Here is a 144,179-nt window from a genome sequence, read left to right on the forward strand (position 1 = left end):
GCTCTTCTTACGCAGTCCAATTCACGCCTCAGCATGTTTAGTTTTAAATTAAGATAATTCCTTGATTAATTAATGTCTGCCTTGAGAGGGCACGATTATTACGTGCTTGAGTATGAGGGATGAGCTCTCTGCACGCTACCTTGCTCGTAAAGTTTAAAGCTATTTTAACATTTTAAGATAGATATATTGTTTGCTCCACTTTACAACTACTCAGACGTTTATTTTCAAACCGTTTAGACTGAACTGACGTTAGAGAGAACGTTACTGTTAAGTTGATAACTGCCCTCATTTTATTCCTCCACGACGAGAAGAACCGAAGTAAATGTGTCTTGTGTTGTAAGAATGTCTATGTGAGTATATGTAACTTGCTGTGGAAGAGTACGAAGATAACCATAAATTACATTCTGAACAACCTACGTTACATGTTAGAAAAGGTCTTGGTCCGACTCTGTAGAAAATACCAAGAATGTCAAATTTGCTCCCGGCAAATTACTCAAAGAAATCTCCATGAAAATTATCAGTCTTCAACGACTTCGGAAGCATCCTCCGGAATAAATAACAATTAATAACAATAATCATTATTAATATCCATTTAAATTTAATTTTAAACATATTGTGAATCGTATTACACATATGGTGTGTATTAACACCTTATAGATTGTAGCCCATTACAGTGAAATGAAATGACGTATGGCTTTTAGTGCCGGGAGTGTTCGAGGACATGTTCGGCTCGCCAGGTGCAGGTCTTTCAATTCAACTCCCGTAGGCGACCTGCGCGTCGTGATAGGGATGAAATTATGATGAAGACAACACATACACCCAGCCCCCGTGCCACAGAAATTAACCAATGATGGTTAAAATTCCCGACCCTGCCGGGAATCGAACCCGGGACTCCTGTAACCAAAGACCAGCACGCTAACCATTTAGCCATGGACCTGGGCAGCCCATTACAGTAGAAACACACCGCGAACAACAAGCGTGATCCCAGGAATACCTTATTTAGAAAGACCTCATAGTATAAGGATGAAATCTTTACACTAACAGCTCGATGAGACGCATAGAATGACATAAATCCGTATCTCGTAGAAACATCATGGGCGGCAATAATTGCTCCTACATGGCGCGCCACAGAGGGGATTGGTACGCAGCCTACTGTACATACACGCATGCATACACCACTGCACCCACTGAAGCGTGTACACAAAATTTTTGACTGTCTACGTAATATTTTGGGTTCTGGCATCTTCATAACTACGGTGCCGAAGTTCTAGGTAGTAATAGGCGTTTCAAGTGACGTCTAAATTAATGATTCTAATCTCCTAAAAGTGAGAGTACGGTGTAAAGAAAGTAAAATTTCATAAAAGGCCTTATGAATGTAAAGGAGAAAATTTGTAGAGTAGTTTTACATGACTATAGATATAATGACCACAGCGTCGGTACTCTGGTTTTACGTGGAACCCGAACCATAGGAATATGACATTAATATTAAAAAATCCTAGTATTATCGGCCGGTATTCGAGCCACGGCCACTATGGTGAGTACTAGTGATGTTTTCACTTCCCATATTCCCTGTAATTATTAAATAATCATAATTTTATTCCGGACAGTAAATGATAGGTACGCAATATTCACCCTCATAAATACACGTGGCTGATGCTCTACATGATATACTTCACATTTTACACACATCATCTCCCTTATAGCGCTGGAAAAGAAGTCGTAGATTTTTTAGTGGGTTGAAATTGTTGCGAGCCATTTTGATAAGTGTATTTTCCTCCCTAGAAGTGGTTATTTACTAATCGACATTTCCCCTTTATGCTGGGCACACAGGTGGCTTCCGAAGCTGATTCAATTTATCGGTCTGACCTCGACTCCCTATCGGCTGCTGCCCGCTCTTCTACCCCAGTTGAAGCTGTCCCAATGAGGTGGAAAGGTGAGCCATTTGCTGATACACACTACTCAACGTGCCCCTCTAATGTTACCAGTGTAATCACAATGGTAAAGGGAGAGAAAGTAGACGTAAAGGACTGTAATGAAAAATCAAGACTGCACGATGATAATTTTCTACACGGCTTATTGCCTAATTATTCCTTCCTTGTTGTGCTCTTACACGTTTTATGCATCGAATACTAGAGTTAATTAACTTGTATATAGACGAATTATAAATCAGCCTTTCTATTTGTACAACCCGAATTTTCGGCTAATATTTCGTGTGTGTTAAGTGATTAATTATAACATTCGTCAAATTACTGTTTGAACGTTTGTTTGTACAGTTATGGAAGCGTAACGTCACATTTGCTCAAATAAATGCCGCATAAGTTGAGATATGAGCAGAAAATATGTATGTTTAGTCCTCAGCCCGAAGGCTGGTTGGATCCTCAACAGCTCTGACATCAGCTGTCATAGATGGCCTAGGCATCACTGAAGAGGCGTACTAGGGAAATGAGGAGTGAGGTAGTTTCCCGTTGCTTTCCTCACCGATCCAGAAGTTGCCATTACATATCAGTCTGCCAAGCCCACTGAAATGCATGACCAACCAACCCTATGAGCAATATTTTCACACCATTCATAGCAGGGACTGGCTGCAGAAGGAATGGCATTACTAGCTTCACTGATACCTCAGTCACTTTCATTTTGTCAAAGCCAAGGATAAAGCTGAGACAGATCAATGAAAGTAACAAAATTGCTCTAGCCCAGACCAGAAGACATAGTGCACTGTAAACACTAGGTCCCGCCAGCAAAGGCACAAAGAAATTCAGGTTAAAATTATTAGAACATTCGAAAGGGAACCCTTAATTCCTTTTCCATACTTTCAAAATTATATTAACATTTTTTTTAAAGTTGTTGGAAAAAATAATTGATCACCTTTTTTGCTGTTCGTTTTCTGGTATAGCATACCATTACCGACATATCTGCGGGAAACGGTTTTCGATTTATTTTGCATTAAAAATACAACAACAATAATAATATTTTAATGGTGTGGCTATTCTTAACGTGGCATTTTCTCCACATATTCCACGCTCTCTATGATTCACCAGGATTCAAACATTGTCCTTCCTGCTGAAAACCCTTTAGCTGATCCAATGTGCTAATCACAGCCCCTATAATCAGACAAGAGTATATGCGTATTTGTGGAGATACGGTAGCGACAAAACATAAACACGGCATAAATAGATACATGCCTGATTCTTGCTGAAATTAACGAACTATGGGTTTGTGATTCATAATGTCTAGAAAAAACAATATCGACATTTTGTAAAACGGCGTTTCAAAGCGAAATATGAATGCAATGGCGAATTAGCACTATCGTGTCGTTTTCTAGTGAATTTAAAATTTTCTGATTTTTTTTAAAGGGCGTTTGCTGCTGGATATGGTTTGGTTGTTTAATTTAATTTCGGTTATGTCCAGAAACATTACTAAGGATTAAACACCTGCATATACCTATCGATTGTGGAAACAACGGGTTATATGTGTACAGTATACACTGTAAAATAGAATTGGCCTAAGATATTTTCCACAGCTTGGAGTTTTACGGCTTGTTCTCGCAAAATTCGGGTGAGATAAGGGTGGGGGCTGTCTCTCATTATCACAAAGTTTCAGTAATCTTCTTCTTTAATTCCTTTCGTCTTTCATGTAGTGAGATATGAATTTTAAGACGGGACGCACAATCATTCCAGTTTCCACTAAAACACGTGTATAAGCCAAGAAAAGTTTTTATGCGAGTGATGGAACATTTTTCTGTAAATTTGTAATATTTGGATTGATTACAATTGAAGTGACACCTGCGTGTCCATTCAGACTATAATGAACCTTTAATGTTATGTATTTATAGTAGTGGAAAGTAATATTCATATTGGATTTATATTCCAGTTCCATATAAACGACATTTTCCACAATTTCCATAAATCTCCGTCAGGGGTTAATAAAATACCCAACAACATCCGTTGACATTAATATTAAAAAGTACAAGTAATAAAACAAAATCTCCATAAATACCTGCCCTTGCCCATAAAAATAATAATTACTCTGGTTATTATAGTATGCTCAGCTAACATGTGGTCTGACTCGTTGGGTGAATGGTAAGCGTACTGGCCTTCGGTTCAGAGAGTCCCGGGTTCGATTCCCGGACGGGTCGGGGATTTTAAACTTCATTGGTTAATACCAATGGCCCGAGGGCTGGGTGTTTGTGCTGTCCCCAACATCGCTGCAACTCACACACCACACTTAACACTATCCTCTACCACAATGACACGCAGTTACTTACACATGGCAGATGCCGCCCACCCTCATCGGAGGGTCCGCCTTACATGGGCTGCACTTGGCTAGAAATAGCCACATGAAATTATATTATAGCTAACATGTGGAGGCATTTTGAAATGGAACCTTTCAGACTATTTCGTTTCAATTTCGATGTTTCATTTTCCTCTATCAGATATTAGAGAACCTAATGATTAGTTTTTTTCTGGAAGCCACCTAATGTGTCACCATATCGCACAGCGTTTAGTGCCGAAGGATATTTTATTTCACTCTTTGAATTCATGATCTTCGAATCTGAAAACCGATACTGTACAGCAAATCCACACCTTAACCCATTTTGTTTATCGGGTAAAGCTAACTTGCGTTCAACTATAAATCGAATATGCCTAATCAATTTTGCGTGTATCACTGCCGGAAACAAACTGCAATATTATATGATAACACAAGGCAATAGGATATGTTCTATGTAAGAACCCATCATGATGCTTCAGTCCATGAAGTGACGGTGACAAGTATTCATTAAAGTGGAATAGTCCATAACAGTCCATGTCTATAGCTCACTAATTTTACTGTCTTTGGAGAGGCCAAGGTACTGTAATGTTGTCTGCAGGAATTAATTTACGTGCACATAAATTCTCCCAGTTTCCTATTGGTCCAGATCAGGCTCGTGCTCTGACACGAATTTCAGGCATTTTTGAGGGACTGGAGCTGATACTACTATATATATTCAAACCAACGTGTTGTTTGTTTAAGGTCCATTCAGCTCCTATTGTTTTCAAGGGACGGCAGTGTGTCGGAAAGTTGTCCCGCCGTAGATTCCCAATATAATCGGAAGATAAGGATATGGAGCTGTGATATTTAAACACTTCCAAATGCCATCGCTCTCACCCAGGATCGAACCCGTTACCTTGGAAACAATATAATAATAATAATAATAATAATAATAATAATAATAATAATAATAATAATAATAATAATAATAATGTTATTGGAAAGATAAGCTAATTGTTTTCATCTGACTGTATATACAGCCGAACACAAAGATTCAGAATAAATACAAAACTGTTGCAAATTTTTATAAAATCATGATATCGTAATACCGCCAATGTAAAACATTCATTACTACTAAAAGTAGGCTCCAATTGGTGATGCAAAATGTTTAGGGAGTCACTTATCATAGACACGACGACGTCACGCAGAAAGTCTTTTACGGTTTCCGGAAGAGCCGAGGTGTCGGAATGTTATCCCGCAGTTGTTCTTTTACGTGCCAGTTAATCAATCGACACGAGGTTGACATATTTGAGCATCTTTAAATACCGCCGGACTGAGCTGGGATCGAATCTGCGAAGCTGGGCTCAGAAGGTCAGTGTTCTCGCGTCCAAGCTACTCAGCCCAGCGAAAACAATGTAATAATAATTATTATTATTTATTTATTCATCGTATGATGAATCTATGTACACACATGTATATAGTTCAGGGTAAATGTGCGTAGTCACAAGTCCGTACAATACTATAACTCTAGGTCTAGCATTTTGACCTAATCAACTGCTTCATCCGATGTGCGGTGAATGTCCATCAGCGTTGCTTTGAAAGCTCGAATTGGGCAGTCAGCAACAATGTGGTGATTGACTGAGAAGATGCACCACAATCACAATCTGCAGACCTAGTCCAACCCCATTTGCACAACAGATAACCACATCTGCCTTGTCCATTTCTTATCCGCTTGATGATTCTCTACTGTCGTCTTGGAAGATCAAATCCTTGTACTCGTTTAGAAGGATTCTCAACCAGATGTTTGTTCACTACCGAAGACTGATCCCACTGGGCTTTCCATGAACTGTTAACATGAAAAGAGATTCTTTCAAGATCCATTCCTGTACGCCAGGGTGGTTTCCTTGATTTCAGTCGTTGATGTTCAGTGTGCGTAATATCTTGATGGATGGGTAGTTGGGGGTTCTGCTGAATGTTCTTCCAAACCTTTAGGAGAGCTTCTGATCGTCTTAGGGCTGGAGGTGCATTATTGCTGAGAACAGGAAGCCATAGTGTGTTCGTGCTCCGAATGCAACCCGAGATTATGCGCATTGCCTGATTGGGTTGTACATCGATCTTCTTTGTGTGAACACTATTGATCCAAGAGGGGTATTTAAAGATAAAAATTTCATTGTTCCGTATTGAAATTATTAACATGAAAAATTAAATAATTGAAGTTCAACCAATTCAATACATAAAAGAAAGAAATGTAGTAATTACATTCTTATTTAAATGGGACCGGTTTCGACCCTAGTCCAGGTCATCGTCAGCCGTAAAAACAAGTAGTCGAAATCACACAATGTTTATGAATATTGGAGAAATGGGTCAGTTTCACACTCTGTCAGGCACAAAGTCACAACACTATCAAATAATATATGAAGATTATAAATAACTTGAAGTCGCAGACGAATAGATTTGTAGAAACAAAACGCCAGTTCCCGGTGATCAGCGCGGCACATTCAAGGTCATGCGCTGCGGTCTCGAACGCCAAAGTAGAGTGGAGAATGTCTTGAAGGTCCAATATTTGTCTCGGTTGCGGGAAGTTAAGTACGTATATAAAAAAAATATTGGACCTTCAAGACATTCTCCACTCTACTTTGGCGTTCGAGACCGCAGCGCATGACCTTGAATGTGCCGCGCTGATCACCGGGAACTGGCGTTTTGTTTCTACAAATCTATTCGTCTGCGACTTCAAGTTATTTATAATCTTCATATATTATTTGATAGTGTTGTGACTTTGTGCCTGACAGAGTGTGAAACTGACCCATTTCTCCAATATTCATAAACATTGTGTGATTTCGCCTACTTGTTTTTACGGCTGACGATGACCTGGACTAGGGTCGAAACCGGTCCCATTTAAATAAGAATGTAATTACTACATTTCTTTCTTTTATGTATTGAATTGGTTGAACTTCAATTATTTAATTTTTAATCCAAGTGGGGTAGCAGTATTCAGCAACAGAATATGATAAGGCTAATGCTGTTGATCTTAGAACATGAGTATTGGCTCCCCATGATGTACCAGCAAGTTTCTGAAGAATATTATTTTAGTTTTTACTTTAGCAGCTACGTTGCTTCACTTCCGTAGGTTTAACCACTACACTGCCCTACACGTGTCCTCCGGGTGGTGCTAAGAAAGCAACAGTGATAAGATGAGACCGAACTGTCGGAAACGACCTCTCGGTCAAAGAGCGAACAAGAAGGAGATGTGTGGTCCTTTTCAGCACCTTCATGTTCGTAGAATTGGACCATCGCTGCGCATTTGTCAATTGAACAATAATAATAATAATAATAATAATAATAATAATAATAATAATAATAATAATAATAATAGACCTAATAATAATAATAATCTGACCTCATTTACTGAGTTGTACAACTTCTGATGTATCATCTGTCTAACCAGCCTACTAATATTGATATTCCGATTGCTCATATGTCCAGCAAGGAAAGCGTAAAATGATTATTTTTTCTTGTTCTTCTTTTCTTCTTCTATCTCTCTTAATCTGTTTACCCTCCAGGGTTGGCTTTTCCCTCGGACTCAGCGAGGGATCACACCTCTACCGCCTCAAGGGCAGTGTCCTGGAGCTTCAGGCTCTGGGTCGGGGGATACAAATGGGGAGGATGACTAGTACCTCACCCAGGCGGCCTCACCTGCTATGCTGAACAGGGGTCTTGCGGGGGAGGATGGAAGAATTGGAAGGAGCAGACAAGGAAGAGGGAAGGAAGCGGTCGTGGCCTTAAGGTAGGTACCATCCCGGCATTTTCCTGGAGGAGATGTGGGAAACCACGGAAAACCACTTCCAGGATGGCTGAGGTAGGAATCGAACCCACCTTTACTCAGTTTACTTCCCGAAGCTGAGTGGACCTCGTTCCAGCCCTCGTACCAATTTTCAAAAATTTCGTGGCAGAACATGGAATCGAACCCGGGCCTCCGGGGGTGGCAGCTAATCACACTAACCACTACACCACATTGGAGGACCTCTTCTTATTTTTCCGCTCCTTTTTACAACCCTCTGGTGCGTTCACAGATTCAAACCGTGTCGTACGGGGAGACTTGGTGCCATTTTATGGCCTGATATTATTTGTCGCAAACCCTAAATTAAGTATGGAATGTTTCGCTGGTGGTTGCTAGTGTGATGTGTTGTGTATAGCCGAAGATGAACACTAAGACAGATACAAACACCCGCATTCCGAGTCAGAGAGCTTAGCTAGACGTCGTTAAAATTCCTAATCCAGCCGAGAATTGAACCCGGGCCCTCTGATATGAAGGCCACGGGGCTTTGCGTCCAACGAGCCAGACACTAAACGGATACTGCGAAAGAGTTGATGAATTTTTCGGGTGGTACTGGGCGCACCACCAGAAATCTTTATAATGCAACAACGGTGACATGGATTACCAAGATTTTTGACCGTTCTTCGTAAATCGACTACGTCAGACAGCAACGAATCTGTGAACTAGTGAACATGAGCTGGAAGCACTAGCATTGATCCACTGAGCCAGATTTGGGAACAATAACATTATATTTACGGCGTTAAAAATGATTGAGACTCCTTCATAAAATGAGAAAAGTAGCAGTCTGAAATGCGTACCCGGTGTATGAGGATCGCGATCTTTTCCCCGGTGACTACGCAATGAAAGAAGAAGGTCACCTCGAACGACGAGCTCCAGGCAGTTGTCCGGAAGTGGTGCTGAGCTACCCGCAGTACATGTCATCAAACGGTACACCCACTCCTTCTCATTAGTCAGAAAGCCGTATGAGAAATATTTATTTTCTCTTTAAATGTAAACATTATTGCTACAATATAATTATGGTTAGTTTATGCTAAGCATAGCAATACAGTAATGATAATCATCATCTTATCCCACCGCTTTTCCCACACTTGTGGGGTTGCGTACTCGAACTGCGTCGCACATGTGAATTTGGTCCTGTTTTACGGCCGGATGCCCTTCCTGACGTCAACCCTAAATGGAGGGATTTAAATACTATTGCGTGCTTCTGTGGTGGTTGGTAGATTGGTAGTGTAGTGTGTTGTCTGAATATGAAGAGGAAAGTGTTGGGAGAACACAAACACCCAGTCCGAGGAGCAGAAGAATTAATCAGACGCGATTAAAATCCCTGTCACGGTCGGGAATCGAACCCGGGACCCTCTGAACTGAAGGCCTTGACACTCACCATTCAGCCAATGAGTCGGATAATAATAATAATAATAATAATAATAATAATAATAATAATAATAATAATAATAATATTCACAGTTATTTAACAGGCAAGGAATTAAAATTATTTTGTAGTAACTATAAATGGCATTAACTTCATATATTTGTTTACCTTGGTTCGGTGTAAGAGAAAGCACCAAACAAAACAAGGGAAAAAATTAAAATAAATAGTGAAGCAATTACAACACTAAGTATGATCAAAAAATTATACGTAACAATGTCAAGAAAAGCCATCTCTTTACTGACTATGAGGGCCTTGGAATGTAAATACTTCCAGTATTTCTAATATTTGTTACAAAATATGCGGTATAATATTCCACTAATGTGATGCGATAGCTGAGTAGCATAGTTAATTGTACTACAAAATTATTAAGTGCAGCCGTGGTTCCAATTCTGGCGAATAGAAGTGGGATATTCTATATGAAATTCCACATCCCTGCGGTTCATATGCCGAGTAAAATTGGAGGTCCTTGTGGCTATACCACGATATCAACAATCACATAATACAACAAGCTTGTTTGCTTTGCTTAGGTTGCTTCGATTACTGATGTTATTTTACCAGACCTATTCTGGTGTTCTTTGAATATTTCTCTTTCAGGCGACAGTTAAAAACTAAAGCAGTAAATCAGGGATGTAGAATGTGGAATGTACTCGTGTGAAGAATGGTGGCAAATAAATAAAAATAAACCGTCTGATGTGCTGGCTTGGTTACTACCTGTTGAACACAAGTCGTTTCCTCATTCATTGCTTGCATCAGAGTAATACATAGGCGAGCGGTCGGGTTTCACGCCCGGACTGACAAACCACGCCCTGTTATTATCGAATCCTGGTGGTATTTACGGATAGGAATAATAATAATAATTAAAAAAACTGAAGAATACATGCGTTTCTCATTACTGTTAAGTCTTTCGGTGCCCAAGGATGTAAATAATCTAGCTGTCAATATATTCCTGTTTAATAACCAACAATCACCACCGATCTGCGGTGGCATATTGCCTATCAGTTTGCTATCTAAATTTTATTTAAATGATTCTGGGAGTCTGGATATCTATCGAATATCTTCCTTGGTAAATGAACCCAACCCTTGAATAATTATTCGAACGCTAACTATTATGTTTTGTTGCTTGCAGCAGTGGCCGTTCCAAATATCTGGGACGACTGCGTTGCTACACTTCCAGAGAATGTACGTATGTGCCAGTAGGAAACCGCAGCCGATATACTGTACTGTATGTACTGTGGCTCCAACACTATTCTCTGTTATCCAGCTTTGCAGTCTGATGGCGAGCAGCCGTTACTTGCTTCTACTGTTATTACCCTAAATTCATCATTATATTTCTAGTCCTCTAGGTCTCCCTGTACATTAGTTCATCTCTCCTTCACCTTAATTCGACCACCAGCTTTATCCATAGTCCGGCTCCATGGCTGAGTGGTTCGCGTGCTGGCGATTAGTCATAGGAGTCCCGGGTTAGATTCCCGGCGGGGTCGGGGATTTTAACCATAAGTGGCCTTTATTTTTAAAGGGAATTCCAAATACCCATTTTTACGTCTGTAAACTCTAAAGTATTTGAGACATTGATATACTCATTTAAACTATTAACCCCCCTAAATGGAAATCAATTTCTAAATTTTTTCTCATGTGCACCTTTTCCGTAGGAGGATAACAAGGGAGTTATCATTAATGGACTTTTTTACAGGCTGACATACCATTTCAAGTAGGATTAAATGGTTTAACTAACGAGCCATTTTATTTTAGATAGAACAGATAATAGGAGAAGTTATCGTCAACGAACGGTTTCATGAGTCTTCAGCCCCAGTACCACTTCTGGTTTCAGATGAACAACAATATGTAACCAAGGAATAGAGAGAATTACGCCCAACTTCTGACCAGGAACTGTATCGTTTAGTAAACTCTGTGGTCTACTCATTTCTGTCTCCACTTTGTTCAGCTTTATCGTACTTCACGTTACTGCCACGTGCTTTCGTAGGAGAATATCAGTTTAACATGCCGTATTAAACGTTTAAATACAGGCATGTAACATCGCATAGATTCTTGAAGGAATCGTGAAATCGATTACCAATTCCAGTGCGAAGAACGGGTACATATGCCAGCCTGCTATTAAAATAAGAGCATTTTTGTTTAAAATTATGCTAAGATTTTGTTTTGTTGAATAGCTCTGAAGGGCTGTGTGAACACGTAAACATTTCTAATTTTTAACTGACATAATGTGCTTTGTTTGAAAACCCACGGTGTATACTTATTTGGATACTGTACACTCAAACCTGATTCATAGTTTCCACTATTTACTATAAATAACTGAAAATAGGAACTACGCATGCAATAAATTTCAAGTTTAACAGAATATTCAACAAATACACCTGTATTTCAGCACGATGAATAATGGCGCTGTAATTCAATTCAAGGTTTAGACTTTATCCCCACTGACGAGAGGAATAAACTCTGCTTCTTATTTCAGCTGGCAAGGGCCAGCGCAAATAAACAGTAGCTGGCTCTGTGATGCGGGAAGAAGAAACAGACTTCGTCTGGCAAGGTGTAAACGAGGAATTTCTTGTGCGACACCAGACTACACAGCCCAAAGGAGGATGTTTACACTCCTTAAAGCTCGCAAGAATCTTACGATACGCCATCCTGTGGACATCTAATGCGTACCTTCTTCCTTCGCGATTCATTTGTTACAATACAGTAGGAGAAGTCTCGGAACGGTTCTCATGAATCTGTTTAACGAGTACTGGCAGTTACCCGCGGCTTCTCTCGCTTGGATTTCGTAATTTGATAAAAGTAATCGTTCCTCGATACTGTACTAAGATATTATCTGAAAATTCCTAAAGTATAAATTCTCACTGAAAAATTGAGTTTCATTTACCCCAGAAACTCTTTGTAAATCACGTTTCTGGCATTGCCGTTTTGGGCCTAAGGTGACCATGCGACATAGAACTATACAAGTGAGAATGATTTCTCTCAAGTAAAACAAAAGGGTTTTATTTTTAAAAGGAGATTCCAAATACCTATTTCTGCACCTGTAACATCTTCAGTTTTTGAAATATAAGTATGCTCATAAAAAAGTTCAACTTCATCATCATTTCTTTCCCCCCCCCCCCCCGGTTAAGTGAATTTTCCGAAAACAAAAAAATACGTGTTTATTTATGAGAGCTTCCAAATACCAATTATCACTACTATAACATCTTCAGTTTTTGAGATATTTGTATCCTCATGAAAATTATTCAACTCATATTTCTCACCCCCACCCCCTCCCCGAAGTTAATTTTCCTCCCCAAAAGCGTGTTTTTTTTACTTTTAAAGAGAATCCAAACACCCATTTTCACGTCTGTAACATCTTTAGATTTTTTTAGATATAAGCGTCCTCGTACAAATAATTCAACAAACGTTTCAATCCTTTCATCACCCCGTAAGTGGAATTTCCGAAAACAAAAGAATACATATTTTTCTTTTCAAAGGAGACTGCAAATACCAATTTTTACATACGTCTTCAATGAAGATTCTTCAGTTTTTGATATATCAATATCCTAATAAAAATAATTCAACATTTTCTCTCCCTTTTATCCTCCACGTGAAGTGTTTTTTTCCAAAATAATACCAACATTTTATTTTTATATTAAAAATACCAATTTTCACATCTGTAACATGTCACGTTTATGAGATATACAGTACTGTAGATATGCTCATCTTAAAAATTCACGCCAACCTACTTCTCAGTTATTTCCAGCCCCGCCCCCTTAAGAGTTTTTTAACGAAAACAAAATAATAAATGTTGCCATTGATGCTTTCACGGCCCGTACTTATCGACATGATATAGGCTTTTCGGCTTATGCCGTGTCAAGAAAATAAGGTGAAATTCTTTACGTTTCGCAGAAAACTGTGCTCTGCGTCATCAGAAGAAAATCTCGACTGTCCACGAGAAAGGCTTCTTGGGCTTCGATCACATTGGAGGCACGCTTGTGCAAGTAATTTGGTGGCACACGCGTGTGGAAGCTGGCGTGAACAGCAATGTGCTCACACTAAATGCAAGCAGGTGCAAGCTAATTATTATGAACAGGTCAGTCGAAATGGAGATGTCAGACGATGAGGACATTGTTTTGGAAAATGATGTTTTAAAGTTTTTATTCTTGAATGAGCAGGAAATTAGGGAAGGGTGGGTGAACGAGTATTTTTGGACAGAGAGGAAGAAGGAGAGTATGCACGAATATTCAACGATTTGCTTAGACAACCTGATAACTTTTGAATACTTCAGAATGATACCAGGCACTTTCTACTATATACTGGACATAATCACACCTAGACCAGACACTTTCTACTATATACTGGACAAAATCACACCTAGAATAAGGAGGCAATCTAATTTCCGAAAGTGTGTATTACGTGAAGAGCTCCAAAACACTACACTGCAACTGCTTCGAAGGTTAGAAATCAACTGAGATCACGCACGCTTGCAACTACAAAACAAATATTTTTGTTTCGAAGTTGGGTCAGATCAAGCTTGCGCAAGAGTGCATTTGCTTGTGGCAGGCAGTGTGAGCGGCGAAGGACAAGTCACGACTTGTTTCTGTCGCTCTTCTGCAGATTTTGTTTATATATGCACGCTTGCGCACGCGCGCGCCATCAAATTGCTTGCACAAGCGTGCCTCCAATGTGATCGAAGCCTTAAGCCACGAGCTTTGAATTTAGACCTTATAACAGAAGTGGAAATGGTACATTCATTCGTCACCTGATGATTCCCTGGACGCGGTACTGCGCTAGCGTTCGAAGTGGAAGGTGACGGAACTAGCAGAATCAGTCTAAGAGGGTCACATAACAAGTGTACGTAGCATATGACATTGACAGGTGTATGACGTTGACGCAAGCCTGGAATGAAACATCTGGCGATGAGGAACGTACGAATTTTGGAAACACCGAGACGAAATAACAATAGTGAAGGGACAGGGAAGGAAACTACCTACACAAATCCTTACTGGCTGGCAACTAGGTATTACTTAATTGATAGTCAATATCCCTGTTGAAATTGCTAGGATTTCTACGTATTTCCACAGCTTCCCGTATAATCCTCGACCTGTTATGTCTAGGGTGGGTAAGAGCTCGAGCATCTTGGAACATGACATCTTGACCCGACGATAGAGCATGTTCAGCTATTGTTGATTTGTCTGGCTGGTTGAAACGAATATTACGTTCATGTTCCTTGATACGGGTACCAATGGACCGGCATGTTTGTCCGATGTATACCTTACCGCAAGTACAAGGAATTTTGTATACCCCAGGATATAAAAGTGGGGACAATTTTTCCTTGGTTTTACCAAGGCTCTGAGCAGTTTTAGTGCCGGTGCCAGACATGGTTTTTATATTGTGTTTTCGGAGGATCTAGCTATTCGACCTGTGCTGTTGTGGATGTAAGGCAAGTAGGCAGTTCTCTTCACTTGTCCATTCTGTGAGCTTTGCTTGGTCATTTCTCTGGGATGCAGAGATCTATGAATCTGCAAATCTCTGTAACCATTACCTTGACTTTGAGCGTGTCCATCTCCACCTTGATATTTGATGGCTCACAAATTCGTCTCGCCCTCTTGGCGAGTGTCGTGAGAAAAGCCTTGTTTTTGTGCTGGATTGTGATGAGAATCCGCATGAAGATATATATGTATGTATGTGGGTAGGCTTACGATAGACGGTATGTCCTAAGGAGCCGTCCGTTGTCCTTCTCATTCGAACATCCAAGAAAGGAAGGCATCCGTCCCACTCCACCTCCATAGTGAATTTAATTGAAGGATGTTGCTGATTTAGGTGGTTTAGAAATAGATGGCTTTTCTCAGGATCTTCTGTCCAGACCACAAATGCATCATCAACATACCTCCACCATATCATAGGCATGACGGGCGCCGAAGAAATAATCTACTCCTCAAAATGCTCCATAAAGAAATTAGCCACTACGGGCGAAAGTGGACTTCCCATAGCCACTCCGTCCGTCTGTTCGTAAAAATTTTCTTCTGATGACGAAGAGCACAGTTCTATACGAAACGTAAAGAATTTCACCTTTTTTTCTTGACACGACATAAGCCCAACAGCCTATATCATGTCTAAAATAAAAATGTTTCTTTATTTTGAAAAGAGATTATAAATACCACTTCGCGTCTGTTAAGTTTTTGAGATATACTGTCGATATGCTCAGGAATGATGTGTACCAATTTTGGATGGCAGCTATGCCCAAACGTACGCACATAATCTCGCTGAAGTAGAATCCTGGAGATGACGATGCCATGGTTACGGCAGTTCATTTTTTTCCGATTCCTAGATCTGGGGTATTGTGGTGCCAATATCTCCATAACGGTTGGTTTTAGGGCTTTAAAACATGGTTTTCGGGCCCGTAGGGCTTAACGAGTTTTTCTCTTTGAGTCAATGGCCTTAGAATGAGCTTTGTCTCGTCCTGGTAAGACAAATTCGATATTTGGCTTATATCAGCCTACGTCCCCCCCCCCCCTTTTTGTTGCTCCATCCTTGAAGGCATGATGAAACGACAGAAAAGAAGCGTGATGATACACCCTATTTCCACTGAAATCTCACTTTTCGGAAACTTGTTGGATACATCCTTATACCTGGGAAGTCTCCGATTATATGACATGGCGCTTGGTAATCTGGTCTTGTGGTTTGTAAAACAGACTACCAATCAATAAGGATAGGGTTCCTTTCCGGCTCGGCTACAATTTAAATGTCTTCATAAATTGTTCAAAAGATTCTCACGGCCGAAATTGTTAGTGTTATCCATGATGAATTGAATTACTGTGCTTTGAAAAAAGCCTTCTAGGAGACCGAAGGAATACCAGAAGCTCACGAACCAAGGGTACGGCGCAATAACCCAGCTCACAACCGACATTAGCCTGTACGATATGGATTAATGTTACTCATCCATTAGAAGCCAGTTATGAAACAAACTGATAATATGGTACGTACCATGTTAAATAGGAAAATAATCTGTCCCTCTACCACATGCAACAGGCTCCTTCTGTCCTAACTCCTTCGATCAACTCCTGCCCTTAACTGACTCAGATGGCATTAATGAAATATATTGAGTCCTGTATTTTGTTCCGATCACCCAATGCCCTTATTCTGATTATTCTTCTGCCATTTCGTTTTCATAATTCACCTTAAAAGGATCTGGTTTGTGCCTTAGAGGGCATATATGAGGTGATAAAGGCGTCTGAAAACACCCTTTCAGTCACCAGGATATCAATAAATTTAGAAAAGAAACTCCTATTTCTGATAATACACGTAACCTAAAAAAGAAATTTGTTTACTCGTGCAAATACAACCAGGGATAAAACTAACATATGTAACGTTCCAGACGTTACAGTGTGATTATGTTAATTTTATTATGTGTAATTAATTCAGGAAGTTAACGTCATGATATTTATTTTGGTATGTAATTGTATTATAATTCATGTTTAATCATTTGCTCACTATCATTTCATTACTTTGTAACTACGACCTGTAAACGAGGGCTGAATATCCTAATATTCACTTAGATTCTTGCGACAGTTGGTTAAAATTAACTTGCAGTAGATTTCAGTTATCTTGCCACATCACCGAGGAGGAAGGGAGGACAAATTTAGACAACAAGTTCTGGGAAAAGCGAGCACGTGTTCACGCGTCCTAACGTAAGCTACCGTATTTCGACCAGAATTATTCGAACTGATCAACGCCTATATTTTCAAAGGAGCGTCATGTTGCCATGGATACTGAGTGAAAGGACGAATAGAAGAACAGTTGATATCATGATTTTGGCCCGTCAACTCTAACATCTGGAGTGGGGAGAGAGGTGTCATCTGATTGGACCACGTGTAAGCGACCTGTAATTAGCGCGAGAGAAGGTTATAAAAGAGCGTGTTGGAGCTCGTGGCATCACTTAATCAGACTTATTCTGATTCTTATTCGCTCTCTACATTATTCTACGAGTTATTCTACAGCTTCTACTTGATTTTCTACTTGATTCTGCGTCTCGATACTTAGAAATTCTGAATGAGGTGTGTATAGCCACTCTCATGAGGAAGTACGTACAGCACGGCTATAAGACCGGTTTGAACCAGTCTAAGTCAATAGATAGTTTTAATCTAGATAGAAATGAAACTTCAGAGAACATTTTCAGTAAAGTTGGAAGGATTCTTAATTGAGTATCCTCTCCATATAACCCAAGGTGGTTCTTCTAACTATGACTTAGGGCTTATCTCCAATATATGGGATAGAGCATAATAGGGAGTGTTAGTTTTGAAGTCATCTTCCAATTAGTGGTGGGTGCAATTGGCAAGGCAGGAATGGTACTGAGCTGCAGATGAAGAGATCTCAAAGACGAACGGTGATGTTCCCGCTACAAGGAGGGAAGCTTTCCAAGGACCAGCAGAACAAGACGACATGGTGAGCAAGCGAGTTAAAGATATTGCAAGTTTTCGCGAAGTAGAGTCATTCAATTTTTTATTAAATTCATTTTCTATTTTAAATTCAGTTCTCGTTAAACCGTCGTCATTTATATTAAATATAATAAATAGTATTTTTCTAGTTTACTTTAATCAATTTGCCTTAATTAGCCTTTTAATTTCTAATTCTCCTGCTTAATGATTAGTGCACTATCACCTCACCCCTGTGATAAGAGTCTGTCCAAGCTTGATTATAAATTTTATCTTTAAGTCCTCAACTTAAAGATTGGCGCCCTTTGCTTGCTTGGTTGCATTTCTCATTGATGATTGTTCTCCGAGAGGGGAAGTCACAAAAATGCCGCTCCAACGTGTGGCGAGAAAATCATTAAGTACGGAGCAGTTAATAACAGTAACAATATCAGAATTCGTATTATGGGCAAAATTTGGATATCCACGTTTCATTAAGAGTGTTTGATTGTGGGAAGGGTCATGGCTGATCAGACGAAAGAGGAGAGGATGTTGCGCAGTGGACGGGCGATAAAAGGCAATAACGTATTGAGTTCAGAGGAAGAGTTGTGTAGTCTAGTAGAGGAAATTGAAGATAGAAGTGTAAGTAGTATGGAGAGTGAAGGCAAGCAGAAAGAAGTCAGTATGGAGTCAGATGATAGTAGGATGGGGGGCGAAGCGGAAGTGAACACTAACAATGAAAGTAATAATAATGATCAGTTAATGGGAATGATGCAATTAATGTTAAGTAAGATAGAGGACAGTAAAACTGAAATTAAAAGAGAATTAGAACAAACTAAATCTGAGCTTAAAGGTGAATTAGAACAAACTAACACTAAAATTGAGAATATTAAATATGAACTTAAAGAACAGTTAGAGCAAACTAAAGCTGAATTAAGCAGGGAGATGAGGGAAAATAAGGAGGAAGCGAATCGGAGAATGGACGAACACAGTAGGCAGTTACGCGATCTGGTGGTAAAAAATGAACATTTTAATAAGCGATTAGAGGACCAGGAAAGTGAATATGTACGGCAAGGGAAAAAGGTAGAAGAAAAGTTTGCGGAACAGAGAAGTGAATTCCTGGAATTAATGGGGAAGGAAAACAACTCTACTAGGGAGGAAGTAATGAGGCAGGTCACTAGTATTGATAAGATAGTTGAGACTCAAAGAGGGGAAATACGGGTATTTAAAGACCACGTCCAACAAGAGATTGACACGGTAAAGCTTAGAATAGAAGATGAGACCCGGGCAAGTGAAGAAAGGTTTGCGATAGCTGAAGAGAATAAGATTGAAATTAGGACATGGAAAGAGAAGCAGGTTAATTTGGAGAGAGAAGTTGATAGGAGAGACAGAGATGTAGAATGCCGGATGGAGAAAGCGGAAAATAAGTTAAAACAGGTGGCAAAGGATAAACAGGTTTTCACGGGAAGGCACTGTCTAGGAAATAACTACATTAGGGAAATTGAACTACCTAAATTTAATGGGAAACAAACGAACCCGCTAGATTTCATTAAGATGATAGAGAAACGGTTTGAAAAGCGTCTAGAGGAAGGGTCTATGGACTGGGAAGACGTTATGGAAAATATTGACCATGCTTTTGTAGGAGAAACTCGGTCTTGGTTCATGGTATATAGGCAGACGATGACGAACCTGAAAGAATTCAGAAATAAATTTAGAGAGAAATTCTGGAATGAAGCGATACAAGCTAGGGAGAGAGAAAGGGTGGTATTTGGGAGGTACAAACAGCATGAGGGAGTTACTATGACCGAGTACTTCCTGGCACATGTCATGATTTGTCAGAACTTAGATGGTATAACCGAGGGGTCTGATGTAGTAAGACTACTTTTGAGACATTTTCCGGACAGGGTGAGAGAAGCGGCCTGTATGCAAAAAGTTGGAACTATTCAGGAGATGGAGAACCTACTAGGCAGTTTTGATGCTTTAGGTAACCTTAGGAGTAGAACGGAGAATATTCAGAACTTTAGTCATCACAACGGAATGAGACATAACGGTAGTACACAGAATCACGAAACTCGCAATCAGTTCAGACCTCAGCAGAACAGCAGGAGCGGAGCAGCTGAATATAGGACAGGAAATTCCCAACGGAGGCCAGAGCAATGTACTAATGAGTCCAACGTCAATACACAAAGGGAACCTTTAAACTAACGAGAGGCTGTAATGTTAGGTCAGAATTCCAGCCTAGTAAGAAGGTAGCGAAGTGTCTTGCCATGAAAGTGTTACCATATGACCTCGATGTTAGAGACGATTTGTTGTATGAACCCGAGCAGAATAATGGAGATTCAAGTAATAAAGTAGTCAATCCCGTTGTTAAATTGAAAGTCTGGGGGGCGTGGGTTAAAGTTTTGATTGATTCTGGTAGCCAAATATCATGTATTAGTTCTCAGTGGTATGAGTCATTAGTGAAACAGGGTATTCAGTTGGAGGAAATGCCTGTTAAGTCTACTTTTATCATTACGGCTGTTGGTAAGAAGTCTAAGCAAATTTGTAAACAAGTAGCTGTCCCGATCTGCATTAATAATTCTATTAGCGTTCAGATATGTTTGGTAATTCCGCATTTAATATTTGATCTTATCTTGGGATCTGACTGGTTAACGTTAAAATTGGCTCAGTTAAATTACAATGATCTTGTGCTAAATTTGAGGTGGAATAATGAGGATATCAAAGTCAAGTTTGAGGAGGAAATTCAGAAGAAAACGGAAGTTAGTACAGTGTGGAGAATGAGAGAGGTTTCTAAAGTAAATGAAGAGGCTAGTGAAGGCCTGAAGTTGTGTCAGTTGTGGATTAATGAGGATAAGATATGTGGCTTGAAAGAAGCCGTATGTAGAAATGAGTTAAATGAAATCCAGAAGGACAAGTTATATGAAGTGTTGTGTGAACACGTGGAGATTTTCTCCGAGAAACCTGGTGTTACCCATCTGTATGAACATTCTTTTTCTGTGCTGGATAAGAGTCCATTCAGCGGACCGCGGTATCCGATACCACACAAATATGCAAAAGCCGTAGAGGATCAAATTCAAGCTATGTTAGCAGACGATGTGATTGAATTATCAAACAGTCAGTATGTTAATCCCTTAATAGTCGTGCCTAAGTCTGATGGATCAATACGTTTGTGTATTGATGGCAGAGAGATGAACCGACGTATTGGTGCTGATCAGTTGAGATCACAAACCATTGAAGAGTTGATACAGAATTTTCAGGGTAAGAGTTGGTTTTCTACGTTAGATCTTAGGAGTAGTTTTTGGCAGATACCTTTAAGATCAGAAGACAGGCCTCTTACTGCTTTCAGCTATAAGCATAGTTTGTACCAATTTAGGCGTGTTCCTTTTGGGACCCGTACGAGTTCGGCAGCTCTTATTCGCGCACTTAGTATTGCCTTGGGAGATGATACTGGAGATTATGCTACTATTTATATCGATGATTTGGTTATAGGATCTAGTACCTTTGAAGAGCACTTGGACCACTTGGAGAGGGTTTTTTCTAAATTAGAGTATGCTGGTTTTACTCTGAAACTTGACAAATGTGTTTTCAGTAGACGAGAGGTGACTTTTTTGGGGCACCGTGTATCGGCAATGGGAGTGACGCCTGAGAGCACAAGAATTGAAAAAATATTGAATACTACGACACCTAGAAATATTAAGGAGCTCAGATCGTATATTGGTGTATGTAATTTTTTTCAGACGATTTGTAGTGAGGATAAGGTAACGAAGAAATTTTTTCTTTTATATCAAGGCCCGTATAAAGTACATAGAAAACTTGGACCCTGTGCTTACAAGTTAGCGGATGGCGAGAGCGTAATGAATGGTTCATATAACATTAGTAGTTTAAGGAGATACCTGTCGTGTGAGGTGGCTGAACCGGATTGTGAGATATAGGTCAGTAACTCGGGGAAGTTGCTACTTGTTATGTCAGACTACGAGCGGTATGTGTTTACGTCTTAATTGTGGTGGTATTTCCTAGTTGTGTTTGTAAACAAGGGAGATGTTTTGTGTGGCGGTAGATTTACGCGTTCATTGACGATAGATCATCTGTTTTCCGTATGTGAGGCCATGAAATTTTATATATTTGTTTTCTGAGAGGTTACATAAGGCTAATTAAAGCTGGCGACGGCAAATAATTAATTTTCCCGTATGTGCATTTCTAACTTGCAATAGTTTTACCGTGAGCTTAAATCACGTGTGTATGTGTGTGAAGTGTATTACATCCTGCTTCAAGATAAGGTGAAACATTCGAAAGAGTGATAAAAGTGTAAATTATTTGTATCATATGTTTTCCATTTTTTAATGTAAAAGATTGGAAGAGAACGTGTTACTGCTATCTAGCAAAGAATGTCGGAAAGATGGGGAAAAAGGACAAAAAGACACTCGGCAGAGTTTGTAATCTGAATTGTATATATTATGTTATATTCTCTAGGATAATCTTGTTTTTTTTACAAAAGTGAAAAGTTGCTTATGATGGGCATAATTTAGCATCTAAACCTCAAGATGAACTGAAATAACAGACAGTCGCAATGGGAAGCAGTCTAAGAGAGATATGGAAAGAGTGAGATATAATTAATTGTATGAAAATAATGTCGCTCGTAATGGGCAGGTAATAGAGGTATTACAAGTCAATGTGGGAGTAAGTGTGTGAGTTCTCAACTCATGTGATATTTGTTAAGAACTCATGGGGGCGTATGTAACGTTCCAGACGTTACAGTGTGATTATGTTAATTTTATTATGTGTAATTAATTCAGGAAGTTAACGTCATGATATTTATTTTGGTATGTAATTGTATTATAATTCATGTTTAATCATTTGCTCACTATCATTTCATTACTTTGTAACTACGACCTGTAAACGAGGGCTGAATATCCTAATATTCACTTAGATTCTTGCGACAGTTGGTTAAAATTAACTTGCAGTAGATTTCAGTTATCTTGCCACATCACCGAGGAGGAAGGGAGGACAAATTTAGACAACAAGTTCTGGGAAAAGCGAGCACGTGTTCACGCGTCCTAACGTAAGCTACCGTATTTCGACCAGAATTATTCGAACTGATCAACGCCTATATTTTCAAAGGAGCGTCATGTTGCCATGGATACTGAGTGAAAGGACGAATAGAAGAACAGTTGATATCATGATTTTGGCCCGTCAACTCTAACATCTGGAGTGGGGAGAGAGGTGTCATCTGATTGGACCACGTGTAAGCGACCTGTAATTAGCGCGAGAGAAGGTTATAAAAGAGCGTGTTGGAGCTCGTGGCATCACTTAATCAGACTTATTCTGATTCTTATTCGCTCTCTACATTATTCTACGAGTTATTCTACAGCTTCTACTTGATTTTCTACTTGATTCTGCGTCTCGATACTTAGAAATTCTGAATGAGGTGTGTATAGCCACTCTCATGAGGAAGTACGTACAGCACGGCTATAAGACCGGTTTGAACCAGTCTAAGTCAATAGATAGTTTTAATCTAGATAGAAATGAAACTTCAGAGAACATTTTCAGTAAAGTTGGAAGGATTCTTAATTGAGTATCCTCTCCATATAACCCAAGGTGGTTCTTCTAACTATGACTTAGGGCTTATCTCCAATATATGGGATAGAGCATAATAGGGAGTGTTAGTTTTGAAGTCATCTTCCAATTAGTGGTGGGTGCAATTGGCAAGGCAGGAATGGTACTGAGCTGCAGATTAAGAGATCTCAAAGACGAACGGTGATGTTCCCGCTACAAGGAGGGAAGCTTTCCAAGGACCAGCAGAACAAGACGACATGGTGAGCAAGCGAGTTAAAGATATTGCAAGTTTTCGCGAAGTAGAGTCATTCAATTTTTTATTAAATTCATTTTCTATTTTAAATTCAGTTCTCGTTAAACCGTCGTCATTTATATTAAATATAATAAATAGTATTTTTCTAGTTTACTTTAATCAATTTGCCTTAATTAGCCTTTTAATTTCTAATTCTCCTGCTTAATGATTAGTGCACTATCACCTCACCCCTGTGATAAGAGTCTGTCCAAGCTTGATTATAAATTTTATCTTTAAGTCCTCAACTTAAAGATTGGCGCCCTTTGCTTGCTTGGTTGCATTTCTCATTGATGATTGTTCTCCGAGAGGGGAAGTCACACATATTTATATCATTCAGTACTGAAGTAACGAATAGTGAAAACCGTTCCATCCACTCTCTGGGTGATCTTGGTCTATAAAGTAGATGGCTTGTCATTTTCTGTTCAGTAAGTCATAAATTCGAAACTGCTGTGTATATAAATGTGATGATCACACACTATTAATATCGGTCAACAACGGTTTTAGTTCCCTGGAATCTATTACTATGAACCTACGTTTTGCTTATATGATGGCTACGATCAATGTCCTCCTATAACATATCCTTCAATATTTTATATTAAAATGGTAAATTTCTTGCGGTGAGCAGTCAAAAGAATCTCTAGCATACTTTCCAAGAAGCACATTTCAAAGACGTGTATGTTTATGAAAGTCAGTTCTCTACATGCGGTAAACGATATACGAAGAAGGAAGAAAGTAAACTTAGTCATTGAGCTTAGAGAGAGGTAAAGGTAGATATAATTCACCGTCCAGTCCCTGCACTGCCTAGGGTGTATTAGACTGTTGTCACTGATCCACTCTTTGGAGGTAGGAACATTTGGAACATGTCCGTATACATGTGTGCATGCGTGATAACCTAATTAGTGCTTTAACAGGTCATAAGGTTGGATAACTGGTATTAGATTTTACCTAAGTTCTAATAAAGACTCATGCAGAATTACCGGAAGTGGATAAAAAATAATCCAGTTAAGTATACTGCATATGCATGGGGTAAGTGCTGTCAGGAACAATTTTTGGCCAAGTGCCTATGAATGGTGCAGCTTACGAATGTACTATTTATTTTGTTGAATTATGTCCCCTTCACAGTTGCACAGGTAACGAATTTATAACTTCTCAGACATTCAGACTAAAATTTGGTGTTAGATGAGGTTGGCTCAGTACTAAGATACTGATAAAGGTATGAGTGAATATGTCAAGAAATATCAAAGGGTAGAACTGTACACTATATAGAAAATCCATGTCATGTAAGTCCCATTTATGTTCCTTGGCTTGCCAAGTCGACTGATGCCGAATTGATTAACCTGCAGATACTGGAGGGTTACATAGTCAATTTGACGACTCCGTCAGTCGTATTGCTTGGCTTTCGTAATAATAATGTTTAACGTCTCTTTAACGATTGTTGCGGTTTTTTGAAACTCGATGACCCGGAATTTTATCCCGCACGAGTAGTTTTACGTACCGATAAATCCACCCGTACGAGACTGGCGTATTTGAGCACCTTTAAAATAATACTGGTTTGAGCCAGGATTGAACCTGTCAACTTTAGCTCAGAAGGTCAGCGCTCTACCGACGGGTACTGAGTCCTGCACTGGGTTTTCGTGACCGAGGCACAAAATATATTCTGTATTTAGTACAGTCACCATAAAAACTTAAAAACTGGTCCTATCATTTCACTACTTAAAATATTCCTTCGTTGAACTGGTTCTAGCCAAGGTCGTGATTTTGTGAAACGTACTCTTTGAATTTCTTCGATTTGATCACTCTCGCAAACAATTATTCTTTGACCTCTCATAGACAACATATTTGCCACAACGCATTCACTGATTCTGCTGGATAGCTCCTGAATAGCTGTCAGCTATCCCACAGAATTTTGGTATTATAGTCTTTGCCACAGGTAACAGATTTAGCGTCCGCATTCGGAAGCTCATTATACTGAATGAATGTCTTCATAAAAGTTAACACTAACTAATTATTATTATAATTAATATTATTATTATTATTATTATTATTATTATTATTATTATTATTATTATTATTATTACTGTCTTTAAACTGCACGAGAACAGTGTTATCAACAGACGTCTTAGCACATGCGTGTACTCTGCACTGGTCACACAGTAGTTACCATAAACAATTGTCAAGTAAGATACATTCAGTGTGTAAAAAAGCCTGTTTATAATATTTATTATTATACGTTTCATTTATCTATTTGTTCGTCTTAGACACTGTTACGGTTTGTTCGTCTTAGACACTGTTACGGTAAATCATAATTGTCTAGTGAATAAAATAGAAATAGTATTAATAAGTACAAAACCGTACTCCTGACTATCCGTGTATGCGAACAAAACATATATAGGATAAGGGTGATAAGCTTTCCATTTCTCAATTGCATGTATCCGTTTCACTCAAATATACGGATGTATGTGGTTTCTTGGTTAGTCACGCTTAGTCACGGTTTAGAAAACGTGTTTTCATTTTAACGGTTATGTACGTCTCCCTGTTTTTGTCCTCCCCTTTCATTCTCTCATTCTGTATGAACATTACAGCAACGTTTCTAAAGTTTCTAGTCTCTGTAGTTGTTACAAAAATAAAAATACAACTTTATCAAAAATATTGCTATGCTTGGTCTCATGATTCATAATGCTTAACTTTAGACGAATACGTATTCGTAGTAGGTAGTCAAGGCAAACCGTTTATGGTCTATGTCGAGCTAACGACTTTTTCGCAATACGTCATTCGAATGTCGTGAGTAGGTGTCCGTGCTTAGTTTATCTGTGGTTTCCTTGATAGATAATTAAATTATCGCCGATTTTATAAACAACATTTACTGAAGATCAGCTTTGATCTAGCGTCAGGAAACGATCTGGGGACAGATTGGCGTAGTGTTGGGAATATAACACTGATCTCAGATGAACTAAGTTTAGTTTTGATCTCGGGAACATCGCAGGAGCCCGTGAGTGTCGCGGGTCACAGCGAACTGTGTGACTGTTTCCCGTCGTATTCCCTTGTGCTGTGCGAAAGCAAGAATAAATTGAAGGAAATGAAGCAGAAAAAGGACTATTCTCCTAATTTTTTCGAAGGAGAACAGGGAGGTTGTAGTTGAAATCTTCTTGGGAAAATACAAGGGCATTTTGGAGTCCAAAATGACGGATGCGATAACATCCACGCAAAAGCAAAATGCGTAGGAAAATGTTGCCTCGAGTTTCAATTCTAAATCGACCTAATCGGTCTTGCCAAATATTAATGTCGTGCTATTAGAAAATAAAAAGGAAAGAACAAAGAAATCATTTACCTTGACAAGGTAAGTTAGACTATATCTCGAAATGTTACTTTGTTTTTGAAAATCAACGCAAATATTAATGTACCAGGGATACACCTTCCCCGACTATTTAAACTTTGCGCCTTCTCTACGACCATCTATGCCAACGGATCTGAACTGGTAAACTCCCAAATAATTTCGTGTTCTACAATTAGATGGCTCTACCATCGATTTGTTAGATCCCTCTCCCGGACTAAAAAATAACTACTTGGGGGTAATGTTTATTTTAGGAGTGGTAAAGCTTTTTCTGGGGATTTTTTAATGCACCGAAGTTGTCAGTACTTCAGCTGGCTCCTCCTTGATTATCATCTAGCTATCAGATGCCTGGAAATATATTCTCTAGCCAATTAAACCCGGCTGTGTGTACAGGAATTCAACCTATCAGCGAAGTGTCCTGGAAGGTTCCCCTAACAGAACTATAAAAGCAGGGTTCTTTAGGGCCGTTTTGTCTGGATTGCTCCAGTGCTTGGCAGTGCGACTTTAAGGAAGCCTAGCAGGCAGCGGCGCGGCCTTCTTGAAGAACATCCAGCGATGCAAGGTAATGGCAGAATTTACCTAAACATGTGATAGCGCCTGCGGGTAGTTTGAGGGGAACGTTTCAGACGTTTTTCTATTAATGTAATTTTGTAAACTGTTGCTTTAAATTTATCGGCGAAGTTCAAGGACTCTGTTTCTACTCCTCATTGGGAAATATGTAATGTCTTTTCCCATTCAACTTTGCATTGTGTGACTAAAGATTTCAACCTAAAAATTTTCTAAATCTTATCTCCGGTTTAAATGATCCTCCTTTAGTTCCCCTTTGTAGTACACGATTAGCCCCTGAATCGGTGGGCCATAAGCCACATAGGTTTTTAGCAATTTCTGTAAGGAATGCAGGTGTTTTGCTTCCTTGCCTTTTGTTTTTTGTCCGGTTACGTGCAACCTTTTCTTTTACTATTTAGGCCATGTAATATGGGCACTTATGGCCCCGATTTTTCGGTATCATTCTTGGTTTCGGTTCCCTTTGCGAACAGTTATTCATCCTTTTGTAATTGACAATCCCACCATTGGGCAACTGTGTACGTATACTTCAAGTGGGGTCACCTGATGGGTTACCTAGTTTAATTTAAGTGTATAAACGGAAATTGATTGCCTCTGTGAGGCTATACTACGGTATTTTGGAGTTCAGATTCCTGTTTGATGCACCTGCTAGGAGCACATTTTTCTCTTGTAACGTATTGTACCAGTACGGAGCAATTACGATCTTCTTTGTGTAAATTAGCAACGTTGTAATTATCGCAAGTTGTGTACCTGATGTTCGGATTCTAAGACCGTGATATTGTTAGAGTTGACGAGTTAATTGACTTCCTATTCCACTATTTTTTATTCATTAATATTTTCTGTCCTCAATTTCAAAGAAGGAATGAAATAAAATGTCTAAATTTGTTATGTTAAAGGCTGCCGCATGTAATTCCTTGTCCGGCCATTGAATCCAGGTGCATCATATTCCTCTGTGAGCCACAACACTCTGTAATAAGTGGTAGCAGAGCGTGGTTGAATAGGCCTGGACAAAGCCCCTTTTGACTATTCTCTCTAAAAATTTTTATTTGAACACTAGAAATTTTTCGATTTTCCAATTTTTCTATTTGTGAAAATTCCGTTCATCATGTCCGGCACCAGAGAAGTTCTTGCTCCCCGGTACATACGCAAGGATGAGATTTTTAGGAACTAGAAATTATAATGGTTCAGTATGTTGGCGCGGTTGCGACAAACGTATCAAGACTAAAGGATTCTTTAGATCTACCTATTTCTATTCGTGTTTATGGAGAGACGGATGTTGGTGAGGCTTTATCCACGATCACCACCAATATTGCTGATCTTGCATCTGTTGTTATTTTTTGTGGGATGTGAACCATCCGGTAACCAGCTTAACCGGGTTCAGTCCAGGCTGCTTCACTTCTATACTAGAATAGGGGATCTATTGTCTCTTAAGCTGAGCGAAGAACATTCTAGTATGGCTAACTCCTTGTGCCAACATATTTTTGAACTGTCCAGTAAAGTGAACCAATTTTTGTCTGGGTTTGTTACTGGGAAATTTTATTAGGTTGCGTCATTAACTATGAATAGGGAAAATTATCCTAACAAGCCTTCAGATAGTGGGGAATCGGTAGAACAACAGCAGGCATCTGCTCAATCTGAACAGATAGCTAATAGTGTAGGCAATCAGCTACATCTTCCCTCGATTTTAATTAGTAATGCCGCTTTCGAAGCACCTCACCATCCGGCTGCCTCTCTGGTAATGTTCCCGGGCTTTAGTAGCTTAACCCAACATTTAGCCATGTTGCTAAAAGTGATTTCAATATTTCTGTCAACTCCACTATTGACGTCATTTCATTTTTAAGATTTCTTGTGGAATTCTAAGATCACGCTTTGATGTTTGCCCTTTCACATTCTCAAAGTTTACAAATAATCTATCCTTACCCCGTTGGCGTCTTGTAAGACAAGATAGGTAAAGCCATATCGGAAAGAAGTTTCATTGAAATTTATATGCACACTTGCTAGCTAACTTTATCCCTTCAAGAGCATTGTCGTCATTATTTCAGAAATACTATTTCAATGTTCAGAGGCTAGATAAAAATCTTGCTGATTTCGTTCAGGATATCAAATTTTACATTAGGGTATTTGCCTTTCACTATTCCGAATGTCAAATTGTACAGACCATTACTGAAGGCATTTCTTCTTCTTACCGCTCATATTTGTGTTTTGCATCCCGTCCTGAAATGTTTAAGGAACTTGGGACCATGTCAGATTCTGCGGAGTGAGTGAAATATTTACGCACTTGGCGAAGAATTGTAACGCACCGAATATTACACCTTCTTCTTCTACATCAGGTAATAATAGTAAGAAAATGTTACTAGAGTGCACGGCTGAGTCCTCTCCCCAGTCTGCGTCTCCAGGCTCAGCCCAGCTTGATTCGGATTACACCATTTCAGGAATTGAGAAAGTAAGTGCGTCTAAAGTTTTATTTTAAGGTCCTATAGAATGCTCAAAAATTACTTCTGACTCTCCAGAATTTGTGTCCTCCCTCAAAATTGAAATAAACAATGAACTTGACACTGCCCTCTTAGATTCCGTATTGGTATTCTAATTCAAAGGACTATTGTAAATTTCCTGAATATGTTTCTCCCAGTGTCAAATGTCTTTCGGCCAACTCTTCCTCTTTAGAAATTTTAGGATTCATCCATGGAAAAAATCGTATTTCTAAGTTTACCTAGAAATTTAAGTTGTTCGTTGCTAAACATTTGTCATCACCTGTGATATTAGTTGCAGATTTTATGATTCATTCAGGTCTTGTGCTTGATCTTCAGAGGAAATCATGCACTTCAAGTCTGATAATATGTTTCAGATTCCCATTTAGCCGTGTAATTCTGCATCATGTTCTCGTGTTTCCCCTCCTCAGAGTGAGATAACGTTAGACCTTAATTCTCTACCTTAGGATCCGGCAACCTGCATTCGTAAATTATGTCAGTCATTTTCCTATGTATTTTCGAAGAATCTAGCTGTGACTGACTTGATCGAATATAATATAGGGGTTGCATATTCCATCACCGCCAAAATCACCTCCTAAAATAAGTCCGTCAGGGAAATTATGGATAAGATATTGAGCGATGGTATCACTCGCTCCTCTATTTCGGCATATTCATAACGTATTTTTCTTGTGCCAAAACCACAAGGCGGTTTCAGGCCAGTCGTCGAATACAGGGCGTTGAAACGTAAGATTGTTTTCAGACAGTATCCCTTTCCGATTTACATTCATGCTTCTCTTGGTTTCGTAAGGCTAAATTATGCACCATCACACATCTCAGTCAAGCATATAATCAGATATATCTTGCAGTGGAAACATCTGACTGTTTTCGCTACCGACTGGAATCTATACGAGTACAATCGGCTTCCCTTCGTGCTTCCCATAGGTTCTCACTAAGTTGCTAGATATGGTCTTCTACCACGTTAAACTTGAATATGTTTACCATTATTTAGATTATGTCGTTATTTTCTCAGAGACTTTTGAAGAACATGTAGCTCGCATAGAGGAAGCAGGTTCTACGGTTAAGCTCTCAAAAAGTATATTTTGCTAAACCATCATTGTCCTTCTTGGGGCATATTGTTTCCCCCGATGGAGTTTCGGTAGATCAATCTAGAACTCGAGCTATTCGTAATTTCAAGCCTGCCAAAGGCGTCAATGGTGTTGCTAGATCCATCGGTATGGTAATAATTTTAAGAAAATTTATTCCAAACATTGCTAATCTGTATGCACCCCTCCATCTTCTTCGCAGGAGAGGTGTCAAGTTCGAATGCTGTCCTTCTCAAGAAGCCGCTTTTAATATCCTCAAATTAGCCCTCTGCAATGTTCTTGTCTTGGCTTTGCCGGATTTTCCCACAAGGTTCATTGTAGAAACCGATGCACATTTATCTGCTGACGCTGTGGTTCTCCTACAGGTATTTGAACTCGGAAAGAGGTCCATCGCCTATGCGTCTCGTACCTTGTTACCCCAAGAAGCAAAATATTCCATATATGAACTAGACGGTCTTAGTGCGACTTTTTGCTTTAGAACAATTCCATCTTTACCTAAATCATATCAAGTTCGAACTAGAGACCGATAATATGGCTCTAATACGGGTGCTTGCTAGGCACCGTCGTACCGGGCAAATTGCTCGCTGGGAATTAGAATTTCTGCATTCCAGTTTGAGGGCCGACACATTCAGAGATCTGAGAATGTTGTCGCAGATGGGTTAAGCAGGATGTTTTCTAGTAATCGTATAATTTTTTCTGATTCTGACGAAGGTTCTCCGCCTTCTATCCCCACACCGTCTGGTATAACTGCTATCCTGATTTTGCCCCTATGTTTTACCATTATATTGCTAAATACCAATGTGATGACCCGGTGTTGGCTCCCATAATTGAAACACTTTCTTCCGGGGAACATATTGTCCGTTATATGCTGAGGAATGGGGTCCTGTGTGGGCCATCGAGGTACGATCAAAAGCTGAAAATTGTTGTTCCATCTGTTCTAGTATTATGATCTTCAAATAATATCACGAAGACCCCGTTAGAGGGGGGAACACCTGGGCATTTTTTAAAACCGAGAGAAAATAAGGGAGCTGTCCATCTGGGAGGCCATGGATGGTGAAATTAAAGAATTGGTCAAGGCATGCAAATTTGCTTGATTAACAAGCCTACATTATCTATCCAAGTAAGCCTGTTATCATCGCATCAAGCTTCTCGCCCAATGGAGCGATTGTATATTGATTATGTGGGACCCTTCTCGCAATCAAAAGGAAACAGCAATAAATTCATTCTTGTGTGTGTGGATATTTTTACCTAATTTTCATGTCTGTTTCCTACTGGGATTGCCACTGCACAAACTATTATTTCTTGTATCAATTGTATACTTGCATCACTTGGACCATTGTCAGTATATCGTTTCCGATAACGCGGAGGCTTTTATTCCCAATCTATTTCGTTCTGTTTCGATCTCTATATTTCGCACGTCACTACTTCGGCCTACTACACTTAGCCATCTGTCGCTGAGCGAGTTAATCGAAATCTTCGATCAGACCTTATTGCCTTCCACCACTAAGCTCATTGTCGTTTGGGACACATCCTTGCATTGGTTATCGTTAGCTTTTAATTCGGCCGTTCATGAGTCCCACCAGTTTCTGCCAATTTTTCTTAAGTTCGTCCCAAACACTCCATTGTCAAATTTGTGGCCTATCAATGATCTCTTACCGGGGACAATTGATCCAGAGAATATTCGGGACCTATCCAGGAAAGCTAGGAGTAATCTTCTAAACTTCAAGCCTCTCGTAAGAGAGTCGAAATGAGGTATGATCGTGGACGAAAACCCACCAATTTAAAAGATGATCAGGTCATGATTAAACATTTTGTTCCCGCGGACTCCTGTCACCCTTCTGGTGAGTAATCCGGAAAATGAAATAATTTTTCATGTTCACCTGTCGCAAGTGAAGCCTGTGTGAAGGTCTTCCTCATTTATTCCCTAAATGCCACCAAGTGATTACATTGCCGAATTAATATTTATTTCCTTATGTTATTTTGTAAGTTTTAGTATTATAGGAAGTTAAGAAAAGCAGGACTTCTGCTCCTATTGGTGATCTAAATTTATGTAAAAGATTACTTTTCATAGGGTTCAGTAGTACCCTAAATTTTAACTTTCTTTCTTGGTAAGTATTCATTTGCAGAAACCTTACGTTCTCTGATTTCTACGTATTCTGCCATAAGCCGACCCTGTCTCCAAACTTGACCAGAAACTCCGTGTGGCCCTCCTCCAAAGTTGCTAGTCTTGAGCTGCACAATATGTAGCACCTTTTTACGACAGTTACTTTCGCCACAAAATTTGCATGTTGCAGCGCCCAACATTACACTTGAGGCCAAGTGAAATTAATCTGCGAGAGATGCCGGCGCGGGGTATGGGCCCACCTCGTTCCGAATAAGACTCCAGAAACTACCTCTTTTGGACTTCTCATCGTGGGTAGACGCTGGGATGTAGTACTTCACTTCCAACTCTATCGTTGGGCAGGAATTTACTATAAGGCCTTGAGCTCTCAACACCTCAGCTTTAGCCCTCACATTTATTGGGAAGATGGCATATCAGGGTACCCAAGGGGACCGAGCGTCCCATCCAGACGTCTGCTGCGACGGCTGCTCATGCCGTCAACCCTGTGCAATACAGCGCGGACTTGGACCAATTCAGTGTTGTTATTAGGACAACCCTACTTCAAGAATTCGAAACAAACAAACAAGAACAGGCTCTTAAACTAGATATATTCCAGATGACCAAAGTATTTGTATAAATCAATGTGCTAATGTACTTCAAGATTTCAAAGCTGTTCACTCCACTGCAAAACCTTATGTGGTGGAGGTCTGAAAGGGTACACCTTTCCCAGATCTTTAAACTGTGCGCGTTCTGCATGGCCCTCTATGCCAACGGACTTGAACTAGTAAACTAACAAATATTTTCGTCTTCTTTATTTAGATGGCCCTACCGTAGATTTGTTAGATTCCTCTCCCGGACTAAAAACTAACAACTTGTTAATTGTAGGAGTTCGTAAACCTTTTTCTGAAGATTTTTAATGTACCGAAGTTGTCAACACTTCAGCTGGTTCCTCCTCGAGTATCATCAACCTATGAGATAGCCAATTAAATCCGGGTGTGTGTATAGGAATCCAACCTATCTGCAAAGCTTCCCCTTACGGAACTGTAAAAGCATGGCTCTTTATTGCCATCTTGTCTGAATTGCTCCAGTGCTCGGGTGTACGACTCGACGGAAGCCTAGGAGGCAGGAGCGCGGCCTGCTTGAAGAACATCCAGCGATAGAAGGTAATGGCATAATTTAACTAAACATATGATAGAGCCTGCGGGTAGTTTGAGGGGAAGGTTCTTGTTTTAACGTAATTTTATAAACTGTTGGTTTAAATTTAGGATTATCGGCGAAGTCTAAGGAGTCTGTTTCTATTCTCTACTGGGAAATATGTTATGTCGTTTCCCATTCAACCTTGCATTGTGTGACTAAAATTTTCAAACTCAAAATTTTCTAAATCTTGTCTCGGCTTTAAATGTTCCTCCTTTAGTTTGCCCTTGTAGTATAGGATTTGCCCCTGTATTGTTGGACCATAAGCCCACATAGGTTTTAGCAATTTCCATAAGGAATGCAAGTGTTTAGCCTCCTTGCCTTTTGTTTTGTGTCCGGTCACGTGCAACCTTTCCTTTTACTATTTAGGCCATGTAGTATGGGCACTTATGCCCCTGATTATTCGGTATCATCCTTAGGGTAACTATTTCTTCATTTTGGTTCCCTTTGTGAACAGTTATTCATCCTTTTGTAATTTAAGCCCACCATGGTGCAACTGTGTACGAACACTCTAAAGTGGCGTCACCCTATGCGTTGTCTAGTGTAATTTAAGTGTATCAACAGAAACTGATTGCCTATGAGACGCTAGACTATAGTATTTGGACCTCAAACTCCTGTGTAATGTACTTGCTAGGAGCATATTTTGCTCATGTAAAATATTGTACTTGTCCGGAGCTATTATGCTCTTCTCTATGTGAATTAACAACCTTGTAATTATCGCAAGTTGTGTACCTGATGTTCGGAGTTCTAAGTCCCCGATATTGTTAGAGCTGACTAGTTCATTAATAACCTGTTCTATTGTTTGTTATTCCTTGAGATTTTCTATCTCTCAATTTTAATAAAAGAAAGAAATAAAATTTACAAATCTGTTTTGTAAATGCTGCTGTAAGTAACTCCTTGTCTAGCCATTCAAACCAGGTACTTCCTATTCCGCTGTGAGCCACGGAAACTCCGTAACAAATAACATAGTACTTTTTCTAAGATTCAACTGTACAAGACAAGAGGTGGTAATTTTAACAAACCAACCATGGACGAGACTCAAACTCAAGTAATTGCTGCTCTGCAGACACAATATGACGCCTTGAATACTTTACTAGACCTCCTATCACGTGTTCGCTGTGAGACGTGCAAGCGTAAACATCGAACGCGCTGTTCTGTTGTGTTCTGTGAGGTAGAGTGTTTCGAGTGGTATTAGTACAAAGTGCAAGAAAATGGCAAGCTTAAATATTAGGAAGAATACAGTAAAATGTGCATTTCCTGATATACTAAACAAACCCGGACCGGCAGAAATTCATGAGTGGATTGAAACAGTTTTAAAATTAAATGTTGATCAAGTGGAAGCAATACAATCGGACAATTTGGAAACAGCAGTGTACATAAAATTAACCAGCAAACATCTGATGGAGCGCATTCTCACTTCAACAGCAGGAAAATCTCAGGTAAAGAAATTCAATGGTTCACTTTCGGAGGTAATTATCACATGTGCTGATGTGGACACGAAACTAGTACGGATAATGAATCTTCCTATTGAAATGGCCAATGAACGCGTGGCAACTTATTTCAGTAAATATGGGAAAGTTAGGGACATACGTAATGAAAAATGGTCTTCTACATACACATTTAATGTATTTAGTGGCATTAGAGCTATGCGTATCGAATTACAAAGTGCTATCCCGACAATAGTGACAATTGACGGATATAGAGCTCAGGTACTTTATGAAGGACAACCAAAAACATGCTATTATTGTCGTGGTAGTGACCATCTCCGACAAGATTGCCCGGTAAGGCGAGGAGCAACTTCGACAGGTGAAACAGGTAGTAGGCTTATGAGTCAAGTAGTTGCAGGGCACTCCACTGCCCCATCTCTCGCGAGCGACACAGTTGTAAACACAGGCAGGAGCGACAAGCTGGACTCACAACAGGTTATCGGTCTTCAGTCACAACAAGAACAGACCAGCCGGGGACATAAACAAGATACACTACACGAAGTTCAAGTTACCACAACGGAAGCAGAGATACATCCCCTTCCAAATAACCTTCTAACACATGGACAAGGCAACTTAGTCGATGTGCACGGACCAGAAACAGACACACAACCTGCTCATGTCGGAACTGTAGGACTGGAACAATCTACGGATCACATTCAAGTTGAAGAACACTCACCCCACCATAACACAAATGTCACTGAACTTACGACAGGAAACGAACTTATTAATTCTGACCTCGCAAATACAGACTTTGACGTAACCAGTTTGTTGGCAGACAAGTTAAATAGTTCTAGTTACCCCACCACTAGCAGTCCTCCGAAGGAAGATATGGAACTAGATACTGATGATAGTAACACCACCGAAAATTTGACAGGCCATAGTGAGACTCCTAAACAGCTGTGGTCAGATGACCTTGAACCCTCGCCTCATTCACTGCTTAACGACATTAGCGAAGTTTCCTCAAGTCAGATTGTTCCGCCAGAGAAAAACGTTAAAAAGCTAAAAACTACCCAGTCCACCAAAGATGGCGTCCATAAGTCCGTACAACCTTATATCAGCCCAAAGGATCCTCGAAGACAAGGAGGGAGGATAGGTGAGAGACGGTAGTTTGGCAATGTCTGTCAGATCCAAGGGCTCGACAGTTCAGTTTGGTATCAAGATGAATGTTACATTCCTCATGCTATTGACGTACACTATAATGACCTTAAACATTAACTGTATCCAGATAGACAGCAAGCAGCAGCTTCTTAAGAAATTAATTCGTGACCAAGATGTTGATATAGCATTGTTACAGGAGGTTGCTACAGATGATTTAATTCATATATTTGGGTATGAAAGAATAGTAAATATCAACGAGACCAAACGAGGTACAGCTATATACATAAAAGATACAATTCCCCATACAGCTCCCGTTTTTCTTCCCAGTTCCCGTGGTATCAGTTTCAACACAAAAGGACTTCTCATTGTAAATATTTATGCACCTTCTGGTTCTCAGGCGAGAGCCGAATGAAATGAATTCTATACAAGTGATATCATACATCTAATTAAAAATCATAGAGATCGCATGGTTATTGGCGGGGATTTAAATGCAGTTATCAATGTTAGAGATCGGAGTGGGAGTTTTCAGAATTGTATAGCCTTGTCAACTCTAGTGAAAGGGCTCAAATTGATAGACACCTGGGAATTACAAGCATCATCCGACCCAGGCTATACATATTTTTGCGCTAAAGGAGCATCGAGATTAGACCGAATATATGTCAGTCAAAGTCTGCAAGAGCATGTTGGGAATGCTGATGTGTGCCCCGTCGAATTTTCGGACCATGCAGCATATATATGTAAATTAACGCAATCAGAGCTGGAAGTAGCTCGGGGAAGGGGTGTATGGAAATTAAATACGAACATTCTCAACAGTGAAGAACTGAAGGAACAGTTTTCTGTGCAGTGGCAACTATGGAGGAAACATAATTCCCGTTATACAACGAGACTTGAGTGGTGGTTATCCTATGCAAAGCCCAATGTAATCAAATTCCTGAAACGGTTTAGTGCCCACTATACTCAACAGATCAATCAAAAATCCGAATTCTTTTACAAGTGTTTACGTCAGCTTTATCGGGAATATCCCATGGACCCATCAACATATCTCCGTATCAAGAAAACAAGAGCACTTCTCCTCAAACTACACAGAGAAATGAATGAAGGACTTAAGATACGAGCACGAGATCATCGGAATACTACCGATGAAATGTCATCATTGTACCATCTCATTCGTGAGAGTAAACGAGGCAAACAAAAATATATTTCGAAACTGGCATCGTCAAGTGGTGAGTAGGATGTCAATATCATTAAGAACACAATTGAGCATTTCTTTACACAATTGTATGAACAAACGAATGATATTCTTCTTGACAGCAACAGCGCCTTTTTTGATTCTGTTCGAGGAAGACTGACACATGTGCAACAAGACTATCTTATTGAAGAATTGCGGGAGGAAGACATTTATGAAGCCATACAGCGCAGTCTGCCTAACAAATCCCCTGGATTAGATGGCCTTGGACGAGAATTCTACCTGACATTTTGACCAGTTATCAAGGAAGACCTTACGATAGCCTTAAATGATGTATTATACTCAAGACCAAATATAAGTCGCCTAAAAGAGGGATTGATTGTACTGGTACCAAAAAAGCCTAATACTAAGAGTATAGATGATTACAGACCAATTACTCTGCTGAATTTCAATTACAAGTTACTCACCCGATGTCTTAAACAGCGACTGACCTTCCTTATGTCCGATGCTTTAGGGGCACACCAATCGTGCGGAGCTCCCGGTAGGAGCATTATACACTCAGTATGTGCAATAAGAGACATTATCAGTGATTGTAGGGTAAGAAGGCAGTGTAAACAACTAATATCTTTAGATTTCTATCACGCGTTTGACAGAGTGAATCATACCTATTTAATTGCTGTTCTACGTGCAATGGGACTAGACAACCGCTTTATTGATATCCTACAACATGTTCTTCAGGGAGGTTCTACGAAAGTCCAATTTAATGGTTTTTTTACTAAAGCAAATAACATAAAAACGGGAGTACAACAAAGATGTCCGTTATCTATATTATTATTTGTGCTATCTCTTGAACCACTATTAAGTAATTTAGCATGTTTACGCGACCGAGATATGATGGAAATCCTTGCCTTTGCTGATGATGTCACTATCATTGCGGACCGCAGAACAAACGCACAAGATCTTCAAAAAACTATCAGTGACTACTGCAATATATCTGGTGCACAGCTGAACGTTAATAAATCGTGTTTGTTAAAACTAGGAGCAAGCCACATACGTGATAAACCTTTGTTAAACTGGGCAACAGTTCAGAACGAGGTAAAAATCTTAGGACTTAGTTGTTTTAACAGTATTCACCAAATGATCCAGCCTAACTGGGACAAAACAGTGAATGTGATACGTGGACTGTTACAGCGAGAAAAATACAGGAATTTATCATTACTGCAAAGAATTCAGTTCATCAATACATACATAATCAGTAAACTGGGTTACATGGGTCAAATCCTACCTATGCCTCGGGTATCCGGTATTAAGATAATATCTGCTGTAGGATGGTACATATGGCAAGGTTCAATCCTAGGGGTGAATTGTGATACTTTAACTCTATCAAGATCTACTGGTGGATTAGGACTCAAGAATATCCAGAATCATGTGACAGCCTTATTCCTCAATCGACACATAAAATTCCTTATTGGCGAAGGTCAAAATTTTCTCCAACAGTGGTGCAGTTTACAGCAGATGCCTAACCCTCCCCCTTTCCATGATGTAGATAAATTCGCCCCTCATGCACGGTATTTGAAATATGAAATGAGCTATCTACCACAAACTTTTATGAACAATAACGTGACCTCGAAAAGCATCTATATGTTTCTGCAGCGTAGCCAATATGTAGCTCCCAGGATTCAGCAGTCTATTTTGGTATGCAACTGGAATCGCATCTGGAGGAATATTACGCATCGGGTTCTTCGTCTTGAACTTCAAGCAAAGTGGTATATAGTTGTTCATGACATTGTGCCGACAAATATGTACCGTGTGTCGCAGAGGAGAAGACACTCTTCTCCACCGTCTGCATGATTGTGCCCGTGTTACGCAAGCTTGGCGATATGTGACGTACCTCATCAAACGGACTGCTCGATCCCAGCATTTTGAAGTATCACCGGAATGGATTGTCCGCCCCACCCTTGGGACAACTTCAGCTCATTTTACATCTGTGCTCGTGTTAGTGATTGCAGTGTACGTGCATACAGTGTTAAAAACTCCTGGAACTTGGAACTCTCGACACAATAGTTTGTGTCCAGATATTCAAGATGGTATTGGTCAAGTTTTATCGTCACCAAAAGCTAAATATGTGGGGGAATATAGTCCGTTATTGTACTCAATCATGAAAGACGTCTATACTGAAAACAACATGAACAATTAAGCAACTTATTTATTTTTAATGTCTTTTGTAATTCTCCTAAACTTGTGCTACTGTTCCAGCTCGGTAAAGCCAAAAAGAGTGTGTTGCTATTTTATTTATTTTTATTATTTGTATTTATTTTCATCCCAACGCTTACATAATAATGCTTTCTAACAAACTTCAATAGTGCCAAGTTATCAAAGCAAAAAGAGACCTTTTAATTTTTTACTCTCTATATTTCTACTAAGATACTGTTTGTTAAATTTGTAATGTCATCTATGTCATTATTGGTGTTGTATTCTGTATGTGTACCAACTGTGCCGAAGGATTAGGCACAAGAACTATTCATTGTTTTTACCCAAGACCAGGTCGTTAATGGTCATCAATTAATGTCATAGCAATGTAAGAATGTTCAAGAACTGACAAGTGGTAATGGCAGTGGAGCGGACTTACTGTAGACCAGGAGACATGTAAACCTACCAACTGTAAAACTTGTAAGCATGCATTTGTATCAATAAAAAGTTGTTAATAAAAAAAAATCACTATGCAATTTCATAAAAGGACAGGCCAGAATGAGTTCATATAGACTGGCAGAATCAGAGTGCTGGAATGCACAAACACCCAATGCAGGACACTGTAAAATTGACAGAGTATTAACAGAGGAAGTTCTACACATGCCTTCTGATCATATGATACCAAAGTAAAACTTTGAAAAGCCGTTTGAAACCCAGATAATAAAAAAAGACTGGGATATCAATAAATGGAATACGGGAAAAGAAGATATAGTGTGGTGGATTGATGGCTCAAAGACTGAGGATGGCACAGGAGGAGGGATGAACGGGGGAAGACCTGAGAGATCAATCCAGATGAGCCTGGGCAAACACACTACAGTCATTCAAGCTGATATGATAGATATCACAACATGTCTTGAAAAGATCTGAAAATGAACAATAAGAATAAGAACATTTTAATTTTTACGCACAGCCAAGCGGCCACTAAGGCACGAGAAGCAGTCCGGATATTATCCAGAATTGTCCGGTAGTGCTCTCCTGAAGCTCTCAAAGTACAACATTGTCAAAATAATATGGGTACTTGGGCATGCGGGTATAGAAGGAAATGAAAAGGCAGATAAACTGACCAGGAAAAGGGCAGAAACACATTGTGTAGCCCAGAACCTGTACGCGGGGTTTCCTATGGACAAGCCCGACACTAAATAGGAAAATGGGTACAAAAGAAACAAATGGAGAACTGGACAAATACTCCAGGATGCAGGCTTGCAAAGGAACGGATAAAAAGACCAAACAAGAAGCATACTAAATCTCTCTTGTCAAAGTTCATCCTAGTATTCAGTGCGAATTGACCTCAGACAAACATATCCGAATTTAGCGTGAACTGCGATCAATTTCGTTTCTGATCTAAAATTGAGCGGTTTGTAAATAATAAAATAGCCTACGTGGCTCAGGCGGCAGCGCACCGGCCTCTCACCCTTGGTTTCCGTTGTTCAAATCCCGGTCACTCCATCTGAGATTTGTGCTGGACAAAGCGGAGACGGGACAGTTTTTTCTCGGGGTATTTCAGTTTTCCCTGTCATCCTTAATTCCAGAATCACTCTCCAATATCATTTCATTTCATTTGTCAGTCATTAATCATTGCCCCAGAGGAGTGCTACCCTGCTTCGGCAAACGCCACAATTCCTATCCTCGCCGCTAGACTGCGGCTTCATTCATTCCATTCCTGATACGGTAAAACGACTGGAAACATGCTATGGATTTTCATTTTTCAATAATAAAATAATGTTTAATCCTCAAAAAGACCCCAGAACCATAATGTTGACTCTAACTTCATATCTATCGACAAGCATTTTCCTTTCTTGAAATAAGATGTCTATTACGCGGTGGTTGTTATGGACTTAATAAACTTCACTGTTTACTGCGGTATGATGACCATCTTATTTACTTTACACTAAATAACACTTAAAATTGAGCTCCATTTTGATTTGTCGCCCATGTGGCAGATTCCCTATCAATTGATTATCTAGCTTTTCTGAAATAAAACCTGTGACACAACAGCCCATTAGGGCCATGGCGTACCAAGTCGGGTGCTGCCCAGCCAGACTGTCAGTAGATACTGGCGTTCAAGGTGGTCAACGTGACGACGTCTTCAGCCAAATTCTTCATCAGGTCCACCACCTCTCATGTCTTCTTTATAATGTTTCCTTTTTATCACAGTTTTGCTATTCATAGATCTACACAGATAGGTCTTATGGTGACGATGGGATTGGAAAAGGCTAGGATTAGAAAGGAAGCGACCGTGGCCTTTATCAAGGTACAGCCCCAGCATTCACTCGGTGTGAAAATGGAAAATCACGGAAAACCATCTTCAGGGCTGCCTACAGTGGGGTTCGAACACCTATCTCCCGAATACACCCTGATATCTATGTGACCCAAACAGTGCAGCCACTCTCTGGGATCGGTCAGTTCCATAGTCTCACCAGGCTGAGTGAACCACATTCCAGCCCAGAAATGAAAACTCATAGACTGGCTGGGGATCGAACCTGGGCTTTCCAAGTAAGAGGGAAATGCACTAGCCCTAGCAAAGTCGAGAAAAATTCAGAATATTCGAACATGTCCATTTTAATGCTCGAATAAGTGGCATTGCTGTCAACAGTAACAGAAACCCCTACCCCTCGTCAAATGTTCTACCTCAGTTTTCCATGTATAAACGTTTGTAACTACCTAGGGGTGAGCTTAAAACGTATATCTCTCTCTCATTCCAAACCTGTGAAAGGGTGCGGTGGCATCATGTAGCAAATCTTGTACATTTACGTGGTCAGAGAATATCCGTGTTAATCGGCGTAGACTTCACGTTTTTTTAGCAGCGTTCACTCTCCGAATACGCGGGGTACGTTTGCGTGTGTTCCCAAGAAATGGTTAACACCTTGAGACCTATTATAAACACACTGGAAACAGTTTTTGTTTTTGTTTTACAAGTTGCTTTACGTCGCACCAACACAGATAGGTCTTATGGCGACGATGGGACAGGAAGGGGCTAGGAGTTGGAAGGAAGCGGCCGTGGCCTTATATAAGGTACAGCCCCAGCATTTGCCTGGTGTGAAAATGGGAAACCACAGAAAACCACCTTCAGGGCTGGCGACAGCGGAGTTCGAACCCACTATCTCCCGAATACTGGATCCTGGCCGCACTTAAGCGACTGCAGCTATCGAGCTCGGTGATATAATATTAAGAAACGATAACGTCCGAGGTTCATCCCTTAGTAACTGATGCTTGTGATAGCTGGAAATTCTAAAAGGAATTGATACAAGTTGGGTAATGAACTGTTTTTTTTAAATATTCGCATGTTTGTGCCGTTTCACTGTTATAAAATATATTTCATGCGTTTGTAGGAAAATTATTATTATTATTATTATTATTATTATTATTATTATTATTATTATTATTATTATTATTTAATCCAATCAATGCTCACTATAATCCTACAGAAGAATGTCACGGTAGATCGGTTAGTGAACATGAACCTTCAGAAATCTTTGACATAAATATGGATCACGTTACAGGAGGTTTTGAAGGGTAGATGTATAAGACTTATGTGAGAGCTGATTTAGTTTCAGTGGTATCATAAGCATAATCTAGTCTTTATTATGAAATGCCTATTTTGCATATAGATTAATTCTCTTTGATAGACTTGGCTTCGCTGCTAGTTCGTTTACCACGCGGTTTGAACGCGCTAAAATACAGATAATACTATCTGAAAGCTACGTCGTTCATCATAAGTAATATAACATTCGTGCTGCCTTGTTAATATTCCACCCGGGAGATCCGCGCTCCAGCGTTTGTGGAAATTAAATGGAATGAAGAACTAGGCTATTAACTGTTATGAGGTGGTACACACGAGGCAACAAATGTTTGAACGACGTTAAACTAATTGAGCTGAAGCATTGGTATGGCATGTATAATAAAATTGGAGGATGGTGAAAATATGACGTATTTCCTTGTAAAATTATAATTATCTCTCCAATTTTAGAATAAATAATTAGTGATATTTATTTCGGAACATGGTCGTATTTTAAATTTTAAATTTCAGCTGTGTAGTGATACATGTTTGGATAATATTTGTTTGGGTTATTTTATTGCAAATTACATACGAATCTATATGGCATACACTGTAAATAATTATATAAATCGTCAATAAACACAACAAACCCCATGGTACTAGAGCCTTGAAGGGCCTTGGCCTACGAAGCGACTGATGCTCAGCCCCAAAGCCTACAGATTAATAGGTGATGCGTGGTCAGTGGGACTAATCCTCTATATTGTTATTATTTGATTTCTAGACTGGATCCCACGGCTTCAATTGTTTTCATGAGAAACTCGAGCTAGTCCAGAGATCAAGGTAAAGATCCATGTACTAGCTATGAATCGAACCCAGGGCTCACTACCACTAGATCGTGAGGCCGACAATCATCAATAAAAAGAATAAACATGAAACGTAAATAGGACTTCGATAACATTTAATCCACAATTTGAATACCACTCTACTTGCTCTATCGAACCATGAAATGAAATCAAATGGCGTATGGCTTTAAGTGCCGGGAGTGTTCGAGGACCGGTTCGGCTCGCCAGGTGCAGGTCTTTTGATTTGACGTCCGTAGACGACCTGCGCGTCGTGATGAGGATGACATGATGATTAAGACGACACATACACCCAGCCCTCGTGCCAGCGGAATTAACAGATGACGGTTCAAATTCCCAGACCTGCCGGGAATGGAACCCGGTACCCCTGTAAACAAAGGCCAGCAGGCTAACCATTTAGCCATGGAGTCGGACATCGATCAATGAAAAATATATGATACCAACATTGAAAAAGAGAAAAGAAAATTATTTGGCTATCACAGCTGAATGCAGTCCATGTAAGCCAGACCGTGCGATGAAGTTAGGCTGCGTGATACCGTGGTGCAGAGTAATGTTACGTGTGAATACACTTTTATTTACAACTAATACTGAGGCGCTTATTATCCTAAAATAATCGGAAATCGCATTCAACGCAGTCTTCTAGGTTTCTTTCTGTTTCTCTTACCTTACATGATTCAATCTATTCGTCTTCTACAGAACCTATTCTCCTTATTCGCCTCATACGACTCCAGCATCGACATCCACACAGCATCATCAAATATGTTCATGCATAACTTTTATCCCTTCACTGCTAATGCCCTCTGCGATTTCACCCACCTGTTTGTACTAGCAATCATTCTCATTGCCTTCAGGTTTGTTCGCAATGATTGGTATGACGGCCGTGATGTACGTAAACGCATAACGTCAACATATTTGTCCGACTCGTTGGCTGAACGGTCAGCGTACTGGCCTTCAGTTCAGAGCGTCCCGGGTTCGATTCCCGGCCGGGTCGGGGACTTTAACCTTAATTGGTTAATTCCAATGGCACGGGGGCTGGGTGTATGTGTTGTCTTCATCATCATTTCATCCTCATCACGACGCGCAGGTCGCCTACGGACGTCAAATAGAAAGACCTGCATCTGGCGAGCCGAACCCGTTCTGGGATATCTCGGCACTAAAAGCCATATGACATTTCATTTTTTGTCAATATATTTTTTAAATGTAAATATTAATTTGAGACCGAATATTGTATTAAGCATACTCATCATAAAACAGAGAAAGTCGAATTTTGGCTAATTTATTAAACATCGCACACAGCTCAGAAAATAACAACTCTACGAACGTAAATGATTATTTAAGATTGCCAACCAATGCCTAGAACTCACCATCGTCCGAGTGCAAGTTTACATAAAATGTACTGGGTACTCAACTCGTCACTTGTAAAACGTTCACTCTGACTCATTACATATTAGAGACAGATGTGGACTATTTCGAAGTGGAACTTCGATTCCCTAATTCATTTTTAAGTGCTCAGAGGAAGAAGAAACTTGTAATCGCTCGTTGGTTCCCCTTAAAAAGTGCTCCACGAGATCTTGCGGAGACATCGATTGTGGTCACTAGTCGTTTAGAAGTACGATGCATGTCCCACATCCCACTCAGTGAGTGCCCAGCTCCAATGTTGAAGAAAGTGATTTCTTTTTCTAATTCCTCGCATCTCTACGAAGTGAGCTCAACATGAAGTGAATAAATATTCTTACAATACTGAATACTTTGTTATTAATCTTCAGGAAACAACTTCTAAGTCCAGATTACTGCTAGCCGAGCAAGAATACACTTGGAGAAATATTAATACATTAAAACTTGTTCATGTGTTTCTTCTATCTTTCCTCTTATATCTCTTTCGCCCTGAGTGCAACAGTGATATTTTATTACGAAGAGTGCTTTTATTTACCACTTACCACGTAGGTCCTCTGGACACGCCCCACAGAGAAAGAAGAGTTGTATGTAAGGAATGGAAACGCAGTTCTTCCCAGAGTTCAATATGCAGACTCCAAGACTCTCAGAATTCATTCAAAATATCAATCTGGTACGAACACTTTTAAGGGATATATCTGATCTTGATGCCTGTTAGCTTGCAGTACAAGTACTAGTCTGCTTAATTTATTCTTTTAAATCTTGGTGAGTGTGCTTGAAATTACCCCGGACTTTCTTTCTCAACCACTTTACTTACGAACTTCTGGCGTAGAAAGGGGTGGGGGTGGTGAGATAGGGCACAGAATGTATTTCACTGTATGTGTTTGTGTCATAGTGTGCTGTATGTAAAAGGAGAGGTGTGTGTTAAGACAAACACAAGCACAAACACAAATACACAGTCTCCGAGACAGAGGAATTAACCAGAAGTGACGAAAATCCCTGGACCGACCTGCAGTTTCACCTGGGACTTTCTGAACCGAAGGTCACCACTCCAACAATTCAGCAAAAACGTTGAACCAGTGATCACAGGCTTCATGTAGGAACCGTCGTAGGAACACCCAAACTCGTATATAGCCAGCTCGTTCCACAAGAAATTACTCGAAGTCACTGGGACGACTATTATTATTATTATTATTATTATTATTATTATTATTATTATTATTATTATTATTATTATTATTATTATTATTATTACTACTACTACTATTATTATTATTATTATTTTGTTTTTGGAATTGAGCTTCTATGGACCACATGTAAACAACAAATGCCAGTTTCAATGTCTGTCCATTTTTCGTCTGCCTGATTTGACATCCTGCCAGTATCTCTTGAGCCCTTCGATCAGCGCTTTCTTCCGCTCCTCTGGTAAAAGGCCTCTGCGTCTTCGGGGTTCTGTGTTCTTTCTCCACCATAAAACCCTGAAAGCTTTTCACCATCCTCCTGAAACTAACCCTGTATTTGATTTTATCCTCAGTAATGCCCACCTCTCTCAGATCTTTCTCACACTCTTGGACCATCGCAACTTAGATGCCTTTGGTTTTAGAAAATTCCAGATTTTCTTTGTGAGACGGTCATTACTCATACGAAAGATATGCCCAAAACAGCAATATTCACTTTCTGATAGTTTATTATATTATTATTATTATTATTATTATTATTATTATTATTATTATTATTATTATTATTAAGATATATCAAACAACTCGATAATTCATGTCATGATGTTTAATGGCCCATTTGGGACGAGGAAATGCTCTATTCGTTTGTGAGTAAATAAGTGTTATTTAATATTATGGAGCGGGTAGTCATCTGGGATATAATTCATATTTTGAACAACAAATATTTAAACGCAGTTGAAGTAGACAGTGATTGCCTTATATGCCGCTAGTGTCAGTAAAAATTTAAAACATAATCTTCTCTAAAATGGTGATCGGTTCGTGTGCCTAGAATATTAAATTTCATTTAAAACAAATACATTTTTATAACTGATAAAAGTCACCTGAAAGGGTTAATAAGAGGTATTTTCCAACAGAGAAGGACACTTCATGAGGGAAATTTTTCAACGAATTTTTTTCTCACAGGTACTGGATAAGTGTCCCGAGATGTTAGAAACTAACATGCAGAGGTGATGGCCTGTGTAGCCAAAAGAAAGTTTATTGCAATTTATCTCTCAATTATATTAAAATAATATTTTGTGTAGACTGATCGTGACATCAAAAGAGCAAACATTTCCTTTAAAGTCAGTGGAATATATTATTGCAATATCTAAGTCTTCCAGCCTGCCTCACACATTATTGTATACGTAAGGAAATATCTTTAATATTCCATACCCCGTGGCTGGTACAACTCCACATCTACCTTGTCAAACAGAAATGTTTAATGCATTGAATATCTTTCCTTACTACTTCGGACTTTTAAACATCTGCCCTGTGGAATGGTTTCTGCATACAGCTTATCGGCTTCTTCGCATTCCCTTCTCAAGAAAGAATGCGGTGCAAGGAAGATTTCTCCCTCTCTACAGTGCTCAAAAGGCTTCCCTGAAAATGAAATAATTTCATCTTTAAAGCACGCGTAACGTTTAAAGCCTCGGGATATTAAAACACTCAGAGTTGAATTCAACTTTGCAGAGATTCATAGACAAGCGCAGAAAAACGAACGACATCCGATTATTGAATTCCTGCATAATTAAATATTTCTAAGAGTTATAAATTCCTACGTTACTAAACTTTCTGTCTAAAAAATTGGATGAAACACTATTAATATATTTGAATCTATAGTTTAGAATTCTTTCAGTACAGAAATAACCAGATTATATAATCGATTTGTGGAAATCTTATGATGAACTGGAGCAGTGTACACTCACCCTGACGTGACAGGGTTGTAGAGAGAATCCCGTTCTCTGTCATCCTACTGTACAATCTCTTCACTTAAACTCCAGGTGAATGTGAAGGCGGGTATTTAATTCGTATCACGTCCGCTTTCTTCCTTCTGATGACAGCCTCAGCTAATTATTAATGCAGCCATCAATTTATGGAATCGATGAAGTCGTCATTAACCACTTCCAGAAATGAACAAAACAGCAACAATTGTGTAACACTTCATATATAATGTTAAATATACGGTACCTGTTTAACCTCGCACAAACACATGAGAAGTTTCCGTAGATGTTTGGATTGCAAAGAGAACACAGGGACTGAGAATTTGATTAGTACAAAAACCGGATATTTGCTTAGTGTGAAATAACTCATACTACAGAAATCTTTTTTAGGGCTGCTGACAGCGATGCTTGAATCTACCATTCCCCGAATGCAACCTAATATCAACTCAACCTGTGTACCGTAGTAAACTCAAGTAAATCACGTGAAATTACATCACGTGGAATGGCACAGGGATCTTGAAGTCAAGTAGGGATGGCATAAAAATGTTAGTGTTGAACTGCAGAGGTATTGTAAAGAAAGGAATAGAATTAATTAATAAATATAAAATTAGCAGATATTGTAAAAGGAGTTGAATCATGCATGAGAAATGATGCAATGGATGCAGAAATTTTCTCACGGAACTGGAGTGTGTATCGTAGAGATAGCATAGGAATGGTCGCAGGGAGAGTATTCATTCTGCTGGAAGAAGAATTTGTAACCTACAAAACAGTTAAAAATAACAAACATGAAATTCTACGTGTAAGGCTCCTCTCCAATGATAATAGACAACTTGATGTCTTTGGAGTGTACAGACTGGGAAAGGGAAGCGCTGACGCTGATTCATTATTACCTGATAAGATAATCAGCTATGTGGGAAACGATATGGAAAGGAATGTGATTGTAGCGGTTGATCCCAATTCAAAAAATATCAATTGGGAAAGAGATGCGAACAACAGGAGGTATCACCAGCAAATGGCAAATAAGTTGATATGGGAAGGACAGCCGATTCAGAAAGTGATGGAACCAACTAGAGGGAAGAATATCCTGGACGTGGTGCTGGTAAAACCAGATGAGCTCTATAGAGAAATCCAAGTAAAATATGGCATTAGTGATCATGAACCTATTTTTGTCATAGTTAAAGATAAATGTAATAGAAAGGAAGGTCTTAAAAGTAGGACTATTATGCCGTATCATATGGCTAATAAGACAGGCATGAGGGAGTTTTTAAAAGGTAATTTTGATCGGTTGAAAACGGTAAATAAAAATTTAAACTGACACTGGGATGACTTTAAAGCAATTGTTGAGGATTCTGAAAACAGATTTGCACGCATCTGTGAGCTCGCATCCGGCAGACGTATTCGAGCACTATCAAACCCGCCAAGTTGGGTTCAACCGTCTGAGCTATTCAGCCCGGCTATTTCAATTCTAGCATCAGGTAGATTAAGATGCACATCCAGTATTTGGGAGATAGTGGGTTCGAACCCCACTGTCGGCAGCCCAGGAGATGGTTTTCTGTGGTTTCCCATTTTCACACAGGCAAATGCCGGGGCTGTATTTTAATTAAGGCCTCGACTGCTTCCTTCCCATTTCTAGCCCTTTCCTGTCTCATCGTCGCCAAAAGACATGAAACGTGTGTCGGTGCGACAGAAAGCAAATAGCAAAAAAAAAAAAAAAAAAAAAAAAAAAAAAAAGTGGTAATGAATGGTAAAGATCCACTGTATTATAACAGAGAAGTAAAGGCCGGACTGAGTGGCTCAGACGGTTGAGGCGTTGGCCTTCTGACCCCAACTTGGCAGGTTCGATCCTGGCTCAGTCCGATGGTACTTGAAGGTGCTCAAATACGTCAACCTCGTGTCGGTAGATTTACTGGCAGGTAAAAAGGAATCCTGAGGGACTAAATTCCGGTCCCTCGGCGTCTCCGAAAACCGTAGAAGAGTAGTTATTGTGACGTAAAGCAAATAACATTATTATTATTATTATTATTAGAGAAGTAAAGAGACTAAAAAGGAGGTGCAGGTTGGAAAGAAATAGAGTTAAGAAGGGCTAAGAAAGTAAGGAGTAATTGAAGGAACTTACATACATACATACATACATACATACATACAAACATACATACATACATACAAACATACGTTATCATTATAGACTGTTATGCCTTTCAGCGTTCAGTCTGCAAGCCTCTGTGAATTTACTAAACGTCGCCACAATCCTCGATTTGCAAGTAGTGTTGTGGCCACATTTAGTTCTGTACCTCTTACCTCTAAATCGTTAGAAACCGAGTCTAACTGTCGTAGTCATGGTCTACCTCTACTTCTCTTACCCTCTAAAGCAGTCCATTATTCTTTTTATTGTTTTGCTAGTTGCTTTACGTCGCACCGACACAGATAGGTCTTATGGCGACGATGGGACAGGAAAGGGCTAGGAGTGGGAAGGAAGCGGCCGTGGCCTTAATTAAGGTACAGCCCCAGCATTTGTCTGGTGTGAAAATGGGAAACCACGGAAAACCATTTTCAGGGCTGCCGACAGTGGGGTTCGAACCTACTATCTCCCGAATACTGATCCATTATTCTCCTAGGTAACCCATCCTCCTCCATTCGCCTCACATGACCCCACCACCGAAGCCGGTTTATGCGTACAGCTTCATCCATCGAGTTCATTCCTAAATTAGTCTTTAACTCCTCATTCCGAGTACTTTTCTGCCATTGTTCCCACCTGTTTGTACCAGCAATCATTCTTGCTACATTCGTGTCTGTTACTTCTAATTTATGAATAGGATATCCTGAGTCCACCCAGCTTTCGCTCCCGTAAAGCAAAGTTGGTCTGAAAACAGACCGATGTAAAGATAGTTTCGTCTGGGAGTTGACTTCCTTCTTACAGAATACTGTTGGTCGCAACTGCGAGCTCACTGCATTAGCTTTACTACACCTTGATTCAATCTCACTTACCATATTACCATCCTGGGAGAACACACAACCTAAATACTTGAAATTATCTACCTGTTCTAGCTTTGTATCACCAATCTGACATTCAAATCTGTTGAATTGCTTACCTACTGACATCAATTTAGTCTTCGAGAGGCTAATTTTCATACAATACTCATTGCACATATTTTCAAGTTCCAACATATTAGACTGCAGGTTTTCGGCACAATCAGCCATTAAGACCAAGTCGTCAGCATAGGCCAGACAGCTTACTACATTCCCACCTAACTGAATCCCTCCCTGCCATTTTATACCTTTCAGCAGATGATCCATGTAAACTACGAACAGCAAAGGTGAAAGATTACAGCCTTGTGTAACCCCTGTAAGTACCGTGAACCAAGAACTCATTCTACCATCGATTCTCACTGAAGCCCAATTGTCAACATAAATGCATTTGATGGATTTTAATAATCTATCTCTGGCGAACATCTTTTCCCTCGGTACCCTGCCATATGCTTTCTGTAAATCTACGAAACCTAAACACAACTGCCTATTCCTCTCGTAGCATTTTTCACTTACCTGGCGCATAATGAAAATCTGATCCTGACAGCCTCTCTGTGGTCTGAAACCACACTGGATTTCATTCAACTTCCTCTCAACGGAACTTACTAGGAAATTAAATCTAGCAAAGAAATCAGCTAAGGATAATACAGTATGTTGGCAGGCATAATTGGCAGTCATACAAATTTTAGTGAGAAATGGAAGGGTATGTATAGGTACTTTAAGGAAGAAACAGGTTCCAAAAAGGACATTCCAGGAATCATTAATGAACAATAGGAGTGTGTATGCGAGGATCTTCAAAAGGCAGAATTATTCAGTCAGCAGTATCTAAAGATTGTTGATTACAAAGATAATGTCAAGATAGATGAGGTGACTAAGACTAAAGAAGTATTAAAATTTAGCTGTGATAACAACGACGTTTACAATAAGATACAAAAGTTGAAAACTAGGAAATCAGCTGGAATTGATGAGGTTTAGGGAGGTATACTAAAAACATTGGGTTGGGATACAGTATCAATCTGAAGTACTTATATGATAATTGTATACATGAGGGAGCTGTACCAAATGAGCAAAGAGTTCCTACAGTAGCTGAAGTGTATAAATGAAAAGGCGAAAATCATAAAGCTGAACATTACAGGCCAATCAGTTTGACATGCATTGCATGTAAGATTTGGGAAATAATTCTTTCTGATTATATTAGACATGTTGGCAATGATGCTTTCACGTCCCGTACTTATAGACATGATACTGTATATACTTTTGGGCTTATGTCCTGTCGGAAATAAGGTGAAATTCTTCCTATTTCGCAGAGAACTGTGCTCTGCGCCATCAGAAGAGAAATCTCGACTGTCCACAAGAAAGGCTTCTCAAACAATTACATATTGAAATTTAGACGTTATAATAGAAGTGGAAATGGTACGTTCATTCGTCACCAGATGGCTCCCCGTACGTGACACAGTGCTAGTGTTCGAAGTGGAAGCTGACTAAACGATCAGAATCAGTCTAAGAGTGTCACATGACATGTGTACCTAACATATGGCATTGAATGGTGTATGACGTTGACACAAGCCTGGAATGAAACATCTGGCGACGAGGAACGTACGAATTTGGAAAACACCGAGACAAAATAACAATAGTGAAGAGACGGGGAAGGGAACTACCTACGTAAATCCTCAATTGCTGGCAACCGGGTATTACTTCATTGATGTCCAGTGTCCCTGTTGACATTGTTAGGATTTCTACGTATTTTCACAGCTTCCCGTACAATCCTGGACCTGTATTGTCTAGTGTGGGTATGAGCTCGAGCACCTTGGAACATGACATCATGACCCGACGATAGAGCGTGTTCAGCTATTGCCGATTTGTCTGGCTGGCTTGATACGCATCAAGGAATATGAACGTACATTTTATAAATTAGTTATACATTGTTAGGCATGGCGTGTAGTTTCTACTTCACACAAGATCTCAAAATGTGTAACTATGACGCTTAGAGCCTTATTTATTTCATGTCTTCATTTCTTCGACTTCATGATCCCAAGTCCTTCCAGGTAAACTGAGTTTGCCTTTATCACCTAGACGCCGAACATCTGAATTTTACAGCCTACAACAGAATTTATTACCAAGTTAATCCCTCGGAGTAAATAAGACTTTTCCCCGTTTACCTCTTTGAGCTGTGTTTATGGATAGTAGAAAACGTTACCTTCAACTCCCCCAGGGGGTCTTCTTCAACTGTAACAGAGGTGGTTCTTCTTTTACTATCAGTATAATGTTAGGTTGGTTCAAACATGAGCTGGAGCACGATTAGATTTGTAATAGTATTGAAGAAGGGGGTAGTCATACGAATTTCTTCCATTAAATGTCATGACCATTTTGAGTTTGAGGGTGAGCATGTAGTTCAATAGTTCACAACAGTTGACAAGAGGTTAATAATCGTTCAGTATCTTCATGTCTGGTAAAAAGGTACAATTCCTGAAATTAAACATTTGTTCGAATTTAATTAGCAAGCTCTTAGTTCTCAGATTTCCACACATTATGCTTCTTCAGAAGTTGATACTGTTGTTGATAAATTTAGGAGATATTTTAAAGAAAGTTATGAAAGTTACTAAAAATCTGAAAGGGACAACAAATGTGCATTTGATGTTATAATAGTCACTGCCACTGATGGAGTATATTTCTTTCTTTAGTTTTGTAGGTACTGTACTTACTAGTTACAAGAAAGAATAAATTCTGCCTCGAAATCTGTGTATATTTGGTGTGTATACTACGATTTGTATATTTTTTTTACAAGTTGCTTTACGTCGCACTGGCACATATAGGTCTTATGACGACGATGTGACAGGAAAGGGCTAGAAATGGGAAGTAAGCAGCCGTGGCTTTAATTAAGGTACAGCCCCCGCATTTGCCTGGTGTGAAAATGGGAAACCAGGGAAAACCATCCTTAGGACTACCGAAAGTGGGGTTCGAACCCACTATCTCCCGAATACTGGATGTGTATCTTAATCTACCTGATGCTAGAATTGAGATAGCTGGACTGAATAGCTCAGACGGTTGGTGCCGGCCTTCTGAACCCAACTTGGCGGGATCGATCCTGGCTCAGTCCGCTGGTATTTGAAAGTGCTCAAATACGTCAGCCTTGTGTCGGTAGATTTACTTGCGCGTAAAAGAACTCCTGCGGGACTAACTTCCAGCACCTCAGCATCCCCGAAAACCGAAAGAGTAGTTGGTGGGACGTAAATCCAATAACATCATTATTCGAATTGAAATATGCATTATGGACATTATTTTCAACATGCGAGATGACGAAGGATAAGATCTACATTAGTTTTCAACTTCACATATTATCAACTCTTAACTAATAATGTAGGCCTGCCGTTATGAAAATGAAGGTCCACCTACGCTGTTACAACTTACCGGTGCGTCTGGCAGTGGACTGAGGCTAATCTGCTCTTCCGACATTACTTGGTTAAAGCGGTAACCTGTCACTTCCTCTCCTTGTAGTTGTAGTTTTGAATACCCTAAAATTTCGCCAATCGATAATACTCTCCAGGTCGTCAGTAATGTAATAATATCACCAGAATGTATGTATAAAGATCTGTATTTCCCGGATTAATTGATTCATTGACTATGAAAGAAATACGGTGGCCCCGCCATTTATGTTCTGTTATATTGGGTTCTGTGCTATAGGCCGGACACTACTGTCTTCACAATTGTAGCTCAATGGTAAAAAGTGGACGCGAAATTCGAAAGCTGTAAGGCCTAGTTTACACGATGCCAGTTAATGAGACTATTGTCAGAAGGCAGTTGACCGGCTTATTATTGGCTACATGTGAACAGTTCGGTCCAATTGTCTAGGCAATTGCCCTCACAATTGTCCTGGCAGACGATTGTCTCCAGAAGTAGACTGAGGACACAAATGGGCCCGGCTGCAACCCCCACCACCCGCAGCTCAGTATTATCGAGACAGCTGGCATCATGTGAACGTGGCAGGCCTGTAGCTGTATATTTATTTTATGGCAGTTCTCTTGTGTCAACTGAGGGGTGCAGCCGAATGCGTTGTCTTGATAATTTAGATACTATAATTTTAATATTATTTGTAGGCTGTTCGCGTAGCTAAATATGGCTCCAAAGTGGGGTGATGATACTAATGTAAAATTCGTTGAGCTGTATAGGGAAGGACGATGTTTGTGGGATCAGCACAAAGCCAAAAATACTCGTCAAACGGCACTTTCTGAGATTTCCGATAAAATTAAATTTCAAGGATTTGGTGTGACTGAAGTAAAATAAATGTAATGTAATTCTCATGGAACACTAAAGACTCTGCGCACTCAGCCATTCCTCGTCATCTACTGCCGTGGTGTCCGGTTCCATGGCTAAATGGTTAGCGTGCTGGCCTCTGGTCACAGGGGTCCCGGGTTCGATTTCCGGTAGTGTCGGGAATTTTAACCATCATTGGTTACTTTCACCGGCACGGGGGCTGGGTGTATGTGTCGTATTCATCATCATTTCATCCTCATCACGAAGCGCAAGTCGCCTACGGGCGTCAAATCGAAAGACCTGCACCTGACGAGCAGAACATGTCCTCGGACACTCCCGGCACTAAAAGCTATACGCCATTTCATTTTTTTTTTTACTGCCGTGACAATAACTTACTCATGTGACCGGGTTCTCGTTCAGCTGGACTGGTCAGCGATTGTTCCACAACAATCAGAAGACAACTGTCGCCAACTATTGTCTCAGAAACTGGCATCGTCTGAACTAGGCACAAGTGTCCGATTGGTCTAATTTTGTTTTGTACATAAGATCTCTTCGGCATGTACGAGTACTAATAATTTTTGGTGACCTCCGGAAAGGCCTTGTGCAGCTCAATGGAGTTGAAATGCATGGATGACCCGCGCGGCTATATAGGATCAAATCCAATTTTGAAGATGGCATAAACATCTAGTCCTCGAGCCAGAGGAAGGAACCAACGGAATTTAAGATCTCCTACCCGCTCAAAAATCGAAAACGGGACCACTCGGAATCGAGGCATGTGTCACTTGGGTACTTGAGCAAATAAGTTGAAAATTAAAGTGAAGTACAATGGAACCGATATATTATCTGTTTAATATAGAAGCACTATACATTCCTAAGTAGTTTATACTGAGATGTACAGAAATATTATATTTCCAGGACGGGTTAATTAGGCTGCATATAATAGTTTAGAAATAACTTGCGTGTTAATGTAGCACGAGAATATTTAGTCGACGCTGCCATATAACGTAGCAATGCCCATGTAAACAGGTTCTTTATTGATGTAACCGTCTGCGTCTTGTAGCACCCACAAAGCCCTTTTGAAAGCTACATTCCTGATCCCGGCTCAAGCACGTTAAATATGGCGTCGATACCGTGCTGCGCTCCTATTATCTCAGTTATTTAGAAGCTCACCGGTCTTTTCTTTTTGCATGCCATCGTGTATACTTCTACGTACCAAGTGTGACAATGTGTTATTTGTTAAATAACGGCACCTTAAGAGCAGCAAAATATGTGGGTGGTATTGTATAGCTCGGAAGACCAGCAGTCTCCTACACCTGAGCATTCCACGTCACTCTTACCTGCTTAAAGAAGCAAGCAGCCGGCTTAAAACGCGTTAAAAGAACGGCCTTGGTTGCAGATTTATTTATAGTACACGAAGAACGGTCATCAGTTCACAAGTTCGGTGCGATTTTCGTACTGAACAATTTCATTTCAAATCCCAACAACAGTGATGATAGCATACTGATAATAATAATGGCGTATAGCTTTCGGAGAGAAATGTGGAGCAGGTCTTTCGAATTAACACCTTTAGATGACCGGTACATATTTGAGGGTGGGGCGCTGCCTTTGATGAATTCTAATGTTGAAGATGACACTCAAGCACAAAAACACACACACATATGTGTGTGTGTTTGTATATATATATATGTGTATATATACAGGGTGTTAGGTGTATACGTGCAGATATTAAGCAAGTCGGCAAAGAAAAAGACATCTCACAATATATGCTATGTACTTTTTATCTTGTCCTATTAGTTTGCCCATAACTGAGCCAAATATTTCAGGACCTAATGTGTTTTGAACGGCCGTAGCAGGATATGCCGGTTACGTCATTCTGTCCACGCGTAGTGGAAGTACAGTAGCAGAGTCTAGGGCTTGTTGAACCTGTTTCTTATCGCAGGCCAACACATGTTGTTGTGCACTTCCCCTAAAAGCTTGGCAAGTAGGAGAGTATGACTCACGTGCCAGGCCACTTGCTGTACTCGAAAACCGGTCTAGGGTACTCTGAGTGAAATGTACACAGGATCCTTACAGTGACCTCGAAGATACGCACCAGCACATACGTGCGAATAAAGTATTGTGTAGTTGTGTGTGATTTATAAGACGTCAATGGCATTACTCAGTGATCAAAGCTGACAAAATGAAAGGAAATAGTTAATAAGTAAATGAAAAATGAGCGCAACATTTCTGTGCTGTTATTGCGACAGTCTACGATGAATTTCTGACAATAGACAATGCGAGTTGTCTATGCTTATTCATAAACATTTCAGGTCAATGAAAGGACGGTGGACACTGAAAGAAAAGGCTGTTAAGTATTCAGTCATATTGTTATTAATGAGACAGATTTCAAAAACCGTAGTTGCAACCATGCGTGAACATTGCTCGAAGGAAAAAATAGCTACTGTGGATTTTGCTAGATGCTTTACGTCGCACCGACACAAATAGGTCTTATGGCGACGATGGGACAGGAAAGGGCTAGGAGTGGGAAGGAAGCGGCCGTGGCCTTAATTAAGGTACAGACCCAGCATTTGCCTGGTGTGAAAATGGGAAACCACGGAAAACCATATTCAGGGCCGCCGACAGTGGGGTTCGAACCTGCTATCTCCCGAATACTGGATACTGGCCGCAGTTAAGCGACTGCAGCTATCGAGCTCGGTCTACTGTGGAATTGCCGCCGGGCATTTCTAATAGAAGGCTTATTCTCCTTTTCCTAATCTGTTTACCTTCCAGGGTTGGTTTTTCCCTCGGACTCAGCGAGGGAACCCACCTCTACCGCCTGAAGGGCAGTGTCCTGGAGCGTGAGACATTGGGTCGGGGGATACAACTGGGGAGAATGACCAGTACCTCGCCCAGGCGGCCTCACCTTCTATGCTGAACAGGGGTCTTGTGTAGGCCTTGCGGGGGAATGGGGAGATTGGAAGGGATAGACAAGGAAGAGGGAAGGAAGCGGCCGTGGCCTTAAGTTAGGTACCATCCCGGCATTTGCCCGGAGAAGTGCGAAACTACGGGAAACCACTTTCAGGATGGCTGAGGTGGGAATCGAACCACCTCTACCCGTTTGACCTCCCGAGGCTTAGTGGACCCCGTTCCAGCCCTCGTACCACTTTTCAAATTTCGTGGCGGAGCTGGGAATGGAACACGGGCCTCCGGGGGTTGGCAGCTAATCACACTAACCACTGTACCACAGAGGTGGACAGAAGGCTAATTACTGGACAGTAAGTGCTGATAGGTAATGTAACGGACCCGTTTAATTAAAACTTCCGTAATAATAATGTTACTACTACTACTACTACTACTAATATCTTTACGTTCCACTAACTAATTTTCACGGTTTTCGAAGACGCTGAATTGCCAGAATTTTGTAAAGCAGTACTTTTTTAAATGCAAGTAAATCCACAGACACGAGACTGGCGTATTTCAGCACCTTCAAATACCACCGAACTGAGCCGCCATCGAACCTGCCAAGGTGGGATCAGAAGACCAGCGTTCTATCGTCCGAGCTACGCAGACCGGCATTGGAGCTTAGAGTAAGTTGATCGTGCGGTTAGGGGCGCGCAGCTGTGAGCTTGTATTCTGGTGATAGTGGGTTCGAACTCCACTGTCGGTAGCCGGGAAGATGGTTTTCCGTAGTTTCCCATTTTCACATCAGGGAAATGCTGGAACTGTACCTTTATTAGACTTCGAACGCTTCCTTCCCACTTGTATCCCTTTTCTCTCCCATCGTCGCCGAAAGACCTATTTGTGTCGGTGCGACGTAAAACAATTTGTAAGTACATGCTTCGGAAATTTCGGAGACATGTCTGCAATTATAATATTAATAATAATTCGGACCTGTTAAAAGTTCACTATTTTCTTTAGTGTTTTCTGACAGATTACGAGCTACGAAGTTTGAGTGGGGCGATTAACTTTTATTTTCATAATGAAATGGCGTATGGCTTTTAGTGCCGGGAGTGTCCGAGGACATGTTCGGCTCGCCAGGTGCAGGTCTTTCGATTTGACACCCGTAGGTGACCTGCGCGTCGTGATGAGGATGAAATGAGGATGAAGACGACACATACACCCAGCCCCAGTGCCAGTGAAATTAACCAATGCTGGTTAAAATTCCCGACCCTGCCGGGAATCGAACCCGGGACCCCTGTGACCAAAGGCCAGCACGCTAACCATTTAGCTATGGAGCCGGACATTTTTCATAATAGTCAGTAATAATAGACTAACACAGTTTTTATAATAATATTGTTAGTGGCTTTTCGACAGATGCAAGCTAATCGCACGGCCAGCTCGCCCAATAATAATAATAATAATAATAATAATAATAATAATAATAATAATAATAATAATAATAATAATAATAATAATAATAACAACGTTAAGTGCTTTACGTCCCACTAACTACTTCTACGGTTTTCTGAGACGCTGAGGTGCCCGAATTTAGTCCCGCACGAGTTCTTTTTATGTACCAGAAAATCTGCCGACACGAGGCTGACCTACAGTATTTGAGCACCTTCAAATACCAGCGGACTGGGCCAGGTTCCTACCTGTAAAGTTGGAGTCAAAAGGCCTGCACCTCAACCGTCTGAGCAACTCAGCCCGGAAGGAGGCACGAAATGTAAGTACGTTTAATTTATTTAGTTGTATAACATGTCCAATATTCTTTTAAAACTAAACGTTCGATGTGTTTCGATAATTCAATTCCGATGCTACTCATTTGGGCATCTCATGACTGCTTTCGTTGGCGTAAGGACCTGCCACCTTTCTTCTACCTTTACGCAATGCACAACGGGGATCTACTGTATTTCACGTCCCGGCGCGCCTATCCCAACCAAAAATTATATCACACACTCGTACAGGTCCCGCACCGATTGAGGTTTTCAGGTCATTTTCATACTCACAAGACCACGGGGCTGATGACGACACATATCCCAATCCCTTAAAGGACATAACAGCAAATGAACCAGTATTAACGCTGAGAATTCGGTACATCTCCAGGGTCCGAAACCGATGACCAGGGTCGTCTGAAGCACCTAAGACAGAAACTGAATACTGACAACTACGAAACCAGTCTGGCGAGAATGTAACGTAACAAGGCATACGCTACTGTAGTAGCCACCTTCAGCTGTTATCGTAGCTCAGTTGCTCTTAAACATAAAACCAGTTTGACAAGTATGTTACGTAACATCTCGTGCATTGCATAGGTGGTGTTCAGCTGTTGCACGTAAACATAAACAGAAACCAGTTTGGCCCGCATGGCGCGTGACTCGCCTGTTCTCATAGGGAAGCTATTCATTCACAAGAACAAGGCATACTACCTATTCTAAAAACATCGTATCTCCTTGCTCTCGAAAATAACTTCCGAGAATTACTAAAAGTTTGATATATAGTGGTTCGTCACATCGTTCTCTATTGCTAGAAGAAATATCTGCAGGTATACACCTAACATCCTGTATATATATACAGTCAAACCTGCCCTAACGGACACCCTTATTCAACGGACACCTCCCTATACGGAAAATTTTCCTCGGAACCGATTTTATTTTACATAAGGTAAGTGTTAAATTGAGCTCATTTAAGCGGACACCTCGATAACGAGGAAGAGATAGGAGATTATAAAGTGTACCTGACGGGTGTTGAAAAGGGAATTGCAGAATATGGGGTAGGACACATCATCAGTAATACTACTGTACGCAACATGGTTTCTGTTAAGCACGGAAATGAGCGAATGATGTGGGTAGCTTTGGCAGTTGGAGGAATTAGGATGAGAATTGTCTCACAAGGGAACATCAGCAATGGGTTAGTCGCCGATCGCGATGAAACTTGGAAAACACATGGAGGCACAGGTAAAAACGATGTCGGCACCAAATTTGGGTGCCAACATTCATTAGGGCGTTAACTACGAGTCCTAAAAGTTGCGACATTTCAAATTCCGCGCGATTGGCGATGAATACCTGCTGGCCAATGCTGAGCTGGCACACTGCGTATCTGGAGACACGCCTCTGCACCTCCTCCCGTCCCCGCTACAATTGGTTCGCCACCGCACGTTTCCCTTCTCCCCGCGCTTGCCTGCTGCGTTGGCGAACCAATTTTAGCGGGAAGGGGAGGAGGTGCAGAGGCGTGTCTCCAAGTACGCAGAGTGCCAGCTTAGCATTGGCCAGTAGGTATTCATCGCTGATCGCGCGGAATTTGAAATGTCGCAACTTTTAAGCCCCGTAGTTAACGCTCTAATGAATGTTGGCACCCAAAATTGATGCCGACATCATTTTTACGTATACCTCCATGTGTTTTCCAAGTTTCATCGCGATCGGCGACTTACCCATTGCCGATGATTCCTTGTCAGTGTATTCACCATATGAGGGTGCAGATGAAAATAAAGTTGACAAGTTTTATGAGCATTGAGTGACATCGTAGTCAGTGTCAACAGCAAGGATAGGATTATGCTAATGGGTGATTTTAGTGCGACAGTTGGAAATAGAACTGAAGGTTACGAACGGGTGATTGAGTGAGAAGTTCCAAACAGCGGACAGTAAGCAGGTTCAGGATATAGAAAGAAAATGGGTGGCATAGAGGTATGCTGTAATGATGGGGAAAAGCGAACATCTTGGTGGAACGTTGAAGTTAGAGCAGTTTGTAAGCATAAAAAGAAGGATTATAAGAAATGGCTCTAAACAAGGGCTGATGAAAGCTGTACCCTTGGAGGTTAGAATCCCTGTGTATTGTAAATCTTAGGGAAGGAAGGCTTCTATTTGTTTGTGTAAATTCCAGAAGGTGTGACATCCACCTTGCTAGCTTCTGTAGACAGGTGGGTCAAAGATTTGGACTGTGCTGTATTATAGCGTTGTAAATATTTTGAGACATCGAACTATTTCTGTTGTAATTTTTCTGGTGAATAATTGAAGTTACCCATCTGAGACATTTGTTAATTGTTCTATATAACGATGAAAAAGAAATGAACTTCCAAGGTGATTTATTTGCTGTACTTGAATTCTGTTTAATCCTTGTTCAGCAATTCACCGCTCACGTTTCTTTCCCTCTCTGATCCGTAGAAGTAAGTAACAATAATGATAATGATAATGATAATAATAATAATAATAATAATAATAATAATAATAATAATAATAATAATAATGCGAAGAAGGTAGAGAAAGAACAGAAAATGAAGAACGTTTCTTTTATAAGATTTTATTCTGCATTCTTTAACACCGAATCCCGTGAGATCTCCGAAGTTAAGCAACATTGGGCGTGGTCAGGAGTTGGATGGGTTGCCACGCACTGTTGGTGTGGGTAAGGGAATGGAGGAGCGGAAAGGAACTGGCCACCCTACCGCACGTAAACTCCGGCTCAGGAACACCTCCGCGGAGGTTCGGACCTGCCTTCGGGCAGAATAACCCTTGCCCTTATTCTGCATTCTTTGGGATTGGAAACAAGTGAAGTACGATATTATTCAATCAAGGAGATGGTTTAGGCCTAATGATTTGAAAATATTTAAATGTTCTCTTGAGGCATATGTTTCATAAAATTAAAATACTTTAAGTAATTTTTTCTGTTACCTAATCGCAAGCTCAATTTAAAGGAGGTGTTAGTGAAGTTTATGAATTTCTTCATGAGTCTTGTGACTATAAGCTTGTGTTTGGGGCATTCTGCATTCGAATTCCACCCTCGGCAGCGCAGAATGTATTTTACCGTGCTTACTCATTTTATCACCTGGAATATATCGGGTATGTTTCTTATGTCTGCCACATTACCGAACCTCGCCTTCTCTCTTGCCTCTTTGAAAGAATTATTGAGATGTTACACTGACTTGAGAAAGGTAACAAAAAAGAACGTGTTGTTGTGTAATGTGCACTTCTGAACTACCGTCTTGCGTACACTTCATAAAGACACTGAATCAAAAGAGAATTATTCATTTTCACGCTATGTAAACATGTATCATGAGCACTCTGGGCTGAAGAAAAGAGGCGCAGAATGACGTGTTGGTTATGTGTGATGTGTCCTTCAAAAATCGATACCTTCTTTTGAATAATAGGTTATCGGATTCACGACCCACTAACCGATTTTCCGATTTTTGGAGACATCGTGGATCCAGAAATTTTGTTACACAGCAGTTTTCATACGTGCCAGTAAATCTACCGACAGGAGGCAGGTGCATTTCAACACTCCAACATACCACCAGATTGAGTCGCAACAGAACCTGCCAAGTTGGGACCAGAAAGACATCTGAACCACTCAGCGCATTCCTTTTCCTTTCTCTGAATAGCCACAGAATACATTCTCACATAACTTTACATAATTGAAATGAGTAACTCTTTTACGATTACCTTATGCAACTAAATTACCATTACATTGTATTACTAGCTTTCAACTATAGCTGTTATTAATATTATTATTACTATTATTATTATTATTATTATTATTAATAATAATAATATATTTCTATTCTAATTATCTTCAACAACAATTTATACATTTCCCAAACTTGTCACGAATAGAAAAGTTATAGAGTTCCTTCGTAAAGGATATTTACAAGACGTGCCTAATGTACATCTTAGGAATCTATTTTCTCCTTCTTATGCTATATTTTGATCGGATATCGATTGTCATCAGAACAATTTGCTTTTCAATCTTTGCAACTCACAACAAGTGATAGTGTGATAGTACCATAGAGGGCACGCGGATTTTAATCAATCTTCCTTTAATTTTACCTTGGGTCTTAATGTGAAGAAGCTGGTACTTGTTGTTTCTCGTCATGTACCTGAAATACTGCAATTTTCTCTTTCTGATAGTAAGCATGACCTCTAGTTCTTATTATATTTGTTTAAACTCTACAGTGATACGTACTTTAACAATCCAAGACATATTTATTATGTATCATCACATTTCTGAAGGATTCTAAGTAAGGTATGAGTGTCAAAGTCTTTCCACCTCACGCTAGTACTTATAATTCGTAAAAAATCAATATAGAATAACAATATTACTGCTTCATACGATATATCTAGTTATACTCGTATCATTTATACAAAGTTACTTTCCTTTATGGATTTTCATCTTAAACGATCTATACACATTTTTCCATAAAAGTTTAAGTTAATTAAAGTAAAAGTGTAATTTTCAACATTCCTTCTTAGGAACACAGCTGGTGTGTTGCTACATTAAAGATAATGTAATAGAAAATTCTTCATCAAATTCATAATTTAGAAAATATGGATATTCCCCAACGTGAACTGAGGGTAGCAACACGCTCCATAACGTAATTCAATTGAGAGATACTACGGTTTAAGTTTCCGCAACGTGCAGTACAATACATTAATTGTTCCTTTTAAGTGAACTTAAACCAAGTTAATGTAAAGTAATTAAGTTAAAACCCAATGTTGGTAGTTTACAACAGTTAATTAAGGGGAAAGGTTTAATGTACAAGTTGAACTAACATCAACTTCCATGCTCGCTTTTAACGTCCCTCAATCAGACTGGAGCTTCTTGACAATCAATAATCGTTGGGGATACTTGAAGCCAATGTAAATACCAGGAGTGTGCAATGGAAGAAGTGTATATCGCGGACGTCGACAACCAACCATTAAGACCGAGTTAGCACAAGGAACACTTCAAGGGAACCTTAGCTTCTTGAAGGACTTAACCTTCCTTAATGGCAGGCTAGACCTAACCACAACTTCAAAGTCTATTAGCTGAAGAGTCATCGACAACAAGTTATCAACTGTACCGGCTATTTGGCTTCTGAGTAGAACTTTGAAATGAAAGGTTAATGACACTGGCGCCCTAATGTATCTCTGGCCATAACTCAATCCGTCTATACATACATGGTAGGATGTGACTTATTCGAAGGATCTTCATAGTTTAGAACAAGAGTACATCAATACATTTAAGCACTTCTACATTGGCTCGTAAGGGAGGCTGGTTCAAATCACACCACAAGTCATGTTCAAAATAATATTAATCCAGCGTTTCTAATTTTACGTTCATAAAATCCTTCCTGAAATAGGCTATGTTTTACATACTACAACCAATGAATTAGAAATGCACAAGTACTAGCTGAAGCACTGTAGCAACGCTATATATAGGAAAACCATCTTAGAGATCGAAAACGTGCATACTTTACGGAGCTCGCAATGAAAGATATCGTCGCTTCACCGGTAAAACGTTGTATTCCACAAAGCTCTTCCTATCAATTATTCTCCTTAAGACTGCTCACGCCTCCCAGCCACGTAGGGATATGCAGTCCATCAGAACAAATTTTGTTGTGTTCATTTTCCTATGCCCACGTGTAAAGGAAAATGAACCTTACTGCACCGTACTGTAAGAATGTACGTTTGCAATACGTATTTACGCACTCCTAGTGTATAATGCATATAATGTTCAGTTTCGTTTACTCGTCGGCATAGGGAAACGAACACAACGGACATTGTTCTGATGGACTGAGTATCCATATGTGGCTGGGAGGCGTGACCAGTCTTAAGGAGAATAATGGATAGGAAGAGTATTGCGGATACAACGTTTTGCCGGTGAAGCGATGACATCATATCCATAGAAAGTGCTGTAGGAGAACAATGCACAGTAGATCACAAAGGAAAAACAACAGCGATAACTGTTCTGATCATAAAAGCTCTTGGAGGGGTGGAAGGTAAATTTTTTAAGTGCGATAGAAAGATTAGCTGTACGCCTCGCCGCTATTTTGCCTAAGAATTAACGTGACACTCATTTCTTGTGGATGTTGAGAAAACTTCAGGGCCATATGCCTCACTAGAGCCCTTGCTGGCAAGATATAGTGTTTACAGTTTGCTATGTATTCTGGTATGGGCTAGAGCAATGTGTTACTTTCACTGACCTGTCTCAGTCTCATCCTTGGCTTTTACAATATGAGAGTGACCGAGATATGAGCGATGCTAGTAATGCCATTCCTTTTGCAGCCAGTCCCTGTTATGATTGGTGTGAAAATATCGCCCATAGGTTCGGTTGGTGCATGCATTTCAGTGGGCTTGGCAGACTGATATGCATTAGCAACTTCTGGCTCGGTGAGGAAAGCAACGGGAAACTACCTCACTCCTCATTTCCCTAGTATACCTCTACAGTGACGCCTAGGCTGTTTATGACAGCTGTTGGCGGAGCTGAGGAGGATCAGACCAGCCTTCGGGATGAATACCCAACATACACATACTTGCCTCACTAGTAGTGGGAAACTTGTTTCCAATTCTTTCGGCTACCTGAGTGCGAATCGAACTCACGTCATTCAGGATGGAGTGAACACGAATTTTCCGTCTCAGTCAAATGCACTGTAGAACATGCAACCTACAATTTCTCAATAGTAGAATGAATGAGACAACTATAGTCATTTATCCTGCACATAAACTTCCGAAAGACAGCCGATGAGGTCGAGTAATCCTTCGCACACCCCCCCCCCCCAACACACGCACGCAAAGTTATGAAGCATACTAGGGGGAAATTAGGAGTGAGGTAGTTTCCCGTTGCTTTCCTCACCTAGCCAGAAGTTGCTATTGCATATCGGTTATGCTAATGTGGTTACAGTATGTTCTATTACACTAGAATGAGAGCCTGTCTTTGACAGTCAAATGTGCTATTTGAAAAGTAATAAAAAATTTAAACATGAACATATTAAAGTACTGTATCTAATAAAATAATTGCACATCCTACGTTGTATACATGCGAATTGTATGGAATCAGAACAGGTGTTATAAAATTTTCTTATACTGTAGATGGCACGTCTGTGGACCTGTCGTTCCCAGGAGTACGTTGGTATACAGAATTTCTGCATGAAATATACTTTTGTCTGGATTCTGCACAGCCAAACTCGTTGAACAACCAGGTTTGGTATAGTGCATAGGGTATAGCCAAGAATAATTACGACGTAACCAAAGTTTAAGTATAACTTATGAGGTTCGAATTAAGGATTAGGAATTAAGGAAGAAGAAAGTTAAAGTATTCTGCAGGATAATATTCTGTCTCATTAACGTGATCGCATCCTTCGGAAGCAGTATTCATATGCGTTGCATTTACATGTTTAAAAATTTTCATATCTTGTTGGTTGATGAAATTAAAGTTTGGTATAATATTGCTGCTTTTGAAAAAATATAATTCTCACTTGGATCCAAATAAGAACCTTGATGACTGAAGAAGAATCGAGTATAATGTGAAATCTGATTTTATGGAACCTTAATAGTATACTTTTGTCGTTGTTTTCCATTGACAAAGTTAGAAACCATTTACTGTAGTTAGAACCGACAATTCTTTCATTATTCTGTAGTTTAAAAAAGTTTTGGCCAAAATGTAGGCCTATAATATTTGGAACTTGGCCGAATTGAGCTCGAGAAGCCCCTATATACTAACTTTTCTAGCTCTGAATTTTGAACTCGTTTGAAGTAGTTCAAAAATCCTTCAGCTAATATGACTTTCAGATTCGGTTTCCTGTCATTTGTATTAAAATTCACATTTCGTTTCCTGAGTGCATCCTTTTATTTCTGTTTCAACTCATTTTAACATTTCAGTAAACTCAAACCATAATGTAGAAGTTTCGTGGTTACTTCAAACTGCACACAGTTATGTAAACAGCAGTCGATCCCTATGCCCTAGTCCAACGAATACGGCGTACAAGCGCATCCGCTGGCTTCGATTCTGCAGCGCATTGAAAATTCTAAGTTCAAAGCAAGCGGTAGGACATAGTTAACTCTTATTCAGTAGATCACATTAATGTAGCCATCTGCAAAAAAGAATGTCAATTTCATTTCGCTGAATGAAAGGAATTTTATCCAGAAAGCTCCAAACATGTGAAACGAAGCATTCATCAGGAAAAAAAAAAATTGTTAGAAGTAATTCCCCAATGTCAGCCGTGAGAGTTAGATTTCGTCCTTATAGATGGAAGTGCAAATTGCAGCCTTCCTAATGTTCTCATTTTCTTTGTGGAACACAAAAAATCTCACATTTAGGTGATATCTGGAAGATGCACGTCAACATGCCGAATATTTACAGCGAAATGTCTGTGCAAATTTCAGCCTTGCTTTATCATGTGCGCTTGTTATTTACATGCGATTCATACTGGCGTTGTCGCGGCCCCAAGCTCAGCGAGTTGCCACGTGCTCGTCTGACCCTCAGCTCGCCCATCTGCCCGCTGCACTGTGCCAGCCGGCCGGCCCCACTTTGAGTGAGAGACCCTGTATAACGTTGCTGGTGATTTACTGCGTAAATAATCACTCAAATGTTATAACATAATAGTTCCTACGGAACTGTAATATTCTCATTCTTTATTCATTCGGTGATAGGTATTCTCAGTACTACTATACGTGCTCAGACCTTGACCCTCACCACCAGTTTCAGTAAAACATTCAAAATTTTTGAAATGTAGTGCAACAAACGCGTACAAAAATAGCATCAGTTGCTAAAGTGCGGAACGCGAAAGTGTTTTATTAACTGAAACGCGAACAGATGTTGTGCACACCATCACAAAGAGAAATTTTAGTAATTAGGACATATAATGAGAGCCAATATTACGTCCGGATCGGTTATGTTTTTGTATGTTAAGCCTTTATGCTGAAGGCTGATTGAATACCAAACCGTAGAGGAGAGTAACAAAAACTGACTACAGCTATACAAAACATTATAATGATTTACCACACCAAATATTTTCGCCTTTGATTTATATAAATATAATTTTTGTAATCAGTTTAGTGATAATGCCTTCTTCATTTCAAAGCATGTTTTAGTCATTTTCTGACCACTCATAAAGAAATATTGACTCATATAATATATATAATACCTTCCTACAAAAACAATAACCACCACCATCCCTCCTCAAAGAGGAAAGTCTTTTTACACCACTCAAAGGTAAATTCCCATCTCTCTCGTGCGGATAGTGTTTTCCATTAGCAGTTAATATTCCCCATACGAACTAGGCGTTGTGATGCGTTTTGAACATACCAGCCGTTTTACAAATTGGGGTGCAAACACTACGATAGTATAATTTTGCTGGTGATTTTCTTCGTAAATAATCACTTTCATTAAGCTTTAGGAAGACATCCAGAGCTCTGGAAGAATGACACTGTCTGTCTGCCTGCGAAGACAGATTGGTGAACAGGATAACATCATACTCCGTGATAACGATAAACCACTAAGAACCACTTTCAAGCCGGGACGTGAATCGATAAATTGCCTTCCCCATTTCCACAAACTCAACTGCAAAATGCAAATTTATGCAAATCACCGAAGATATCTGAGTATACTTCACAGTCCATAACGATCTTCCAATAAATTAAGGAGCTTGAAGTCCCAGGAAATGGAAGGGATTCGTTCAGGTTTCATGGGCGGCATTACTCATTCACACCATTGGTTCACTAAAGGTTAGAACTGTCAACTGTGTTTTAGGCCGATCCCAGTACCATAGAGCAAGCTCTTTGAAATCTGACCCATACTCGGCAATTTAAACACGGGGAGTATAACCATATACAGAGTGAAGCGTAATTCGCGCACTCGGGCGTCGCAGCGCGACTTCTCACATGCCAGGAATAAAAAAAATATCTTACAAAATTTCGTCTTGCGAGTATATCCGGTAGAAAACGGACGTTGAAGAGTAGCAATCTGGCAACACTGTAACCATATGTAGGGTCTCTACCGCTGTCAGCACATTCTTGTCGTGCTGTACAGTTGGTGCGGTGGGTAGAGTTTTTGGTTGGCATGCAGGAGGTCGATGGTTCGATCCTGGGTTGAGGCGCATTTTTTATTTGCTAATTTCCATCTGACATTACCTACTGTAATACAGTAAGACACCGTTTCTGAGGTCACATGTATCGTACATTTACAACATTTTGTAACGCTGAAACAACAAATACCTGGTTAGACTAATAAGAAATAGACAGCTGAAACAAATGACCAGTCATAGGACAGAATAACTACACAAAAAATATCACTTTCGATCTGCTAAAGACGATAGCACAGTACAATAACACAGCATCTACCTTGTCATTTACATACTACATGTATAATAATAATGTCATTTGTTTCACGTCCCACGACCTACTTTTTAAGGTTTTCGGAGACGCCGCCATACTACATGTAATATGATCGCGGAGATGTAGCACATTAGCACTAATACTGTCCATATTAAATTCATGCCCACGACGTGGAAAGGGCGCCTTTCAAAGCTGACGAATGAAAACGATTGTTCGTCCATTTCTAGGATCGTAGTATGTAAGTGCAAATGGTTTCCAGAGGACCCACTGCAATCGCTGTTGACGATTAAGATGCCAGATACCATACCACCTGGACTACATTTACGAAATAAAAAACATACGCCTCAACCCAGGATCGACCACTCGACCTCCTGCATGCTAACCCAAAACTCTATCCACTGCACCAAGTGTACAGTACGACTGGCTTTTGCTGACAGAGGTAGTTACCCTACATGTGGTTACAGCGTTGCCAGATTGCTACTTTTCAACGTTTTTCTGCCGGATATACACGCAAGACGAAATTTTGTAAGATACATTTTTTTATTGCTGGCATGTGAGGAGTCGCGCTGCGACGCCGAATGCGCGAATTACGCTTCACCCTGTATAAATCTTACAAAAATAATTGAGGCGCACAGTTCCAGAATCAGCCTTATCCATTTTAGCAATATTTTCAGGAGACGAAAAAAAGTTTCTTGCTCATCTTCAGTAGAATGAAAGTATTTATTCATGTTTGTTATATCAATTTACTTACATATATTGATACAATTCATGAGCTACATACAAGTCGTGACATATAATGAAGATATTTACAAATTAAGATTGGATAAAGCGTGTTTGGAAACTAAACATTGGATTAGGAGTCTTTTGGAACTGGTATCGTGATAAGGGCAGGGTTTGCACACGTAGATGAAACTTTATAATGATAATTTTTCTCATTAATTTATATTATAATCGACATTTTATTATTTATGGCCTTTGAAATCATAAAAATGAATGTCAGTGATGAAATGAAATGGCGTATGGCTTTTAGTGACAAGAGTGTCCGAGGACAGATGCAGGTCTTTTGATTTCACTCCCGTAGGCGAACTGCGCGTCGTGATGAGGATGAAATGATGATGAAGACGACACACACAGCCAGCCCCCGTGCCAGCGAAATTAACCAATTAAGGTTAAAATTCCCGACCTTGCCGGAAATCGAACCCTGGACCCCTGCAACCAAAGGCCAGCACGCTAACCATTTAGCCATGTGGCAATGTCAGTGATTAAACTAAATATTAGCAAACTGGCGCGAAATTATCGGGAATAGTATTGCCAACAGTTTCGCAGAACACACCGTGAACCTGGAACTTCATAAACATCGTACTAATGCTTACTTCATAGAGTATTATGTGAGATGAGTTCTAGTTAAGGTGCCCCATGATTGGATAACGATGGCCTAGAATGAAAACCTCGTATCTCACAAAGTTCTTCCTATCCATTATTTACCTTAAGACTGATCACGCCTCCCAACCACACATGAATATGCAGTCCATCAGAACAATGTTCGCTGCGTTCTTTATTCCTATGCCGACGTGTGAAGGAAAATGAACCTTACCGTACCGTACTATAGGAATGTATGTCTGCGTGACGTATTTACTAACTCCTAGAGATAATTTTTATAAGGTTCATTTTCCTTTACACGTGAGCATAGGGAAATAGACCCAACGAACATTGTTTTGATGGACTGTATATCCAAATGTGGCTGGGAGGCGTGACCAGTCTAAAGGGAAATAATAGATAGGAAGAACTTTTTGAGATACGAGGTATTAAATCTAAGCCATCGATAAGGTGGATTTTGGAAAATATCTTAGGATAAGGCGGGTTTTGGAAACGTCACCTGAATTTGTGTTACATTTCAGTGGGGAAAAAGCGGGTTTAGGAAATGTTCATGTTGAAAAATGCTAAATCATATAAGTTATAGAGGTAATCTAAGAACTCAATTTCAATAAAAAAAAATGGATAAGGCGGATTTTTGAACTGTGCGCCTCTTAATAATTCTATAGACAAGTTCTCACATAATTAAGAAGGTTTATTAATACTTGAAATGTTACAAAAATATTTACGTAGAAAGAAATCAAACTAATATATAACTAGCAGTACTTGCAACTCCGCCCGCGTCTAAGTCAAAATTTGAAATGGGACATTAACTCTGACGGTAACAATAGCGAAGAGTATGATAATTACTTAACTTTCACGAACCCATAAGGAATTTTTATTCCTCTTCAATTAGCGGGGCAATTCCCATAACCAGAGCACTTTTAACAGGTTAGCTACTGTATTCTCTGTTATGTGTCACAGTTGCACAATTCATTCAACTTGTTATATGTTTTAACGTGGATAATGATTTTGGTCTGGTGGTCTATCTGGAGTCAGCGTGATCAATTTTGGGCCGATGGCCTTCGATGTAAGGCCCCTTTAAACAAGAAGCATCATCATTATCATCAATTTAGCGTAGACAATTTTGCGTCGTCAGAAAACCGACGCCGCGGTAACCAAACAATTAGAGTTCGTCATCATTCATCTTCTTCCTCACTTTATTACCGTGTGCCAGAACTCCTGTCCTTCACTGGCGTTTCTTCTAGTTCACAGCAAAGCCACTTACATAGGGTAACGTCATCGAAGGCAACGTAATTTTTCTCATAGTACGTATCTTGCGAGCCCACTTATTGACCGTGATTGTTAAGAGGTCAAGTGTGTATGATCTGATACCGTGGTTATTCGAAAACAATTTCACTATGAGAATGTGGGCCGGAAGATTAGAAGAGGTGATGGTATACAATTTCTAATCAGCAAATTTGCGTGCCGAAAGCTTGGATTCAATACCAAACCTCTCTTGTAGTGTTGAAATAGACTGAGAGCATATGAAGCTGTTGATGGTGATTCGTCCGCTGGATGGGGACGTTAAGCCTTGAGCAGACCCCTTCGTGCTATTCGAGAGGAGTAGGCTATGTGCCGGCACCGGGTTTCACCCTCTCCCTACTATCGTATATCACGTCATTCATTTCATCTCATTAACTCCTCTGATGAGGTTGACGTCAGGAAGGGCATCTGGCCGATAAAAAGCATATCCATAATTCTATGTAGGGGAGAAATGTAAATAGTTTTAAAAACTACGGTACCTGTCCTCCTCGATAAACGTTATAACTGTACAGGGTGAACAGTCCAAAATTATCACCGCAAATATTTCCGAAACGAAGTTTGCAATTGATGCACACCGAATAGAAGCACATAGAGGGTTTCACAAATGTAGGCCATACAACGACATGTATACATAGAGAGAAGAAATAAAATATGCTACGCGTTTTAAATTATAATGTCACTACCTGTATTAATTATAGTTATATTTTAATAATTATATCGCATTAAAACATAATGAAGAAAATAAAGTGTAGAATGTGTACAATTATTGGATAAACGTGTTATCATCACCATAGAGCAAGCTCTTTGTAATCTGATTCATACTCAGCAGTTTAAACACGGCGAGTATAGGCATATCTAAATCTTCGCTCGCTTTATAAACATACTTGTGCTGTGAGCTTGCATCCGGGAGATCGTGGGTTCGAATCCCACTGTCGGCAGCCCTGAAAATGGTTTTCCGTGGTTTCCCATTTTCACACCGGGCAAATGCTGGGGCTGTACCTTAATTAAGGCCACGGCCGCTTCCTTCCCATTCCTAGGCCTTTCGTATCCCATCGTCGCCGTAAGACCTATCTGAGTCGGTGCGACGTAAAGCCCGTAGCAAAAGAAAAAAGATCATACTCGTGTCTTACTATTATAGTCGAGTTGCAAACGACTGTTTATGTCGATAATAATTATAAATCTACTAGCAAATGACCCGTGCTTCGCTACGGTATTCTACAATGTATACGGATATAGAAGTAAATTGCTGTACATGAAGTGAATATTTTTTTTTAATTGCATGTCTCACGGCGTTATCCGAGAAAAAGCATAGGGAGGTCCGCAGACGTTGTTTCCAATGTGCAGTGCGAGTTGCAGAGTTGTGATGATAACGACAGGTCCACTTGTCTGCCGCAATCCACTATGAGTAACGTCAGTCTCAATTTGATGGGTAAATTTGTTTATAATCGGGGGCACCTATATCTAATGATAAAGAGAATCATGTAAAAAGTTTAAAATGCACGCTCTCTTGCCTTCTGCTAGTCTAATCAAGAAGGGAATTATGCATTACAACGGTACACAGGTGATGGAGAACTACCCCATTGCTATTGCTAGTTAATGTCGATGTGGGGAGTACTGATTACAACAGCAGACGCCCTCCTGCTGAGAGTCGTTATTGATTTCTAAAGTATTAATTACAATATAAGACACACCCTAGACCGCTACAAATCGACTTAAGTTAATAAATGTAGATCGACATACGGAAGTACATGCATGTTCACCTTCATTTACAGAATAAATGCTGCTAAACGGTGCATTCATATTGAAAAACGGATTGTATAAAAAGACGACTATGGCCTCATTTAGCTATCTAAATGGCTGACCCTATGATATTTCCTCGTATATCATCTATTTAAAGGCAAGATTATTTTAGAAACGTTGAATAGGGTGAAATTTGTGTAAGGTTTACACACAGTGAATTACTTTTCAGATACATATCGATGGCTTTCTTTTAAAACCTCGTATGTCCAAATGTTTTTCCTACCTATTATATCCCTTAAGACTGGCCACGCCTCCCGGTCATATATTTGTGTGCAGTCCATCAGAATAATTTTCGCTGTGTTCATTTTCCTTTGCGAAAGTATAAAGGAAAATGGACCTTAATGTACCGAATTGTAGGGATGTTGATTGCATGGCAAATTTACACATTCCTACTGTATAATGTATTTAAGGTTCATTTTCCTTTACAAATTGGCAGAGGAAAATGACCATAACGAAAATTATTCTTTTGGACTGCATATAAATATGGGACTGGGAGGCGTGACCAGTCTTAAGGAATATAATGGATAGGAAGAGTATTCGGACTTACGAGGTTTTTAAAGAAAGCCATCGTTATGCGACAGCATCAAACATAGAATTTGACTGGGTGGGCCAATATTCGTGTAGAATTTGATGATCCCATCTTTCTTATAAGTGACTCAAACCATCAATTATACGTGTAAGAGGTGCAAAATTTAGGTAAATCCAGAAATAGAGCCAAATTTAACATAAGGGATAGAGATACGACAAAAAGTCATAGGACCAGTGTTGTAGATCAATCCAAATTGAACCGAGATTGTGCCATCCGTTTTGTGATACGACTTACCGTTTAGCCACCATATACCTCGAAAGGAAGGACTGCATCGTCGTTAAATTTGCCTCCATATTTCGATATTTTTTGGGGGTAAAAGAATAAATTTTTTAAACATCTCGTAAATTTTCCATCGGTTACAGGCAAAAAGCTATAATTTTGCCAAATTTCTATTTTCTAACTCGTCTGGAAGATTGTTCTGCCATCTTGATATGGGGGAGGGGGTTAACAATTAGGACTTTCAGGAAACTTTTAAGCCCATGAAACCTATAGGTTATCGTTCAGGATAAATATCACTGACTGTGTTCTTATGCAGATTTAAAACTTCCAACGTGTCCCTCTCAGATAATTTTGAGAATTTTAATTTTTCTAGGGATCCTGAAGTCATCAGGTTGTCTGGTACAAAGTTTTAAGTTTCCAGGATGCCTAGAATGGTCTCATTAATTCACGTCTGTTTTCATTTTTAAGCCTTGATTTATATATGTATAGTAGCGTATATATAGATAGCGCCAAACTGACTTCTATTTATTAATATGTATTAGGGTAATTCCGGGAGAGTTGCCGCACTTTTTATGTCTTTTGTTATATCTCGGTATATTTACTTAAAAAATTGTTGCAAACTCATCGAGCATAATTTGAAAACATGTACATTTGATCAGGGATGAACAAAATATTGGCAATTGAAAGTAAATGGGAGAAAGGAGTGAACCAAGGAATTGTTGCATCTGCGGCGTCTCTCCCTGGATCCCGGTATAGATGCCGACTTTGCTCGGGAGAGATGCCGCGAGTAAAATAATTAATGACAAAATCAAATTTAAGCCAATTTCTTCAACTTTAATATAACCGAGCACTAGAACGTACTACAAGACAATTATATCCACATAATATAATAATTCAATGGAAAAAAATCTATCTGATAATTTACAACATTAAAATCAGATTTTAATTTCGATTTACTATAAATGTGCATGCGCAATGGATTCTTCACTGTGTTATATAAAACCCCACGGCACTTAACACCCTTGAAATGGCTCTGGCCTGCACAGCGACCGCTGCTCAGCCCGAAGGCCAACTATCAGGGAGAGACGCCGCACCCTCCTGTTTTCATACCTCAAGGCTATCATGGCCCAAAATTAGCTTACTCTCAACTACAGTTATGTTTCTGACGTCTACTGTACTAAAAACGTCTGATTTAAGCATTTGAAGCCAACTTAATATACAATAAATTAACACACGCAAAAACTTTGTCAGGAGGAAACATGTACTCGCCTCATGATATCGGCTATAATTGGCGTAATATACGAGCAAATTTCGTCACACTCGCAGACAGTAGTTCTTCCTTAGAAACTGAAAAACCACACATATTGCCATCTAGCTGTAACGATGGGAACCTTTAGCTACAGTGTATGCGGCATCTCTACCGGGGCGGCATCTGTCCCGGATTTACCTTATATATTTCACCCGCTTCCGAAGTGGTTCTAGGGGCGTCTTACTCCCACAGTATGTTTTCCAGGTAGTAAGTCATACTTGAAAGTCATACTGGAACGTACACACGTCTATTACCTTGGGCATTCTTGACAATTTATTTTTTCATCCATTCTCTCCCTCTATGCCAAAGGGGAGCATTTTTGACAAATTTATTCTTTCACCCTTTCTCAAACTCTATTCCAAAGGGGGCTGAAGCTGGACTTTAAAAATCCGGAATGTAACTATTCATCTCAGCGACCCGGAAAACTATGGATTAGGCAGTATATTCGATTATTATTATATCTCACTCCCCCTCCCCCTAAAGTGGGGTTAAACTTTGAGTTTCAAAAAATCGGGAGTGTTACTATTCATCTCAGCGACCCCGAAAACTATGGCTTCGACACTATTTTCGATTATGTTTAAATCTGAATCCCCCTCACCACCCACCATAAAGGGGGATGAACTTGGACTTGTAAAATATCCGGGGTCTCACCATTCATCTCAGCGACACCGACAACTATGGATTCAACATTATTTTCGTTTATTTTTAAACATCACTCTCCAGTTGCCACCCACCACGAAGGGTACCATTAAAATATTCCGGAGTGCCACTATTCATCTCAGCGACCCCGAAAAGTATGGATTCGACACTTCTTTCGATGAATTTTATATCTCAGCCCCCTCGCCCCCTGCACCTAAGGGTTCCTGAGGTGTCCTACCTCCACGTGGTTTGTCTCCTGATACTAAAATTTCCAAGTGTACAGTTCACCTAGGCGAGATCGAAAACTAGGTATTCGATACTATTTTCGATTAATTTTATATATCACTCCCCCCTCGCCCACAATCCCAAAGGGGGATGAACTTCGACTTACAAAATAACCAGAGTCTCACTATTCATCTCAGTGACCCCGACAACTATGGATTCGACACTATTTTCGATTACTTTTATATATCATTCTCCCATATCCCCTACTACGATGGGGGCTGAAATTGGATTTTAAAAAATTCCGGAGTGTCACTATTCATCTCAGCGACCCCCAAAAATATGGATTCGACACTACATTCGATGATTTGTATATCTCAGCACCTCGCCCCCCGCCCCTAATGTTTCCTGGGTTTTATTATCCCCCCCCCCCCGTGGTTTGCCTCCTGATACTAAAATTCCAGACTGTCACTATTCATCTCAGCGACCCCGAAGACTACGTATTCGACAGTATTTTCTATTATTTCTACATATCACTCACCCATCCCCCCCCCCCCCAACGAAGAGGGCTGAACTTGGACATTAAAAATTTCCGGAGTGTTGCTATTCCTTTCAGCGAGCCCGAAAAGTTTTGATTCGACACCACATTCGATGATACATATATCTCAACCCCTTGCCACCCCTCAAGCGTTCCTGCGGTGTCCTACCCCCACGTGGTTTGTCTCCTGATACTAAAAATTCGGAGTGTACAATTCACCTCGACGACCCCGAAAACTATGTATTCGACACTATTTTGGTTTAATTTTATATATCAGTTCCCCCTCGCCCCCATCCAAATGGGAACAGAAATTTGACTTTTAAAAAATCGGGAGTGTCACTATTCACCTCAGCGACCCCAAAGACTATGGATTCGACACTATTTTTGATTATTTTTTACCTGACTCCCTAAGGGGGCTAGAGGTGGCTTACCCCCACACTACTCGTCTCCAGATAGCAAAGAATAAGTTTCAAAATTTGATTGAAATTTGCCCAGTGGTTTAGGAGGAGATGTGTCATTTACACACATCCATCCATCATCAGTTACCCCCCCTCGCTCCGCACCCAAATGGGAGAAAAATTTGACTTTTAAAAATTCGGGAGTGTCACTATTCACCTCAGCGACCCCAAAGACTATGGATTCGACACTATTTTCGATTATTTTTTACCTGACTCCCTAAGGGGGCTAGAGGTGGCTTACCCCCCACAGCGCTCGTCTCCAGATAGCAAAGAATAAGTTTCAAAATTTGATTATAATTGCTCCAGTGGTTTTTTTTTTTTGCTAGGGGCTTTACGTCGCACCGACACAGATAGGTCTTATGGCGACGATGGGATAGGAAAGGCCTAGGAGTTGGAAGGAAGCGGCCGTGGCCTTAATTAAGGTACAGCCCCAGCATTTTCCTGGTGTGAAAATGGGAAACCACGGAAAACCATTTTCAGGGCTGCCGATAGTGGGATTCGAACCTACTATCTCCCGGATGCAAGCTCACAGCCGCGCGCCTCTACACGCACGGCCAACTCGCCCGGTTCCAGTGGTTTAGGAGGAGATGTGTCATTTACACACATACATCCATCATCAGTCCCCCCTCGCCCTCCACCCTAATGGGAGCAGAAATTTGACTATTAAAAAATCGGGAGAGTCACTATTCACCTCAGCGACCCCAAAAACTACGGATTCGATACTATTTTCGATTATTTTTTTACCTGACCCCCTAACACCCCACTCCTAAGGGGGCTAGATGTGGCTTACCGCCACAGTGCTCGTCTCCGGATAGCAAATAATAGCAAATAATAAGTGTTCAAAATTTGATTGAAATTGCTCCAGTGGTTTAGGAGGAGATGTCTCATTTACACACATACATACATCCATTTTCGTTTATTTTTTTATACTATCACTCCCCCTCACCCCCAAAGGGGGCTGAACTTGGACTTTAAAAACCCGGAGTGTCACTATTCATCTCAGCGACCCCAAAAATTATGGATTCGACGCTATTTTCGTTAATTTGTGTATCTAACCCCCTTGCCCCCGCTAAGGTTTCCTGGGCTGTCTTATCCCCACGTGGTCTTTCTCCTGATACTAAAAATCCAGAGTGTACAATTCACCTCGACGACCCCGAAAACTATGTATTCGCCACTATTTTCGTTTAATTTGTTATATCAGTCCCCCCGCTCCCCACCCAAATGGGTGCAGAAATTTGACTTTTAAGAAATCGGGAGTGTCACTATTCACCTCAGCGACCCCCAAAACTGTGAATTCGACACTATTTTCGATTATATTTTACCTGACCCCTAACCCCCCACCCCTAAGGGGCTAGAGGTGGCTTACCCCCACAGTGCTCGTCTCCAGATAGCAAAGAATAAGTTTCAAAATTTGATTGAAATTGCTCCGGTGGTTTAGGAGGAGGTGTGTCATTTACACACATACATCCATCATCAGTCCCCCTCTCGACGCCCACCCAAATGGGAGCAGAAATTTTATTTTTAAAAAATTGGGTGTGCCACTATTCACCGCAGCGACCCCAAAAACTATGGATTCGACACTATTTTCTATTATGTTTTCACTTGAACCCCTAACCCCCACCTCTAAGGGGGCTAGTGGTGGCTTACCCCCGCAGTGCTCGTCTTCAGATAGCAAATAATATGTGTTCAAAATTTGATTGAAATTGCTCCAGTGGTTTAGGTGGAGATGTGCCATTTACACACATACATCCATCATCAGTCCCCCCTCGCCCCCCACGCAAAGGGGAGCTGGAATTTGACTTTTAAAAAGTCAGGAGTGTCACTATTCACCTCAGCGACCCCAGAAACTACGGATTCGACACTATTTTCGATTATGTTTTTACATGACCCTCCTAACCCCCCATTCCTAAGGGGTAGAGGTGGCTTACCCCCACAGTGCTCGTCTCCGGATAGCAAATAATTATTCAAAATTTGATTGAAATTGCTCCAGTGGTTTAGGAGGTGATGTGTCATTTACATACATACATACATACATACATACATACATACATACATACATACTTACATACATACATACATACATACATACATACATACATACATACATACATACATACATACATACATACATATATACATACATACATACATTTTTATATATAGTAAGATAAGATAAGAAGACTAGTAAGATAAGATTTTTAAAATGTCACTTGACAATTGAGTTTACTAAACAGAGCGCATGCGCTGGGTTATTGATTTTCCATGAGTGGATCAGCGATCTTCACAATGTCATATTTTTTTCAAAGCTTTGATGGAGGTATATCATAACCTAGTTTTATTTCAAATACAAATTATTTATTGTAGAGTTAGTGAAGTGAATTTGCGGGAATGTACCGTGTGGTTGTGGAATATTTGAAGTAGAAGGTGCGTTGATGTTAATATGTGTGTTCGACATGTCTGATTTTGGAAACAAGTGCGAAGCTAGTGCGTTGAGCGCAGGTGCGTTGCTATCCTTACCTAATTGGTCAAACAATTGTATCATGATGAAAATCTGAACTCTGATTGGTGGAGAACCTGTATCATAATGAAAATCTGAACTCTGATTGGTGGAGAACCTGTATCATAAAAAAACTTGAACTATAATGAGCCCATTAAGATTCAGTTTTCTGGCATATAATATTTATATTTCGGCATCTTCGAACATAAAACTTATTATAACATCCACAACTGTGGTAATGTATTTTAAGGACACTGCGGGTCTGAATGACTCACACGGTTGTGGCGCTGACCTTCTGACTCCAACTTGACAGGTGCGATATTCTCAGTCCGGGGGTATTTGAAGGTGTTCAAGTACTTAGTGGGACGTAAAGCAAATATAATAATAATAATAATAATAATAATAATAATAATAATAATAATAATAATAATAATAATAATAATAATAATAATAATAATAATAATAATAATAATAATATATTACAGAAGTACATAGAGGGTTTCAAAAACGTAGGAGATACAACGACAAATATAGGCTATATAAGGAGAAAAAATAATGATACTACTTATTATTATTATTATTATTATTATTATTATTAGTAGTAGTAGTAGTAGTAGTATTAGTAGTAGTAGCAGTAGTAATAGTAGTAGTAGTAGTAGTGTAGTAGTAATATTTAGTGACACTCACATCAAGAAAAACTTCCCTGCAAATACTGTTCCGAAAATGTCACAATCACACATATGGAATACACCACCAATCACGGAAACAATTTATCAGTAGTTATCGAACGAAGAAGTGTGTAGATAACATCGTGCACACATGGAAAATCTGATGGAAATCCATACATAGATACAATATAAATATGTATTACTGGAGGTTCAGGACAAGCCAATATTCGAGTAAACATTGAACGAGACAAGGTCAAAGTTGCAATATATATTATCCTTTGCTAGTTGATAGATTGATGTATTCGGAGGTAAACATTTGAATCTCATAGAGTGATCGTCTGCTTTGCACATATTTCAGTGGTCTGTTACGGGATATAGTCTCATGTCATGGCATTGAAAAATCTAGGAAACTAGCAGGACTGAGAGTTAGTTCCATTAATAATAATAATACTAATAATAATAATAATAATAATAATAATAATAATAATAATAATAATAATAATAATAATTTCGTGTAGATATTTTTACCGGTTGCAATCCTTGTAAGGCAGACTCTCCGATGAGGGTGGGCGGCATCTGCCAAGTGTAGGAAACATCGTGTTATAGCCGTGGAGGATAGTGTTATGTGTGATGTGTGAGTTGCAGGGATGTTGGAGACAGCATAAACGCCCAGACCCCGAGCCAAGAGAGTTAACCATTTAAGATTAAAATCTCCGACCCGGCCGGGAATCCAACCCAAGACCCTCTGAACCGAAGAGCACTGCGCTGACCATTCAGCCAAGAGCTGGACCTCACTTCCATTGAAGTCAGCATAAATGTGAAATACCCATACAAATATGGTTGCTTAAACATTAACTATTCATTTTGACGCTGTTGCATTTTAAGGTCATCATAGTAAAATCATTAACAAAACCAGCAACTAAAACAGCAACAACAAATTATTGTTATTATCATCAATATGCCTGGCTCCAGTCCTGAATGCTCATCATCTTGACCTTCCGACATCAGGAACTCGGTTTCGATCGCCGATCAGGTCGTGGGATATCAGTCATGGAGCGTTAATTTCCTTCCTTTGGGGAGTGGATGCTAATCCTGTCCACAACATCACTTCGACTCACACAACACTATCCTTCACCGCATCAACAACATAAACCGTTGTACAGTATTCCGTATTCCGTACAAGAGTAGCAGTAGCCTCACAAAATTATTATTATTATTATTATTATTATTATTATTATTATTATTATTATTCATTCATTCGGGCAAGTTCGCCATGCGGTTAGGGGCGCGCAGCTGTGAGCTTGTATCCGGGAGATAGTGGGTTCGAACCCCTTAAGACCTGTGAAGTGGTTTTCTTCTCCTTGTGTTCCGAAAACTTTATCCTTCGTCGGTTTTGTAATCTTTCATCCATTTAAGCCAACGGACGTAGCCATGTTGAAACACCGGATCCCGTGAGATCTGCGAAGTTTAGCAACATTGGGCGTGGTCAAGATTTGGATTGGTGACCACGCGCTGTTGGTGGAGGGTAAGGGAATGGAGGAGTGGAAAGGAACTGGCCACCCTACCGCACGTAAACTCCGGAGCAGGCACACCTCTACGGAGGTTCGTACCTGCCTTCGGGCAGAATAAACCCTTACCTTTACCATCCGTTTAATGCCTGATTTCTTCTTGGCTTTCTTTGGAAGTATACCATCAAATAGTACTTTCCTAAATTCTTTCCTATTTGCAATTCATTCTTTTGAGTATTTCCAAATCTTCTTCGGCTTACTTAAAATACGCTGGTTTGATTTTGTTATTTGCATACTGTTCAAAAAATTTAATCTGCCTTTTTCCATTCCGTACATGTTAAAGAATGAAAACATTACCCATTTTTTTCGATGATGTATATAAATCTTGTTCTGGTCTCAATTTACATAAGCAATTTTCCCACATAGGTCCCACAATTTTCCTTAGGATTTTGATTTCTATTTTTGTTATTATTATTATTATTATTATTATTATTATTATTATTATTATTATTATTATTTATTCCCTGCTTTTCTATTTTTCTACGACGTGAGATTATGAAATTTGCGAAGCCTGGATATATTTCCATTTTTCCCTCTCCATCTTCTCCCAGTACTCTCATCGTTTGAGGAGTAGTGGCGGTTACTGTTCTGACGGTACAACTTGGATATCATTCTTTTTGAGACTAATAAGAGGCACAAAATAAAGATTTTTAACCATTCGAAGACTGAAAGTATCCACAAAAGGGTAATAAAGGCCATGAAAGATGTGAAAATTAAATATTCCCTACACCTCGCGAACCCAGTATATACCGGTTTGAAACAGTGAGTGTTGACCAAGTGTGGTCAAATGGGAGAGAGAGAGGAAGAAGAATGTACAATATCAGGTGAAGCTGGAGGTTTTGTGGTCTCCAACCCACTTTACCAAGCTGAGAAGCGGTGCACCTTCCAGTTGCCTCTTATGACAGGATATATTCTCGCAACACCCCCTTTTTCTGTCCGTTTCCCCGTCAGAGGGTATGTTTCCATCTCCGGTGGGTCTAAGATATCATCTAGCGAAGTTTGTCGTGGTGTTTAAAAGTTCAGTAGTTAGCCTTCGTAGCGTAACGGTTAACACTATTAGCTGGCGTCCTCGGACGCCCGAGTTCGATTCCCGATTCCCGATTGCCAGAGATTTAAGAATTTCAGGAGTGTGCCTGAAAAAAAAGGTGCACCACCTTGGAATGGGGACACCGGTTTATCCGGCTTCTTGCCCGAATGGTTCGCGTAGTCGGCTTTAGTTCAGAGGACTCCAAGTCGGGTCAGAGATGTTAATCTTAAATGGTTAATATCCCTGGCTTAGGGCTCGATGTTTGTATTGTTTCCAACATCACTGCAGCTCACATTCACCACATACAACACTTCAACAACATAGCATGCCAGATACCGCATGAGGGTTGCAACACTGAAGCATCCACCGCGACAGGGCCAGTTGAGGTTGGTGAAACAAGCACCTCTGTTCAGACAATCGTGAAACAGTGATGTAGCGCGGTTTTGCGAAAGAATACCTTTGAATACGGAAATTACATTATGACATGGATGTACATGTTCTTTATTATCAGTATAATCGTGCTCTTTTATGTGTTTAAGGAAGCGGTCACCGAACCAAATTGTGACTACGTCAATGTTGCTTAACGGTGCCTACTATATTTGTATAATTTATTTGTCTGCGAATATTTCCCCTGAATCCCTTAAAAGTTTAGGGTATCCCCTTACATTCAATATGAGAAGGTTACTTGTAGAGAGTTTAATTCTGCCCATCTTTGACTATGGTGGCTTAATAGACAACAGCCTAAACAGTACACTTCAGCGTTTCATACTAAATATGTCCAGGTATTGCCATATATCACCCTGTCTTGGACGAATGGCGTGGTGGCTTAGCAGAGAGAAGAAACCTCCATTCTCTCTCGCTTGCTGACAACATTCTCCGCACAGTTGCCCAAGTTACTTGAGAACAGATCTTAAATACTTGACGTCTCAATACAGCATCCATACAAAGTCAGAAACCTCTTCCCTGCTGTGTTTCCCAATCTACCGCTCGGCAAGTTATGGTAACTCATTCATTCCTGCAAGCGTATGCCACTGGAATTCCTTTCCTCTGTAATTAGAAACATAGGCCTACCTAGTAGAAATGTACTTAAAAAGAGATGCTATAAAATATATGAAGACTTTAAGTACATAATTTAACTTGTGGTAATATTACAGTACCTAACAAGAATGTATCTTGTGCTTGTAATGATATTTTCTAGATACAGTTTAAGCTAGTTTAATTTACCTAACGAGGTATAGAATAAAGAATATTAATACTCTGTAGTTGTACAATGTAGTGTTTATAATATGGTTTTGCATAACAGTAGGCTACAGCGCCACGCCATGTAAAAAATAGCCAATAACGTTGGGAAATAACCTATTAAAATATTATAAATGAAGAGTGTCTATTCAAAAGGTAATATATTTAAAATTCACAAAAGTTTGTAGAATTTCGTCGATATGCATTGCACTAGTTCAATACTATCGAATGTCATGAGCAATCCAGACCAGAAAGATGTAATTCTTTATAGGTAGTACCACACCGGATAATGGTTACGTTCTATGTGCCTTCTATTACATGTTTCCTTGCGTTTTCCACAAACTTAATAGGATGGAAGGAGCGCCTTTTGAACAGACACTCCTTAAATGGAACATTTGAATGTATCTTTTCCATATATCGTAGTTGCCGGGACAAAACCTCATATGTGATAATAGTTTTGGAGATATATTGACCCGCAGCACATACATTATCAAGAGCGAGGATGCCTTGACCATGTTCACACAATATTGCACCTTAGATGACAAAACCTTACCGGTCAAAGTTCTAAGCTAAAATATTACACATAGGAGGTTTTGTCCCGGCAACGACGATATGTTTCTCTGATCACGTTAAAACTTGTCAACAATGACATTTTTTGTCATTATTTGTTGTTTCCTGCTCAAGGAAAGTGTTACGAGTCATTTGAAATATTTTACTTTCATTACTTCGTGTGGAATTACCGGCAAACTTACTCAGTAAACACCTAACCTGAACAAATACTCTGGTGCCTTTCCAGAACACGTATGACAGAAAGAAATTTGTTTAGCACAATTTTCTCATTCTCATAGTTTATAACCATCTCAGAAATTAATCTTAAAGAGAGTTTTAAGATGAGAAAGGGTATAAGGCAGAATACAAGTCATTTTGAAGACACATTACACACATGACGCATAAGTAAAAATAGTACAATGCCAGGTGACTGGCTGAAAGTTGTAGCCTACACTATCTGCTACATTTGTTCTTTAAGGAAACTTCGTATACAGATTGTGTAGTTGGTAGTCAGATACATTGCACGCAACGTCGTGACTCGAGTTCCTTCCAAAAGAAGTCGAGCGACTTGTTAGCTTAATCTAGGATAATGGCGAAGTACATTAGTTGAACAGACAGTAGGTCGGGTTCTACGAGTGATACATGAAGGGGAAAGATATGAGTTACATGGAACAAGAACACAAGAAGGGGAGACATTGAGATAAACTAGACATAGATTGAGACGTATTAGGGACACAGTGAGCTTCTTAACACTTATAAATAGAAAGAAACATTGAGATAAAAGTTGTAGTGCGGAAGGAAGGGGGCGGTAAAGAATGAGGAGTTGACTGATACAAAGCTGGAGACATAGACTACAGATAAAGAGGACTTGCTACACTGCGGAAATACGCATGAATGGGGGACAAAGAGGAAATTGAAAATGAAGGGAGGGAGAGAGCGAAGTTCGTCTGCGATACAGATATAGACAACAATGGTATTAGAAATGTCATTTCCCCAGCTGGTATTAAGGGTAAATTAACGACAAAACTTGGGAAGTATTTCTTAAATAGTAAACAATTGACGTTGTAGTAATGTCTTACTCTAGTGAACACTTCATTATGATATTTGGTGAAATAGGAAACTTAGTTAACGTTACTGAAGTGTATGCAGGAGTTAATTAAACTGGAAATTGATTAAATAAGAAGAGGGTAAAAATAGGAAATACAATATGTTGACCACGGCTTGTATCTGATGCAATCCTGCAGTTTAACGTCACTGTCGATTTAGCCATTTAGTCAATTTTCAGTTTCGCATGTAAATAAGGACGTTACGTTATGTTTCAAAAATCTCATATGTACTGGTCGGGATTTGTACCACGGATGAAAAGCCAGTTGCCAAATAAATCTGCTATCACGCCCCTTTTCCCCATGTTCCTGATGAACTTTTGTTTTCGTATGTAATGTGATAATACAACCTCAATAGACGTTTGGCTATACTGTCACTCACCCATGATTTTACAGTAGACAACGTAGCAACAGTAGGGGATATTCCAGGCAGGTCCTACTCTATACCAGTAACCAAGGGTGCCGGGTTTTGAAAATTATTAGGGGTGCTCTAACTCACAGTCCAGAAAGAGGAGGAGGAAAGACTCGGACCGGGCGAGTTGGCTTTGCGCGTAGAGGCACGCGGCTGTGAGCTTGCGTCCGGGAGATAGTAGGTTCGAATCCCATTATCGGCAGCCCTGAAAATGGTTTTCCGTGGTTTCCCATTTTCACACCAGGCAAGTGCTGGAGCTGTACCTTAATTAAGGCCACGGCCGCTTCCTTCCAACTCCTAGGCCTTTCCTATCCCATCGTCGTCATAAGACCGATCTGTGTCGGTGCGACGTAAAGCCCCTAGCAAAAAAAAAAAAGCCTCGGAAAATTTCTAAATGGAACCTTCAGGGAAGTGCAGTTTTAGGTGTTTTCGAATGAGCAACACTTGTTGGAAAACATAAACTATTGTTTTATTAGGCGCTTTTGCAACAATAATGAATGTGTATAAGTGAAAGTCCACATTAAGTCCTCATAAAAGGTAGAGGTGTGTGTGAATCATGAAAATAGTAAGAGAATTTACATTTTAAATATATGTGAATTAAAAGGACGTAAGCTTAAGAAATACAAGTTGTGTCTTTAAAATCTTAAGGTAAACAAACATAATAATCTAGTTTTCTCAGAATGCTTCCAAAATGAGTTCAAAAATGTAAATTGCCTCAAATTTAGCGCTCAATAATATAATAATAACAGAGGAGCTGAAAATCTTAAGCCTTCAGCACAAAATTTTAAATCTTCGCGAAAGTTGTAATTCTCACTCGTTTTTTGTCAATACACCCAGTGGGTGGGAGTAGTAGAATACATCCATGTATCGCCTACTTGTTGTAAGAGGTGACTAAAAGGGGCCCTAGAGGCTCTTAACTTGGAAACGTGGGTTGTCGACCACAGGACCCTTAGCGGAGTCTTGGCATTGCTTCCACTTACTTGTGCCAGGCTCCCCACTTTCGTATATCCTATCCGACCTACCCTAGTCAATTCTTGTTCTTTTCCGGCCCGTCAATATTATAGCATTTGAAGTCTAGGGAGGCTTTCATTTTCATGCCCTTCGTGGCCCTTGTATCCCTTTGGACGATACCTTCATTTTTCGAATTCTCGTATCCCTTGAATTCTCTTCTCTGTTTAGTGTTAATAGAGGATGGTTCCCAGTTGAACTTCCTCTTAAAACAATAATCACCACCATCAATTAATACACATCACTTGCTACATACACAACACACCGCGCAACCAACCAAAATACAAATACCTACAGTAAATACGTCCCTCGTCAGAGGGTTGCTGTCAGGAGCGGTAATCGGTCGTAGAACAAGTTCAAGTCCAGAAGTACGGCGCAATTCGCACCTACGATCCCATCAAGATGTTGAAACGAGAAGAAATAGGATTAAAATATACAATCAATTAGTAAGAAATTACACAATGACTAATGACACTCTGCATCTCTCTTTGTAATATGTAGTGTCCAATCTGTGAATATTATGTTATACTGTAGAGAGGAATTATTGCTATTCTGTGTCATATTATAAGTTATTTCGTGCGGTAAATGATCCCTTTCATCTGTGGAGGTGTCAATGAACTGCTGAAGAGTAGCAAGAACGGTTGGAGATCATGGAACTGACTCTTTCAGTACATCCAGTGCATGCTCCATTTAATACATGCCTCGGTACTGTGCAGGCCAGACAGCCTGATATAGTGCCTACGGAACCATCACTCCACAGTGGCGTCCAATATCTTTTCTTCCTGAAGTAAGTAAGAGGGTGCCTAAGGGGGCTAAATGGTTAGCGTGCAGACCTTTGGTCACAGCGGGCCCAGGTTCGATTCCTGGCAGGGTTGGGAATTTTAACGATAATTGCTTAATTCCGCTGACACGGGGGTTGGGTGTATGTGTCGTCTTCATGAGCATTTCATCCTCATCATGACGCGCAGGTCGCCTGCAGGTGTCAAATCAAAAGAACTGCACCTGGTGAGCCGAACATGTCCTCGGATGCTCCCGGTTCTAAAAGCCATACGCCGTTTTATTTCATTTCGCTCCAAAATTCTCTCACATGTTCACTATTTGAATATTTCAGCCTTGATGCCTGTAGGACCTACTGAAAAAAAAAATGAAATTTCACAAAACGCGCTACCGTACCATGCCGGAGTCCAGGGATATACTGACTTTGTTTTTATCTTTGTTAATTTTATATTTGCTTTACGTCGTTCCGACCCAGATTGGTCTTATAGCAACGATAGGAAAGAGCTAAGAGTGTAAAACAACTGACCGTGGCAGTAATTAAGGTAGAACCCCAGCATTTTCCTCCTGTGAAAACGGAAAACTACGGAAAACCATCTTCACAGCAGAGGTGTGACAATTGATCTGATTATCTCTGTGTTACACGAGGGAAAGAAGCGAAATTTCTCGATTGAAGAATAATAAAGAGCTTGAAATATTTTCATATATTTTTTTTCTAATTTATTGGAGTTGGCATCTGATGTGGATTTGTCCCAGCTTTACAGTAGGATGCCCTTTCTGAAGCCAATTCTATGTGATGGGATTTATTCACTATTGGATGTTTCTGTGGTGGTTGTAAATGTGGTACGTTATATGTTGACGAAGGTGAATGTACTGTGACCATAAACACCCAGTCGATCCAGAGAAATTCACTATGTGCACTTAATGCCAGGCTGGGAGTCGAATGTACGGCCCTCTGAACCTGACGCGAGTACGCTGACCATTGAATTAAGTAGCAAAACTCTGAAGAGCTTGAATACTTACATAGTATTTGGAACTGGTGAAATAAAATTATGTTTCCCTAACGGGAAATTAATTTTTCATTAGCATGCAAATGCGTGGTAGAGTGTCGGCCTCCGGATCCCAAGATAGCGGGCAGAGGTAGTCGGATTTTTGAAGGACGGGAAAAAGTCCATTCGACACTCCATGTCGTACGATGTCGGCATGTAAAAGATCTCTGGTGATACATTTGGTATTTATCCGACAAAATTAATTATATCTCAGACATAGACGCCCAAGAGAGACCCGGTTTACTCTGTCTGCCATCTAGCGGACCTAGACTAAAACGGAACGTCGAAATTGACGAGCAGACAGCCAGATGGCGTCAAATCGAAATGTCTGCAAACAGTAGCTGAGGCTATACGATTATTATTATTATTATTATTATTATTATTATTATTATTATTATTATTATTATTATTATTATTATTATTATCACATTCACTGGAACGTTTTCAAACGAATTAGTCATTAGTCGTATGTCAGTGTGTTTAATTTTGAACATCAGTTTATTTTATCCCACAGTTAAATACAGTGTCAGAACTCTTCACAGAGGCATCTGAAATGTCTGTTAGACGAAGTGGAGTTTTCTTGGTAAAGAACTGAATAATTAAAGTGAACTGGTGTGTAATCTCGAATTATGCCTCAGTCGTTGAACAAGAATATCCGATGGAGGTTACTGCGTACTCGTGATTGAGATGAACTCGGGAAATGCACTGAGAAAAGCAGAACAGAGACTTGAGTTACGCCTTCCAGTTATACACCCTGCAGTGCGTCTCATACATTACCTTCCATCTCCCCTCCACGCCCAGGCAACTAGCACGTTCTGTGTAAGCCAGCAGCTTAAGCTGGTTGGGTTAAAAACTTGGAACCTATTGTTTTATCACACGGGGAACGATCGTTATACAGAGGAGCTATTGTGCTCTCCGTGCAGACAAGACAATTAGCCATAACAAAACCGTATAAATACTGGATGGGTTACCACCTAAAAGAGAAACTGTATTAATATTTTGTGCTGGAATAACAAAAGCAGTCATATTCATTACACTATTAACTAAAAATACCCCTGCATATTTCAAGGTGTTCTATTTCCATAAATTTCTCTGTTTTGTATTACGAAAATCGGGATATAAAAATTGGACATCGACAGCCCTCCCTCACAGACAGATTCTTGACAATAGATTTGCTAGCTTATTAAGGACCCACTTTCTGACCCTTAAAATCATTCAAAATTACAGGAACTTGAGGTGCACAGTAATTATACTGCGTAATATCAAAGTCACTATTCATTGCTATTACGCGTAATAGCCTTTAACTGCAATCTCTGAACTTCTATGTAATATGAAACTAGAATTGGGGTGAAACTACAGTTTCATGGTCAAGAACAAGAGTGCGCTGCTGAAAATAATAATAATAATAATAATAATAATAATAATAATAATAATAATGATATTAATAATAATAATAATAATAATAATAATAATAATAATAATAATAATAATAAAGTTATTATTTATTTATTCATTTCTTTATTTATTATTATTTTATATTATTATTATTATTATTATTATTATTATTATTATTATTATTATTATTATTATTATTATTATTATTATTATTATTATTATTATTATTATTATTATTGCGGTTTAATGTTACACTGCTCAAATAGGTCTCCGGTAACGACGGAAAAGTAAAGAGCTAGGACTGGGAAGGAAGCGACCATGGCCTTAGTAATGTCAGGGTACAGATTGTTGTTTTTCAGGAAACGCCTTTAGGGCTGCCGATCGCTGGCTTCAACCGAATGCAATTATAAAGCTACACGGACTTCCCACGCAGTAGCTTGTACGGTAGTTATTGTAGTCAGTGTTAGCACTTGTTGGCATTAACTATGTTTAATAATGAAGTTTCAATTTTGCTGTCAAATTATGGTATAAGAGAAGTTATAATGAATTAATCGATGGAATGGTAATTCCATCGTTCAACGGTCAAACCTTAGGACATGTCTCAAATGCAATGCAATGGATGTATCACACAATATAAGAAGTCAGAAAAACTTATTACAGCCAACAGTGAATACAACAATAATTTAGTCTCAAAAGCATTTGCACGAAGTAACAAGAAAATCCACGTGTGATCTGTCGGCAGTATACGGCATTCCGTCTTTCATGTATGTTAAATTCAAGTATTTTATTTCACATGAACATGAATGAATGAATTTATGCTTGCGACTCTATCCCATAAAGATTATTAACAATTTTTGTTTCATTTTATCATATAATCTTTGGCACACATGTGTGTAAAATATACGAGATGCGCTTCCGTAGCTTAATTCTATTAAATTGTGGAATCCTACGTGCAATGCGTGCTATTGTTAGCAGAATTTAAATCAGTGACGTACAAGCGGGCAATGAAACATGGACCCTCCCACACGGAAAATTTAATTCTACAAGCTATATAAAGATTTCTAGGATTAAACTAAAACCAGTTAGACAGGTTCCTCATTCGACGGGTCACTCAATTGTTCAGAAATTTTTCCGTTCGTATGCTTATAAACTGCAACTTTCAAAGCACCCTAAGCCAAATGATCACCAGAAAGATGATTATTGTGTTAAATTTCTAAGTTGTATCCAGGATAAATACAATTGATTTGGTGTCCTTCAATAATGAATCAAATTTTCACTTCTTTTTTCCAATTGGTTTTACGTCGCATCCACACAGATAGATGTTATGGAGACGATAGATAGGAAAGGGCTGTAAGTAGATGGGAAGTGACCATGGCTTTAATTTACGTATAGCCTCAGTATTTGCCTGGTGTGAAAATAGGATATACCGGGCGATTTGGCCGTGTGGTGAGCTTTGAGCTTGCATGCGGGAGGTAGAGGGTTCGAATCCTACTGTCGACAGCCCTGAAGATATTTTCCGGTGGTTTCCCATTTTCACATCAGGAAAATGCTCAGGCTGTAACTTAATTAAGGCCACTGCCGCTTCCTTCCAATTCCTAGGCCTTTCTTACATCATCGTCGTCATAAGAACTTTCTGTATCGGTGCGACGTAAAGCCACTAGTAAAAAAAAAAGGATAGCAGTATCATGCAAAACCATCTTCAAGGTTGCCGACAGTGGGGTTTGAACCCACATTCTCCCGAATGTAAGCTCACGGCTGCGCGCCCCTGTCTTTTCACTTCTCTGGTAAACTTAATCACCATGACTATCACATTCGGGGAAATGAGAATCCACAACAAGTGATCGAGTGTGAAATTGACACAGTCAAATTGAACGTCTTGTTAGAAGTGCATAACTGTTGAGTGTTCGGTCCAGTTTTTTTATGGAGTCACAATACTTCTACCTCGACGTGCTAGAAAATGTTGTAGTCTCGGTGATATGCCCCGGTTTCAAACTTCACATCAAAGTGCAACAACGTACGTACAAACCTTTTTACTTAGTCTGTACAGTGTTGGAAAAATACAATTAATACGCCTTAACGGTACTAAATGCCTTCGCTGGCAGGACCTAGTGTTAACAGTGCACTATGTCTTCTGGTATGGGCTAGAGCAATTTTGTTACTTTCATTGACCTGTCTCCGCCTTAACCTTGGCTTTGACAATATGAAAGTGACTGAGGTATGAGCGATGCTAGTAATTCCAACCCTTATGCAGCCAGTCCCTGCTATGAATGGTGTGAAAATGTTGCTCATAGGGTCAGTTGGTGTATGCATTTCAGTGGGATTGGCAGACTGATATGTAATAGCAATTCTGGCTCGGTGAGGAAAGCAACGAGAAATTACCTCACTCCTCATTTCCCTAGTACGCCTCTTCAGTGATGCCTAAGCCATCTATGACAGCTGATGGCAGAGCTGTTGAGGATCCCACCAGCGTTAGCGCTGACGGACTGAACATACAACGGTACTAAAATAACTTCCTCTTCTTCCTAGTCTTTTCTCCGGTAGAGTTGTCAAGTTGTGTATAATTGGCCCAGTTTAAGGCCTTATGCCTTTCTTCACACCACCCCTATTAGGAAGAATATGTGTTGGTTAGTAACATGGTGTATTGTGCGTAAGTGAAGATTTATGCTAAGGCGAACACAAATATCCCGTCCCCGAGCTAGAAGAAATAACCATACGAAGTTTAAATCCTTGACACGGACGGGATAGAAGCCGATGCCTTCTGGCCCGAAGACCAGTAAGATTCCTACGTGGAGCCGCACTATCATTACCAAAATATAATCATGTGTATTTGAACCCCTAGCTCGAGAACTCGCTATTTCATTCTCACCAATTTGTTTTCTCACTTCGCACCAATTTACCCCTCCGTGATTGTTACGCTGGATCGTATGGCAAATTAAATTATTTTTCTTCCATTCATTACAACCATCAGTGTGCGGCCTTCCACGGCCACTCTACCTGGCTCCTTGTTTGAATGGTCAGCGTAGTGACCTTCGGTTCAGAAGGCTCTGGGGTTCGATTTCCGGCCGGCTTGGGGACTTTAATCTTCCCTTGCCTCGAGGACTGGATGTAAGTGCTATTCCCAGCATACCTGCAATTCATATATCACACAAAATTGCATTCCAGCTCAATAACACGCAGTTTACCATGCACAGCAGATGCCACCCACCTTCGTCGGAGGGTTTGCCTTACAATGACTGCACGTCTAAAAATAGCAACACAAAATTATTATTATTATTATTATTATTATTATTATTATTATTATTATTATTATTATTATTATTATTAATCTCCCGCGGGCTCTGCCTGCAATGCTTCATGTTGTTCATGTTGTATGTGCCAATTTACGAGGTAGTTAAATAATACGTATGTTGTGGAAATAAAGTGTAATATTATATGAACAAACACCTGAAACAGCATCACACCGAACAAGTGACCGCGCGGCTTGGGTCACGTAGCTTCAGCTTGCATTCGGGAGATAGTGGTTTCGAACCGCACTGTCGGCAGCCTTGAAGATGGTTTTCCGTCATTTCCCAATTTCACATCAGGTAAATGCTGTACCTTAATTAAGGCCAAAGTTCGATTCCTTACCACTTCTAGGCTTTTCCTATCCCATCGTCGCCATAAGACCTCTGTGTCGATGCGAAGTAAAGCAATATTTAAAACAAATCATCACAAATAGAAATTGTACTGCATTGGTTTTCCTGCAGTATGGTAAATTTTTGAACATATTGCTTATTATCGATATCGATTCATTACGTTTGTACACCTTTCCTAACTGAGAAATCATTAATCCAGTGCCAGAGGATAAACAGTATATCATTTTACATATAATCTCACAAAAATGCAACAGTTTCTACTATTAAGCATGATGAAGACTCAGAGCAGACTTTCAAATCTACGACTAAAACTAAGTCTCTACAGGCTGAGTCAAGAAAATATGCTTTAGTGTCATCGTTGAAGAATCACCAAACGATTAGTAATGCAAAACTATGGCACATACGATTAAAGGAAGTAATCCGCGCCAAAACAGTCATTCTGTACTCATTCATGAAAGAGATTAATTTTCCAGAGAATAAATCGCTAGATTGTAATCATAGATATCCCTGCTATTTTAAGTAGCATGTTCTGTAATAGAGCAAAATCCACAACCTGTAAGCAATCATTTGAAGCTCATTTATGGAATTGAGGTTAATTTTTAAGAGAATAAATTGCTAGATTATATATAGATATATAGATATCCCTTGCTATTTTAAGTTCCATATTCTATCATACATTTATTACCCTCCATGTGTTCCATTATTCTGTTGTCCAACTCGTTGGCTGAACGATCAGCGAACTGGCCCTCGGTTCAGAGGGTCCCGGGTTCGATTCCCGGCCGGGTCGGGGATTTCAACCTTAATTGGTTAATTCCAATGACACGGGGGCTGGGTGTATGTGTTGTTTTCATCATCATTTCATCCTCATCACGACGCACAGGTCGCCTACGGGCGTTCAATAGAAAGACTGCACCTGGCGAGCCGACCCCGTCCTGGGATATCCCGACACTAAAAGCCATACAACATTTCATTTCATTATTCCGTTAAGTAACCTATCCTTCTCAATTCACCTCAGATGAGCCCACCACCGTTACTACTTTATGTATGCAGCTTCACTTAACGAGTTATTCCTAACAGCATTTATCGCATTCTGAGTGCCATCCTTCACTTGTTACCACCTTTTTGTAGTAGTAATCATTCTCACTGCTTTTATGTGTGCTTCTTCCGTATTTTCAGTCTATTTTGAGTCTACCCATCTCTCACACACACCCAGCAGACACGGCCTGATGTAGTTCGATATTGCTTTTTGTGCGGATTATTTGCTTCAATCGTATGTACCAATGTTTTTCATAACTCTTCCTTTCATAATTCCTAACGATGGCAATAAAGCATATTTTTGACTCTGTTTATTCCAGCCTTTAGAGACTTAGTTTTGGTTGTAGATCTGAAAGTCTGCTCAGATTCTTTCACCTGAATTTTGTCCGGAAGCTGTCTTTTCTTCTTCATTAAATATGGGGGAGTAGGACTACTTCCATTATAATAGTTTCCCAATTGTCTTCTCAAGATTCCAACGAAAATTAAATAACTGGTCAAAATATGTTGTTGAGTAATCCGTGTAAGAATTAAATCGTAAACGAAAGCAAGCAGGCGGAATTAAATTCCTAACTGTGATCGTTGTTCGCATTAGCTTTTACACACCTAAATTCGATTTCGCTTAATTTACTACCTTTATTATTATTATTATTATTATTATTATTATTATTATTATTATTATTATTATTATTATTATGGTTATTTGATAAATATAACAGCATGAAATGCAATCATCTCCCATAATATGATTTTGATTGAGACGTTCATTTGAGTTCTTCAGGAGACGAGACCTACGTTTAACACTTCATGTTTTCTTTGGAGACACGACTAAAGACTGACTTGAATTTGTGCAGTGGGATCTTACGTCAGATTTACGAATAGGGTTGAAGATTGATTACCATGAATGTTGCTGAGTTCAGACGTTCATATTCACCGAGGCAGCAAAAGGAAGGCAAGCCTCTCCACCCGGTATTCATCCGCAGCTTGTCTAGCCGGCTCGGGGAAGATCGGAACGGAACGGAACGAGATTTAATGCATACAAGTACCCACATCTCGCTCGCTTGCTGCGCCTAATTGACTTCCTGGCTTGGCGCCGCGGCGTCTTCCTTGCACAGGCTCGGGAGTTCATGGGAACTGGGACACAACCTTTCAGCTTATGCTCGAAGAAATTACAATGAACGACTTAATATTGAAAGTAGGGACCGCTAATATTAAATAAAATCAGATAAGGTGCAAATGCTTGATAATAATATTAAGAAGAAGAAAGACCGGGTGAGTTGCCCGTGCGCGTTGATGCGCGCGGCTGTGAGCTTGCCTCCGGGAGATAGGGGATTCGAATCCCACTGTCGGCAGCTATGAAGATGGTTTTCCGTGGTTTCCCATTTTCACACCAGGCAAATGCTGGGTCTGTACCTTAATTAATGCCAAGGCCGCTTTCTTCCAATTCCTAGGCCATTCCTATCCCATCGTCGCCATAAGACCTATCTGTGTCGGTGCGACGTAAAACAAATAGCAAAAAAAAAAAAAGAATTAAGTCGTAAAAGAAAGCAATCATTTGGAATTAAAATCCTGATTGTATACAATTTGTACAGTCTCTGAAAAAGATAATGAACACACAGTGTTTGTGTTCGTCTCCGGTATACTTTTCTCAGGAAGAGCAGAACATGTGGGTATCCACGGAGCTTGTATGTACAAGCGAGGTAGATTATTCGTTGATAATAATGACAATAAAATCTGAAGGAATATTGAATGCGAGCGACATACAATACCTTGCACTCAATTTTATTTTTAGTGATTATACCCATTCATATCTGAAAAATATATAGTCAACGTTATTTCTACCAATCTTTACCTGATCGTTAAATAAGGAAAAGTGTTTAAAATACCCTTATGTAGCAAATGGCGTTAAGTAACGAATGATCACATGTAAATTTAAAAAAGCTGGCAGATCTAAATATTATACTACATGTTTCTTTTGTAGAAATTCATTTATATCTGAAAATATAGTACAGCCAGTAGGATTTATACCAAACTTTGCCTCAATACCAATGCAGGGTTGTGTAAGTAGCAAACAATAGTCTAATACATAGACCTACATAAGTCAATGTATCTCAGTTCTAAAAAACTAGTTCGCAAATTAATGAGCTATTTGCTGATATTGCTTGATGAATCGTAAAATTGATAGAATATTTGGCTAAATACTGATATAAATGATGTAATCGAATACGTCAAATTGTCCTTCTACTAAACAAAATTAGTATTGAATGTTATTTGTTTTATAGATATTATTAAGGAATAACTGTTAACAATTGTCGTGTGCTATCGGGTATTTTATAGGATACGTTATTTGCACAACTTTTAACAAGAATTTCATCGTGTGTATATCATGAAATAATTACTCTGACTTCGGAATGACGACTCACTTGGCATTTTGTTTCCAGGCCATCGGCATGGGTAGAGATCTGCATGGGGTCCATGATTCTTGAAAAGGCTGTGCTTTACGCATAGAAATAGAACAGTGGTAACGACCGATCTCTGCAAGGGATATAATTTGTTACGTAGGTTTTCTTTAGTCACATAAATATAGGTTACGTACAGGAAACAATGCATGAAATGCTGCAAATATCAACTTAGTAGTGTTAACTCTTACAGTAGTCAAGAAATGGGCACAACAGATTCAGATAATATTACATGCCAACATTTCTTTTCTTGGTGATAATGGGGTATTTTAAATCTTCGTCGAATTTATTGTCCTACAGAACTACTGCTTTGCTATTAAATATCGTAAACTTAGTTTCCCCATCATTAAACGGATGTACTGTATGAAGGAAGCGAAGAAAGCTCATTTGTAAATTTACATGACTTTGGTATTGTTATCGTAACCACGATACTTTCACTTCCAAGGGGAATTAAAACCACAGGCACGTGGATTATCATTTCTAAAATCTCACTCTAATTGACTAGGATTCGATCCGAGAATGGTTTAATAATACCTACATCAATATCATCTCCCATGTACTCCGGTGCAATTCAGGAAATAACGATTTCAAGCAAGCAACCACGCGAGTAAGTAAGCAAGCTTGTAGTTTTACGTTATGTTCAAGACCTCCAGTTTTACGTGGAATACGAACCACTAGGAACGTGTCCTTTTATTTCCCAAATCCCATCTGAATTGTGCTGGATTCGAATCTCAGCCACCTTGGTGCAAAACCGGTTACCCTAGAACTCGCCTATCATGCCTCGAAGAATTACTTATTCATAAATTATAGAAAGAAGGCACTCTGCTAGAAACATTATCGATATTAACAGAATTTAAAACGAGCTCTATAGCTACAGTCGTTTAAGTGCGGCCAGTATCCAGTATTCGGGAGGTAGTAGGTTCGAACCCCACTGTCGACAGCCCTGAAGATGGTTTTCCGTGGTTTCCTATTTTCACACCAGGCAAATGCTGGGACTCTACCTTAATTAAGGCCATGGCCGCTTCCTTCCCACTCCTAGCCCTTTCCTGTCCCATCGTCGCCATAAGACATATCTGTGTCGATGCGACGTAAAGCAACTAGCAAATTTAAAAAAACAGAATTTAAGCGAGGTAAAAAAGTTGATACCTCTTCATCTACCATTTGTCATAAGATTTGATTGAAAACATGTAGTCTTCACTTGTCCATTTAACTGTGTGGCCGTTTGAGCTCCGGTAACAAGTCACAACAGTAGCTGTGGCAGCACCTCAACTCCCACGAGACCTGTGAACAGCAAGGCGAACGAATCCTTCCTATGTTGTGTAGAACGTAGCCTGCGGCTGACAACCTCTGCTTTTTGCTTGCTTGCTTACTTGCTTTTGTCTTGTCAACTTGACAAGTTCTTCCATTCTTTTATTTCCTTTACTCTCCCTTTCTCTTCTTTCATTTCTTCTCCTCATACTCTCAGCACCCTTTCTCCTGCTACCAAAAATCCAGTTTCATGCCGACCTGCCCTAAACATCGGTTGTACGCTGTAACTTACTAGACTTGCTGTCATTATTCATTACTCACGCACGACCACCCGACCAATAACACGGCACGGCAAGAATAATAAAACGACGTAATGGACGAGAGGAAAATTAACAAGAGAAACCTTTCAGAGAACGGCTTTGCGCACATTTCAAAAGCAGGTTCCACAAATTGTACCACAAGAAAATACATAATGAAGCCAGTAAACCGTGCGAGATTCGCTGGGTTAACATTCAAACAAGCTGCTGATTAGTAGGCTCAAAATTACAATCTAATTACCGAGGCACAATAAGCTAAATTCAGATAATATCGTTACGATGATTGGCAGGTTCCTATCAACCTATACATTAGTGAATCCTTGATTGCTACTGGAGCACTGTTAAAAGAACATTCGGAGAACGAATGGTGTTTACATTGAGGGGGAAAACAACAATATTATTAACCCCTATTGTTATAAACTGAAGAAGGAAAGGATATGGTGTCTTTTCGTTGAAGAGTAAGGGCTTGGACTGAAGATCGTGAAGGGGAATTACAAATGAGAAATTAAAGACTTCCTAATTCTAACTCTAAAATCGGTGAGATAAAAAAATTAAGGTAACAATAATAATAATAATAATAATAATAATAATAATAATAATGGGAAGGAGAAGGGGAGGAAAAAATTTCTTAAGCATATCCTAGGTATTTTTAAGGTTATTGGAGTCGCTGTGACTCACTGAATATTGACCAGGTGTTCATGGTGTTTGCTCTTCATACTACTAGTAATCAGTTATATCAAATAACTATGTCAAAACATGCATATCGATGGCTTACTTCTAAAACCTCGTATCTTCCAATTCACTTTCTATCCATTTTCTTCCTTAAGACTGGTCACGCCTCCCAGCCACAATTGGATGCATAATCCGTCAGAACAATTTTTGTTGTGTTCATTTTCCTATGGTTATGTGTAAAGGAAAATGAACATTAAATACGTTAAACTGTAGGAGTGTTTAAATTCGCCATGAAAACAACAACCCTACAACACTGTATGGTAAGGTCCATTTTTCTTTACACGTCTTCACAGGAAAATGAACACTACGAAAAAGGTTCTGATGGACTGTATATAAATATATGACTAGGAGGCGTGACCAGTGTAAAGTAATGTAATGGGTAGGAATAACATTGTGACATACGAGGTTTTAGAAGTAAGCCGACGATATGTTGTAAATTACTGTATAAATTATAATTTTACGTTAATAACAATAACGCGGTTGTAAACACATTTTAGATAGCTTAGACTTACCAATGTTATAATTTATATTAATAGTTGATCCATTAATAATGAAAGAAAATCAAGTCACTGTTTATTACCCATTCACTTCAGATCTATGACATCATAATGCAACCTTTCCACCCCACGCCATTTGCCGCATAGAACCAAATGACTGCATGATAATCCCAAAAAAATCAGGATACCGCCATATAGCACCATACGCCAAAGCGCCTGATGGAAAGGGACCTTTTTAGTCTAGAGTCAAATGCCACCTCATCAGGAAGGAACAAAAAAAATTCAGAATGATGGGTGAGCAAATGCTCTTCCGACCGTGCAAGGGTCTACTGCACCCTTCCGTTCCAAAGAATCAAACCACCGACCTTCCAAGGCCATGGTGCATTCGCGGCAGAAGATCAAAGAAAATAACACATAACTAGCTTAAAGGCATAAATGAACGGAAGGAAACCTGGGATACAATGTTATTCGGCAAAATGACAGGCAGACAAAAGTTTAAATACCTATTTATTGAGCCTTGATAAATCAAATTAATTAAAGGTTGATCCTGAATATTTATAGTATATCAATGTTGAATATGCAATGTCCAATGGACTAAATACAAATTGTAAAGTGTCAAAAAAAATGTATTTCTCCTTTACCTCTTTCTTCTTCCCGACATGATGATAAATATTACATCATAATTTGTATAACATACTTTTCAAAATAAAAAGAAATTAGAAATATCCTTATAAATGCGACGGTTATCATTACGAACTTTCTTCACTATCAGAAGCAATTATTTATACAACAAAATCAATTGAAGATAACTTGAAGTGGTCACCTAGCTAAATTAATTATATACAAAAGTAAACAAAGAATAAATGAATGCTAGTCGATATAATCCTAATCAAAATAAAATGACTGATGTCGGTTCCAGAAAACGAACCCACATCCCAATGAATCCAATGACAAAAAATTACGAAAATAAAACTCGATTTGTCATCCACATAAAGAGTGAAATACGACTAAAAGAATGTATAAAAAAAGGAAATATGTACACAATACGAAAATAATCAATAACAATATACACATGCAATTGGCTGTATATAAAAATAAATGTGACAACAAAAATCCATGGTTGCCTCAGAACTCGAACCAATGATATCCAAGATAGCATCGACAAACGGGACTAATAAAACTGCCTTTCTTAATTAATCATATGGTCAACAAATAAATGATAATACTGGCGTTCCAGTTAGTTAAATATTATTATAAGATCATACATGAAAAAGTCAAAGAACCCTTTAAACAATAATCAGTGTCGCACTGCTTTCATTCTAAGTGAAATAGCTCGAACAATACAGCATACGGTAACCCTTTACAAGAGCCAAGCCCTTTTCACTCTCCCCTCATCGTAAATCTCAGGACGTCAAAGCCCAGCTAATAATGGCCCAGTGTGGCAGAAATATCCTTTCAACATCTCAAGGTGAAAGCAAATCGTTTCCCTTGGAACACATATTTGTTAAATAATCTTATTTCATTATATATTCTCATATCATATTTCCAAAGCTCCACTGGCTTATAAATTCACTGTCCTGCCACAATTATATAATACAATATCAATCCACTGTTCATTGTCTCATATTCACATCCATCAACTCAGAATGACCAGCTTCGATTCCATCCGATTACAGAATACAGCCTAGGTTTTTCCTACATTTTAAAATCAAATCAATAAAATCAAATATGGATTTTAAACATATCCATAAGGATATTCTCATATTCAGAAAGGGAAATTATTCGACATTAAAGGAAAACGCTAATCTCAATAGGAAGGCGTCTGTTCGATGTCTAGGCATGTCACAAGTTACGCATATAATTAATACAGCCATCTACAAATATATCATCATGCGAATTACATGAAAATAAGAGTGCCTTGCTATCCTAATGTTAACAGTCGATAATCCATTTTTACAAGCATAATCACCATGCATTATCATAATAAGCTTGGATATCACGTAAATAAATTATACAAAATTACGGCTCGGCTCAGTGCCAAAAACAAATCCACTATCTATTACATTTACCTAATCTAAGCACTCTGACTAACTAATATTTTATCATCACGTCAAATACATGCATTACGTTAATTATATATATATATTTAAGCCCATGGAGTTGACTATTAATTCCATGAAATGAACATAAATGAATATGAAGACCACTCACAAGTTCTCTTTCTAATTAAAAAAATACATGCAATTTACATGTCTAACCTAATTTGCGTGATCTGCATAATGAATAACCGCGCATTTATTAAAAAAAATTATTTCATTTTAGTACTTATCATCATGTCGTAACAATCCAAGGTTCGGGTCCCGGGTAAGACCCACATTCTTTCCTTTTAAGCTTCCATGGTGTTGACGTTGGTCACGGGTTCATGTCCGTTGCTACTCCCGCTGAGCACGTTCATATTCCAATGGTTATCTTCTACACTTATAACAGTTTTATGAGATTAAGACTTGTTGCGTCACTTTAACACACAAAATACAATTAATTGCACTATAATGAAATTAATACTTGTTGCTTCATTTAAAAAGTTACAATTATACCGTTCTTGCAATTACATAACTTCAACCTGTTTTTAAATACTATTGTTTGTAGACAATTACAATATTCTCGAAGATATAAACTGTACATTTACAGTCTGAAACACTAAATAGATCAGAACACCATCAAACCGTGGTTCTGCTTTGGATCCTTCGCGTAAAGTGGATGGGTTGTCATCATCGCGGTTCCTTTTATAAACTTTCCCCCTTCCATGCAAGAGACAATGGATAGTCCCCACTACTTTTTTTAATTAATAGTTCCATGTGTCGTATGACATCGGTAATACACTCAAACGTGTGACTCAGATTCTTAAGTAGTCTGGTTATGTGCGGAACCTAAAATGTTCGGCCATTTATTCAAAATTAATTATCAAAATAATGCCCCAACAATGTCTTCCATGAAGGTGCTGCGTACAAGGGACGCTTAGCTTGTTATATAATGCAACGATTGCGTATTCTTCCACACGTTAATATATTATAAAGAATTAGAATTTTGGCTGATGTCTATAATTAAATCATATCACATCCCGAGGTTTCCCATATTAAATATTATGCATGTCTCGAAATCTCATCATAATAATGCGATTCGCGAGCTGGCAACATCGTGTTCGGCCATTTTTTCAACGGGTGACGGTATCATTATCGATTTTTCTGGCTTGAGATTTTCTTCCCTCTCTCTCTATCTGTGTATCCTTTTAGTTAAGACGGAGTGGTGTTTAGCAGGATACAGAGGTTGTGTAAGCATGTGCAACCTAATGCAACTTTTTGTAACAAGTACGAGGGAGCTTTACAAAGGTTTTTCACTGCCAAATAATTAATAAATAAATATGTACATGACCGATAAGGTCACATCTGCCTTTCCGTCGGACTCAAGAAATTTGGAAAGGATTACAAATTTCTTGACTGATTTCAATTTATTGAAGAGACTCTCATTTACATAATTAATTGTGGTCTCTTCGGCAGTGTATTGTTCTCAAGAGCTCTCGGTTTTCAACCCTAAACCTTTGGTTATCCCGTTCGAGTATAAAAGCAAGTTGACCCAAAATTACTCGACGTTGTTCTAATTCTTCACAATTTTGACACCATGGGATATCCTCGTCTTCCTAGTTTTCAATCCCTGTCATCTGGATTTCAGCTTCCTCAAGATTCTCATCTTCTTCATCCTGTGCAATGTTGTCATCATCTTCATCTTGATCCTCTCCTTCCTCCTCGGAGTTCTGGTCTGGCTGGTCCAAATTTGCTCTAATGCTTCCTGGTGGGTAATATGGCCGTAAATTGGCTGCATTGTATATGGTTTCAGTTAAACCATCCATGCTTTGGACTTTATAGGCATTATTTTCAAGGTTTTCAATTACTCTGTAAGGTCCAATGTACAACTCCGCAAATTTGTGATAAATTTTGCTGGCGAGATCTGACACTGCTGGTCTCTTTACCAACACATATTCTCCTACCCTCAGTGGTCGATGGTATCTCTTACCTCGAAGTCGTCGCAGTCTTTTCTCTGCTTGTTGTCTCAGATATTCAGCTGTTACCTGGATACATAGTTCTGCTGAAAATCGCGGATCTTGTGGACATGGTATGGCATTTTGCCATGGTCTCTTCGGCATCTTATCAAAGTGGATGACGCTGGGGATCTGGCCGGTTGACTCGTGTACAGTCCCATTTATGCAGTCTTCAATAATTGGGAGGACATCTACCCAACGCCAATGTTGACGGGGGCAATAGATTCGGCAAAACTTCCCGATCTCCCTCATGATACGTTCTGCATGATTAGATTCGGGGTGACGAATAGAGCTTAAACGGTGTTTCACCCCTAATTGGTCAATGTCACGCTTGAAAACCCCAGAAGTGAACTGGGAACCATGGTCTGTCAGAATGCATTCCGGTTTTCCCATTTTAGGAATGATTTTAGTTTTAATTTGGTTGATGGCCGCTCGGGTATTGGCTTTTTGGACCGGACATAATTTTACATACTTTGAAAATACGTCCACACACACAAGGATATGTTGCAGGCCACGCCTAGCACGTGGTAACGGGCCGTAAAAATCCAAAGCATATAGCTCCTTAGGCTTACTTGGCAGCAAAGGTCGTGGTAGCTGCTTCAACAAATAGGTATTAGGCTTCACCCTTTGACACGTGTCACAAGTAACCAATATTCGGCGGACTATTTTTCTAAGATTAGGCCAAATGAATGCCTCTTTCAGTGTTGCTGACACTTTATCTATTCCTGCATGACCTATGGCTCGGTGGGCTAACCACACCAACTCATTATGTAGAACTGGTGCTACCACAATTCGGTATCGTGTATGATTTTCGTCGATGAACTTATGCAGAATGCCATTGAAATAGTTATACTTCTCCGCTCGCTTCTCCAACTCTGTGTATTCTGCCGTGCCTGGTTGGATTCTTCGCTTGAAGAAGTCAATCAACCGACTCGTCTCCTGATACCTCTCTTGTTCCTCACCGATGCTTTTTAATTTCTCTAATGTCTCACGATCCTCATCCACAAGCTGGATCTGATGGACGAAAGTACTGTCAGGATCAGGATTCCGACTGATTGCATCAGCAATGACGTTATTTTTGCCTGCACAGTGTTCTATTGTCAAATCATACTGCTGTGCAAACAAACACCACCGATTAACTCTTTCGCTAGTCATGGTTGATTTTAAGATAAAAGTAAGAGCCTTATGGTCAGTTCGCAATACAATGGGGAAACCATAAATATATTTCCGCCAATGACTTAAGGCTGTTATAATGGCTAACATCTCAAGCTCAGTTACGGTATATTTCAATTCATGTGCTCGTAACTTACGGCTCATGAATGCCAAAAATGAGATTTTCGGTTCTTTTTCGGGGTCTTCCTGATACAGGACGGCGCCTACTCCTACATTTGATGCGTCCGTCTGTACAATGAACTTCTTTTTATAATCTGGATACCCGAGCTTTACGCTGTTTGTGAGGAGTTCTTTCGTTTTTACGAATGCCGCCTCACATTCATCATCCCACTTCTATCGATTATTCTTTTTCATCAAATTTTGCAGAGGGGCCACAACCTCTGTGTACCCTGGACAGTGGTCCGCGAAGACATTACAAATACCCAGAAACTGCCTAATATGTTTCACCCTAGTTGGTCTCGCAAACTTCTGAATGGCTTGAATTTTTACTGGGCTTGTGGTCACACATTCAGAATCAATAATATGACCCAAAAATAAAATGCTCCTTTGGCAAAATTGGGATTTCGAGAGATTAATTTTGAAATTGTTTCTGTCCAAATCTATAAGTAATTTCTTGATATTTTCGAGATGTTGCTTTACAGTCTCTGATGCAATCAAAATGTCATCGACATATCTTATTGTGAAGGCTTTCACTTCATAACTCAAATTTCGATCTAGAGCTCTTATGAGGGCAGATCCTGCATTCATTATCCCAAATGGGAGCCTGTTAAAAACATACGTAGTTTGATCAAACATAAAACCTGTTAATATTTTAGTTTTTGGATCAAGTTCCACATGGTGAAATGACGAAGTCAAGTCAACCCCTGTGAATAACTTCATAAGATGAAATTTCTTCATAATATCCTTGATACAAGGGGTCTGGTCATACTCGGGGACTAGGCGCTTATTTATTGCCCGTGCATCTAAACATACTCTTAATGAGCCATTCGCTTTCTCTACAATTACTAACGGATTTAGGTATGGTGTGGGGAATTTAGAAATCAGGCCGCTCTCTTCCATTTCACGAATAATCTGGCTTACTTGATTATGGTATTTCTCTGGTACAGGATAAGGACGCTGTCGAAAAGGTTCCCAACTATTTACCACTAATGTGTATTGAAAATTTGGAATCTTCCCAGGTCTTGATCCGAAAACTTCCCTTTGTTGTTCAATAATTTGTTGCAAACGAATTCTCTCTTCATCTCCGATCTTGGCCTCACTGGTCTTCTTCTGGACTAAGGATTCAAATAACAATCCTTCTTCTTCTTTCACCGCCGTGACCATAATTCCAGATTCATCGATGACCTTCCTACTTATTTCTAAGAAATTTTCTTCCCTTTCTGGTTCCGAACATAATTGAGTGTGCCAAATCATCTCTTCTTGATCTAAATTTTCAACGTCATTCAATTTCATCTCCTTTTGGACTGAGTCGAATATAAAGCGAATCTCGTTACTGTCCATGTTGATATTTGCTTTATATTCTCGTAGGAAGTCTGACCCAATAATAACATTGTACTCCAGTTTTGTTAGTACAATGAACGGATGTGAAATAATATTGTCCCCCAGTTCCAAATCAAGATATGCTTGAGTATTGCAAATCGTAGTCCGATCGGGTATCACACCACGAACTTTAATATTCGATGTTGGAATTACTGGAATGTGGTTTTTCGACTTCAATTCTTCCAACAAAGCCTTTGATACGACGCTGACACCTGCGCCTGTATCCACCAAGCATCGAACCCGTACTCCATTTACTCTTATGTAGATTACCGGCAATTCTCTTACGACCTTTGAATTCAATTGGATCTTGTCTTCTAATAACTCATCCGGCTGTATCACCCACGTGTCGATCGTCACTATAGTCCATGTATGAATCTGAGGATTGATAACCTCTGAAACTCCGACTATCTCCTCGCTTAGCAATCGCGCTTTTTTGAATGGATTTCCTCGTTAGCCTGATAGTCAGGGGCACGAGGATTTAACCTGTTCTGATTAGCTTTATGATTCTGTAAAGCAAGACTTTCGGCTCCTTGGCATTCCGCCGTTTCCGTCAGCCGCCGTATGGGTTGTTCCCATATATCTTTCCCTTGTCTAGACCCATTTAAGTCTCTAACATATTGCTGAGATTCCCTCTTTCTGTTTTCGAGATCTCCTTGGTAATACTCTTTCTGGTGCCTGAAATTCTGATCGTTCCGACGTGGCCATCTAGAATAGGGCCGACGATCTCTGTTAATGCCCCTTTGCCTGTACTGCTGTTCGACATATTGTCGTCTAGGTTCTCCCCAAGAACGAAAATTCCATTGGGTGTCCCTAATATTTCGATTACCAACATATCCCTGAGTGGTATTCGTGCCTTGATCTTTGACAACTATTGTACTTTGGTTCTCTTGACAATCCAATGTATTCACCATTTCTGATTGTCTAGCCCTAATTTGATGTCCACTCGATGTTTGGTCGAGGTGTCGTAAGATCTGTTCTGCTTTTACAGCCGTCTTTGCATTCGCAGCAATCAAGATTCGCTGAACATCAGCTGGGAACTGTTTGGTAATGGCCGATAGAAGTTCCACTTCAGCCGGAGGGTTATCCAGCTCCCTCATTTTCACTAATTGCCCAGTGAAAAATTCACAAAATCGTGTCGGGCCCGTCATGGAATAACGACGTGAATACAACTCCAAACGCAATCCTAATTGCGTTTCCATTCCCCAGTATTTATCGAGAAACATTCTCTTAAAGGTATCGTAGCTATCAAAACAATATTTGAAAGCTTGAAACCATACCAAGGCTTGGTCCTCTAAGAATTTCTCCACGACCCTTAATCTACGTTCCGGAGCTACCTGATGGTCAACCATGTAACCGTCCACCTCAGCCAAAAATTTCTTTGGTGTTACAGTACCTCCTGGTTTGAATCGCTTCGGTTTATCTTCATTCATCCGAATTACATTATAAAACGGTATGGATTCAATCGGCAATGTTGTAGAATTATGCATCTGTGCCGCCGATATCTGATCTGCACTATTATTCACACCCTTGAATAAACCCATTCCTTCTCCTTCTATCTTAAGATCATAAGGATTAACGTAGCTTTTTTTTATTGGATCTGTTTTTATTCCTAAATCCTGAAAGTCATCCTGTAATTCCAGTTTCACAATCTTTTCTCTCAACTCATGTATAAGGTCGTCATGTATATCTACTTTTATCTTCGTCTTTTGCATCTTATGCGACCATTCCTCGATCCTATCTGACGTCCTATCCTCATTCCTCCGTACCTCCTCTTGGACCATGACTATTCCATCGAATGCCTGTTTTCTGACCTCAGATATTCGCTTATCCACGTTGGTACCAATTTCCTGTTTCAACCCACTGGTTTGGTTCCGAATGTCGTGCATATCGACCTGAGTCTGATGGACCTCCTTCTTAACATCTTCTATTATCCTATCTGTACGTTCCTGGTGATCTGTCACCGTTTGAATATGAACATCGATTAGTTCCGCCATACTTAATGTCTGAGCCTCAACACGTTCGACGCGCTCAATTACCGTGCCTAACGAGTTTTCTAGCCGTTCCTGTTTTTCGTGCGTATTATCCAGTCGTTTTTCTAACTGTGCTGTGTTCCTTTCACATTGTGTCTGGTACCCCGTTATCTGTCCTACCAGTTCATCATAACGTTCAATTGTTTCCTCCAACCGTACGTTAAAGTTCCCCATCTGTTTATTAATTTCATCTCTCCCTTCCTTACACTCCTTCTGTATTCTCTCCATATGTTCATTAACCTGATCTAATTTCTGATCAATCATGTCCTTAACTGTTTCATTACTCTGATCTATCTTCTGATCAATCACTTTCATATTTTTATTAATGTCCTCTTTCATGTCCTCAACTTTTTCCCTACTCACTTTAATGTCTTCACTATTCTGACCTATCATATTTTTAACTTCCTCTATCAGAGCACTCATGGCTTCCATATCCATTTTACACAATATTTCAATAAAATGGGCCCCCTTAACTCGAACCTCGGATTAGGAGAAATCAAATTGAAAATGAATCCAATTCAAGGTCAACTTAATCCAAAATCATAAAATTTTCACAACAATGAGACTTGAATTAATTATATAGCCTGAATACAGCTATCTCAAAATTATTCAACAGTATAATTTATCAAGGGTACCTTTCATCACAATATTTCTAATATGTAGCCTATCATTATTATATTTTTATTATTATTATTATTATTATTATTATTATTATTATTATTGAATAAGTTCGTATAATAAAAATATCGCAAGTTAAATACCAACACAGGTGGTATATGCCAATAAATTAGGCCATCCTTCCAGTATTGAGGCAGATACACCTAATACACTGGGTAATATCGTCCCAAAACTTTCCACATGAATCCTAACTTACTGCCACTTAACAACAAAGACTAAAGGCCTGAGGTCACCTTTACCTACCGCGAAACACTAACACAAATTTAATAAATGATTCACTATGAGTAATGAGGCCTGTTACAACCAGTACCTCCTGACAAGTACCCATGAATACGATTACCTGAAGGGTATCGATATTCATTTTTCCTCAGATTTGGGAAAATCATTTTATTGTTTCCCGGGTTTTAATTAAATCCCTACATAATTTTGGGTACCTCAATTACTATGAATGACTGTCCTGGTTATCGTCACTTAGACTATAACCACGACTATGTTTTCATTTTGCCATAAATATCGCATTAATTTTAATCTGTCATTCACTTCTCATTCTGATCCAATTATCAGCATCCCATAAATTGAACAACCGTCGTGTTCCTTCATATAATAATTGGTCAGTCCTATATTCCTAAATATGGCATTGCCATGTCTGACGCCCATTTTCGCAAAAGTTATCATTTGAAATTATCTCTATCGAAAGCATCGAAAAATTCCGAAAATGCCGAAAAATTCAAAAATTCCGAAAATGCCGAAAATGCCTACCATTGTAAATGCCTAAAAATGCCGAAAATGCCCCACGTTGGGCGCCAAATGCAACCTTTCCACCCCACGCCATTTGCCGCATAGAACCAAATGACTGCATGATAATCCCAAAAAAATCAGGATACCGCCATATAGCACCATACGCCAAAGCGCCTGATGGAAAGGGACCTTTTTAGTCTAGAGTCAAATGCCACCTCATCAGGAAGGAACAAAAAAAATTCAGAATGATGGGTGAGCAAATGCTCTTCCGACCGTGCAAGGGTCTACTGCTCCCTTCCGTTCCAAAGAATCAAACCACCGACCTCCCAAGGCCATGGTGCGTTCGCGGCAGAAGATCAAAGAAAATAACACATAACTAGCTTAAAGGCATAAATGAACGGAAGGAAACCTGGGATACAATGTTATTCGGCAAAATGACAGGCAGACAAAAGTTTAAATACCTATTTATTGAGCCTTGATAAATCAAATTAATTAAAGGTTGATCCTGAATATTTATAGTATATCAATGTTGAATATGCAATGTCCAATGGACTAAATACAAATTGTAAAGTGTCAAAAAAAATTTATTTCTCCTTTACCTCTTTCTTCTTCCCGACATGATGATAAATATTACATCATAATTTGTATAACATACTTTTCAAAATAAAAAGAAATTAGAAATATCCTTATAAATGCGACGGTTATCATTACGAACTTTCTTCACTATCAGAAGCAATTATTTATACAACAAAATCAATTGAAGATAACTTGAAGTGGTCACCTAGCTAAATTAATTATATACAAAAGTAAACAAAGAATAAATGAATGCTAGTCGATATAATCCTAATCAAAATAAAATGACTGATGTCGGTTCCAGAAAACGAACCCACATCCCAATGAATCCAATGACAAAAAATTACGAAAATAAAACTCGATTTGTCATCCACATAAAGAGTGAAATACGACTAAAAGAATGTATAAAAAAAAGAAAATATGTACACAATATGAAAATAATCAATAACAATATACACATGCAATTGGCTGTATATAAAAAAAATGTGACAACAAAAATCCATGGTTGCCTCAGAACTCGAACCAATGATATCCAAGATAGCATCGACAAACGGGACTAATAAAACTGCCTTTCTTAATTAATCATATGGTCAACAAATAAATGATAATACTGGCGTTCCAGTTAGTTAAATATTATTATAAGATCATACATGAAAAAGTCAAAGAACCCTTTAAACAATAATCAGTGTCGCACTGCTTTCATTCTAAGTGAAATAGCTCGAACAATACAGCATACGGTAACCCTTTACATTAATACAGCCATCTACAAATATATCATCATGCGAATTACATGAAAATAAGAGTGCCTTGCTATCCTAATGTTAACAGTCGATAATCCATTTTTACAAGCATAATCACCATGCATTATCATAATAAGCTTGGATATCACGTAAATAAATTATACAAAATTACGGCTCGGCTCAGTGCCAAAAACAAATCCACTATCTATTACATTTACCTAATCTAAGCACTCTGACTAACTAATATTTTATCATCACGTCAAATACATGCATTACGTTAATTATATATATATATTTAAGCCCATGGAGTTGACTATTAATTCCATGAAATGAACATAAATGAATATGAAGACCACTCACAAGTTCTCTTTCTAATTAAAAAAATACATGCAATTTACATGTCTAACCTAATTTGCGTGATCTGCATAATGAATAACCGCGCATTTATTAAAAAAAATTATTTCATTTTAGTACTTATCATCATGTCGTAACAATCCAAGGTTCGGGTCCCGGGTAAGACCCACATTCTTTCCTTTTAAGCTTCCATGGTGTTGACGTTGGTCACGGGTTCATGTCCGTTGCTACTCCCGCTGAGCACGTTCATATTCCAATGGTTATCTTCTACACTTATAACAGTTTTATGAGATTAAGACTTGTTGCGTCACTTTAACACACAAAATACAATTAATTGCACTATAATGAAATTAATACTTGTTGCTTCATTTAAAAAGTTACAATTATACCGTTCTTGCAATTACATAACTTCAACCTGTTTTTAAATACTATTGTTTGTAGACAATTACAATATTCTCGAAGATATAAACTGTACATTTACAGTCTGAAACACTAAATAGATCAGAACACCATCAAACCGTGGTTCTGCTTTGGATCCTTCGCGTAAAGTGGATGGGTTGTCATCATCGCGGTTCCTTTTATAAACTTTCCCCCTTCCATGCAAGAGACAATGGATAGTCCCCACTACTTTTTTTAATTAATATTTCCATGTGTCGTATGACATCGGTAATACACTCAAACGTGTGACTCAGATTCTTAAGTAGTCTGGTTATGTGCGGAACCTAAAATGTTCGGCCATTTATTCAAAATTAATTATCAAAATAATGCCCCAACAATGTCTTCCATGAAGGTGCTGCGTACAAGGGACGCTTAGCTTGTTATATAATGCAACGATTGCGTATTCTTCCACACGTTAATATATTATAAAGAATTAGAATTTTGGCAGATGTCTATAATTAAATCATATCACATCCCGAGGTTTCCCATATTAAATATTATGCATGTCTCGAAATCTCATCATAATAATGCGATTCGCGAGCTGGCAACATCGTGTTCGGCCATTTTTTCAACGGGTGACGGTATCATTATCGATTTTTCTGGCTTGAGATTTTCTTCCCTCTCTCTCTATCTGTGTATCCTTTTAGTTAAGACGGAGTGGTGTTTAGCAGGTTACAAAGGGTGTGTAAGCATGTGCAACCTACAGTAATGCAACTTTTTGTAACAAGTACGAGGGAGCTTTACAAATGTTTTTCACTGCCAAATAATTAATAAATAAATATGTACATGACCGATAAGGTCACAATATGGATCTATAAATGGTCATAAACTCCTGATACTTACATGAATTAGGGCTGTATTATAATTTATTCTACATGTTAGACTTCAAATATAAATTCTTCGATGATGATGATAATAATGTTGCATGAAAATACGGCCTCTTCTGTGGTTAGCCAACCCTTCTTCACAGATACTGCGTGCCATCCATCTCTAACATTCAGAAATTGATTAAACTGTGAAAAAAATCATTTTCGGAGTAGGTACTTCTTGACTGTTAAGAAAGCACTAACTGTGTCCCATCAGTAGCAAGATACCTGACTATAAATGGCGATTCAGTTTCTCACTGATGGTCTTCTCTGCGTGTGAAATTGAACTTTTAGTAGTCGCACGAGCTAGCTGGTGGCAAGGTAAGGGCTATATTCAACAATCAAAGACCTGAACTATCTTCTCCTGTTCGGGGAGATATTTTATAGACTTTTATATTTATAATTAACTATATAACTGGAAGGGTAAGACATTCGGGTTATTCAAAAAAATTTTTAGCGAATACTTGCACCATTTAGCGAGTTATGGGACAAGTTCCTTTTCGACATGATGGCCCGACTTTTGTACCGGCACTTGTATGCAATCTTCACTAGGATGTTTGAGTGATTTACCTTCGGTATCATACCTTTTCTCTCACTGCGACTAAGTATTCTCAAAATTTAAACCCTCGTTAATCGTTTAGACATAGTCGTGGCCTATCCCCCGATGAAATTTGGCACCCGTGCCCCATTACGTTCTTTCTCTGATGTGCTTTTGGGAATCTCATGTGATGGTGAAATACTAACTCTATGCTATTCACTGTTCTGAAAACCATTCTTTCTTTTGTAGTTAATTTTCCCTGTGGTCTGTTATTAGGTGAATCTAGCTCCTGAATTTGAGAGAGAAAATCCCAATTAGTGTTTATTTTCCGGGACTGTTCCGTGGTTCCCTGTTCGGATAAACTGAGATCTAAATACTCGAAACTTAGCGCCACGTGAATGTGCCAGATGGTAATATTTAATGTGCAATGTAGGGCTTAAAATGATTTTCTGTGTATTCTCCCTCCCTTGAAGGAATTCTTCAGGACTCCTTTAGCGTTGTTTTTATTAGCTTAGTTTTCTATTTTATTTGAGACTTTATCTCTACCTTGTTAACTCTATTAGTACGTAAAATGTTCTCTATTCTTGTAGACATAATGATTAGGGGCTTTCGGGCTTTGCCATGACACGAAAACGAGATTAAACTACGTTTCGCAGAGAACTTTGCTGCACGTATTCAGAAGAAAATCTTAACTGTTTACGAGGAAGACTTCTGCAATAATGAACGTTTGAATTTAACAATGCATTACCGTTGGATCTGTAGTGGTACGCTCATTCGTCACCAGGTGGCTTGCTGTATGCTGGCACAGCACTCCAGGCGGGAGCTAACAACACTAAGCTCCAATTAAGGTGTTCGTGAAAAGTAACATGGAGGATGTAGACGAATCAGGGACGAATGTGGATGAAGAAATAAGTATAAAATAAAATAAAATAAAATAAAATAAAATAAAATAAAATAAAATAAAATAAAATAAAATAAAATAAAACACAACGAAAGACACCAGGATAGAATAGAACAGATCTGACGAATGGAAAGAAAGTATGTGGGTATACGATAGTGGATGAAGAATGATGAGTGACTGTGTGGGAAGTGGAAGGGGGGGGGATAAAACCGGCGTACACATGTATGGACTTATGACACTTTAACACGTAGCTTGTAATGGATCATCTGGTGATGACAAATGTACGAATTTGGAAAACACCGAAACGAAATAACAATATAGAACGGACAGGGATAGGTAGTTACCTACGTAAATCCTTAATGGCCGGCAACCAAGTATTACTTAATTGATAGCCAGTGTCTCTGTTGAAATTGGTAGGATTTTTACTTATTTCCATACCTTTCCATATAATCATAGACATGTGTGTTTTTACTGTGGGTAAGAGCTCGAACATCTTGGAACACATCATAACCCGACTATAGGACGTGCTCAGCTATTGCTGACTTGTCTGGCTGGTTGAGAGAGATATTTCTTTGGTGTTCCTTGATGCGGGTTCCAATGGACCGGTATGTGTGGCCAATGTATACCTTTCCGCAAGTACAGAGAATTTTTGTACTCGCCAGGGTGTAATAATGGGGACAATTTGTCCTTGCCTTTACCTAAAATTTGAGCAATTTTAGTGACAGTGCCAAACACGGTTTTTATATTGTGCTTGCGGAGGACCTTGCCAATTCTCTCTGTGGTCTTGTGAATGTAAGGAAGGTAGGCAGTTCACTTCACTTCTTCTTCCTGTGAACTATGCTTAGTTGTCCCTCTGGGATGCAGGGTTTTATGAATCTGTATATCATTGTAAACATTACCCTTGAATGTGACGTTGAGTGTGTCCATATCCTCCTGGGTAACTGATGGCTCACAACTTCGTGTCGCTTTCGTGGAGAGTGTCGTGAGAATGCGCTGTGGTTTTTTTTTTTTTCAGATTCCGTGCATACGGCTCATGCAACTCCTCCAGAGCCGAGAACCTTCTAGAGATGGAGCTACGATTATTTCCCTCAAAAATATTGAGACAATATTAATAACAGACCCATTCTGATATAGTCAATAGCGTTTAGTTGTTCGCTTCAGATATCAATTCTTCTATTGGTTTATCGTCGGACTAACAAATGGAAGCTTTCCGGTGACGCAAGAATTGGGAAGTGTTTATATCGGGAAATAGGACCCTTGACCTAGATTAAGGTACAGCCGCAGCAGTTGTCCTGTGTGAAAATGGGAAACCACGGAAAACCATCTTCAGGGTTGCCGACGGTGGGATTCGAACCAACTATTTCCCGAAAGCAAACGCTAAGCGACACTAATCGCACGGCCAACTCGCTTGGTGGTGTGAAATTTATTTGAATAAACTCAAAACCTAAAGTGCGTTCTGTATAGTTTCCTTACCATCACAATAATTCCTTTGACTCCGTATTTCCTTTAAAGAAAATTATAGTAACATTTTTAAGAGATATTGTAGTTCTGGAAGTATTCCGTGAAGAGACTACTGCAACGGTGCCGATGAGTTTCAGTACAAGTCCGAAATATTCAGTTAAATATAAATAATTATAAATAGGGAGCGGATTTTTATGTAATTTCATATTTTTTGCGTAAGTTTTAACGCAAGTTACGAAGTTCATTATTCCTATTGTGCATCCCCAAGTGTAAAAACTGAATCTTTTTTCACATAAAAACACATATTTTAATTTTTTAAAAGTAAATACATGATTTAAGAAAATCTATAATAAGCACATAAATCGGCAATATTTGTTGATCAATAAAATTTAAAATGCTTCTGTGTTATAAAACAATGCTCATATTTTCATTTTACGATTACGGTATTGTTCTTAACAGTGTATTTAACATAATGTATCTGAATGTTTCGGCTATATATGGACTTCCCTCCATAAGTTCTAAAACTTGCTGGTCACTGGCTACGTCGTTACATTTTGACAGCGATTTGATTTCCTGCACAAGATGTTTCCTTGCATGATGTCATTCCAACTCTTTATGAGTCAGCCCTCTCGGGTTTTCTTTATAGAACATCAGCGAAAGGCAATCACGGAGAGATAATGTGACGTAATTCCGCTACGACATGGGAAACTCGGACGAATATTGTCCCACCATTAGGTAGTGGAATTCCATCACTCCTAAGAGTAAGGTTAGCTGTTCGGGTCCATCATTCCCGTGGTCGTGTGATTTTGTATGGATTTATAAGAAATATTTCCTTCAGTGTCCGCTGCTATTCTTTTTATTGAAACAGTGATTCACCGTAAATGCGTGTGTCGTAACCCGCAAAATAATGCCAAAAGAGAAGACGAGTACAAGGTCGCGTCTTCAACAGTATGTAGTGCAATTTAAAAGCATTTTCACTACCGATGGAAACGTATTATTTTGCCAACGTGTGGTAAAACAGTACGTGCAGATCAACGTTCTCAAGTAATCCAGCATTTGTCTGGAAATAAGCATACTGCGGCTACTTCGCGTGTGCGTTCGCGACAATTACTAATAGCTGAACCAGCTACTTCAAATGCAGGCCCATCTAAATATTCTCAGTATTATTTAGATGTGTGCAGAGCATTTGTTTGCGCCGACATTCCTCTTGGTAAAATAAATAATCCGGGACTGAGAATTTTCCTAACAAAGTACATTAATTTTGAGCCTCCAGACGAATCCACATTAAGGAAAAACTATCTCCCTAAATGTTACGAAGAAACTTTACAGAGAATTCGGGCAGTATGTGATAGCGGAAAACTGTGGGTGAGCATTGACGAAACCACTGATTCAAGTGGCAGAAAAGTAGGAAATGTCGTAGTTGGTGTGTTGAAGAATGACAAAACTGCTTGCGAACATTCTTATTTGCTAGCGTGTAAAGAAAGTCTTGCTGCAAACCATGTCACTGTAGTTAGGTTATTCAATGAAGCCATGCACTTACTTTGGCCAAAAGGTATAAAATACGACCATGTATTGCTTTTTCTTACTGACAGTGCAGCTTACATGAAAAAGGCAGCCGAAGGCCTTTCTGTGAGCTTTCCGAAAATGATACACGTAACTTGCGTTGTTCATGCTCTACACAGGTTATGTGAAACTGTGTGGGCTCAGTATCCTCAAGTAGATAAATTAGTGTCTAATGGCAAAAAAGTCTTCGTAAAAGCACCCTCAAGTTTTGATCTCTTTAAAGAGAAAAACCCGGATCTTGCGCTTCCTCCTCTGCCTATTGTTACGCGGTGGGGTACCTGGCTTAGAGCTGTGGTATACTACACAGACAATTTCGAAATTTTGCATCCGTTGTGAACGTGCTAGATAAAAACGACGCGTCGTCAATTGAGATTCTTCAAGAGATACTAAAAGACAGCTCTTTGATAAATGATTCGGCGTTTATATCTAAGCTTCTTGTGTAAATCTATAGACATACTTGAATAAACCACTAACCTGTTGTCCGAAACAGTGAAGGAAGTGCGCGCTGTTGAAAATAAATTAGGTTCACTCCCGGCTTCGCAGGTACAGGGACTGTTAAAGGTCAAATATCAAAATTTGTTCAGGAAACACAGAGGATTTCAAACAATGTGCCAAATTTCTAGTGTATTAGAGGGTGCTCATGTTGGCGAAATGGATGGCGTTATTGTTGGTGACATTCCTCTCTCTAACTATGCTCGTCTGACTTCCTGTGATGTGGAGCGATCGTTTTCGCAGTATAAGGCGTTCTTTAGAGATAATCGGCATGCATTTGTGATGGACAATTTGGAGATGACCTTTGTTGTTCACCGCAATTCTGAGACTACTTCTAGCAACTAATATTCCAGCGTGTGATGGGTGAGTACGAACTGGTACTATTTTTTCAAAGATGATAGGTTGCTTTTGCCATATTTAAACAAACTATTACCTATAAAAAAATAACCATTCATAATATCTACTCTGGCATATCAAAAATTAATATACCATACAGCACGCTTCCATACACAGACACAATTTTGCCTTAAGGAGCACGTTTGGTAGCACCATATTCTAATACAAAACATTATACTTATTTACTTCTTGAGCGCGAGTAGTTATGTGATATTTAAAGGAAAATAATTTCAATTTTTTATCACATATTTTAAAGTTTTTCAGCACATAAAAAATTAAAATTTTTCACATTTTTAGCACATAAAAATCCGGTCCCTAATTATAAATGCCACCGGGTTATACTAATTTATCCACGAGTGATCATCTACACAACTGAGTAAAAGATCATGTGAAGAATATTACATTTTTCTTATCTGCAATCATGTTATTGATTTTACATCCCACTCACAATTTTGACGGGTTTTGGAGAAGCTGAGGTGCCGGAATTTTCTTTACATGCAAGTAAATGTACCGACGCGAGGCTGACGTATTTGAGCACCTTAAAAAACCACCATACTGAGCCAGGATCGAACTTACCAAGCTGGTTCAGAAGGCCAGCGCCTCAACCGTCTGAGCCACTCCGTCCGGCTTTTCTTATCTGTGTAATAATAATTCATGTTACATAGTTAACACACTTCAAGAATTATATTACTTTTGTAATATTAACTTCGAAGGTAGATGCGAACGACAAGGCATACGGTGTAGGAGAGAGATCTCTTGCTCAAACCCGAAGGCCATGGATTTAATTCCTGGGTCTTCCAAAGTACAAGTATTCCAGAGCGCTTCACTCAGCCTTGTAAAGAGCTGTATAGATATCGATTACACTAATACACTTGAATGTCATCACCAGAATCAATGACATTACAAAGCTATAGGAGTTAGTTTTACCAATGATACGGTAATCATTCTGACATGTTCTGAGGATCAGGAGACCGACAGTCAATTACATCCCAGTTAAATATTTGCATACTTTAGGAAACTAGAATCTGTGGCACATTTCCGCACGTGGTATTCATTTGGGTAACTGTCAAAGTCGTAATTAATGAACATTATGTGGGAGGAGAACTTAAACAGACCAAATAATGTAAAACAAAGGAAATTAAATATGTAGCTTGATATAGAGAGGAACAAAAATAGACTGCATGGAAATAGAAGACATTCCACCGGTAATGAGAGATATAACAACGGAAATAATAGCCCGTCAGTCAAATATGAATTTCGAATAGAATGTACTGAGAAAAATACGATGTAAATGAAGAAAACTACGATACAGAGAGGATGTTGGTGTATTTTATTGAAACGCATGAGTGAATGACACAATGTAAAGCTCTTTTTTTGCTAAAATATATGAGGAGATTCCTCCGTCCTGTTCCCACTCGCCTTAACTACGTCGATGCTTTGCGTCTTTAATTTCTTCCTTAGAAACATGCAGTACTGCAACAAAGATATTTTCTCTACATTCTTTATTTTAATAGTCGTTTACCAATGCTAAGTGTTGCACCGATAAACACCAATATCGTTAGCGGGGTGGGGGGAGGTTGTTTAACTACTGCTCTGGAAATTCAGTATACCACTTTTTTCGATTAACAGACATGGTTTTTATGATGTTAATAAAGCAGTTTTCAATAAAATTTTCTTCAATAGGAAAAAATTAGTTCTGGTATAACGTGCTGGTTACCAGTGTAGGAAATTACATTTTACCATCAACAAGGTACAACAATTTTATATCTTATATTTCAGTGATATCCAAAATGTATGTACACTGATGAGAATGAGTCAAGAAAATAAATCCAAATTTCCATACCTTCATCAGCTTCATCTGACACACTTCGACTCCCTGGTCGGCCATTTTTACGTTTTTGAACATGCAATTGAAGCAGAAAGGTTTTTTCAGCACTATTTAGACCAACTGTTCGAGATACACATCCAAACCTAAGAATAACACAACAATGAATTGCACCTGAGGCTGTCATTTTCAGAAAACCACAGAATATTCATCAGGGACAAAATGTCACAAAGTCTTAAAGAAAATTGACCAATCATATGAGAGTTAGGACCACTAGTGTCAATGACTGACCCTGTTGTTTGGTACGCGACTCTGAGTCTAAATGTTACTCTTTTAAATATCGTCGCTCGAACGGTAAAAGGTTGTATTCCACAAAGCTCTTCCTACCAATTATTCTCCTTAAGACTGGCCACTCCTCCCAGCCACGTATGGATATGCAGTCCATCAGAACAAATTTTGTTGTGTTCATTTTCCTATGCCCATGTGTAAAGGAAAATGAACCTTAGAGTACCGTACTGTAGGAATGTACGTTTGCATTACGTATTTACGCACTCCTGGTGTACAATGCATGTAAGGTTCATTTTCGTTTAATCATTGACATAGGAAAACGAACACAACGGACATTGTTCTGATGGACTGCGTATCCATATGTGGCTGGGAGGCGTGACCAGTCTTAAGGAGAATAATTGCTGGGAAGAGTATTGTGGGATACAAACTTTTACCTTTCCAGCGACGATATTGTACTGGTATGTGACTAATACTAATAATCATATTTTAATTTTCTCCTTCCTGGCTTGCTTCCCAGTTACTAGGAGCCATTACTGCATGTGCACTGGTGTAGGTTTTCGTTCGGATGGCCTTCGTGGCGCCAGTCCTATATGTGAGGATATGAAATGAAATGTCGCATGGCTTTTAGTGCCGGGATTTCGCAGGTGTAGGTTTTTTATTTGACACCTGTAGGCGACCTGCCCGTCGCGATGAGGATGAAATGATGATTAAGGCAACACATACACAAAGCCCCAGTGCCATTGGAATTAACCAATTAAGGTTAAATTCCCCCATCCGGCCGAGAATCGAACCAAGGAACCTCTGAACCGAAGGCCAGTACGCTGACCGTTCAACCAACGAGTTGGACTTGTGGGGATATATTCACTACTGCGTATTTCTGTGTTTTCTGTTACTGCACTATGTTCTGTGTAGTGTGTTATGTGTAGATGAGTTCTGTATTAATACAAACACATATGTCAAGCCTGTGAGACAGAAGAATCAACGAGATATGGACACATTCCCCAGTCCGGATGGGAATCAAAATCGTGAACCCCTAAATCAAAGGCTGCTACGCTGAACATTCACCCAAAACCAAATCGAATAATAATAATAATAATAATAATAATAATAATAATAATAATAATAATAATAATAATAATAATAATAGTTGTCCCGGAGGTACACCCGCCCAGTGCATTTAAATTAAGCGCCTTTTAGAAGGCCATGTATAACATCAACTATGAAATTCACTTCGGAAGAAGTTTGAACATTCATCGACAGATGTCTCTACTATCAGAGTATGTGCTCCCTCTGATGAGAGGATGGACAATTAATTTTCAAGAGAAATTTTGTAAAAATTGATTTCCTAATCTGTGTTGTTTTCAGATTGTTTTTGGTGTTCTAAGGTTATCAGCAATTCTATCTCTTCCCGCCAGCCTAAAATTGTAGCCAATAGGAAATGTTGTACATTTATTCAAGTAACCAAAAAGAGTCTTGGATATTTATTTGATTGTCTAATGGAAATTTTGGGTGTGTCAGGGCTTCGGTCCAGAGAAATCTGGAATCTTCCTTTCGGCTCTAAACGCTGGGACCGTTTGAGCCATGTTGTCATTCGATCGCTCCAGTCCAGCAGTAGTGTGTGTTAGTAGAGAAGGCAGGGGAGGGCTTGCTTCGTCCATGTCCGAAACGTCCACCAGCTCAAGGTAATGGCAGACAAATTTTAAGCAATAATAGCCTCAGAATGTTAACTCGAGTGGAAGGTTTCAATTTTTTTTATGTAATCCGGCCATGTAAATTCTACATCTGGTTTAAGATGTTAGTTAATCTTAGGGAATACAGTGTAGGAGCCCTCTTTTATTCCCCTTCAACTTGGTCTTGAGGTCACTATAATTTAGTAAACGTTAAATTTATATTTTCCTTGTAATTTAAACTTTCTCTCCATCTAGTCACCTCCGTAGTACAGGCTTAGCCTCTGTAACTTAGGGCCATCAGCCCAAAGAGGTTTTAGGTATTTGTCCAGTATATTTCAGAGGAGTGCAAGTGTTCGCCGCCTAACATTTTGATTTTAGGCCAGTAACTTTAACATTTTTTTAACTAAGGCCAGGTAGAATGGGCACTTATCGCCCTTGTTAAATTTAACTACCTTCCTGTGTAAATTGGACTGTTGAGCACATAAGGCAGTGAATACTGTTTGGTTTTGCTGAAGTATAGATTGTGCCGTTAAGAGGCCTGGAACTTGAAAATTTTGGAGAATAGTCCCCTAGAGAGAAATTGTGTGGAGCAAAGACACTCTTCCTATTGATGTAAATTTTGGAGCTCAGTCTCATTTATTGAAGGGAGCCGTGGTACTCGTGTTAAAATTGTAACTTGGGGGCTTCAATATCAACCTGTTAAATCATGTTGTCTAATTGCTCCAGGAGTTTCTAATGTTATTTCTCGAGCTCACGAGCTGAACTTTTGTAACTGATTATTTGTTATTGCTTAGCAAAATTTAAAATTTGGAAAGAAAAATAATGCAAGAAATAAAATTACTACTTATCAAGTTGTTAATTAAAATTCGATCTTTCCTCCATCCACCCCCCATTCATTTCCTCACGTTCTCTCACCTCTGCGTTCCACAGAATTACCTGAATAATAATAATAATAATAATAATAATAACAATAATAATAATTTCAACAGCCCAAAATCAGATTGAACTCCTGAAAGAAATTGCGGAAAAAGTCAGCCTTCAGATACCTTTCGAAAAGCCTGAATGAATGACGTGCAACAAACAAGCACCAAAATTAAACGAGTATCACAATTTAAGTATCTTGCTGAAAAAATTCAGGAAAAAGGACTCGAAATGAAAGCCAATAAAATTATATGGCAAAAATATCTTACAAAAAATGTATCTCCAAGCACACACAACTAAGACATTACAATACGGTCCTTAAACCAGAATGTATTTACGGATTAGAGACGCTAATTTTGAAAAGGAAGGCACACATTCAAAACACTGACAAAAAGGAACGTAAAATCATGAGAAAAATACTAGGCTCAAAACTCACCGACGGGTAGTACCAACTTGAGGCAGACAGAAAATCAAACAATAAACAAATATTCACAGTGACATTTGAAAAACCAGACGAAATCATCCACACAGACTTACCTAACAAATAGTCGAATTCTATGAAATTGGGAGTAGAGCTAAAACAGACACAATGAAATTGATTGACGAAATCAAAGCCGATTTGAAACAGGCAGGAATTACACCAGCAGATCATCAAATAGGTTAATCCTCAGATCAAAAATTCACAACTGGCAAGTTGATCAAGGGGAAAGACCAAAGAAGAAGACTGGAACAACCTTGTCTGAGGACAGAAAGGAATCTCACAGTAAATTAATGAAAGAAATACGGGCATAAAGCAAGGCAAGTGCACGCCTCAAAGTACTTTTAGTAATCTTAATGGGCTTATTCGCATATATATAAAATATGATGATGATTTTCTGCAGTACTTTAGCCACACTCAGTCTACACCCGTCTACATGTATTGTGCAGTGCTTGAAGAGGCTGCTCTTCTAAGGACATGCCATATTGTTAGAACGCAAAGGAACCGCCCAAGATGTAGACCATTATATTTGAGTGAATGAGAAGAAGGGAAGGCGACTGCTGGAGAAATATAAGATATTCGAACGCTGGTGTGAGCATTTCGATGAGATCTAGACAACTGATCTCACACATCCACCAATTTCTGAAGGTCGATCAACTGCTGCGCCAATTCCAGCTATCAGTCCAAAGAAGACAGCAGAAGCAGTCAATAAAATGAAGTCACTGAAAGCTCCTGGACCTGATGAAATTCCAGCAGTTCTTTAGACGATTCAAGAACTAAATATTTCAACAATAGACTAGCTAACAACCTTATTTAATGCCATTATGGATGCTGACCACACACCCACAGACTGGACAAGTCTCACAGTCCCAGTTTTCAAAAACAAGGGTGATCCAGCTGTGTGGTTTAATTATCGTGGAAACCGCTTCCTGTCACATACAATGAGAATTCTTCGAAATATTCATGATAAACGACTGTGCAACATTGTGCATTTTAGCCAAAATCAGTGTGGTTTCGTTAAAGGATATGGAACAGTTGATACAATATTTGCAGCTAGACAGCTCATTGAGAAGCATTGTGATAAAGAAATGCCCATTCACATCGCATTTACTGATCTCCAGAAGGTTTTCGACTGACAACACCGTCTGATTTGGTATGCATAGCGGGATCATGGAGTTCCAGAACAACTCATTGAGTTCAAATGCTCTTTGCTAACACCAGTAGTAGAGTACGATGTGCCGCTGGGTTATCAGTTGGTGTTCACCTCCACTCTTTTGTTTGTGTAATGGATGCGATCATTCGAGACCTACAGCGCGAATTCCCATTGAAATTATTCTCTGATGATGTCAGGCTTGCCAGTACCACCAAACATGATCTGCAACATCAGGTACAAGCCTGGCATGACGCCCTCAGAAGATTTGGTCTTCATCCTAAGATCAAGGAGACAGACATTACAAACCAGTGACGATGATATTGGAGTCAATGGTTGAAAACCTACCGAGGACCGAAACATTCCGTTCTTAGGGTCTCATTTATGTTGTAATATCAACATTAACGCTGAAGTACAAGGAAGGCTGGATACAGCGGAGGGAGGTAACGCGAGTGCTATGTGAATAATCAACATTTAAGAAATCTACATCACCCATAAAGTTTGAACAAATTGAAATATACAAATTAATTCTGCATTTTACATCGTAAAAATATATAATCTTAAATGTAATTTTCTGAAAATGAGGACATCGCAAATCTGTAGGAAATAATATTTAATCATTTGAAGTAATGACCTATTTTCATCGTTGAAAAATTGTAACGCTAACTGATGTGTTCAACTTTAATAACCATAATACTGTATCTACCCCACAACGTTGCAACAACGCAAGTTATTGTACGACACAATTATTCTTTCTCATTTAATGCTTAAAGCCGGTAAACAGAGATAAATTTCACGGTCCGTTTTCTTATAGAATTCGAGATGAAGTAGAAACTGTATTCAGTTTTAAAAATACGAAAAATTTTCGCCCCGTGAAAGTTTCACAAGGGACGTGGGACATTTTCCTTCAATATCCATTATCGTGCTGTCCCTTAGAACGTGGAACGTCTGGCAACACTGGTTACTGTGAAACACTAGCACATTTCGTGACAATTTTCCCGGTCAAAGAATTGAATATTACCCCGTTTTATTCGTTTCGACATAAACACTAAATACGGAAGAAGCTTCAACTCTTTCCAATACTTGGCGGGTACGTTCCTCAGATTGACGACGCTCTGAACTCTTACTACAGTCACTAAACGATGCAGTGCTGTGACGTCTTGGCTGTCCCGTCAGTTATTTGCAGCATTACCTGTCCTGCCTAGGTTTCAATTGAACAACACTTAACCTGTCGTTCTGGAGGGATATACATTGCAAGCTGCTCGCGAGTTTGGGAGCTACCTGTCCGATGGTTACCGTCGAAGGAACATGAAGTCTTTAGGCTTTTCATTCTCGAACTTTAGGGAGTTGGTCTATTCCTCTAAATTTTGTTTGGAATATACCCGATCGAGGGAATGGAATGGGCTCCAAGAATATGTAAATCCTCTTCTTCGCTCTTGCCTTTCCAATTACCTGGGGTCGACACATAAATTGACCCCAGTTTTACGCTCGGGTCTGCTGCAACCTTGGAGTAGGGGTAGCTTGTCTGCTAATTCCTCGGAGGTTCCGAGTTCGATTTCCGGCCAGATCAGGGATTTTTACCTGGTTGTGAGGGGTGGTTCAAGGTCCACTCAGCTTACATGATTACAACTGAGGAGCTGACTGACGCTAAGATAGCGGTCCCGATCTAGAAAGCCAAGAATAAAGAGGACTCGTCGTGCTGACCATATGACACCTCGTAATCTGCAGGCCTTCGGGATGAGAAGCGATCGGTTGGTAGGCCAACGCCCTTCGGGGCAGTTAGCTGTTTGTGTTTTTACGCAGGGTATCTTTCCTGACACCTTCTCTCTGTAGGCCGGCCCCGTGGTGTAGGGGTAGCGTGCCCGCGTCTTACCCGGGGGGCCCGGGTACGATTCCCGGCCAACTCAGGGATTTTTACCTGGATCTAATGGCTGGTCGAGGTCCACTCAGTATACGTGATTAGAATCAAGGAGCTATTTGACGGTGAGATAGCGGCCCCGGTCCAGAAAGCCAAGAATAACGGCCGAGAGGATACGTTGTGCTGACCACACGACACTTCGTAATCTGCAGGCCTTCGGGATGAGCAGGGATCGCTTGGTAGGCCAAGGCCCTTCAAGATCTGTAGTGCCATAGGGATTGTTTCTCTCTGTAGAGCAATGCATTCACTGGTTTGTAGTGCGTTGTAATTAAATGAAGTTGCCTATTAAACCGAAGGAACTTAAAAACACACAGTTCACAGTATAACATACCTGTAAACATACACACTATTAAACAGAGAATGACCGGTTTCGTTATACAAGAACCTTCAGATTCTATCAAACCACATTTTTGTTTGCTTGTTTACAAGTCGCTTTACTTCGCACCATCACAGATAGGTCTTATGGCGACGATCGGATAGGAAAGAGCTAGGAGTGGGAAGGAAACAGCCGTGGTCCTAATTGAGGTACAGCCCTAGCATATGACTGGTGTGATACTGGTAAACCACGCAAAACCATCTTCAGGGCTGCCGACAGTGGGGGTTCGAACCCACTATCTCTCAAATGTAAGATCACAGCAGCGCGTCCCTAACCGAAACCACTTTAAATCATGCGTATATATGTACAATACTGTTTACGTTGCGTATATTTATCAATGGTTGACAGCTTGACGGTAATACGTACAAGTCAAATAGTGATTGTATTAGTATTCAACATCACCGTATTAACCTACTGAAATGTTGCTGTATTTACCTAAGCTGCTGAAATTTCCTCCATTTGCCTTCCAGTACTGTTTCCGGACGGTGGTTATGAAGAGGATCAGTGGAAATATTTCGTGAACGCACTCTCTTCCGTGGAGTGGTAAGGGTAAGTAGGAGAGCGAGAGGAGTGTTTGTGGAACCTGCCTACTGTCCATTGGAGAGGGGGAAGGGTTATTTTCTTTCTTCATGTTATAATGTATTTTTGTACTTGTATTAATGAGTAAACGTAAGTTCATGATTACTAGAGCCCGGATTTTTATGCATTAATAGGTTAGAATGCAAATTTAATGAAGCGAGTAGCAAGTATAGTCTACCTTCAAAACGATTAAGCTATCGGGCTTGCATAAACATTAGGGGTACGGCCCATCAGAACCCCTGTAATCTATGTTACTCTTGCTACACTATCGAAGAGCGGGTGGCCGACACTCCCTTGCTAAACAAATCAGTTAGCAATCTAACCTGTCACTGCATAAAAATCCGGGCTTTAATGATTACTACGTTTCCACCTAACTGAATCGCTCCCTAACTATGAATGACTGTAATTATCAATGACAAAGGCGAAATATAGCAGTCTTGTCTAACCCCTGTAAGTATCTTGAACGAAGAACTAATTCTACTATTTACTAACCATCAATTCCCATTGCAGCTCAATTATCAATACAAATAATATTTCCTTAATCCCAGAATCCTTGAGTACGACTAACACATTTTCCCTCGGTACTCTGTTGTATGCCTTCTCTACCCAAACATCACCATGACTGTCCTCTGCTCCCGTAGAAATTTGCAATTACCTGGTGCATACTATAAATCTGATGATGACATCACCTAGGGTCTGAAACCACATTGGTTTTCATCCAACTTACTCTCAACCAATGATCGCGCACTCCCTTCCAAAAGGTCAGTGAACACCTTGTCTTGTAAACTGATCAATAAAATACCTCGATTTCCAGATAGACCTCACTTGAGCAACCCTTTGTATCAGACTTTTGATGTCTAGGGAGTTCTTAACTTACACACCCTTAGTATGTTTCGATTTTCGTTAGCCGACATCTTCATTCTACGAAATATTGTACTTCTTTTTTAATTTATAATTGTTTTAAAGCGAAAGCCACCATGGCTCAGGTGGCAGCGCGCCGGCCTCTCACCGCCGTGTTCCCTGGTTCAAATCCTAGTCGCTCCATGTGAGATTTGTGCGGGACAAAGCGCAGGCAGGACAGGTTTTTTCCGGGAACTCCGGTTTTCGCTGCCTTCATTGCAGCAACACTATCCAATATCATTTCATTTCATCTGTCCGTCATTAATCATTGTCCCAGAGGAGTGCGACATGCTTCGGCAGCCGCCATAATTCCTATCCTCACCACTAGATGGGACTTCATTCACACCATTATTGGCCCTGTCGAATGACTGGAAACAATATGTGGATTTTTATTTTAATGTGTGTTTGAGTCATCAGTCCATAGACGGGTTTGACACAGCTCTTAATGCCACCCTATCCTGTGCTAAAATTTTAATTTCTAAGTACCTATTGCATCTTACATCCGCTCTAATCTGCTTGTCATATTCATACCTGGGTCTACCCCTAACTTTCTTACCGCCTACATTTATCTTAAAAACCAACTTTACTAGTTCTGGGTGTCTTAAGATGTGCCCTATCATTCTATCTTTCCTTCTGGTCAAATTTAGGCAAATCGATCTCCTCTCACCAATTCGATTCAGGATTTCTTCATTCGTGATTCTATCTACCCATCTCACCTTAAGCATTCTTCTGTAACACCACATTTCAAAAGCTTATAATAATCTTTCTTTTCTGAGCTAGTTATAGTCCATTTTTCACTTCCGTACAATGCCACGCTCCAGACGAAAGTCTCCAAAAACATCTTTCTAATTCCAATATCGGTGTTCTAGGTGAACATTTTTTTTAATAAAGGCCTTTATTGCTTGTGCTTGTCTGCATTTTATGTCCTCTTTACTTCTACCATCATTAGTTATCTCACTATCCAAGTAACAATATTCATCTACTTCCATTAAGACTTCGTTTCCTAATCTAATATTTCCTGCATCACCTGACTTTGTTCGACCGCACTCCATTTTTTTTTGTTTAGGACTTATTAATTTTCATCTTGTATTCCTTCTCTAAGACTCTATCCATACCATTCAGCACTTTATACAGATCCTTTGCACAGTCACATAAAATAAAAATATCATCGGCAAATCTCAGGATATTGGTTTCCTCTCCTTGAACTTTGATTCCCTTTCCAATTTCCTCTTTGATATTCTTTATCACCTGTTCTATATAAACAATGAAAAGGAGAAGGTACAAATTGCAGCCTTGCCTCACTCCTTTCTGGATTGCTGTCTCTTTTTTCAAATCCCCCGATTCTTATCTCTGCAGGCTGATCTTTTGTATAGATTGTAGATAATTCTCCTTTCTCGGTATCTGATCCCGATCACCTTCAGAATCTCAAACAGCTTGGTCCAATCAACATTATCGAATGCCTTTTCTAGATCTACGAAAGCCATGCACGTGGGCTTGTATTTATTAATTTGGTCCTCTAAAATCAGACGTAAAGTTGGGATTGCTTAACGTGTTCCCACATTTCTTCTGAAACAAAATTGATATTCTCCCAACTCAGTTTCAACTTGACTTTCCATTCTTTTGTAAATAATGCCTGTTAAAATTTTGTAGGCATGAGATACTAAACTAATGGTGCAGTAGTTTTCACACTTACCAACACCGGCTTTCTTGGTAATAGATAGAAGGACATTCTGATAAAAATCGTATGGCACTTCTCCTGTATCATACAGCTTTCACAACCGAGCTCGATAGCTGCAGTCGCTTAATTGCAGCCAGTATCCAGTATTCGGGAGATAGTGTGTTCGAACCCCACTGTCGGCAGCCATGAAGATGGTTTTCCGTCGTTTCCTATTTTCACACCAAGCAAATGCTGGGGCTGTACCTTAATTAAGGCCACGGACTCTTCCTTCCCAGTCCTAGCCCCTTCCTGTCCCATCGTCGCCATAAGACCTATCTGTGTTGGTGCGACGTAAAGCAAGTTGCAAAAAAAAAAAAAAAAAAAAAAAAAAACACCTTACACACTAAACGGAATAACCTCCCCATGCTGCTTTCTTCTAAAGCAGTCAGTAATTCTAGATGGTATGTCATCAATTCCCGGTACCTTGTTCCTATTTAGGTCTCTCAAAGCTCTGTCGAATTCTGATCTCAAAACTGGGTCTCCCATTTCATCAGCATCAACAGCCCCTTCTTGTTCCATAACCGTATCATTTACTTCTTTACCTTGATACAACAATTGGATATGTTCCTGCCATCTTTCTGACTTTTCTTCTTTCCCTACAAGTGTCTTTACATCTGAGCTTTCAATATTCATACAACTAGTTTTCCTTTCTCCAAAGGTTTCCTTGATTTTCTTGTATGCAATATCTACCTTTCCTAGGCCAATACAAAATTCAACAACCTTGCACTTCTCTTCCACCCATTCTTCCTTAGCTGTCCTGCACTTTCTGTCTACTTCATTCTTTATTCGCTTGTATTCTTTTCTGCCCTCCTCATTTCTTGTATTCATGTGAATTCGTCGTTCGTCAATCAGGTCAAGTATCTATTGAGTTATTCATTGTTTCTTAGTTCATCTTTTCTTTCTTCCTAACTTTTCTTCAGGAGCATTATTGATCTCCTTATTCATGACTGTTCATTCTTCCTCTACTTTGTTTCCTGTAGCCTTTTCATTTAGTCCTTGTGTTACATGTTCCTTGAAAGAATCCCTCACACTTTTTTGCACCTTTTCTAGATCCTATCTCCATGCATTCCTTACTTTCTTCAATTTCTTCCATTTCAGATGGCATTTCATGACCAACAAGTTGTGCCCAGAGTCCACATCTGCTCCTGGGAAAGTCTGGCAATCCAACACCTGGTTTCTGAATCTCTGCCTAATCATAATTAAGTCTATCTGATACCTTCCAGTGTCTCCAGGTCTCGTCCATGTATACAGCCGTCGTTTGTGGTGTTTGAACCAAGTGTTAGCAAGGACTAAATTATGATCGGTGCAGAATTCAATCAGTCGGCTTCCTCTTTCATTTCCTTAGTCTCAGTCCGAATTCTCCTACTATATTACCTTCTCTTCCTGTGCCTACCACTACATTCCAGTCTCCCATCACAAGTAGATTCTCGTCACCTTTTACACATTGTATTAAATCTTCTATTTCTTCTTATATAATTTCGATTCATCATCTGCTGAACTAGTAGGCATATAGACCTGCAATATTGTGGTGGGCATTGACTTGGTGTCTATCTTGATCCTTTCACTATGCTGGTCATAGTAGCTTACCCGCTGCCCTATTTTCTTATTCATTATAAAAACAACTCCTGCATTCCCCTGTTTGATTGTGTTGATACTTCTGTAGTCACCTGACCAAAAATCCTCCTCTTTCTGCCAACGTACTTCACTTATACCAACTACACCTAACTTTAGTCTATCCATCCCCCTTTTCAGATTCGCTAACCTACCACAACGATTCAAACTAAAATTCCACGCTCCGACTCGCAGAATATCAGTATCCTTCGTCTTGATGATTGTCCCCTGTCGTGTAATCCCAACCGGAGATCAGAATGGGGAACTATTTTAGCTCCGGAATATTTTATCCGGGAGTAAGCCATCATCAGTACATCATTGTCCGACTCGTTGGCTGAATGGTCAGCGTACTGGCCTTCGGTTCAGAGGGTCCCGGGTTCGATTCCCGGCCGGGTCGGGGATTTTAACCTTAATTGGTTAATTCCAATGGCCCGGGGGCTGGGTGTTTGTGATGTCCTCAACATCCCTGCAACTCACACACCACACATAACACTATCCTCCACCACAATAACACGCAGTTTCCTACACATGGCAGATGCCGCCCACCCTCGTCGGAGGGTCTGCCTTACAAGGGCTGCACTCGGCTAGAAATAGCCACACGAAATTATTAAAGTACATCATTCATACAGAGAGAGCTGCATGTCCGTGTAGCAGTATCAACATAGCTAAGCCATGTTAAGTAATATTACAAGACCATATCCGTCAATCGTAGAGACTGCCGCCCTTGCAACTTCCGAAAGGCTGCTAATCCCCCCCCCCCATTTCGATGAACTATTCGTTAGTCTGGTCTCTCGGCAGATACCCATCCGGTAAGCTTGCACCTATGGCTCGGCTACCTGCTTCATTGGGACACGCAAGCCTTCCCACAGCGGCAATGTCACATGGTTCACAGCGGAGGATTATTATTATATTAAAGCCAAATAGTTACTAGCCGAACTTCTCATTAACACATATATCATTAATCGAATTTAGTTCATTTAAGTCCTGAGGTAATATGATGTGATCCACATGCAGTAATGTGGTCAGTTAAAGCATCGATATCTAAGTCACGTATCATTGACCTAGCAGAGTCCATATTATTATTGTTATTATTATTATTTTAGAAACACAGCGTAGGTTTGACTTCATAATAGGGGAAAATTAATCTTTCTTAGAGCTACGAAATGCTTTTGTGTTCTTCTCGAAGTTTTCCCAATTATCTGAGAGATAGTGAACATCTGCGCTTCATGCTCTCCCATATTCTCGAAGAAGCCGAAGTGCTTTCTTCATGTATATGTGTTATTATTATTCGATCACGAAATTCTTGTAATGAAGGTATTGACCTCCACAGTGAACAAAAAGCAATCTTTTATCATGTCCAGACACTCTCAAATTATACATGTAAAATTAGGACGTGGAAAACAGAAAGTGAGGCAGATCCTCAGTAAGAAACAACGCAACCCGTTGTTTATTAGTTCCTACTTGTTTCTGGTAACAAGTGCGGAACAAGAAAACGCAAAAGCGCAGGCTGCCACGACGATAAACAATACAGCTCTTTGTGGAGCATTTAATGTGCTGCCCCATGTTTCATTTCCTGCAATGTTCACGTGCTGCACACTAATAAATACTATTTAGAGAACTCTAAGAGTGCTTTCGTAAACTTTATATTCTCACCCACAAAAATGACGAACAGGAAGCACAAGGATTAAGGAGAAGTGAGGTTGTTAATGATAATACTAAACCTTAAGAGTCACTATATCTACTATTGGTCGTAGAGGTTGTTGATGTTCAGGAATTTTACCCTAGAAAGTCATTCGTTTAAGTGCAATTGATCTACTTATACGGCTTTCCTTCATCCAAACATTATCAAACGCCAATCGAAGAAGTCAAGATTAGATTATTATACATGATAATTGTTTGTTTTTTCTTTTTTGCTAGTGACTTTACGTCACACCTACACAGTTAGGTCTTACGGCGATGACGGGAGAGGAAAGGCCTAGGAGTTGGAAGGAAGCGGCCGTGGCCCTAATTAAAGCATTAGCCTGGTGTGAAAAATGGGATACCACGGAAAACTATCTTCAGGGCTGCCGGCAGTGGGATTCGAACCTACTATCTCCCGGATGCATGCTCACAGCCGCGCGCCGCTAACCGCACGACCAACTCGCCCGGTGATAATTGATTTTACTCACCAGTTTAATCCTGGTAACAGCTCAAATTCATACATTTACCAACGTTTCCAAATAGTGCGATAGATCTCATCATCTAGTAGGCAAAACCGCAGGCTGCCACGATGATAAACAATACAGCTCTTTGTGGAACTGTACATTGGCACTAGCTAGAGTTTCGTCAACTTACTTAGCTGTAATCAGTCAAAATATTCTCTTTTTTCTGGAGTTTATCCCCCCATAGTACAGGGTCCCCTTGTTTACACTTTGACACCTATTGCAGACGATCGACAGCGTCTTGAATGGTAACTTACACCATTTCCTTGACGTAGCAGTGCGTGTGAAACAATGTAGCTTCAGCCAGCCCGGTGATTCGCGGTCAATAAGGTTCAGATTGAGTACTATTGTTGAAATCGACATTTCACAATACGCAGTACATCTCTGTACCTATCATGAGAGTTGGCTGCGTGGTTCAAACTCTTAGCTTGTAGTCAGGTGTTGTTGAGTTCGAAGCCCACTCTTGGCAGCTCTGAAGTGGGTTTTCTATTGTTTCGTATTCACACAGCAGATAAATAAACGGCCTGTGCCTTAATCAAAATCATGGTTGCTTCCTTTTCAGACTTAACCATTTCTTATCCAATCGCCACCAGAAAACTCACCTAAGTTGGTGCGAACTTTATCCATCAGAAAACGAAAGAGAGGAAGAAAGGAACAAATCTGTCCTTACAATCGTAGCGAAACTTCAAGCAGTTTGCATGTGATTTCTGCTACATCCAACTTCTAGCGAACTTTCTGGGTCGTAAATTCATTCAGTCTATTAAATGCTAGTTCGTGTTTCTCAGTGACTAACCAACACACCGTTATCTGCAATAGCACTGAGGCAATATTGAAAAACGTTTGATATCAAGAAGAGATGCATCATCCGATCACAATGAGAAAATAAATCTGCTGTGACTTGGCACTACTTCAACCATGCTTTGTTGAAACTTTGCCTCATATTTAGAAATATACTACAATATGATCCCAAATATTTGTTGAGTTCATTGTCACTTGTTGTAACTGAGCATTATATATTTTAATTTTTTGTATTCCTACAGTAAAATTGGAAGGAACATTTTGTAATCCCTGTAAACTCTTCGTGTTGAAGTAGCGAACAACCGACTTCATGGGGAGGAGGACAATGGTCTGAGTGAAATTACACTTGAAGAATGTGAAAGGATGTTAAGTAAATTTCATTGTCATAAAGGGGCAGTAATAGGAGAAACTATATCTGAAGTGGTGAAATATGCCATTAGTGTGGAATCAGGAGTTAAATGGCTCGACAGAGTTATAAGGTTAGCATGGAATGTTAGTAAGGTACCTTCTGATTGTACCAACGCAGTAATTGCACCTAATTATAAGCAAGAGAATAGGAAGTGTGACACAAAAGTGTAAATGAAATTCGTTGCTCTACGCTTCGTTTAATGAACAGAGAGTTCAAATTAACGAGGGCTGTCAAGAAAGTACTGTCAATATTAATAGAACGCAATATTTAATGAACTAACATGTACAATTGCATTACATTCACCCACAAAGTCTATTACCTTTTGTCGAAGCCGTTGGGGACCTTGGCAAGGCCTTCTCTGTTGATGACAGTGACGGCGCACCCTACTGCGTGGAGTACAGATGCCACGTCAGGAAATCGCCAGCCTCGGAGGTTTTTCCTTCAACTTCGGAAATGGGTCGAAGTCATAAGGACTCATATCCGGTGAGTGCGGAGGGTGTTCCAAGACCTGCTATTGCCACGTTGTAATAAGAGCTTGACATTGTTTGCTACATGACAACATTCGTTGTTATACAACACGACAGGGTGATCGTCTTGCAATAAAGGAGGATATTTGCACCGCATAGTTGGACGGAGATGTCGCTCCAGAAATCGTATAGTAGTCTGCCTTGACGGTTCGCCCCTCAGGCACAGCATACATAAGAATAGCAGCCTTGTAGTCGAATGTCACAATCAGCGTAAGTTTCACCCGACTGGTTTCCTATGGACGTGGCGAACCTGGGTAATGCCATACATTCGATTCAGTCCCGTAGGCTCGTGCCCACGTCGCATCAATGACGAAAATACGCTGCAGAAATGTGTCTCCTTCGTTGCAGTATCTGTCCAGGTGGATGCCGGGCTATTTACGTACGTCGGTGAGTTGATGTGGAAAACAACGGGACGCAATTTTCTCATGTTAAGACATTTCCTCGGTATGTGCCACACCATCTGATGACTGAGACCAACCTCTACAGATAATTCCCGGACAGTCCATCGATGGTCTATGGAAACGAGACCACTCACGATGTCAAGCTGATCTTGAGGAATGGACAGCCTACCTGTGCGGTGCAAATCCGCAGCCTCATTCCGATCCGCATGAAACGCTTTGATACATCGTGCAACCGTCCTATACGGTAATGCGTTCTCACTACAGGCTTCACGTAATCCTCGAAAACATTCTCATGCACTTTTTCCACGGGAAACCTCGAGAATTATAATCCATGAAGGCTGATCATCTATTAAAAGAATTGCTTTAGAGCGGTAAAATCGACTCTCTTCACTTCAACGCCAAGCAGCAACAACACTACCAACTAGATGCCCGTCAAAAGCACACTCCACGTCGACAAAAGCGCCAGCTGACCGCCCGCATATCCTACTTGCGCATGTCCGTTCTCCTGCGAGTGTCTCGACTACCTTGCCAGCACTATATAATATAAATAGTAGATGTGAGAATTATGGATTGCTTGTTTGTATTATTATTAAAAATATATGAGAGAAGTAATAAGTTGCACTTTTAAGGGTTAACCTAACGTTATTTCAAGTGTTGTCAATGGCTTTGCCTTGCTGAAACGCTGGACCCCTTTGATATCTCCAAAGTTAACCATTATCGGATGTGGCTATCATTTAGTGGGATAACCTGCTTGTTGTTCACTAGAGAAGGAGCAAAAAGGAATTGGCCACCCTACCACAGGATATCTAGAAAGTCGTCCCTGACCTAGTTGGGAATAATGACTAGGTCACTAACGTCCAGGTTTCAGTAAGGTTTTCGGTAATCGTTATTAATTCCAGTGTTAGTTACAGTGAGGAATATCTAAACACATTTCAATTATAAATATAACCAATGACCATTACTGCCCGTTTTGTAAATCACAGATTGAAGACCTAAGTAAAATTGTAACTCTATTAAGCCTCATGAGATTTACTATGAAATAGATACAGCCTTACATAATCTTACGGTAAACCTGAGAGTCTTTTAATTAGAATTAATACACGCAAACTATTTTATATTCGAATTGTTTCAACAAAAAGTTTATATTATCACATAAGTATAATGTCTTACAATATTATTAAAATAGGTATTATTGATTTACGAAAGATTGTCACAGATCGTTTAAGATGGTCAACTGTTGTAATAATAATATCCATAAATTTAGTCACCGTAAGAGCTTCAAGAAAGAAAATTGGGCGAATTTTGTTAAATTTGGTCTACATGAGTCGAGTAGGCGTTCAAATTACTTGATCTTGTAACAGGAGGCAGCCAATTTGAATAGGATAAACAGCCAATGAAGTACTTGTTATAGTACATGAACCAATGACCAAACCAGTTAAGTAGAACGGTATTTAATTTACTTCTGCAAGTAGATTACCCCCCGCATATCAATCGTTACTGAAATGCTGGATGGGCACCCCATTTGTTCCACGTAAGCGTCTCCGGCAATCGTAGTCAAATGTATTTCTCGATCTCTGGTATGATTGAGAGTTTCCAAAAATAGATCGTGAGATCTCTTGAGTTAGTTGATTTAAGTTTGCAATATATGCTAATGACTGAAAACGACCGTAAGAACATGCCACATATTTCCAGCTCACTCCATCTCCGACATCGTATCAAGAAGCGATACAAAGTGACCAACGTCAATCCCTGGAGGCAGTTTTAAAGGGCATCAAATGCATTATTCATCACAACTTTTGAAATTGCAGCCTTCAGTGAAAAGAAAAGAACATATTGGATATTACTGTAATTATTCCCTCTAGCCAAAAAGTATTATGTCTCTTCTAATTTTACTCTATTGGTATAGTATCCGTAACCAAAGTTTGTGATCCCTCTATGTGCATTGATAACGTCATAATCAATTCCAGAAAATTTACAAATGTCAATCTCAAGCAAGACTTCTATTCGTGTAGATTCTTCAACGCGAGCTCAGAAGAAAGTATAGCTTCACGCGTACTAATGGAAATGTATGGCTTTTAGTGCCGGGATATCCCAGGACGGATTCGGCTCGCCAAGTGCAGGTCTTTCTATTTGACTCCCGTAGGTGACCTGCGCGTCGTGGTGGTGGTGGTGGTGGTGGTGGTGGTGGTGGTGGTGATGATGATGATGAAATGATGATGAAGACAACACATACACCCGGCCCCCGTGCCATTGGAATTAACCAATTAAGGTTAAAATCCCCGAACCGGCCGGAAATCGAACCCGGGACCTCTGAACCAAAGGCCAGTACGCTGATCGTTCAGCCAACGAGTCGGACTTCACGCGTAGTGATCATGCATTAATCCATTGTCTATGTTTTCTTAACTACTTTTCAGTAATTTTCTCAAATTAATCCCACATAATACTAATAACGCTTTTGACCGCCTGTCTTACAACGGTCCATTTTGGTGTCGTGTGAATAAAAGCACGTAAGCAAATGTATATGCCGACTTGAACAACATTCACTACTTGATCACTTGTTCCCTTCACTTGAATGGCTACTCGGTCCACGTAAGCCAGCGTTTACTCTGGCACAGACTTCAAGATTTAAACCTTGTAAAACATACAATTCACATACTACTACTACTACTACTAAACGTTTTCATTACTCCCCTGAAGAGGGAGGCGGGCCTCTTAGACGGTTACGCGGTCTCTCAGGCCCGGAGATTTGTTACGGTGAAGGAGATGTGCGGAGAAGGTGAGGGGGTGGGCGGTCATGGCCTATACTACGAACTGTCCCGGCATTTACCTTAGTTCAGGAGAATGGAAAACGACGGAAAACCATTCTCAGGACAGCCGGCGCGTGGGGCCAGACGTGAAGTCCAGCCTTGTGCCCCTGTCTCGTCTCCCGAATGTAGAGGCGTAGAGCCACGGTAGAGCCGTGGCCCCCTTTCCTCCGCTCGGTTGGCTGGTCAGAGTACAGAGCTCTTGGACCACGCACAAGCCGTGGCCTCTTAAGGCCTGAAATCCACTCTGCATCTATCCCCATTCACATGGTGAAACTTTGGGCAGGTAAAATGTTAGCTGACTGTTCAGTCAAGGTGTTTATGTGTTTGAATACTGCCACATTCAGCTAAGTTTCAAGAGTTCAGCGAATGTGAAAATTCATGCGTCACTTCTCCTTTAAAGGCCAATTTCCGGCATTCCCGTTCTTCTTAAAAATCCTAGAATTGACGATATTTTAAGTATATGGAACTTTAGCACAATGTTACACTGTTACACAAACATTCGTAGGAACTGTACTACGTTTCAAACTCTACAACCAGAGGTCATCCGTATTAAATGAACGTAATGAGCCATGCATCTCAGAGAGGACGCACTTGATGGGCGGTGAACATAACCACGGCAGAGTATGGGCAATTTGGACTCAGATTAAATAGAGTTAACAGTGGATGAAGCTTGCTGTGGTGTGGTTACTATAATTGTGATTAGTTCCACGAGCCCGATGCTCGCCCAAGTCTAGTCCGTAATCTGTGAACGAGCTAAGGTGACGGATGTTTTGCTAGAAAGAAGCCAGATTCCGCCAGTCAGAAAAATAATAGCAGCCATTAGACAAACAACCGATGAACTGTAGTAGTTGGAGAGTATATCTTGAACAAACAAATGGATGATGTTATTAGTACTAGTATAACCTAATATGAAGGGCTGCCTAGTCGAAGTGGTAAAGCAGTGGTTGATTCATTCAGAAGGACGTGTGTTCCGTTTACTGCCAGGATATTCAAACATTTAGAAACGATATTTCCACACCTGATGAGGTAGAGTCGCGGGCAAAAATGTTGGCCCATTCCCGTAGGTCTCAATAGCATTATTCGCTCTGTAATATTTCTAACAACTGACTCCACCCAGCCCGTATTTCTTCTCTCTACGACTGGCTTGAAGTCGGGAGAAACGAATATAACCGAATGAACAACGTTATACCCCAGCATGAAATTAAGATCGGCATCAAAATTAGTCTCACTTAATAACATTTGCTGCAAGTAAGGAAATATTGGCCAACACTGTATGGTATGGCCTAGTAGAGGGATGGATGGATGGATGGATGGATGGATGGATGGATGGATGGATGGATGGATGGATGGATGGATGGATGGATGGATGGATGGATGAATGGATGGGTGGATGGATGGATGGATGGATGGATGGATGGATGGATGGATGGATGGATGGATGGATGGAAAGTATGTAGATGGGAAGAGAGGTTGACGCTGGAGAAACCCGGCCTGTTGGACCTCAATCGCCATTTCCATACGGGTCAGATTTTCAGCACGGAATGTACCGCACGCTAAATGGCCCTGCGGTTCACTCATTCTACTCCAGAAATTATTATCAGGTTAAATTTTAGGTAAATTGGTTAATGGCTAACTACTCCACTCCACTCAGTGTCGTGGTTACGGATAGTGGGAGCTTTTACCATCCACTCCTCCAAGGGTCTTCGTGGCCTGTACGGCGATTACTTTACCATTTTGCATACTAATAGGTAACATGTTATCAGTTCCACGTGTTGATAAACATGTCACGGTTAACCAGAAGCAGGCATCAAAAATTGCTTAAAGTTCAAGGTAACAAGTCAATAACAGGGAAGATTTTGTGAGACGTCATTGGCTATGCCACTCG

This window comes from Anabrus simplex, chromosome 1 (genome assembly GCF_040414725.1).
Source record: "Anabrus simplex isolate iqAnaSimp1 chromosome 1, ASM4041472v1, whole genome shotgun sequence".
NCBI classification, from domain to species: Eukaryota; Metazoa; Arthropoda; class Insecta; order Orthoptera; family Tettigoniidae; genus Anabrus; species Anabrus simplex.